The sequence below is a fragment of the Myxine glutinosa genome, chromosome 6 (genome assembly GCF_964187855.1).
Source record: "Myxine glutinosa chromosome 6, kmMyxGlut1.1, whole genome shotgun sequence".
In the NCBI taxonomy this organism is placed as follows: Eukaryota; Metazoa; Chordata; class Myxini; order Myxiniformes; family Myxinidae; genus Myxine; species Myxine glutinosa.
The window spans coordinates 10,299,801-10,443,979 of NC_136266.1; the positions used below are offsets into that span (position 1 = coordinate 10,299,801).

Sequence of the window (144,179 nt, forward strand, 5' to 3'; positions counted from 1 at the left end):
TTGAATTACATGGTGGTGAGGTGTTTTGAATTACGTGGTGGTGAGGTGTTTTTAAATGACGTGGTGGTGAGGTGTTTTTAATTATTTGGTGATGAGGTGTTTTGAATTACGTGGTGGTGAGGTGCTTTGAATTTTGTGGTGGTGAGGTGTTTTTATTACGCGTTTTATGGCTGTGAGGTGTTTTCAATTTCGTGGTGGTGAGGTGTTTTTAATTTCATGGTGGTGAGGTGTTTTTATTACGTGTTTTATGGCTGTGAGGTGTTTTAAATTACTTGGTGGTGAGGTGTTTTGAATTACGTGGTGGTGAGGTGTAATCGTCCCAAACTTCCAGTCTGCACCTACCCCTCCCCTATGTATGTGCTGAGGGGTTCTTTCTTGAAAAGAAAAACATTCAACTAAAATCTTCAACCTAAATTGCCTATTAAAATGTAATATCACAAACACAACAAATACATTTGTGCAAAATAATTGTTTGTATTATGATTAGTGTAAATCATGACAACACAGCAACTCAGGTGCAGTCATTATCCTCAGCTAAAATAAGCCCGTTCCTCAGCAACGACGCTCGGTGAGGCGAGCGCAGTGAGCCGAGCCAAGCTGTGCAGTGTCTGTCCTGGGTTGTCGCTGAACTACTTTCTCAAACTTTTGTGAAATCGTACCAAACTTCTGGTATGCACATATCTCTCCCGTCTGTATGTCCTAAGGGTATTTTTATTTGAAACAATTTCCAATTTTTTTTTATTTTTTGGGGGGAATTTTTTTTTTTTAACTTAAGTTTTCAACTTCAATTGTTTATAAAATGTGATATCACGTATATTACAAATACATTTGTGCAAAATAATTGTTTGAATTATGATTGGTTTAAACCATGACAAAACGGCAACTCGGGTACAGTCATTTATCTATATATCGACACATCTGGGCAGTGTCGGTGTTGTCACTTAACGACACCCTCAAACTTTTGTTTCCGTGGTTGTGAAATGTTTTGAATAACGTTGTGGTGGTTTTGAATCACGTGGTGGTGAGGTATTTTGAATTATGTGGTGGTGAGGTGTTTTTAAATGAGTTGGTGGTGAGGTGTTTTTAAATGAGTTGGTGGTGAGGTGTTTTGAAATCACATGGTGGTGAGGTGTTTTGAATTAGGTGGTGGTGAGGTGTTTTGAATTACGTGGTTGTGAGGTATTTATAATTACGTGGTGGTGAGGTGTTTTGAATTACTTTGTGGTGAGGTGTTTTTAAATGACGTGGTGGTGAGGTGTTTTTAATTTCGTGGTGGTGTGGTGTTTTTATTACGTGTTTTATGGCTGTGAGGTGTTTTTAATTTCGTGGTGGTGAGGTGTTTTTATTACGTGTTTTATGGCTGTGAGGTATTTTACATTACTTGGTGGTGAGGTGTTTTGAATTACTGGTGGTGAGGTGTTTTGAATTACGTGGTGGTGAGGTGTTTTGAATTACGTGGTGGTGAGGTGTAATCGTCCCAAACTTCCAGTCTTCACCTACCCCTCCCCTATGTATATGCGGGGGGGTTCTTTCTTGAAAAAAAAACATTCAACCGAAATCTTCAACCTAAATTGCCTATAAAAATGTAATATCACAAACACAACAAATACATTTGTGCAAAATAATTCTTTGTATTATGATTGGTGTAAATCATCACAACACAGCAAATCAGGTACAGTCATTATCCTCAGCTAAAATAAGCCCGTTCCTCAGTAACGACGCGTGGTGAGGAGAGCGCAGCGAGCCGAGCCAAGCTAGTATATATGTGTGTATGTGTATGTATATGTATATATATATATATATATGTATATATATATATATATATATATATATATATATATATATATATATATATATATATATACACACACACACACACACAAGTGAATAAAAAATTTATGCGAAATTAAAAGGGCAATGTAGGGTTGACAAACTGCAGTCTAAAAAAACGTCCTAAACAAGACAGGGATGATGTTGGTTTAGAGAGTAGCTAACAGTATTGCCATCACATAACAATCCCTACATCACTGCCTCCAGACTATTGTCTTGGGCTCGGCCTAGCTAGAAGTATTAGAAGCTCCTATATTTCATTTCTGCATAAGTATAAGAAGCTCCAATATAATTTCAGGGACTTCTTGCAGCTTCAGTTGTCTTTCCTACTTTTCTTTTTTTATCAACTTAGAGCAACGAATCACAAATGGAGATAATTTAATATAGATTGCTGTTATTGGAGATGTTCATGCAGTTTGTAGGAAGTTGATGATCATGTGCTGATATTATAACATTGTACTCAGGCTGCTACTTTGTAAAATCTCAGTATGTGGCTACACTGCAGGAGTAATCAAGTACTGTTGTGACCAGTGGAGTGTTTGTTGAAGCTTGAAGCAATAACTGATTTTAGTGTAAATGAGGCAGTGATGTACTGATGTTGGGATTGTTATGTGATGGCAATACTGTTAGCTACTCTCTAAAGTCTAAACCAACATCATCCCTATCTTGTTTAGGACCTTTTTTAGACTGTAGTTTGTCATCCCTGCATTGCCTTTTTTCATTTAGCATACATTTTTTTATTCACTTGTTTCTGTAATTTTTTTACAGAAAAAACCCTAATTTTTTTACAACTAGTGAGGTACCTGTGCTACGCACGGGTGGAAGGCCAGAAGCAAACAGACAATGCAGAAACGGCGAATGCTCAAGCATGAAACCAATAAATTCCACATTCCTGTAGCACCTTCAGTCGCACATCAGACATGGACAGCAAGTTCGTGAAGGACTTCCATGAAAAACGTAACCGTTGGCAAAAAACGGGTAAGTTTGTTCCATACCGAGTCAATGGCGAATCTGCATATGGCGATCCGTGAATTCCACGTTTAGAAAGTAGAAACCGTCATGGCATTTCGTCATTCACTTGAACTCGATATCTCTTTTTTTCATTCCAAACAGCATAACTCAAATCACAAATTAAATAACATTAATATAAAAAATAAACTTTTAACAACATTCGTGACATAAACAAATATTTAAATCCTGATGTGAAGTTCCGTACGGTTGGGTGAATACAATTACGAATTCAAAATCGTAATTGTATTCACTCAATTCCAATCATCAATTGATACTTTAACAAAACGATTCACACAATTAATGTTTAACGATTAAACATTACAATTGAATGACGGTTGTATTTGGATATTATCAAACCCACACATTGCCGTCATCTGTCCACTTCCGCATTCACGGCAGGTTCATAATTGTTATCAAAATCTAAACAGTATTTGTAGAATTTCAATAAAAGCCACATCAATGTTCATATCGGTAAATATTATTCCATCGTGTTTGGGAAAACTGGAAAATTGGAAAACTTGGAAAAATTGGAAAAACAATATAGCCTATTTTACTCCCAGGGGGTCCCAGGAATACCCACCCAAAATATCGTGATCGGTTGAGCCGTTTTTGCGGTACCTTCGAACGGACAGACGGACATACAGACATTTGGTGAATTAATAGTAAGATTCATTTTCTTGGCAACCGTTGGTCCGATTGACACAAAATTTTACCATGGGAGCAGCACCGCCTGTATAATTTTTTTATTCATAATTATGACATCATCAGTCACGTGGTACGGACACCATCTTGGAAAAACGTTACACTTCTATATCTCTGAAACCGCTCAATGGAAAAGATGGAAACATGGCTCATTGTCAAGTACTCCCCATAGGGAATAACATGACTTGATGATGATGTCATTGGTAGCTTAATTATGACGTCATAATTCGACAAGTACAGCGCTTGATCCTATCAGTATGAATTTTTTTTCTCCGAAAAAACACTACGGAAAAATTCTAATTGACACCAAAGTTTCACTATAGGATCACTTCTGCCTGCAGAATTTTAGCGATATTTATGACGTCATAGGTCACGTGGTATGGGCGCCATCTTTGAAAAAACCAAAAACGTGTACCTCTATATCTCCGAAACCGCTCCATGGAAAAATTTCAAACATGCCTCATTGTAAAGAACTCCATATGTGGAATAAGTGTAGTTAACAATGACGTCATGGGTGCCTTCATTATGATGTCATAAGTCGACAGGTAAAACGCTTAGTCTGATCAGTTTTAAATTTATTGAGCGTGATCTACACAACAATTATATTAGAGAATATAAATTTATGATGTCATCACTCACATGGTCTGGCAGCCATATTGGATAAAACAAAAAAGAACCCTTCAAAAACAGAAGAGTTGGTTCGCAAGAAGTTGACTGTGCAGGGTAAGTATTCTATGAATACCATATTTTTTATGTTCATGCTGGATGGGATCATTAGGTCATGCGGGACCATTGTGTCCTTGTTTTCAATGATTGCTTTTGGTTCATGTTTCTACGATTTTTGTGTAACTGGAATATTGAAATTTCTGCAGATGTGCCAGTGGATTACCCTACATACCTTGTTGTGCCTTTGGGCAGTTGCTCTGACATGAGTTTTTTACATCCCGATTAGAGGTGACTTGTGTTTTCTATTTCTGCCATGCACAACCTACACTTGTCTGATTGACTCGGTCCTGCCATCTTCTTAAAGCCATTCATGTAGTGTCCTTGGACTTGGGCGTGTATGTGTGTGTGTGTCTGTGTCTGTGTCTGTGTCTGTGTCTGTGTCTGTGTCTGTGTGTGTGTGTGTGTGTGTGTGTGTGTGTGTGTGTGTGTGTGTGTGTGTGTGTCCGCTCACTTATACTTGCCTACAGGACACAATTTTAAACCGATCTTCATGAAACTTTACCAAATGGTAGAGTTCGTGGTCCGACAAAATCCTGTATATTTTTGCGGTCAAAGGTCAACATAGGCCAAAGGTAAACCACTTTTTTCAAATTTCTAAAATCCTCAATTTTCATCCGATTGACTTGAAATTTGAATAGCATTTACATATCGGTGAACTGAATTCAACCACCAACTATTTATTTAGATCAACATTGGCCAAAAGTTCAACATAGGCCAAAGGTCAACCACTTTTTTTCAAATTTCTCAAATCCTCAATTTTCATCCGATTGACTTGAAATTTGAATAGGATATACATATCGGCGAACTGAATTCAACCACCAACTATTTTTGATATTAGCTTCGGCCAAAAGGTAAACATAGGCCAAAGGTCAACCACTTTTTTCAAATTTCTAAAATCCTCAATTTTCATCCGATTGACTTGAAATTTAAATAGCATTTACATATCGGTGAACTGAATTCAAGCACAAACTATTTTTTTTAGATCAACATAGGCCAAAAGTTCAACATAGGCCAAAGGTCAACCACTTTTTTTCAAATTTCTAAAATCCTCAATTTTCATCAGATTGACTTGAAATTTGAATAGGATATACATATCGGCTAACTGAATTCATCCACCAACTATTTTTGAGATTAGCTTTGGCCAAAAGGTAAACATAGGCCAAAGGTCAACCACTTTTTTCAAATTTCTAAAATCCTCAATTTTCATCCGATTAACTTGAAATTTGAATAGAATTTACATATCGGTAAACTGAATTCAACCACCAACTATTTTTTTTAGATCAACATAGGCCAAAAGTTCAACATAGGCCAAAGGTCAACCACTTTTTTTCAAATTTCTAAAATCCTCAATTTTCATCCGATTGACTTGAAATTTGAATCAGATATACACATCGGCTAACTGAATTCAACCACCAACTATTTTTGAGATTAGCTTTGGCCAAAAGGTAAACATAGGCCAAAGGTCAACCACTTTTTTCAAATTTCTAAAATCCTCAATTTTCATCCGATTAACTTGAAATTTGAATAGAATTTACATATCGGTGAACTGAATTCAACCACCAACTATTTTTTTTAGATCAACATAGGCCAAAAGTTCAACATAGGCCAAAGGTCAACCACTTTTTTTCAAATTTCTAAAATCCTCAATTTTCATCCGATTGACTTGAAATTTGAATCAGATATACACATCGGCTAACTGAATTCAACCACCAACTATTTTTGAGATTAGCTTAGGCCAAAAGGTAAACATAGGCCAAAGGTCAACCACTTTTTTTTGAATTTCTAAAATCCTCAATTTTCATCCGATTGACATGAAATTTGAAAAGGATTTTCAAATCAGCTCACTGAATTCAACCACCAACTATTTTTGATATCAGCATTCGCCAAGAGGTCAAATTAGGCCAGAGGTCAACCACTTTTTTTGGAATTTCTAAAATCCTCAATTTTCATCCAATTGACTTGAAATTTGAAGAGGATTTACATACCGGCGAACTGAATTCAACCAACTATTGATGAGATCAACATAGGCCAAAAGGTCAACATAGGCCAAAGGTCAACAACAATTTCAAATTTCTAAAATCCTCAATTTTTATCCGATTCTCTTGAAATTTGAATATGATTTACATATCAGCAAACTAAATTCAACCACCAACTATTTTTGGGATCACCATCGGTCAAAGGTCAACAATTTCTAAAATCCTCAATTTTCATTCGATTCACTTGAAATTTGAATGGGATTTACATATCAGTTAACTGAATTCAACCAACAACTATTTTTGAGGTCAACATAGGCCAAAAGGTCAACATAGGCCGAATTTCTAAAATCCTAAATTTTCATCCGATTGACTGGAAATTTGAAGAGCATTTGCATATCTGGTCACTGAATTAAACCACAAATTATATTTTAGGTGAACATAGGCCAAAAGGTCAACATAGGCCAAATTTCTAAAATCATCAATTTTCATCCGATTGACTTGAAATTCCAAGAGGATTTGCATATATGGTCACTGATTTCAACCACCAGCCATTTTTGAGGTCAACATAGGCCAAAAGGTCAACATAGGCCAAGTTTTTTTAAATCCTCAATTTTCATCCGATTGACTTGAAAATTGAACAGCTAGTCAGGTTCACTATGTTTTTTCGTTCAAAATCATGGTACATTAGCAAACCTATACATTTTTGGAAACGTTATTACATGGAAAATCTGAAAATCAATGCTTACATTTGCCAATTCCGACCAATTCGATTCGACCAATCGACCAATTCCATTCGACCAATTCGACCATTCGACCATTCGACTCGATCGACCATTCGACCATTCGACCACTTCGATCGATTCGATTCGATTCGATTCATCGAATTCGATTCGATCGACCATTCGACCAATTCGATTTGCCAATCAATTTGACCGACCTTTGCTTGTGTGGAACGGACTGTGAAAACGATGCGGACTATATTGTCGGATACGACACACAGGACAGTGATGACGAACTCTAAATGGCATATTCTGTAATCGTGTATGTTTGATGCCATTGACTGCCTGTGTATATTTTGTCATTGACTGCCTGTGTAGATGTGAAGTTATACTGACTGCATGTGTATATATGATTTTGCTGAACTGCCTGTGTATGTTTGGTGATATGAATTATTGTGACACATTTTGATGTTATTAACTGCCTGTACAAAATGATAACATGTATTTGATTATGCAACTTATCGCGAATACAAAGACAGTATTTTGCAATTCAAAACCTTTGATTCGTGTCTTACCATTCCCCATAGCACTAATTTGATACTTTCATTGGATTCCTTGTCCCTGAAAATATAGGTTTAGTATATTTTTAAAAGTTTTTAGGGTAATTAGAGGCAGAAATAGAACAAAATATGTATTTTACAGTGGCCATTTTGAAAATCCAAAATGGCCGCCATACAGGTATCTCTCCAAATGTAAACATTGATTTTTAGTTTCCTTATGCTATAACCTTTCCAAAAATGTATAGGTTTGCTAATCTACCATGATTTTGAACGAAATATAATTTATTGACATGGTGAACCTGACTAAGCATTTGCACATTCAGTCACTAAATAGGGAAACTAACTATTTTTGAGGTCAAAAGGTCAACTCAAGGTCAACCTTACAAAATCGTCACTTTTCTTCCTATTGACCCGAGCTTTGATCAAGATTGTCAGTTTTAATCTTGATGAAATGGACAACTTGCTGTATCAATGGAATTTTTTTTCTTGGGGGTAGGGGGCGGATTTTGCAAGTATCGTGCTCCGCATGACGTCTTCTTGTTCATTTATGTGTTATATCCAGTTTGTCTCCTGTGTGGTATCGACATTTTCTTGTATATAAACAATGTAATCACAGAGTGTGTGTGCTCACGTGAATTTGCTCAACGGTGGCAGCACAGTGTATGTTTTACAGTGTAAACCGGGGATTCTTCATTTCGCATCCTGCGACTCTCAGATCCCTAGTCGTGATCGTGGTCTCCTTGGCAACACGAGAACGCATTTCTGCCAAATGGCTGTATTCCAGGCATTTCTGCATTGTCCCTCCCCGTGTCCCCCTCCCTACCATTAATGTAGTCCCACACAGCTCACCATCCTGTGCGTCCCGCCCTCCATCAGCTCGTATCTTGAAAGAGCCGCGCGCCGAGGCAGACACTGAGACTTGTTGAGCGCAAAGATGGAGGAACGAAGTCCGAAGAAGCTGCAGTTCATGGCACCGGACCAGCAGGAACACCTGGACCCTCAAGCTCTGGAGCAGGTGAAGCTTACGTGGGGCTCTAATGACATGGGAACGGTGGGTAAGAAGGTTTGGGGATGCTGCAGGTGGGTAGATATGTGACGTGTACAGTATCTGTTTCTGCATTTACTAAGAAGAGCTAAAGCTGGACACACGTGACGGTCTTTAAAAACCTTCGAGATGTCGACAACACATAACGAACATGATAAAGACATTGATTGACGATGAATAATAAATAATGGCCTCGACATGGTCACAATCCACATGATTGGTGAGAAGGTAAAATGATCTCGTTTGTATTTTATAATCATCAAACAAACTTAAATGTACCGTTTTAATTAAATGGGAATTCCAATGTGAGAAATATAATGATGACGTCAAATGAAAATGAGCTTTGTGGACACAATTTGTGTCCCTGAAGCGTTGGAAGTAGAAGGCGCCATCAAAAGCTGCCATCATGACGAGTTTCGGAGCAAAACAAAGGACGTACTTTGTAGATGGGTTTTTTTTTTTTTTTTGGCTTTTAAATTTTATTTTTATTTGTTTACTTGTTAATAACCCTGAATGCCTTGACGTGTAGTTTTTATAAACATGAAACAGATAATCCGGTCACCGTGTGTGGGATTTATTTATTGCATCGGGATAGAAGACTCACACAGGAGTTCCACAACAATGAAGGACAAGGACACATCATTGTAATTTTACCATTAAGTACAAAAATAATTGATTGAACAACGCACGAGTCGACACGGTATATGGGATGTGAACTTGGGATCCCAGCATCACGAGCTGAGCACTAGATCGGAGCAACAAGCAGGAGAATCCTCATGTTTTGTATGGATTTCCTGCTTCAAGGTAAATAATGACGTCATATTACATTTCCTTGTTATCTCAGATGTGCGTAAAACTCAAGGGGATGGACAAAAAAGTGCACCGAGGTCATGTCTTGTTCTATGGAAAGAACAGCTCGACCATGGCGGAGAGGACATTAACACGTGGTTTACTCACTGTGACCAAATAAAAATAAATAAATAAATGCCTCTTGCATAAAACTTGCACAACCGGCCAAAATTAACAAATCAAACAGCAGAGACTGTAACAAACGTCAGCGTTCTCTGCAGACATCATGTTTGTATGTTTGGGGTTAAAACATGTTTGTATATGAAACACGGTGCTTAGTAGGGGATTCTGCGGTAAAGCATGTTTGGATATTTTTGGGGTGTTTTTCCTTCCTATTGTATGGCTGGAATATTTTGGTGTCATAACCTTTGGTATTGCGACATTCGAGAATCATCATCTTTTCAGTTTTCTGGCAAAGTGGGCCATGATGTCAGTTTGTAGGCTGACGGTGTCACCTTTTGTGACATCATAACCTTTATGTCGGCTGTGAATTGGACACTCAAACGTTTTTAATTACCGTAAAATTACCTCTTTCTATCTCCCATTTAGTGGGTTCGACATCATGTCCAATAAAACACAATGTACGAGGGTCGTTCCAAGTTAACGCGGGCTCTTTATTCGAGAAAATCATAACGACAAATAAGAAATTCACAAAGATCACAAAGCTATGTCTGTGAACCTTCACAAAGGTATCTCTGCTGCAGGAACACACTTTTTGTGTACAAATTCGAGGATTGTGGTGGAGTTAGAACATAGAACAGATCAGGATGTAACGGAACAAAAGGAACAGGATAAAAAGAGGGAAGGGACAACAACAGCAGGGAGGAGGGGAAAAATAGAGGGGGATTTCGGATTTGGAAAAATAAAGGATTTGGGGAACAATGAGGTGACAAGATGGTAAAGAAAGGAAAAACTGCAAATTTCCCACAGGGTGCATGCCTCTTAGGAAAGAAAAACTGGAAATTTGGAAAGATGTTGCCTTTGTGAGGGTTAACAGTGGAAGAAGAGAATATTATGGTTTTGGAAGGGGGTTGGTATGAGAAAGTGGTGAACAGCCGTCTTGAAGACCTGGACAGAAGAATTAGATTGAAGAGAATGTGGAAGCTTATTCCATAGGTGGGGGTAAAAGAGCAATGAAAGAGTGAAGGTGAGCAGTGATTCTGGATTTTGGAAGTTACACCAGAAGTGGTTGATGGCAGACCACATGCACCATGTGGGAATCTGGTGGGGTGGGAGGAGGGCAGAGCATGGAAAGAGCAGAGTGCAAGACCAGAAAAGAGGTGGTAGTAGACAGTAGTCATGTGTATGTATGTGTATATATATATATATATATATATATATATATATATATATATATATATATATATATATATATATATATATATATATATATATATATATTGTTACGGACACGACTTAGATGTTGCTTGACCGAGCGGAATGGCCGCCGTGTTCGCACAGTTTACCCGATTACACTCGAACGTTGGCCGAATCGCGCTACGCTAAATCAATGGAGGAAAGGACACAACGGCTGGGATAAATGCAACGACACAAGGGGTACAGTTCTCAAGACCTCCGGAGGAGGTTATAATTGGTGATGCAGAAACGGGTAGATTACACGGTAAGAGGTAAAGCACAGAAAAGATGGGCACTTAGACACAGTCTTATCTTATCCCCGACAGACCACAGACAAACGGGACAAGACTGACTTACACAGGGATTGATGGCAAGGAAGGGCAGGCAGTCGATAGCACAAGGTGCACCTTGGCTCAGGGGCAGAATCAACACGGTCCGGTCCAGAGATGCGGGGAGGTATTGTCGCGCTCGGAGGTGGCGTCCTTCTCTCTCCAAGCTGAGGCGCATCTGACGTCACCTCCCTCTTTCTGCGCATGCTCAGCGGGGAGTGACACGCCCTCGGCCCGTTGTCTCCGCCCCAGATGGAATCGGTCCGCCGCTTCCATTGGGTGCGGGGGGTTACCGGGCTCCGCCCTTGACGAGGAGCGGACAGCGAGCCCCTGCGTGGTAACCCCGTCGGAGCACATGTTCAATGGCGGCTAACCAAGCCGGAGTGAGGACGCACACTCCCCGCGCCGCCGCCGCTGTTGTTGTTGTTGTTGTTGTACCATGAGGAAGAGCTGCGGGGAGGTATTGGGAGGTCCTAAACTTTCTAACGGTGCCATACAATCACATTCTGGTGCAACGAAGAGTCAGAATTAATGGAAACGAGTCCTTAACTGACATAGACTAAGAATAACTAGCAAGATGTCCTATAGTTGTCTACGTGAGATGCGGTGGACCTGGATGCGACATTTAATGGGGGAAATAGGGGGAAGGTCGGGTCTACAGAGTGTTGTTTACAGAAAATGGGACTAGGGAATGGGGGATTGGGGATAGTTGGGAAGTATTGGGGAAATAGGGGAATATTTACAAGCGGATATGGATGGATCCAAATCCCATATCCGCAACAATATATATATATATATATATTGTTGCGGATCTCCCGAAGCCCGTTGACGTACAGAGGGGGGGGGGGGGTTAAACCCCTTTTCCCCCTCGGGTCTTCGTGTCCACGAGGCCGAGTCGCCACTCCCGCAGCGAGCGTGGAAAAGGGTATCGGGTCGATGCCGCACGTACCTTTGACACCCACGCTGCCACGGAAACGTGGACCAGACCTCGCACAAGCCACGCTAATTGAGTACGCCCGAGCGGTGTGCGTATCATGTGACTCGTGCCGTTAGCTTTTATTGAACCCGATGCGAGCGGTTCTGTTCGTGCGATGCTAAGCCAATTGTGAAATGACGGGAACGATCAAATAAGAGGACAAACAGGGTTTATTTATAACTATACAGGTGAAGAGACACAGAGCAGGCACTTAAGCAGTCTTAACTTAATCCCAGACAAAGGGCCCACTCACTCACGCGGGGAAAAAGAAGGAATGAAGTTCGCGCGCCAAACGCGCCTTGCCGTCGGTCGCTCCGGGACAGCTCGCCTGGTGTGGCCCTCTGGTGTTCACGGCACGTATCAGGGAGCCGGAGCCCAGGTAGGAGGATCGTCGACGTAGGTGGCTCCGGGATGGTTCATCTCCACAAGCGCGATGAATACAGCCACAGAGCGCAGGGCACGGGGAATGTTCATGTACAGAGAGGCTATAACAAGCAATTCAATTCAAGCACTCCGACTCGTTCAGGGGCTGGGCGACTCTGACGCATTCTGTCGATTCTGACTCCAACTCGCTCTGACTCTCCCAGGGGCCCCGACTTGTCTCTCTCTCACCATCTCCGACTTACGCTCTCTGGCTCTCGCTGGCTCTGACTCGTCTGCTGCGGTGGGGCTTGGGGCAGGGTTTTATATGGCCCCTACGTGGCCTTACCCGAATGTTCCATGCCCCTCCTCTCGTGGCCATGGTGAGCCACTCCCCTCAAGCTCTGATTGGTGGTTCGCGGCTTACCGGCCACTCCACCTGCAGCTCCTCCCTTTGGCCTTGCCAGACTTGTTCCAGGCCGAGCACATGGCATCCTAGCCCAATTGAGGCCTACTCACTGGCCTGCTCAACGCAAAACTAACACAGGAAAGGAGACTACGCTTACATTTACTAATAGTCCAGGCAAAATAAGGTTTCACTTGGAACAAATTGCAACAGAAATTATTTCACCACAATGCATTTCTACAACGTCCCCAGAACAACATACTAAAAGCCCCAAGCAATCCCAACATGGGAAATATGTCTAATTTGCATAATCCAATATGGCCACCAATCTGCAGGATTTCTCTCATATAACGAATGATGCTCTGTCTATTGGTGACAGATACACGAGTTTCATTACAAAATCACCATACTATGCTTATATAAAGATGTTCAGCTCGTGAAAATTGCTGTAGTGATTGCTGTAGGTATACAAAATGCTGGAACGTCCAACTCAAACGATTAAACAGTTTTGTCATCCTCCTCTGTGAAATCTGGCAGTTCTGCATTGGTACAACTTGTACCATGACATTCCCTGCACACAGCACTGCATGTGAGACCATATTTTCTACAAGTACATCTTCGTGTATTGCAGTCCTTTTTACAGTTGCAGCAGATGACGTCCAGGAGTGCTGATGGTGCTGCGGCCTGATCTGTCAGTATTGGTAGGCAATGTCCATCTACTATGTGCCATCCCCACTCCAGTGGATTTAGATCGATCCCTTTCCACTGCTGTATTTGGTGGTACACACGAAGGCTGTGGTATCTTGCAGCTGCGGAGGTGGGTGGCAGGGTCTGTGGCTCTACATGTGAAGCATTCTTGGTGACCTTCTCACAAAACCGCTTGTACCGTAAGGTGTCCAATCCTTCCTCCTCAGATCCTCCATACAACGACACTAGTGCATGTGCAGACGGAAGCCAAACAAATCAATCTTGGTTTCATCAGACCACAGAATCTTGTTTCTCACAGTCTGAGAGTCCTTTAGGTTCTTTTTAGCAAACTTCAAGTGGGCTTTCATGTGTCTTTCACTGAGGAGAGGCTTCCGTCTGGCCACACTGCCATAAAGCCCAGATCGGTGGAGTGTTGCAGTGATGGTAGTGTATTGGTAGTGTATTGTTATGACCGGTAGTGTATTGTTATGTGAAAGATTGTGGATTTTGGACTTTTGATTTTGAAAGACTTTTTACCGGTAATGTATTTGTATGAATTTTGGGGTAGGGCATATATAGATCCAGGTAGATCTGCATAGGTAAGTGCTTCGACTGTCGTGATAGGGAATCTCACCTGTAATTTTGTTTGGGTGGTTTGTCGGATTAAGTGTATCTTAGTGATCATACAAGGATGATCGTTGTGTTAGATAGAAGAGGGTTTATGCTAATTCCCCGGTGTGTCAAACCTGTGATCATTCATCATTGTCCCTTATGGCAACGCACATAGACACTAGTTAGGAATCCCACCATTAAAAGCACTGCACATAGCAAAGAATAATAATAATAAAACCTGACCGGAAGAACAGACAGGAAGCGCCCACGCATTATCCCGACTTGAAGACAAACATTGCTCAGGCAGGCTGAGGCCATGCCCACCTTGCGATGGATTGACACCAATGGTTTGATGGGCAGATCACATCACTGGAAGGGAGGGCCAATCGGCACGCAGCTGAAGCCCAGGGACAATACGGAGCCAGCTGATTGGCCAAGGGGGATCAATAAAAGTGGAGAGAAGCCGACATTTTCTCTCTTGTGTTGGATGCGAAAGCAGATGGTCGTGGACCGACATTTTCGCTCTCCCTCTGCCCTCTCGTTTGGATTGTCTCTTGCGCTTGGAGCTCCTGCTTGCCCTGGACGCACTCTTCCTATTTCCTTCTTTCCTTGCATTGGACCTCTTCCCGTTTGGACCTTTGCTTGTTGGGTGACGACAGAGGGTGGAGCGCTGACAGTCCTCCTTGCCTGCATTCGCGTACGGGACCGAGCGTGCAAACAAGGCTTGCCGCGCAGCGCAGTACGTTGGCCTAGCAGCGCGCGAACAAGGGTGCATCGAGGCCTACTTCCCACCAACATCGGAGCCGCGGCAGGCTTGTGCGCTTGGAGCCGACAATCCCTGACGATCCCTGACACTGCAGACAAAGATAAGCTCGCACCACACAAAACACAACGGTTCCTTTAATTTAACTCTTCCCTTGTGCTTGTTTTTGAAGTGAGGTGTGTGGGATCCCAACTTAGGACATTTCTTTACCGGTGCGTCCATTGTTCTCGGGTTCCGTACAATAAATCGTTTCTTTTTGTACAATGAATTCCGTTTTCGTTCGTGAGTTTAATTTCCTGCAGGTTGAAGACTGCCCGGCGAGATCGTGTCAGGTAAAAGGTTGCCGCGTCTTCTTCCTCTTTCTTCCTTTTTTGTCCCCGCGCATATATAGTGAAGTCCGTATTCGATCGTCGCCTCAAAGTAAGCTCGATTAGTCATCCGTGGGTGCTCCATGTTAATAGAGCCATACATACATACATACATACATACATACATACACACATACACACATACACACACACACACACACACACACACACACACATACACACATATATACACACACATATATATGTCGGAAATGAGACTTAGAACTTGGGACTCAAAAGACTCAGAGAAAAGGAGCAACGGATATATTTATTAGAACTCGATTACTCAAGCTTGAGGACAGCAAAGGTTGCACTGAAACTCACAAGAAATGACCAACAGTACAGCAAGATGCTCTGAATTAAATCAATTAAACCTTGCTTTATATAAGGAATATCAGGGGTGGGGTTAGCTCACAAGATACAGAGATAGAATGGGCTCATTGGTCCCAGAATGGGCTCATCGGTCCCCCCACCATAGTCCCATCCTGTTGTTCAGTTAGTTAGAGGAAGCTCATCAAGGCCACTCATAGGTTAACTCAGATAAGGAGATGGTCAGCCATCTGTGGCAACCTGTTTACAACTTTCTGTATAGAACTTTGGTTGAGAAAGAACAAAGGGAGGGTGAATACTCATGAATACTCATAAAAGTGTCAACATTCAGGATATTGGAAAAGTCATGAAGAGATAAGAACTGTAGCCAAGGCCAGCTGAGGAGAACTGAAAGATTGTGCCCACACAGGCTAAGAGCACACAGGAAAGAACTCCTTATTAGGATATTACACATCCTCAAAGCACAAGAAAGAACTTAAGTATTATAAAGAGTTCAGTAATAAGGAAAACAGAACATATAATTGGTTATACTTGGTAATTGGTAAAGCAGCATAATAACAAAGGGGGAGGGGCATAATAGCTCCCTACATACCGCCCTTTTGGATCTAAGATACAAAGTTATCTATGAGCCAATCAAAGGCCTTTATTTCAAAACAAAGCAGAAATGAATCAAATCAGAAAAGCCATTCAACATATCACGCGAAGGCAGCCGGTGAGCATGTCCCGCACGCAAAGCACCACACAGTACCCAGTAGGATGATTCGCGTCTGTATGTGAGTATGCACTGTAAGGCCGTAGAAGCAGGGTGAACAAATGGCATAAAGGAAAAACCTCCAAGTGAGGCAAAACGGACAGTGTAAAAGATTCACTAAACATACCACACGGATGCCTCCCAGTGAGCATGTCTCGTACCCCGTACCGCACAGCGCACTCAGCAGGAAGATCCGTGGGCGTCTGGGTGCAAGTGGGTGTTAGTGGATGTATGATGTAAGTCGGGTGTAGATGGGTGTATGAGGTGAGACCGTAGAGACATGAAGATCGAATAGCGTGTCAGATCCCCAACGAAGACCTCTGGTTCCACCGGGGTCCACACCCAGGAAGATCTCCTGACCCACCCTTGGTCCACAGAGGTGCGGCCGGACTCCTCCCCGACTGGAGCTCGCCCAGGCTTCCCCAGGAGAAATCCTTGGAAATCGTCAGCGCTCAATCGATATTCATGTTCATGAGGTCCCTTACATGCTGGTGATCTGGGGAAGACACAACATCGTCAGTATCAGGTGGCTCAAACCTATGGCCATAAAACAATGCAAAACGGTCCAAAGGAGGGAGAGCAACTTCCTTTGGGTCAAAGTCGAGATCGTCCGAGGCGATGCTGCTTGCAGCGCTGTTATTCACGGGCGTATCTCCAAAACAATCAGATTCGGAACTCGGAGTATCTTCATGATCGAGTTCCTCACCATCCAGGCTTGGGTGTGCAGTTGGGTCCAAATCCCGGACTGGGTCAGTGACGTTTGACTCACTGTGAGCTTGTGAGACATAAAGGTGGGCTCGTGAAACATAAAGAGGCAAAGCCTGCATTGAGACATAATCATCAGTCGGGGACCCTTGCAAGTGGCCCACATCATCATTAGTAACATCATCAGTAACATTATTCTCAGGTGGCGTAGGCTTGCGGCGTAGGCAGCCAGCAACAGTCATAGCCGTACACATCGAGAAGAAATGAGAGGAGTCCCTTAGGAACTCGTTGACGTCTGCATGCGACGCGTTGGGGCCCAGAGGAATCGGCCTCCTGGCGGCCTGAAATGCTTCGAGGTCCGCAAATGTGTAATCGACATTATTATCAGTAATATCAACAATGGAAGAACAATCTTCGGAAGCGGAGATCTCATTGTCGCGGCCCAGTGACTCGTTCGGGTCGTCGTTCCAGGATCCGCGATCTGCAGTCACGTCGACGGCCGGAGTGTCATCTGGACCCACGGTCAGCTTGTCGGTCATCACCATGGCCTTTTCTGGTGTCGTCTTCAGTGTCCATCCTGTGGTAAACTTTCTCACACACGCAAGGACTAAAGCCTCGATTAGTACACAACAAACCACGATTCCAAGGACTATTGCCAAGGCGGTCAATATCTACTTTACTATCGTACCTGTCCATCCTTTGGTTGGCGGCTTTTCCTGCCGTCTCGTCCGCCCTTGCATTGCCCCGAGCAACGTCAGTGTCCGCCCTTTGATGGCCGCGACATTTGATCACCGCAATAGCGCGGGGAAGCAAAATGCTTTGGAGTAGCCCTCCCAATTCTACCACGCGCACCACAGCCCATATCCACCACAATTTACCTGTACCCTCTACCTATTTTAAACTACTATCCACGGGTATTCGTGAAGGGGGTCCATCTTTCCCAACCACTCCCTTCGCACCAGCCACTCCCCGTTGTCCATAAACCTCTGAGACACACACACAACCTGTCCATTTCACAGTGAGGTGGGGTGCAGATCAATTCTGAAATAACAAAGAGGGTTTTGTCTGAAATTCGTCTCATGAAAACCCATCCAAGAGTCCAGTGTGACAGACAGACAGACACAGACACTGTGACACACAGAAAACCCCAGGTACACATTCAAACCAGCTTGTCCTCAGATCCACAAATGTTCACTTTCTTCCATTATAATCCCCTTATTTCATTTCCTGTGCAAATTAAACCGACAGTTCAACCAAGGTCGCAGCACGAGTCGGGCCTGGTGTGGGAGTGAACCAGATAAGACTTTGGCTGAAATGTACGCTGGCCCGACCAAGCCCGTTTAAAGGAAACGCATGTTAAATGCAGTGAATTTTCTTCTACAAATGGCAAAATGAAATTGGACGTAGCTTTTTAAAGCACTTTTGACAATTTCCACTTTGGACTTTTGGTCCAACCACCACTTTTGGTTTTGGTCAAACTTTTGACTTTGTCCAATTTCCAGCTAACGTTAACCTTTAATTTAAACCAAATTGCAACTGAAGTTATTTTCCTGAACCCAGGCAGTTACATACATCCCTGCTCACGCCACACAAGACAACAGGTGATCCACTTTCAACAGATACCACACTACACAGAAACCTTTGGCAATGCAACAACGAACTTCCAAAAACAACAACAAAACATTTAATCCACCTCAATGGCTCACCTAGCAGCTCATTGTGTCCCGGTCTATCTCTTCTTGCATCTACACTGTTCACAGCAAGTCCAATTCATCCTTTAAGTCACATGTACCCAGAGTATATGAAACAACCACTCAAACTTAATCCAGCTACACATACCGTTTTCCCAAAAACTCACAGGGCAGTCCAAATCCAGACCAGTCATGCATTTACATGTAAATATTAGGTATAGTATCTAAAATTAAACAAATGGTCGACTTCCGGCTCACAGATGAAAAGCTTGTATCTTTAAGATTGATCTAAGCTTCCAACATTTCAAATCGTCACTTGAAACATCAGCTTATATCAAAAATACTTGCTCATTCCTGGAATCGCACGTTCAACCTTTTGTGTCATGACACAATATCTATTTAAATAACTATTTTCCATTTATACATTCATAGAAATGTTAGCGTCGGTCACAATCCACATGGATTGTAGCTGTCAGCGAGCGAGCCATCCATTCCATACAAGTTATTTCACACAACCATTCTCCATACACCTGGGTTTGCACACCTGTGCCCACACACTGACTCCAGGCTTCTTCATTCAATACAATGCACTCACCCCCACTCACAATACTCTGCTCAATAGACAATACTCTTCTACACACACACACAGCGTCATTTGATCTAACTACTCCCTTCTGAAACATGCGCTTTGCAGTCACCCCTTATATTATTGCGCTCCCCCATCACTACAATACTCGGAGCACACTGACGTCATCTCCCATTTTCCCCGTCCCATATGCACTAGACTATAGGAATTAAAATTAAAATTGAACATAAATCCACAACAACTTAAATCAACATAAAACCCAGCGGTTTTATCAACAGCCCAGCCACTTTCCTTGTTCGCTCTCCTTCTGTGGAACTGTAACCTTTGCCACTTTGTTGTCTTTTCTCTGCCAGTAATACAAACCGAAGCACACCTTTGTCTGCACATGTACTTTAACCATAATTATATGAGACCCAACACCAGGAGTGCTCCCTGGAGCTGCCATAACTCGCCTTCACACCCCATCCAACCACATATCTCACTCAACCTTGCCAAAATCCAATCTATTTACCTTTGTTGCACACAACATCTGTCCCCCATTGCCCATCAAAAGTGCCCACTCCACAACCCACAATTTTCTCAGGGTACACACCTGTCTTTACTGTCGAAATCCATGTTTCAGAAATATAACTCCATGGCCTGCTAGACAGCCAGACAGACACAACAATGAAACTATAACCTCCATTCTCCTTCCATGGTGAGTTTGTACCCCAATTTGTCTTGTCGATTTGTTCCATATTATTCCCATATTTTCCTATTCCCCTTCCAATGGAACGTAAATCATGGAAGTAAGTTACCAAAAGAACTCCCCTCCAGGCCAAAGGTGTGTATTTCACACCTCTACGGCATTTCACACCATGACATAATTTTAATCTTTCTCATTACACAGCTCATTGGCTCCCATGTCCTGTCAAGCCATGTGCAGCTTCACAATAACAAACCACCATTAACCTACCTCCCCCTGTTATTTATTTATTTTTCGTAAATAAACAAATAAACAAGAAAATAACCTAGTCTGTTTATTGAAAATAAAAAGTTCCCATATGTCTTTCCCTGTAACACTCACCACGGGTGTGCACTCCCGCAAATACCCCCACTCGCGTGCTCCGATGTGCCCCCTCGCACACTTGCCACAACATAAAACTCCCATTTACTGGATTAAACCTTGGCCCTCCGTGAAATCACACCACAGACTTACGATCAGACAAACAGGCAGACACGTCTTTCCTCCATGACATCATACATTGGGACCTTGTCAGTCGGATCACAGGCCACAGGAGAAATACAAAAACCTCCAACCTACTCTCCAACACCGTCAGGTTGGAGAAAATATCCGAGTAAGTGTTTCTACGCCCCCTTAACTATTTCTAAGCTTTCTATGCAACCTTTTAAAACTCACAATAGTTTAATTTCAGCAAGATTTTCTTTACTATTTTCCCACGTCATTCATGCCTAATACACCTCACACATCCATACATACCGCACAAGTAGCCAATACCAATCAATACAAGAAACCCTTTCATGCGTCAATGACACATGGCACACACAATGGACACAAATACATACTTCAATGACAGACATCCATATATACATTTATTCATTCATTCATATACCAATGAGTCTCTCAGACGTCGCGCGAACACCGGATCGACTCCAACCATGCACCTCCAACAGCCACTCCCCTGCCAACCTAGGCAACGCATTTTAAATCATGCGTTTCCCTATACATTCTCCATACCACGTGACTGACAAGCCAGCTCGCATTTCAAACCACTGCGCACATTCAGCCGTGTGAACAGTCGCAAAAATTCACAGCACAACGACCGGAGTGGGTCGTGTACAACGCCTTATGTCTCAATCATTCAAAAGAAAGGGGATTCTTAGACCGGGGTGGAAAGGGTGAGTTGGGGTGAAAAGGGTGGGGCAGGGAGGGTGGTGTTGCCTGGAACCCCGGGACAGAGCTCAGGGCTGGGAGGGTAGGGGTTTGGTATCTGCCTGACCCTCCCACGGGGACTTGACTTTCAACGAGCGGCATCAGTCGCTCGTTAGCCTGCCTCTCTATTTCCTTAACCGCTTCATCCTGCATTTTATTCACCTGTTTCCTCAGGCCCTTGAGTTTTAATACCTCACCGGCCAGGCTGGCCTGTTTCGATCTTGCCTGTCACTTCATCGCTTCTTCCTTCCATCAACCAAAGACTTTCCAATAGTCAGGTGGGAAGTGTTTCGTGTCCTGTTCTAACTTTTCTAATGCCCCATACAACACGTCCAATTTTTCCAGCGCAAAAGACCCTCCTTTGGGCCACGGTTCACCTAGATCCTTAGTCAGCGCAACCCATGACTTCCCTGGTCTCGCAGCATCATAGCCATACCTCCGAAACATGAAAAATGCTGGGGTATTTCTAAGAGGTTCACCTGCCTTTACAGTCTTATTACCCATCCAGTTCCCCATCCTAGGAAAATTTAGTTTACCGACGTAGCCTTGTACTCGTGAGGTTCGTCCGCCTCGCGTTCTACCTAACTCTGAAAGGCTCGTAGCCTTGTGTACCCGTGAGGTTCGCCCGCCTCGCGAAGTACGGCCTTCTACCTAACTCTGAGAGACCCGTAGCCTTGTACCCGTGAGGTTCGCCCGCCTCGCGAAGTACGGCCTTCTAACCTACCCTTACTGTACTCTCCTGGCGTCCTACGCCCTTATAATACTTCTAATCTTACTCATAATTCCGACGTCTCCCGGGTAGGCCTCGGATCGGGACACCGCCCTTATCCTTACCCTCACAACCCAGAGATCTATTACCCCTTAACCTCGGGCGCCCAACGTGGGCACCCCCCTTACGTAACGTTACCCTGACGAGTCCATAAACAGTCAGTTGCTCCGGGACCCAAGCGGTCCGTATTTAAATTTAGGTTCGTGGATCAGGTATGAGCAGGGAACGGAACAAACGGCATCCGAGCAAGAGAGTGGGTTACAATTTGGACTGACCCCCAGGCTATAAAGGAAAAAACAAAAGAAAACCCACAGCTCACCTGACCCGGATCAATTGCTAGCTGGTCTCACCACTCACTTGCCTGGGACCGCGTCCCGGACTGCACAGACTGATCCCACCGCTGCCACCAGTTGTCGGAAATGAGACTTAGAACTTGGGACTCAAAAGACTCAGAGAAAAGGAGCAACGGATATATTTATTAGAACTCGATTACTCAAGCTTGAGGACAGCAAAGGTTGCACTGAAACTCACAAGAAATGACCAACAGTACAGCAAGATGCTCTGAATTAAATCAATTAAACCTTGCTTTATATAAGGAATATCAGGGGTGGGGTTAGCTCACAAGATACAGAGATAGAATGGGCTCATTGGTCCCAGAATGGGCTCATCGGTCCCCCCACCATAGTCCCATCCTGTTGTTCAGTTAGTTAGAGGAAGCTCATCAAGGCCACTCATAGGTTAACTCAGATAAGGAGATGGTCAGCCATCTGTGGCAACCTGTTTACAACTTTCTGTATAGAACTTTGGTTGAGAAAGAACAAAGGGAGGGTGAATACTCATGAATACTCATAAAAGTGTCAACATTCAGGATATTGGAAAAGTCATGAAGAGATAAGAACTGTAGCCAAGGCCAGCTGAGGAGAACTGAAAGATTGTGCCCACACAGGCTAAGAGCACACAGGAAAGAACTCCTTATTAGGATATTACACATCCTCAAAGCACAAGAAAGAACTTAAGTATTATAAAGAGTTCAGTAATAAGGAAAACAGAACATATAATTGGTTATACTTGGTAATTGGTAAAGCAGCATAATAACAAAGGGGGAGGGGCATAATAGCTCCCTACATATACACACATAAAGCGCGGCGTTACGCGCGCTGCTTGTGAGCAAGGAGGAAGCGGACAAGCGGTAACATATAAACGTCTTTATTGTGAGAGCACACTGTAACACTGAACTGCTCCGGGCTGGTCGCCCGGTGTATATCATGAGGCCACGCCTACCCCTCGGGCGTGGCCACTGCCCACTTGGTGCGTGGAATGATGTCACCACGCCAGTGGGCTTTTGTGTCCGCCACACACACATATATACACACACACATACATACATACATACATACACACATATATACACACACACACACACACACACACACACACACACACACACACACACACACACATATATACACACACACATATATATACACACACACATAGACACACACACACACACATATATATACACACACACATATATATATACACACACACACACACACACACACACACACACACACACACACACACACACACACACACACACACACACACACACACACATACATACATATACTCCGCGGTGCGAAGCTCCGGGGCGACGTGCGTAGGCGGGTGCCCGTGGTGCGCCGTCGGCACCGGGGCGAACCTCCGGGCGGTCTCCTGCAGCGCGGAGCGCAATATATATATACTAGTGGGGTCACCCGTGGGAATCCCACGGGCATGGACGTGTGTGACATTTCGACATATTGAGTTAGATGCTGCACCTGTTTCACAATAACACACACACACACACACACACACACACACACACACACACACACACACACACACACACACACACACACCTCGTTTTTTCTTTTCTGTATCTCACAATTCGGTCTCTCTTATTCACACACCCACACAAACACACACACACACACACACACACACACATACACACACACGTACACCGACACACATATACACATACACACACACACACGCAAACACACATACACATATACACACACACATGCACGCACACGTACACACACATGTACACCGACACATGCATATACACATACACACATATACATATGGATACACACACATTCACACACATACACATATACACATACACACACACACACATGCATACACATACACACATATACATACATACACACACATACACACACACACACACACACACACACACACACACACACACACACACACACACACACACACACACACACACACACACACACACACACACACACACACGTACACCCACACACATGCACACACATATATATACACATACAGACACACATATATACACATACAGACACACACATATATACACATACACACATATATACACACACATACACATGTGTACACACACATGTACACCGACACACATGCACACACATACACATATGCACATACACATATACACAAAATGTCATCAAACGAAAAAGTAATATATCTTAACGGAAAGGCAAAAGCGAATTTTAAATATATATCGACACATTGCCGTCGGTGTCATGTTGGGCGGTGTATGATACACCATGCCGCGTTTTTAAAAAATATATCTCTGCATTTTCCCGCGTGTGTGGAATGTTTGTGGAAAATTAAAGATTTCAAATAAACCTATTTAAAGTGTATGCGCGCGCACGCACGCACGCACGCGCGCACGCACGCACGCACGCACGCACACACACACACACACACACACACACACACACACACACACACACACACACACACACACACACACACACACACAACGAAGAAATATCTCTCGGTAATTTCCTGAAACACATTTTACTTCCGGCTAATGTTGAATGAAATAAAAACGAAGAAATATATGTCGGCATCATTGTTGACGTTTTTGTGACGACTGTCATCAAACGAAAAAGTAATATATCTTAACGGAAAAGCAAAAGCGAATTTTTAATATATGTATATCGACACATTGCCGTCGGTGTCATGTTGGGCGGTGTATGATACATCATGACGCGATTTTAAAAAATATATCTCTGCATTTTCCCGCGTGTGTGGATTGTTCTCAATTATTGCTGACACCGAGTCTAAAAGTAAAACCATCGATAAAAATGAAATCATATGGTGAGTTAGATTGGAGATAAAGGCGTGAGAGAGACTCAATGGCCTTGAAGTTGAAGTTACAGGCCTTTGAGAATTCATTTCGTTCTATAAACGGCAACTTTCATTGTATTTTCTTCCCGTTTTTTTTCAACCGAGTCTAAAACTATGTTAGCGACTGTGAAAAATGAAATGATATATCGAATTTGATTTGAAATAAAACTGGGAGAGAGCAAGACACCACGGGCCTACAAAACAGGACTCAAAGCTATGCGAGTTAATAAAATGGTGGATATTTGTTTATAATTATATGAAGGCACTCCCAGAATGGGTGGAGCTATGGGTGGAGCTACTCTGCAAACAGTAAGTAAGTAAGTACCGTAAGTAAGTAAGTACCGTAAGTAAGTAAGTAAGACGTAAGTAAGTAAGTAAGTGTGTAAGTAAGTAAGTAAGTAAACCGAGTAAGCCACACCCCGGACAGACACCCAACAGAATCATCTACGGCTATTATAATATAGATATAATAATATGTATGTATATGTGTTAGTGCTGTGCCGATATCAATCAGAACGGTAGGCAGAACAAGCTGATATCGGCTATTTTTCGGTAATCTGTACCAGCAGATTACAATCAGTGTATAGCTCCGATGTCGATGACCGATTAAAGTTGTACTGTACTCTATACAACCCCCAAACCTTGAGTAGCGTTCACCCTTGTTTAGAGTGCATTTCAATAGACAAATTGAAGAAAACAACGTTGTACCTTTTGCTTTAGAAACAGCTGCAGGTACAAAGAAAAACGTGATGGTTCTTCCTGTACAATGCGAAACGCGATGGCTCTTCGTGGCTTCCTGGCAGACTACGTCTTGACGACATACGTACGTCTTGACGTCACACGTTGCAGGCGTGCATCAAAGTGTCCGTTAAATTTATTATTTTCACATTTCGAAGGTGGCCTCACAGTATTCTGGCTTCCCGGGCAAAATGAGGAACATTTTAAATGCATTTGGTAAAATTATTGCTTCATTCGTTAAACCATATACTGTGACGTGATCTCGCGCAATCTCACGTGATCCTAAGGTGCATGACGCTCCCAAAACACGTGACCAAACACATAGAGCTCTATTTATTCCTCGGTATTTAAATAACAATTACTTCGTTTTTAATCTCTTCTTCCTCCTCTGTTACCCTCGTTATTTCCCGGTGCGCCTCTTCACTCCCTCTTTATGGCTCCCAGTTGCCCCTTGGTTTCCCCCTGTGTATTTTTTTTAAATTATTTTATTGTGTCGGTATTTTCCTTAATCTGTGTGTTTCATTCATTTTTTGCCCTATCGCTAGTCCTTCTACCCCCTGTATGAGTCTTTCCACCCCCTTCACGTTCCCCATCTCTCTCCTCTCTCTTCTTCAAGTTTTCCCGAACAGGCGCCATGTCCTTGCGCATCGCTTCACCCATCTCACAATTGATTTCCCCACTCGTGTCCATTCTAGTGCCCATCACTTGCATTTCGCTGCTCATTCCCTCATCAACTCCATTTGTGATTTGAACGGGGCCATAAAGAGCCCCATATCGAGCGTTGCTGGCGTTACCTGTGGTACCTCTGATACAAGTTCCATGGACACCGAATTGTCCTTGTTTCGGTTCTTCTTATGCTAACCTTTTGAAATCACCAGGTGAGTACGTACCTACCTACACTCGTGCACTGATAAAAAAAATTATCTTAAATTTAGAAATTTTAAAACTGATTGAACAAGTGATCGATTAATTTAATTAATAAATAATTGTTCGGAATGGAATTCCTTTGTAACCCGGGGAGCGGAGGGGGAATCCCTGTTCCTGCTCCTGCATTTACATATTTCGTGTTAAGGTTGATTTTCAGACGACCAGACAAGCAGGAAACGGTGCATTTTGTATCAGTCAATAACTGAAACTGATCGAATGAGCTTCCTTTCTTCATTCATTCATTCCTTCATTCCTTCCTTCCTTCCATGTGAATGCTGCTTCATTGGAATGAACATTACCTCAGACGGTATGTACCTCATTGTTCGTTTTAAAATAACAGAATGCTGTTCTGTTCGATGAACCAATCGATTAGAGAACAGATTTAAAATGTGTCGATTCACGGCCATTCGATAACATCAATCCGGGCATAGCACCGATGAAGTACGATAAACACTTTATGTGCAAAATTACGTCATTATTTAATTTTATAATCGGAATCGGTGGTATAATCGACAGATTATTTTTTTTAGCATCGGTTATAGTCAAATTTCCTAATCGTCACAGCACTAATCCATAATGATGAAAGGCAGTGTCCGTCCGTCCGTCTGTCTCCATAACTCCAAAACCATGAAACCGATCGGCCCTAAACTTTGCATGCATACACCTGGACCTCCAACAGATTGCAAGGATGAAAACTGGGTGTTTGTGTGTGTTATGACGACCTTTTTGAAGATGATTAACGAGATGCTCAACAACAACAACAACAACATGCATTTTAAGGCCATTTTCCCTGCTAGAGCGGGGGTTAGCCTTGCGGTCCCCGTGACAATCTTCTCCATTTTGCCCTATTTTCTGCATCTCCCCTTCTTAACCCCCCTGCCCGCATTTCTTCTTCCACCAGCTTTAGCCAAGTCTTTCTCGGTCTTCCCCGTCTTCTACTTCCCTCTACATTCATTTCCATCACTCTTCTCAACCAGTCACTTTCATCCTTCCTCAACACATGACCAAACCATCTCAACCTGTTCCTCTTCACAGCATCCATCACAGGCTCTATTCCCATCATCTTTCGCAATTCATCATTTGTCTTCCTCTCTCTCAACGATACTCCGCACATCCACCGAACCATTCGCATTTCCACCCTTTCCAACCTTCGTTGCTGCTCTACGTTCATTACCCATGCCTCGCTCCCATAAATCATAACACTTCTCACACATGCAGCATACACCTTTCCCTTCAGCTTCAACGACACTCCCCTCCTCATCAGCACGCCACTCAGTTCCCGAAACTTCTTCCATACACATCTCACTCGAGCAACCGTTGCCGAGTCTGATCCACCTTCTCCATTCAGCATGTCTCTGAGGTAGCAAAATGTTTTCACACCTTCCAGCTTCACGCCGTCTCCAAGATCCAACTCAACATTTCCTCCATCTGCAGCTCCCTCTGTGCACACCTTACACTTGAATGTATCTGCCACGCTGGTTAATGACCCTCTCAGACCACTACATTATTGATGAACCCACTCAGCGCACATTGTACATTGAATGGAGTTCACTCCGACACCCTTCCTACACACAGCACAGGGCCACTTCCCAGGTCTTTCCACCTCACCACATGCTTTACCACTTGCCATCACCTTCGTCTTTCCTATATTCACCTTCAGACCTTTTGTCTCCATACATTCCTTCCACTTGTTCATCTTTTCCTTCAGTCCATCCATACTTTCCGCAATCAACACCAGATCATCTGCATACAACAACTCCCATGGTAAACCCTCCTTTACGTTCTGAGCCAGCACCAACATCACAGCTACAAATAGTAGTGGACTTAGTACCGACCCCTGATGCACTCCCACCCCCACCTCAAACTCACCACTGTTCCCGTCCTTCGTCCTTAGAGCTGTGCGCGCTCTTTTGTACATTGCCATCACAACTCTGATCAACCATTCCTCCACTCCTAACTTCCTCATTGCCCATGTCAATACTTCGCGTGGAACCCTATCGAATGCTTTCTCCAGATCAACAAACCCAAGAAACAACTTCTTCCTCTTCTCCATGTACTTCTCCTGCAACTGCCTCACAATAAAGAGCACGTCTGTCGTTCCTCTTCCTGGCATAAATCCAAACTGCATTTCGTCGATCTTCACCTTCTTCCTTATCCTCCTCTCCAACACCCTTTCCAATACCTTCATTCCATGCTCCAATAACTTTATCGCTCGGTACGAGCCACACTCCAGAGGGTCACCTTTCCCCTTGTATAGAGGGACGAGGGTACTCAGTTCCCAATCCACTGGAATGCGACCTTCTTTCACCGCCAGATTAAAGATCTGTGCCATTCTCTTCACACCCAACTTCCTGCTGCCTTCAACATATCTCCCACAACTCCCGTCGGCCCTCCCGCTTTTCTACTCTTCATTGCTTTTTTTTTTTTTCTTTTTTTTTGTATACTGAATCGAGGCTCATGAAAGAGCTAACATTTACTTCACAAACAAACCAACCAGACAAACAAAATATATAAAAAGAGGGAGCGGAAAAACAAGATGGGGAGAGAAGGGGAAGCACACAAACACAACATTTGAGAGCAGGGAGATGTGTGGAAGGGAAAGGGCTTGGGGGGCGGAGGCGTGGGAAGGGGGGGGGGGGAGGGAGAAGTATAAAACACAAGGACACCAAGGACTTCCAGGACAGAAGTTGGTATTTCAAAAAAGTGGAATTGGGGTGAAATTACCGGGGGTAGAAAAGATCAAGGTTTTGGATGGGGGAAGATGAGAGATGGTGGTGAACAGCTGTTTTAAAGACCTGGAGGGTGGAGTGGGATTGAAGAGAGTGAGGGAGTTTGTTCCAGAGGTGGGAGAAAAGAGGAATGAAGGAGTGAAGGTGAGCAGAGAGTCATTTATCGCTTCCTCAACTTCCTTCTCTGTTATCTTCTCTGCCGGTCCGAAAACTGGGTTACTCTCTATGTTGCCATCCCATTCATTCTCTGTATTCAACAGCATTTCCATATATCTTTTCCATCTTCCTTTAATTCCATCTGGTCCACAACGATTTGTCCCACTTCACCCTTCAAGCAACTCACCCCCATCACATCACACCTCTCTTTCGCTATCTGCTTTGCAATCCTGAATACCGCTCTCTGACCCTCTTCCGAATCCAAGCGTTCTCCGAACATTTTCCTGCATGCCTCCTGCACCTTTGCTCCCTCTTTCTTTGCAGCCTTCTTGGCTGCCTTATAACTTTCGTGCTCTGCTTTTTCTCCTGCCGTACCCTTCGCCTTCTGCCACTCCTTGAACTTTTTCCTTTTCTCGTCAATCCTCTTTCCAACTTCATCATCCCACCACCATGTTTCCGAGTGCCTCGGTGGTCCTTTTGTCCATCCACATACCTCACCAACGGCTCCCAACCGACTATCTTTCATTGACATCCAACGACGTTCAAGCTCAACCACATCATCCTCTACCATACTCAGCCTCTCTTTTAATGCCTCTCTTACTGTCACCTCTTTCAACCTCCACAACTTCATTCTCGGTTGGTACTTCACCCGCCAAGCTCTCCTCGCACCTTTCACCCTTATGTCGCAGACAACCAAGTGGTGCTGTGAAACAGCCTCCTCCCCCGGGATCACCTTTGTGTCTCGGAGGTGCCCCCTATCTCGCCTACGCACCATCAGGTAGTCAATGGTTGTCGTCGACCCACCTGACGTGTATGTAACAAGCTTATTATCCCCTTTCTGGAACTGAGTATAACAAATCAGCTCCATCAGCAAACTCCAAAATCCTTTCACCTTCTCCATTTCTCACACCATATCCGTAACCCCCATGAACAACCTCAAAACCGTCCATACTCCTTCCCACATGTCCATTTATGTCTCCTCCTACCACAACAACTTCCTCATCTTTCACGTTTTCCATCAGCTTCTCTATCGCACACCAGAACCTGTCCTTCTCTTCATCGCTCCGACCAACCTGCCGAGCATATCCCGAGATGACGTTCACCAAGAGCTTTCCAATCATCATTTTCACCATCATCAACCTTTCACTCACTCTCGTCACACTCACCACACTGTCTACAACCTCCTCAGAAAACAGGACACCAACACCATTCACGCCCTCTGGGCACCCTTGCCACACAAACTTGTATTTCTGTCCCTGCCTACCCTTCACCATTCTCACACCACTTCCCTTCCATCTAGTCTCTTGCACACAACATATGTCCACTCTTCTTCTGACCAATACTTCCACCACTTCTCCTGATCTCCCTGTCATTGTCCCTACATTCCATGTCCCAAACCTCAGAAACCGATCTCCACTTCGGGCTGTACCCTGCCCACATGTAGTTGTAATTGTCATGGTTCTCTTTTTGAGGCAATGTTTTTATGGCCGGATGCCCTTCCTGACGCCAACCCTCTTAGTCGCCTCTTACGACACGCAGGGATACGGTGTACCTATTCTAACCAGGGTACACACCGTACACACCGGTCCAAGTCATTGTAATTCATGTAAAAGCACAAGGATGACGTCCTCCCAAATACACTACACATTCAAGCTCCTCCACAAGCTTGAGATCACCATTGATAACAAAGAAAAGGTTCGTTTACACTGCACGTTAAGCAGCTAAGATGGCCAGGCGTACAGAATGTAAACGCAACACTTTCGAAGGTGAGATCCTCAGTGAGCAGAAGCACTCGGAGCCCTCAAGCACGTCGTGCAAACGAGCCTCAGGAAGCAGGAAAGGAGGCCTCAAGCACGTCGTGCAAACGAGCCTCAGGAAGCAGGAAAGGAGGCCTCGAACACGTTGTGCAAACGAGCCTCAGGAAGCAGGAAAGGAGGCCTCGAGCACGTCATGCAAACGAGCCTCAGGAAGCAGGAAAGGAGGCCTCGAGCACGTCATGCAAACGAGCCTCAGGAAGCAGGAAAGGAGGCCTCGAGCACGTCGTGCAAACGAGCCTCAGGAAGCAGGAAAGAAGGCCTCGAGCACGTCGTGCAAACGAGCCTCAGGAAGTAGGAAAGGACGCCTCAAGCACGTCGTGCAAACGAGCCTCAGGAAGCAGGAAAGGAGGCCTCAAGCACGTCGTGCAAACGAGCCGCAGGAAGCAGGAAAGGAGGCCTCAAGCACGTCGTGCAAACGAACCTCAGGAAGCAGGAAAGGAGGCCTCAAGCACGTCGTGCAAACGAGGCTCAGGAAGCAGGAAAGGAGGCCTCAAGCACGTCGTGCAAACGAGCCTCAGGAAGCAGGAAAGGAGGCCTCAAGCACGTCGTACAAACGAGCCTCAGGAAGCAGGAAAGGAGGCCTCAAGCATGTCGTGCAAACGAGCCTCAGGAAGCCTTGTCTTGTCCTTTCCTCGCTTGTTTAGCTGATGACGATGAAAAGAAGACCGACGAGGGTCGAGTTGAATCTTCCCGCGCTGAGATTGAGTATCGTATACAACACAAGGGAATGAAAAAGAAATAATATAATGTTCTTTGTGTTTGTATCGGCCGGCACTCAGCTCTGGTCTACGAGGCTTTTAGGAGTTTGATGGTCGTATCCGTGGTATAACCACCCCGCGTGGGAAGCACACAAGATGGCGCGGATTCGCGCCTGCAGCCAGCCGCCGGACTACAACATGTAAATGTTTCATGATATTTGTTATATTATATCACCTTTATCTATCAATATTGTTGAAATGAAGATCAAATAGCTGTATGTTGAAATATGTTGAAAAAGTCAAAACTTTACATGGGGTGTACTTACTTTTTCACGTGACAGTATATATATATATATATATATACATACACACATACGTATACATACGCTATTGTCTCTCTTTCTCACTTTCTTTGTTTCCTTAAGCGTGGTCACATGTTTTAAGTCACAAACTCTGGGTACAATTACAACTGAAAGTGGGGAAAATAATATCCAGAGGGAGCCGGGGTCCTCGTGTGAGGGAAACATTGCTTGCAGAAAGGGACGTGCAGCTGGGGTGAGGGAGTGGGAGATTGGTAGAGGAGGTGGGGAGGGGGTTTTGGGGTGAGGGGTGTTGGGAGGGGAGGTTGGGGTGAACAGGTGGTTGGGGTGAGAGTGGCTGGGGTGGTGTTTGGAGACGCCAACGTCTCTGTCTTTTGATTGAACCCGTCAGCGAAGCAATTGTTATTGTGATTATAAAATGGATTAAATTGGGATTTTTTGTGACTGATCTACACATAATACCCCATAATGTCAAAGTGGAATTTTTTTTTTCGAATTACTTACAAAATAATTAAAAATGAAAAGCTGAAATGTCTTGATTTAATAAGTATTCAGCCCCTTTGCTATGACACTCCAAATTGAGCTCAGGTGCATCCAACTTCCTTTGATCATCCTTCAGATGTCTCTGCAACTTGATTGGAGTCAACAATTAATTTCTAAAAAGTTTACAATGGGAAAAATTTTACAATTACAATGGGATCTACTACATTTTACAATGGGAAGCTCCATGTAACCTCTAATTTTCATAACTTGAAAGGATTCCACGAAAAGTAGGCGTAACTGCACATTTACACATTGTGCAAAGAGGTGTGGGCAGGATGAATCAATCAGCCTCATGGGGCAGGGCCGCAAGGCACATTTGACGGTAAATACTATTTAAAATGTTAGATCGTCTATAAAGTATGTACAGTACTGTACAATTACAACGTGAGTACGTGTATACACTTTGGACTGCAACATTTATGAACTGGAACGGCACTTGGTAGAGCGCATACCTCCACCAGGACAGTTTACGTTTTGTATCCTACTACCACCGTTTAGAGGCCATTTTTCCCCGCAAAGCGGGGGTTGGCCTTTTCGGGGACCGTGGTAGTTGTTGTTTTTTGGGTCCCCTTTTTGAAGCAATGTTTTACGGCCGGATGCCCTTCCTGACGCCAACCCTTTTTGCCGCCTTCAACGACAAACAGGGAATTACCAGTGAACTGGTACTCTATTAGCCGACCTCGGAAGGATGACAGGCTGAGTCAACCCCCCTGGCATTAATTCGGCGATCGACCGAGATTCGAACCCAGGATCCTAGGATCCTAAGCCGGCACCCTAGCCGCTAGCCCAACACCAGAGGAACTGAAGTAAAGATTATTCCATTTACGAACAGGAAACAGATAGGAACGAACGCGATCATGTTTCTCCCCCTCGCTGAGCTTTCCTCCTCCCTGGCTCATGATCAGCCACTCCTCACTCCAGGTGACACACTCTGGGCAGTGGGGTGGGTGATCAAAGCCAACGATCCTGAGTTCCCACACTCCAACTGGAATGGCTGGATGAAGAGAATCCAGTCGACAGGCCATCTCCACTCCTACATCTCCACATCTCCTCATTAATGATGCAAAGCAGAGCACACAGATCGACCCCAGTGACTATGGATGGACAATAGGTGTGCATGGGTATGAGCCAGTTCCAACACTGGACCCCACGGCTCCTGAGGAGCTATTGCAGTTCACGAGCTGTAATTGTCATGGAGATTGCAGCAACCGGCGATGCAGCTGCAAGAAGAATGGGGTCACGTGCATCTCGGCCTGTGGAGTCTGTAATGGCATTACATGCAGAAACTGCAGTCATGATGTTGTTGAGTCTGAAGAAGACATAGACAATGACTGTTGAAACTTCTGACATTGTGAATGAGAAATAACTCTCCTACTGATAGGTCATATTTGGATCAGGACCTGAACCAAAATCAAATCGGCTTCTTATTGTCACTAACCCAACTCATCCACCAAGTTTTGAAGTGTCATTTACAAAATTCTCTGATCCGGATTCGAATCTTCACCAAAATCTAATCATTTCTTCCTTGTCACATTCCCAACATGTCACTTGTCACATTTTTGTGTGCTTCCCCCTCTCTCCCAATCTTCTCTCCCGCTCCCTTTATTATGACTGATGTGTCCGTTTTTTTTTTGTCATTAATGTTAGCTCTTACACGAGCCTCGATCTTGTATCCAGAAGAAAAAAAGAAAAAAAAAACCGCTCCACCCAATTCGCATGTTGAGATATCCTGTTCACAGACAGATAAACAGACTGACAGATAGAGAAAGGCGTAAGCAAACAGGGGTGAAAATATAACCTCTGCCCACGTTTGGTGGCAGAGGTAAAAACTCAAAGGGATGTTACTCAAAAAAGTATGTAAAGGTCGGAATGATCATAGTAAGGGCATTTTATGAGATATTTCACAAATCTGTTAACTAAATTGTTACCAAAACATTTCTTCACCAATATGTTTGTAAAGGTGTGTAATAACATGTGTTAAAATGTTGAAGTTCAACTCCCGTGGGAAACCCAGAAAAAAAGCTGTTGAATTCGGGTACCGAAAAATTATTTTCGAGAATTTTTATTTTTTTTAATCGGCCCTTAAGTAACTTATGAGGGGTCAAATAAGGGTTTTTCATGATTCTGAGTTGATTGTTAACATTTATATTTTCACTTTTACATTTACACACAAAGTAGCTTTTATTTCACATACATATATAATACTCGAGAGTTATTTCTCATTCACAATGTCAGAAGTTTCAACAGTCATTGTCTATGTCTTCTTCAGACTCAACAACATCATGACTGCAGTTTCTGCATGTAATGCCATTACAGACTCCACAGGCCGAGATGCACGTGACCCCATTCTTCTTGCAGCTGCATCGCCGGTTGCTGCAATCTCCATGACAATTACAGCTCGTGAACTGCAATAGCTCCTCAGGAGCCGTGGGGTCCAGTGTTGGAACTGGCTCATACCCATGCACACCTATTGTCCATCCATAGTCACTGGGGTCGATCTGTGTGCTCTGCTTTGCATCATTAGCATGGATTCTCTTCATCCAGCCATTCCAGTTGGAGTGTGGGAACTCAGGATCGTTGGCTTTGATCACCCACCCCGCTGCCCAGAGTGTGTCACCTGGAGTGAGGAGTGGCTGATCATGAGCCAGGGAGGAGGAAAGCTCAGCGAGGGGGAGAAACATGATCGCGTTCGTTCCTATCTGTTTCCTGTTCGTAAATGGAATAATCTTTACTTCAGTTCCTCTCAGGATCTTAGCTTTGTCGAGTGCCTTCAACTTCACCCGGGGGAAAGCTGCTGTTGTCTGTGGATCTGGCAACGGTGGTGCCGGAGAGGTGACTTCGATCCAACCCATTGAGTGAAAGGGAGTGTTTCCGTGAATAGAGACAATGTTTAAATCTATATTGTCTCCAACAAACTGAGTGACTGCATTGTTTGTTTCCCCAACCTCCATAAAGACCACCTGATCATTACTTGACAATTCACTTTCACTGGCTGGCACTTTGGCTGTCATCACTGATTGATCCTCAAGCGCAGCATCAACCGCAACCTCATCATTGATCTGTTCATCGGTTTCCTCCACAATGGTGTCAAGAGTGCCAGAAGTATCTGGAACATCATCTCCACTCCTACTATTAAGGAAGCAGTATTTGTAGTTTTGTGTCTCCGTGTAAGACTCAGTGTATCCCAGCCGGTGGAACTTGTTGAGCATCCATTTTGACCCAAATCTATGATCAAGTTGTATGGCAAGCCCCATTTGGTGTGGCAATACTCCAGACCGAGGTCGACAGGCCTTAATAAAATTCTGCCCCCAAACGGCAACTCTTTCGTCTGTCTTGACAATCGGTCTCAAGAACATCTGAAGGCTTGCAGGAACAAGTGTCAGCTGACTATCGATGTCAGTCATACTGTGTGTGGTGGGGTATGACTTTGGACCTAAATCAATCAAGGCAATATCATTGGATATGAAGTTGAGTGCCGTCTTTATGATCTGAGTCTTCTCATCTCCATGGTCAAGATTAGCATGATGCTCTCGCAGAATATTGTCGGTGCCATCTTTGAGACAGAGTACATCTGCCCTTCTTTCCTGTGTTGTGTAATACAAGGTGTCTTCGTATTTCTCTAGAAGTTTTATCTTTAGCCAATGCTTTGAATAAGAAAGGCTCTTCTCTGGTGACTGATCAAACTCCTGCAGCTTTTCATGGACTTGGTCCATGTTCATTACCCCATGCTCTAATTCTGAGTCTAACCATTCGCAGAATTCAATAAAAACTGCCTCTCGCTCCTCATCAATACTCCTCTGTCCTCTCTTCCTTTTTCCTTCCTCATCAGTCTTGGACAAACTGTCACCTCTCGCAAACATAAGTTTGCATCGCAAATGGTACAGTGTTTCTTCTGCTACCAAGTCGTTGATCCCTTCCAGGCGTCCAGTGACTTCAGTGCCCCAGTCATCCCCGCGACTCCGTGCTGTCTTCAGCAAGCTTGCCTTCAGTGTATCTGCAGTCAAATTATCTGGCACTCTGTATTTCTTTCTAGCTTGTGCTGGATTATTTTTGTAGAGCTGGGCTGGTTGGTTGCAAAGAATGCATACATCCTTATACAGGAGGTCAACTGACTGTGATCTTCTAGAACTGCAGCCAGTTGATGAACTGAACTCACAAGTAGTGCGTCTTCTCTTCAACTTTGATGACTCTTTCTCTGCCTTTGATGCTTGAGCTGACTTCTTGGTGGTTGCAACAAAGTTGTTGTACAGATCATTTTTACACTTCTGGTGGTACCTCAGTTTTCCTTCCTTTTGAGCCTCCTTCATACGTTCCACAACAGTAACATTTTCGACAGTTTCTGCTTGTTTCAATAAAGTTGAGTATCCCTTTGGAGTTGCCTGTATGAGCCTTTCAGCTGGTGTATCCGAGCGTGCACAGATGAAGCAATTGAGCACAGGTGGAGTAACGTCTTCATCCATATTGCTAGACTCCATGTCCTGCAAAGTAGAAAATGAGATATATTTAGAAATTATTTTTCCACAAAGGAGTGTCTGTGGTGAAATATAAATGTTAACAATCAACTCAGAATCATGAAAAACCCTTATTTGACCCCTCATAAGTTACTTAAGGGCCGATTTAAAAAAATAAAAATTCTCGAAAATAATTTTTCGGTACCCGAATTCAACAGCTTTTTTTCTGGGTTTCCCACGGGAGTTGACCTTCAACATTTTAACACATGTTATTACACACCTTTACAAACATATTGGTGAAGAAATTTTTTGGTAACAATTTAGTTAACAGATTTTCATATGTTTCCTTTACTATCACAATAAATCATCACGTGAAAACCATCTCGACATTTTTCCTTGAATAATATAATGATTGTCCCTCGAAACGACAGAGTTTTATCAAGCGAGCGCACACACACACACACACACACACACACACACACACACGAACCCACACACACACACACACACACACACACGAACACACACACACACGAACACAAACGAACGCACATGAACACACGCACGAACACATACGAACACACACACACACAAACACGAACGCACACACGAACGCACACTCACACAAACGAACACACACACACACACACACACCCGCACACACACACACACACACACGAACCCCCCCACACACACACACACACACACACACGAACACACACACACACGAACACAAACGAACGCGCACGAACACATATGAACACACACACACACACACACACGAACCCACACACACACACACACACACACACACGAACACACACACACACGAACACAAACGAACGCACATGAACACACGCACGAACACATACGAACACACACACACAAATACGAACGCACACACGAACGCACACTCACACAAACGAACACACACACACACACACACACACACACCCGCACACACACAGTGTCTTTTTCTAGGGAAAATCATTATTCAAAGAAGGATATAGGGATGGTTTCACATGATAATTTACTGTGATCATCCCGACCTTGTTTCCATACTTTTTGGAGTAACATCCCGACATCCTTTTGCATTTAAAAATATGTTTTTATTACTTGTATTATTAGGTTAATTATACATCAGGTATTGCGAAATATTACTAACGAATTTTTGTCGCTATTTTATTTTATCGTTGTATGCAGTTAATGGGGTGGGAGAGCAGAGAGTTTGAAGAGGGGGTGTTGGCGCTTTGGGGAGAGGGCGGGGGCGTAGGTGTGGAGGGGTGAGAGGGTGAGGCATGCGTTTGGGGTGGGGCTGGGAGGTTAATATTGAGATGCAATTGTTTCAAATCAAGCAATTGTTGAGATGTTTTGAAGAAACACAAGGACAGGTGTTCAGGATTCTGATTAAAGGTACTAGGACGTGCCCGTACGTGCATGTACTGTACACTATATGTTGATATGATTGCCCAACCATTATTTTATAAAGACAGGCCCAAACCATACGCTTTCATAATACAATTGAACAAGAACGATACTATTAGAGCGCATAGTGTCGCCTCGCGCATTCATTCTGAACAAAAATACCATCATTAACTGAACACACTACTGTTACGGCCTGCATACCCATATCATCCATGCTCCCCATTATGTCACATAGTTTCTTGGCATGGGTTATGAATGTCATAAATTAAATTCTTCACTCACATTGGGTCATAGATCAGATATATGAAGTTTCAGATTTTTTTTGGATCAGCATTTCAATTCAACCAATTATGGCTGAAATCCCTTCACCGATGACATATGTTGAAGTTGACATATGCCAAGTTTTTTTTTTTTTCATTGAGCAGTTTCAGAGAAAATAATGTCCAATTTTTTCCCTTGAATCCAATATGGCTGCCATACCATGTGTCCTATACCATCATTAATTTAATTATTTACTCACATCAGGTCATAGAACAGATATTTAAAGTTTCTGATTTTTGTATAAGGATTTCAATTCAACCAATCATGTCTGGGATAACACTTCACCCATGACATCATCGTTATCACTACTAGGGCGTGCCCGTACTATATATATATCTAAAATTATATCCCCCCCCCCTCTATTTACATGAAATGGTTTGGTCCATTCGCAAAGCCAAAGCGAACGGCTTGCGAGTACGGTAGAACCCCCCCCTCTATTTACATGAAATGGTTTGGTCCATTCGCAAAGCCAAAGCGAACGGCTTGCGAGTACGGTGACCATACCTTGGGAACCACTTGTCCGATTAATTTCAAACCTTGAAAAGGCACATCCTCGGGTCCCCAGCAATATACCTGGCAAGTTTCAAGTATATCGGACCCGTGGTTGTCGAGAAACAGCGGTCACAGACAAACACACAGACACACACACATACACACACACATACACACACACATACACACAGAGATTACTGGAATTATAGATAGATATATACCACATGCGGAGTTGATGACAAATGCCAAGTTTCAATTTTTTTTCATTGAGTGGTTTCGTTTTGATATCCCAAATTTTCCCTTTAATCCAATATGTGTGCCATACCATGTGACCTACGACATCAGAGTTAGCGATAAAATATTCTCCATGGGGAGTGCCTCCTATGTTTAAAGTTTCGCATCGATTGGACAACCAGTTGCAGAGAAAACCATTTTTAAAGAAAAATATACAAGTTCAGATACATTCAAAGTACACCGCCCCCATGCCAAATAAATTAATATCCTCCAGCGCGGCATTTCCGGGGCGCCTCTGGCAATACCGCCGTGCAGCTCATAGAGACTGTATTGGGAGGGAGAGGTGTACAATAATTCATTAATTAATTGCATAATTAAAATCAATAAATAATTATCATAAAATATTTACTAAATCAATTAGCTAATAGCATACCTAAACCACTAGTGCTTCATCCGAAGCTGTAACTTTTTGAAAAATAATAAATAAACCATTAATCGAAAATAAAAATTAATTAATTAATCAATAAATAATTAATCAACTAATTGATTAATCAATAAATCAAAAATATCCTTTAGAGCCAAATCACTTGGTCATTGTCGTGTCCAAATATTAGCTTCCTCGCTCAAAAGGTGCCTGAGATATTGCCCAGATGAGAAAGAAAATAAATAAATGATTAATAATGAAAATAAATAAATAGTAATCATAAAATAATTAAATAACATCAATTGGCTAATAGTTTACCGAAACCACCACCATTTCATCAGAATCTGTAACTTTAAAAATAATAATTAATTAAGCAGTTCATTGAATAATTAAATCATTAATTGATTCATTGATTAATCAATAAATCAAAAATAGCCTTTACAGCCAAATCACTTGGTCATTGTCATGTCCAAATATCATCTTCCTAAGCCAAAAGGTGCCTGAGATAATGCTGCCCAGAAAATAAAATAAATAAATAAGTACTCAATTAATCGATAATAATTAAATAACTCATCAATTAATTGATTCATCAAAAAACAAAACATACAGTTTTTGACAAAGTACTTGCTCACTATTGTGCCGAAATTTCCGCTTCCTAGCTCAAAGGATGGTGGAGATATCGGCCGGACAAACAAACAAACAAACAACCGGAGTGAAAACTGAGTATTCCCTTTCAGCGTGCGTCATTGCCGAGCCCCCTTCTCATTGCCGAGCCCCCTTCGGTGCCCGGCTATGACCTTTTGCAGTGCCTGGAGATGACATAGGAAAGGGGCGGTGTACAACAACCGGAGTGAAAACTGAGTACTCCCTTTCAGCGTGCGTCATTGCCGAGCCCCCTTCGGTGCCCGGCAATGACCTTTTGCAGTGCCTGGAGATGACATAGGAAAGGGGCGGTGTACAACAACCAGAGTGAAAACTGAGTACTCTCTTTCAGCGTGCGTCATTGCCGAGCCCCCTTCGGTGCCCGGCAATGACCTTTTGCAGTGCCTGGAGATGACATAGGAAAGGGGCGGTGTACAACAACCGGAGTGAAAACTGAGTCCTCCCTTTCAGCGTGCGTCATTGCCGAGCCCCCTTCGGTGTTATGCAGTGCCTGAAGATGCCATAGGAAAGGTGCGACGTACAATAAAGGAGCGGGAGACAAGATTGGGAGAGAGAGGGAAGCACACAAGCACAACAACAGTAGAGAACAGGGACATCGGGAGATCTGATCTGTGGAATAGAGAGGGCTGGGGAGATTATGGTTTTGGATATTTTTCTCAATATTATATTTCTCAATATTTTATTACCTCCACCACCAAAGGTGGATGGAGGTTATGTTTTCACCCCTGTCTGTTTGTCTGTTTGTTTTTTGTGAACAAAATATCTCAAAAAGTTGTGGACGGATTCGGACGAAATTTGGCAGAGATGTCGCGTATGTCACAAGGACGAAATGATTAGATTTTGGTGCAGATCCTGATTCGGATCCTAGAATACTAGAATTTTAAAGTGATTCTTCATCATTGGGAGATCAAGCCAAAAACGATACATATCAGGATATCTCGAAAAGTTGTGGACGGATTCGGACGAAACTTGGTGGACAGGTTGGGTGTGTGACAAGGAAGAATCTTTTCGATTTTGGTGACGATCTGAATATGGATTTGGATAGGAGAATTGTTTAATTTTTTATGTGATTCTTCACCATTGAGTGATAAGGCCAAGCAGGTGGAGGTATGCTTTCTACTGAGTGCCGTTCTAGTTTTTGTATATTTTTATTCTATGAAGGTTTTGCTTCTCTATAATTATGAGTATGTTTATTACCAGCTGTGATTAATAGGGCTGGCAGGATGGTTTAGAGGTACGCACAGTCGCTCTTAGCCGTCTAGCATGGGTTGGAATCCCAACCCAGCTATAACCTATCATCCTGGTGCTTCACAGGTAGGTGAATCAATGAATCATCAATGTGCGTCCCTCGGATGGATGTTAAACTGGGCCTCCTGTCTGCCGACAATGGCTTGTCGACGTTAACGATCCCACGGTGTCCTTCGTGAAAGGTCGGCGAGCTATCGCCGGCACCATGAACAAGTTACAAATACCTGTCTTGAGTTCCTGTGTCACGGTGGCAACCCTTGGTGGGATGACCGATAGGTTCTCAACGTTTCATCGTCCGTAGTATGAGTATGTCCCCGACTGATCTCGACTCCTTAATCACTCCTCTTCTTGGGGGGCCTATAATGGAAATGAAGGCAGAAGTGTTATTGCAGGATGACAAGTTTTGAATACGAGGTGACACACTAACATGCGTGTTCGGAAGAATTTTCATGCCTTGTGTGCAAACTCTCATGTCAGTACTTTGTCTTGCAGATCCGGAGGAGACGACCTACCCCGGCTTGCCTTGTCCTACCAGAGCTGCCATTCCCTACAGGTTTGGAATTCTGTGATGCTTCCCTAACATCAAAAGTCATACTGACTAGATACCCTGATAGCTTGCTCTGCTGTTCTCATTTCTTTCTCTTCTCGCTTCACCTCATCCTTCACCTCTGATCTGCTTGAAGGAAAGTAATTTTCACTCGTATTCATAATCAGGGTGCAAAATCAGATTCTCTCAACTACAGGCAATGACATCACTTCCAATTGTAAACAACAACAAATTCTTAATCACGCGTTTTTTTTTTTGTTTTTTTTTTTTTGTACACTGAATCGAGGCTCGTGAAAGAGCTAACATTTACTTCACAAACAAATCAACCAGACAAACAAAACATACAAAAAGAGGGAGAGGAAGACAAGATGGGGAGAGGAGGGGAAGCACACAAACACAACACCTAAGAGCAGGGAGAAGCGCGGGAGGGAGACGGCCTGGCCTGGGGGGAGGAGGCGTGGGAAAGGGGGGGGGGGGGGAGAGGTATAAAACAGGAGACCAAGGACTTCCAGGACAGAAGTTGGTATTTCAAAAAAGTGTAGGATTTGGGGTGAAATTAGCGGGGGTAGAAAAGATCAAGGTTTTGGATGGGGGAAGATAAGAGATGGTGGTGAACAGTTGTTTTAAAGACCTGGAGGGTGGAGTGGGATTGAAGAGAGTGAGGGAGTTTGTTCCAGAGGTGGGAGAAAAGAGGCATGAAGGAGTGAAGGTGAGCAGAAAGTCTTGATTTTGGCAGTTTAACCATAAGAGTTTAACCAAAATGTCTGCTGCTCTTCTGCTCCAATCGGCTCATCTGATCATGTGCTTGTCAAAGTGGACATCTCTCTGACCATTCTCAGAGAGCCTCCTCAGCGTCGACGAGTCTGGCATTTCACTCAGGCCAACTGGCATGGTCTTCAAGCAGCCATCAATCTTCTGGACTGGTCTCCCATCTCTACCGCCTCTGACATCAACTCATCCTGGGAATTCTTTCAAAGTAAATTGCTCTCTCTCATGCACAGATTTATACCATCTCGTCTTCAGTTGTCATACCCTTCCTCCCGTCCATGGTACACAGAATCTTGTGGTGAGGCTGTTGCCCTGAAACAACTTGCTTTCGTCTCCTGGAAAGCAAATCCAACGGAAGGAAATCTCATTTCCTTTCACAAAGCCCGAAACAAGTGTGTGTCCACCCTCAGGAGAGCCAGGAAACAATATCTCACCATTCTCAAGACCGAACTCTCTTATCTGTCTCCCTCTTCCAAATCCTGGTGGCGACTGGTCAAATCTGTTTCTGGTGTTTGTTCCCCCTCCATCCCCTCTCTCACCACAAACGGCTTAACGGCTGACTCCGCACGTGAAAAAGCTGAATGCCTCAACTCTGTGTTTGCCTCTAAATCTTGTGTCCCAAACCCATCCCTCTCTGTACCCACCGTACCCAGTCGTACCCAGCTGCTCCTGGACTCTGTGTCCTTTCCTCCTGACAAGGTGGAAAAGTTTCTGTCAACCCTCGACTCTGATTCTGCAACTGGTCCTGACGGCATCAGCCCACGGGTCCTAAAATCATGTTCTTCCGCTCTTTCACTCCCTCTTTCTGTTCTCTTCACCCTCTCTTTTGCTCAAGGTCATCTGCCATCTGCTTGGAAATCAGCCAACATCACCGCTTTGCACAAAAAAGGTGCAAAAACAGATCCCAGCAACTACAGACCAATCAGCCTTCTCCCAATTATCAGCAAAGTCATGGAATCCATCATTGCTTCAGATATGAAATCTTTCCTCTTCTCCAATGGCTTGATCTCTGATCATCAATTTGGTTTCAGACCTGGTCACTCTACTCTGGACATGCTGCTTCTGCTTTCTCAACAATGGATGGAGGTCCTCAACGCCAAACAGGAAATTAGAGCGGTCTCCCTTGACATTTCACGTGCCTTCGATACGGTCTGGCACCCTGCTCTGCTCACCAAACTCTCCTCCTTTGGTATCCATGGAAATCTCCACGCATGGCTGGTGGACTTCCTCTCTGGTCGTAGTCAACGTGTGGCCCTGAATGGGTTTCTCTCATCTCCTCTTCCTGTTCAGGCTGGAGTTCCCCAAAGTAGTGTTCTGGGCCCTGTGCTTTTTCTGGTCTTCATCAATGATCTCTCTGACTCTCTTGAAAATCCTCTCTATCTCTTTGCTGACGACTCTACTCTCTGTCGCTCCATTCCTCATCCCTCAGATCGGCAGTCTGCAGCCTCCTCACTCTCTGCAGACCTGGACAAAATCACAGACTGGTCAAACAAGTGGAACATGTCTTTCAATCCTGACAAATCTCACACTCTTACAATGTCTCTCCGAAAGGACCGACTGGACAACCCTCCCATCTACTTTCTCAACAATCCTCTCCAAGAAGTTCTGTCGCTTAAGCTTTTGGGTCTCACTATCTGCCATGATCTTTCTTGGGAAAACCACATTTCCAAGCTGGCCTCCAAAGCCAGTCGCCGACTGGGCATCCTCCGTCGTGCGAAGTCCTTCCTTGGCACACCTGAGCTCCTCACCACATACAAGGCTTTCATCCGCAGCTCAATGGAATACTGTTCCCCCCTCTGGGCTGGTGCTCCTGCCTCACACCTTGCTCGGCTTCACGCTGTTGAGGCCAAAGCTTTCAGAATCATTGGAATCTCCTGCGATGTAGTCAACACCGAGGGCCTTTCACTCACTCACCGCAGGCAGGTTGGTGGTCTTTCTGTCTTCTACCGACTCCTCTCCGGCCTTGCTCCCCCAGCTCTCTCTGTGCTCTGTCCCCCCAATATTCCTTCAGGTCGCACAAGATCTGCCTGCAACCCTCTTATGGTTAAACTGCCAAAGTCTAGGCTCTCTACTCACCTTCACTCTTTCATTCCCCTTTTCTCCCGCCTCTGGAACAAACTCCCCCACTCCCTTCAATCCCACTCCTCCCTCCAGGTCTTTAAAACAGCTGTTCACCACCATCTCTTATCTTCCCCCATCAATAACCTTGATCTTTTCTACCCCCGGTAATTCACCCCAGAGTCCTTGCAGTGTTCATATGTTTTATTCCTCTCCCACCTCCCCCCAAGTCCTCCCGATGTCCCTGCTCTCAAATGTTGTGTTTGTGTCCTTCCCCCTCTTCCCCCTCTCTTTTGTGTCCTTCCCCCTCTCTCCCCATCTTGTCTGCCGCTCCCCTTGTTTTTTGTGTTTTGTGTGTCGGTTTGTCTTTTTGTGTGATTAATGTTAGCTCTTTCACGAGCCTCGATCTTGTATACAAAAAAAACAAAAAAACAAAAAAAAAAAAACAAAGACGGTTGCAGGCAGATCTTGTGCAACCTGTAGGAATATTTGGGGGACAGAGCCCAGAGAGAGCTGGGGGGGCAAGGCCAGAGAGGAGTCGGTGGAAGACGGAAAGACCACCAACCTGCCTGCGGTGAGTGAGTGAAAGGCCCTTGGAGTTAGCTTCATCGCGAGAGATGCCAATGATTCTGAAAATCAATTTTATATCAAATCAATCAAAGCTGGTAATATCAATCATGATATTGTAGCGGTTACCGCTGGATGCACACAATCGCCTTGCACCGGCCAGAACATGGCCAGACGCGCCTCTCCCGGGCATGCCCGGACTCACTGTTCCCGGGCACGCCCGAACCTCCCGGGCACGCCTGGTCTCGTCTTTCCCGGGCATGCCCGCTCTCGCCTTTCCAGGGCTCGCCCAGAGCGTCCGGGCATGCCCGCTATCGCCTTTCCAGGGCTCGCCCAGAGCGTCCGGGCATGCCCGCTATCGCCTTTCCAGGGCTCGCCCAGAGCGTCCGGGCATGCCCGCTCTCGCCTTTCCAGTGCTCGTCCAGAGCGCCCGGGCACGCCCAGCCTCGACTTGCCAGGCCGCAGCCAAACACGCCCGGGCAGGTCCAGACTCGCCTTTCCAAGGCTCGCCCTTGACACACGGGCATGCCCGGTATAGCTTTTGCCGGGCAAACTTCCCGACATAAATGTGTATATATATTGCTGCCGGATAAACGGGCTTTTGTGAGAATACCTGAGCTGTTTTGTTTCAATAAAGCAACTCGGACGAATTCCGTCTTTGCTCGCGTCAATTCTTTCGACTCGCGTTGGAGCGCAGCTCCTTCAATATCAAGTATATCCTCAACTCAAATTCCATGATATTTAATAATCAGTTTGGATGCCACTCAACTTTGGATAAGCTGGTGCTTCTCTCTCAACAATGGAGGGAGAGCACAAATGATAAATAAAAGGTCAGGGCTAATACAGGCCTCCGACGATGCCTGGCATCCCCCTCTGCTATTCCAGGTTTCTGTTTAGGATATTCCAGGTCACCCACACCCAAAGCCAGGGGGCAAAGGACACCGACATGCAATTTCAATGAAACTTGATTGATCACAACCTTCATCGCCCATGATGTACCTATGTTTGTTCACGGCATTTAAAATATCATGTTCTCAGGGAGTCTGTGGGGGATTTCAGTGACTGTTGCTCCTGATCCAGGTGAGCTGGAGGACTGACGGTCCTATTTTTTTTATTGAAGTGACCGCAAGAAAAAAACAACAACAAAGAAAAACAAAGCACGAATGTAGGCCTTCCTTAATGAAATATGACTAGCAGCAGCACAATCTACACAATTTTATTAAACTTGACTCAGTCTCTTTCTTAGTTACTGCAGTCATGAGTAGACATACATATGCACATATGAACCATGAAGTAGATGTACATGTGTATGTATGAACCGTGAAGTAGATCTACATGTGCACGTATGAACCGTGATGTAGATGTACATGTGCATGTATGAACCGTGAAGTAGATCTACATGTGCACGTATGAACCGTGAAGTAGATCCACATGTGCACGTATGAACCGTGAAGTAGATGTGCATGTACATGTATGAACCGTGAGGTGGATCTGCATGTGCACGTATGAATCGTGAAGTAGATCTACGTGTGCACGTATGAACCGTGAAGTAGATCTACATGTGCACATATGAACCGTGAAGTAGGTCTACATGTGCACGTATGAACCGTGAAGTAGATCCACATGTGCACGTACGAACCGTGAAGTAGATCCACATGTGCACGTATGAACCGTGAAGTAGATGTACATGTGCATGTATGAACCGTGAAGTAGATCTACATGTGCACGTATGAATCGTGAAGTCGATCTACGTGTGCATGTATGAACCATGAAGTAGATCTACGTGTGCACGTATGAACCGTGAAGTAGATCTACATGTGCACATATGAACCGTGAAGTAGATCTATATGTGCACGTATGAACCATGAAGTAGATCCAGATGTGCACGTATGAACCGTGAAGTAGATGTGCATGTGCATGTATGAACCGTGAGGTAGATCTATGTGTGCACGTATGAACCGTGAAGTAGATCTACATGTGCACGTATGAACCGTGAAGTAGATCCACATGTGCATGTATGAACCGTGAAGTAGATGTACATGTGTATGTATGAACCGTGAAGTAGATCTACATGTGCACGTATGAATCGTGAAGTAGATCTACGTGTGCACGTATGAACCATGAAGTAGATCTACGTGTGCACGTATGAACCGTGAAGTAGATCTACATGTGCACATATGAACCGTGAAGTAGATCTGCATGTGCACGTATGAACCGTGAAGTAGATCCACATGTGCACGTATGAACCATGAAGTAGATCCACATGTGTACATATGAATCGTGAAGTAGATCTACATGTGCACATATGAACCGTGAAGTCGATCTACATGTGCACATATGAACCGTGAAATAGATCTACATGTGCACATATGAACCGTGAAATAGATCTACATGTGCACATATAAACCGTGAAATAGATCTACATGTGCACATATGAACCGTGAAGTAGATCTACGTGTGCACTTATGAACCATGAAGTCGATCTACATGTGCACGTATGAACCGTGAAGTAGATCTACATGTGCATATATGAAACGTGAAGTAGATCTACATGTGCATGTATGAACCGTGAATTAGATCTACATGTGCATGTATGAACCGTGAATTAGATCTACATGTGCACGTATGAACCGTGAATTAGATCTACATGTGCACGTATGAACCGTGAAATAGATCTACATGTGCACATATGAACCGTGAAGTAGATCTACATGTGCACATATGAACCGTGAAATAGATCTACATGTGCACGTATGAACCATGAAGTCGATCTACATGTGCATGTATGAACTGTGAAGTAGATCTACATGTGCACGTATGAACGGTGAAGTAGATCTACATGTGCACGTATGAACCGTGAAGTCGATCTACATGTGCACGTATGAACCGTGAATTAGATCTACATGTGCACGTATGAACCGTGAAGTAGATCTACATGTGCGCATCTGAACCGTGAATTCGATCTACATGTGCATGTATGAACCGTGAATTAGATCTACATGTGCATGTATGAACCGTGAAGTTGATCTACATGTGCACATATGTACCGTGAATTCTTCCTCACTCCCGCCCTCCCCCCTCCCCCACCTCTCTCCCTCTCTTCCCCCTTTCCCCACCCCTCACCCCTTCTCCTGTATTCCCCTCCATCCCCCTCTCTCCCACTCTCTCCTCCTCCCTGAAAAAATATCTGAAACAAAAGTAAATGCCAGCAATGTGCAGACCACATGGAACTTTGAGACATCAAACCACTTTGCTTTCATTCCATCTGCCAAGCGATTATTTCTCATCATCTGTACATCAGTGAGTTTTAGAATCTGCAAATCATCAAAACTAATTATGCAAACCATTTGGAGTCTGTATAAAAAAAAATCTCCTTGCACTTCAAGAGTATAATTGGCTTATTTGTGGCAAAAGAGCTCCAGTTCTGGGGGTTGAAGAACGACATTTCAAGCGCTGACCGTCATAATTAATTGTATTTCCGATGACATTGACCCAATTAAGTCACAGGGTAATGGTTTAATCACGAAATTAAAAACATTTCATGCTTTTTCTCATGAATCCCAAGAAAGCTGTTCCTAATCAGGTCTACCCCATCCATGCCATACACACAATCTATTCTACACCAAACGGCCCCATTCCCAAACACTCCCATTTTATTGGTATTGGGATATTCCACCCTCTCCTTCACCTCCTTTCGTTTGTTAGATGTCGGTTGGTCTGTTCCTTTTCTGTTTCATCCTCACTTTCCCGTTCCTCCTCTTGCTGTGGTTCATTCATCTTGTTTGCAGCTTGTTCACTCCCATGGGTCCTTCTCTCCTCCATTGATCTCATAATCACTTGTACTCTGCTGCTGGTGTCCCCTTTCCATTTAGTTCCATTCTATTCTGGTCCAGCTCCCTCTGAGAGCCTCGATCATGTACATACAAAAAGAAGGCCAAAGCCAAAGTCTTGAGATTTGAAATACCGGTATTCAAAATTACCTGCAAAGAGACGAGATTGAACACTCTTTTAAACGAGTAAATATATAAAGACCCATTGGCATGTTGGTTTCACTCGAAGGGATCCACTTAATTTACTGGAATAGATCCCATTAATATAGTAACATGGATGTGGAATCCGATTCGAAACGTTTTCTCGCCCACATGGAACCGTCCGGGATTCCTTGGAGTGAAAAGAACACGCTGATGATATTTATTTATTTATTTCGAAGATAGTACACTTTGTTCTGGAGGTTATTTTAAATATTTCAAATCTTAAATAATTTCAAATCATTTTAAATATTTCAAACCTTAAAATCATTTCAAATCATTTTAAATATTTCAAATCTTAAATAATTTCAAATCATTTTAAATATTTCAAATCTTAAATAATTGCAAATCATTTTAAATATTTCAAATCTTAAAATCATTTCAAATCATTTTTTAATATTTCAAATCTTAAAATCATTTCAAATCATTTTAAATATTTCAAATCTTAAAATCATTTCAAATCATTTTAAATATTTCAAATCTTAAAATCATTTCAAATCATTTTAAATATTTCAAATCTTAAAATCATTTCAAATTATTTTAAATATTTCAAATCTTAAAATCATTTCAAATCATTTTAAATATTTCAAATCTTAAAATCATTTCAAATCATTTTAAATATTTCAAATCTTAAAATCATTTCAAATCATTTTAAATATTTCAAATCTTAAAATCATTTCAAATCATTTTAAATATTTCAAATCTTAAAATCATTTCAAATCATTTTAAATATTTCGAATCTTAAAATCATTTCAAATTATTTTAAATATTTCAAATCTCAAAATCATTTCAAATCATTTTAAATATTTCAAATCTTAAAATCATTTCAAATAATTTTAAATATTTCAAATATTAAAATCATTTCAAATCATTTTAAATGTTTCAAATCTTAAAATCATTTCCAATCATTTCAAATATTTCAAGTCTTAAAATCACTTCAAATCATTTTAAATATTTCAAATCTTAAAATCACTTCAAATCATTTTAAATATTTCGAATCTAAAAATCATTTCAAATCATTTTAAATATTTCAAATCTTAAAATCATTTCAAATCATTTTAAATATTTCAAATCTTAAAATCATTTCAAATCATTTTAAATATTTCAAATCTTAAAATCATTCCAAATCATTTTAAATATTTCAAATCTTAAAATCATTCCAAATTATTTTAAATATTTCAAATCTTAAATAATTTCAAATCATTTTAAATATTTCAAATCTTAAAATCATTTCAAATCATTTTAAATATTTCAAATCTTAAAATCATTTCAAATCATTTTAAATGCACGTTTTAAATGCACGCAAATCAAATCATTTTCAAATCATTTTAAATATTTCAAATCTTAAAATCATTACAAATCATTTTATATATTTCAAATCTTAAAATAATTTCAAATCATTTTAATTATTTCAAATCTTAAAATCATTTCAAATCATTTTAAATATTTCAAATCTTAAATCAATTCAAATCATTTTATATATTTCAAATCTTAAATAATTTCAAATCATTTTAAATATTTCAAATCTTAAAATCATTTCAAATCATTTTAAATATTTCAAATCTTAAAATCATTTCAAATCATTTTAAATATTTCAAATCTTAAAATCATTTTAAATATTTCAAATCTTAAAATCATCTCCAATCATTTTAAATATTTCAAATCTTAAATCAATTCAAATCATTTTAAATATTTCAAATCTTAAATCAATTCAAATCATTTTAAATATTTCAAATCTTAAAATCATTTCAAATCATTTTAAATATTTCAAATATTAAAATCACTTCAAATTATTTTAAATATTTCAAATCTTAAATCAATTCAAATCATTTTAAATATTTCAAATCTTAAATCAATTCAAATCATTTTAAATATTTCAAATCTTAAAATCATTTCAAATCATTTTAAATATTTCAAATCTTAAAATCATCTCCAATCATTTTAAATATTTCAAATCTTAAATCAATTCAAATCATTTTAAATATTTCAAATCTTAAAATCATTTCAAATCATTTTAAATATTTCAAATCTTAAAATCATTTCAAATCATTTTAAATATTTCAAATATTAAAATCACTTCAAATTATTTTAAATATTTCAAATCTTAAAATAATTTCAAATCATTTTAAATATTTCAAATATTAAAATAATTTCAAATCATTTTAAATATTTCAAATCTTAAAATCATTTCAAATCATTTTAAATATTTCAAATCTTAAATCATTTCAAATCATTTTAAATATTTCAAACTTAAAATCATTTCAAATTATTTTAAATATTTCAAATCTTAAAATCATTTCAAATCATTTTTAATATTTCAAATCTTAAAATAATTTCAAATCATTTTAAATATTTCAAATATTAAAATCATTTCAAATCATTTTAAATATTTCAAATCTTAAATCAATTCAAATCATTTTATATATTTCAAATCTTGAAATCATTTTAAATCATTTTAAATATTTCAAATCTCAAGGTGTTAGCTTTGGATATCATTTTAAATATTTCAAATCTTCAAATCATCTCAAATCATTTTTTTTTTAAATCTTCAAATCAATTCAAATCTTTTCAAATCATTTTAAATATTTCAAATCTCAAGGTGTTAGCTTTGGCTGCCATTTTAAATACTATATTTCAAATTTCAAGGTGTTAGCTTTGGATGTCGTTTTAAATATTTTAAATACCAAAATTATTTCAAATCATTTTTTAAATTTCAAATCTCAAGTTGTTTGCCTTGGAGTTTGGGCAAAAAGCATGAAACAAGAAATTTCAATGAACAAACCACGTGCTTTACAAAAGTTAGTTTTTAAAGTTTTCTCTGGGTTGGTTATATGGTATCTTATATTTCCTCCTTATTTATTTTTGAGCAATCGTTGTTGTAAAAACAATAATGTATAAATTAAAATCGAAACAAAGCTTAACGATCGATCTGTGCAAACGGATACCCGATCTGTCGTGACGTCACACAGGTACACGTTGCTAAATAACACTGATCTGCTCTCTGTTTGAATATTTGTTAAGCTGATGAATGAACGTGTTAATAACCTCAAATGAAACACAACACCGAAACACAACGAAACACAACAACTGGCTGAGCTTCACTGCAAGTAACAAATGGCAATAAAACGAATGTTGTTCATTCTATCACTCATTTGGACCAAGACCGCCATCACACCACCTTCATGCTTAAATGCCAGACAACAGAGATGATCCATCCCTGGATAAGATGAAATCAGAATGGCGTGAATTCGTTATAGGTTGACGCAGCTGTAAGTGACATGTTGTCACAGAAGGTGTGAAACGCGATAACTGTTTGTCCTGAACAAGAGATTCTTACACCTCTATACACTGTTACCTTTACTGATGATTCACCTTAAACTACCCAAAATTGAGTCTTCTCTTGATCAAATACTTTGAGGAATTTCAAAAGAACTTCATGGGTTCATAATCGTCATTACTTTAAAAGAGAAATAAACCTTTCATTCACACTGAATCACTCAAACTAGAAACTGATCTCCGCTTAAGTTCCGGAAACTGATGTCCGCTTAAGTTCCGGAAACTGATGTCCGCTTAAGTTCCGGAAACTGATGTCCGCTTAAGTTCCGGAAACTGATGTCCGCTTAAGTTCTAGAAACTGATGTCTGCTTAAGTTTGAGAAACTGATGTCCGCTTAAGTTCTAGAAACTGATGTCCACTTAAGTTCTAGAAACTGATGTCCGCTTAAGTTATAGAAACTGATGTCCGGTTAAGTTCTAGAAACTGATGTCCGCTTAAGTTCGAGAAACTGATAACCGCTTAAGTTAGAGAAACAGATGTCCGCTTAAGTTCTAGAAACTGATGTCCGCTTAAGTTATAGAAACTGATAACCGCTTAAGTTAGAGAAACAGATAACCGCTTAAGTTCGAGAAACTGATGTCCGCTTAAGTTCGAGAAACTGATGTCCGCTTAAGTTTTAGAAACTGATATCTGCTTCAGTTCGAGAAACTGATGTCTACTTAAGTTCTAGAAAATGATGTCCACTTAAATTCATGGCTCTTTTGCAGGGAACTAATCAAATGCTACACAGAAACTTCCCCAGCACGTTTTCCTTTAGGATGTCAGGTGGTATTTATTGAAAGTAATATGATAGGAAATCAAGATCAAAATGATTGTTTTTCAAGACCGTGTGATTTTAGACATGGCTGCGATGATATGACATCCGAACAGAAATCAAAGTAGCTCAAACAAGTGTGTACTCCCGGTGTGTACCCCGGTTTAGAATAGGTACACCGTATCCCTGCGCGTCGTAAGAGGCGACCAAGGGTTGGCGTCAGGAAGGGCATCCGGCCATAAAAACATTGCCTCAAACAGGGAACCATGATTGTCATGGGACCCGAAAGGCTAACCCCCGCGAAAATGGCCTTAAAACGATCATTCATTCATTCATTCATTCAAACAAATGAAGAAGCAGTTGGCTTACCATGCTCATGTGACTTTGAAATAATATGAACACAGTGTTCATTCATCTTCAATTGTTGAATTTTAATCATAAAACGTACAAACATGTAAGAGCACATGCATTATATACAGTAGGAAGCTAAAATAGTTACAAAAACAACTCAATACCGTTCCTGATCCAAAAGAACTTGAATGCATCATGACAGTCATTTCTCCTTGTTTTCCACCTGGAGCGTTCTCCGTCTGCATTTACCTTGTTTACCAGCTCTTTCAGTGCCCCTCACCCTAGCTGTCAGCTTGCATCCTCACTGCACTGTTGTGTCTGCTTCGGTTCCTGTCTGTCATTTACAGTACCTTCAGAAAGTATTCACACCCCTTGACTTTTTCACATTTTGTTGTTACAGCCTGAATTTAAAATGGATTAAATTGAGATTTTTTACAAATCAATGATCTACACATAATACCGCATAATCTCAGTGGAATATTGTTTGTAGAATTTTTACAAAATAATTAAAAATTAAAAGCCGAAATGTCTTGCATCAATAAGTATTCAGCCCCTTTGCCATGACCCTCCAAATTGAGCTCAGGTGCATCCAATTTCTTTGATCATCCTTGAGATGTCTCTACACCTTGATTGGAATCCACCTGTGGCCAATTCAATTGATTGGACATGATTTAGAAAGAAACACACCTTTCTATATAAGGTCCCACAGTTCACAATGCATGTCAGAGCAGAAACTCTACCATGAAGTACAAGGAATTGTACATAGAACTCCGAGATAGAATTGTGAGGAGGCATAGATCTGGGGAAGGGTATAAAACAATTTCTAGAGTGTTCAAAGTTCCCAAGAGCACAGTGATCTCCATCATTAGGAAATGGAAAAATATGGAACTACCCAGACTCTTCCTTCACCTGGCCGTCCGACCAAACTGAGCAACCGGGAAAGAAGGACCTTGGTCAGGGAGGCGTCCAAGAACCCCAATGACCACTCTGTCAGAACTACAGAGTTCTTGGCTGAGATGGAAGGACCTGCCAGAAGGACAACAGTCTCTGCAGCACTTCATAAATCTCGGCTTTATGGGAGAATGGCCAGACATAAGCCACTCCTGATAAAAAGGTACATGACAGCACACCTGGTGTTTGCAATAAGGCCATAAAAAAACAGAGCATGAGGCAAAATATTCTGTGGTCTAATGAGGCGAAAAGTTAACCCTTTGGCCTGAATGCAAAGTGCTACATCTTATGGAAATAGAACACAGCTTGTCACCCATCGAACACCGTAAGGAAGAGAACAATGAATGGAGCCAAATACAGGTAAATCCTTGAGGAGAACCTACTTCAGAGTGCAAAACACCTTAGACTGCGGCGAAGATTTACATTCCAACAGGATAATGACCCCAATAATATAGCCAAATCAACACTGGAATGGCTTCAGAACAAGAACGTGAAAGTCCTTGATTGGCCCAGCCAAAGCCCAGACTTGAATCCCATTGAGAATCTGTGGAAAGATTTGAAGATCGCTGTTCACCGACGCTCCCCATCCAACTTTGCAGAGCTTGAGGAAATCTGCAAGGAAGAATGGGAGAAACTCCCCAAATCCAGATGTAAAAGCTGATACAGACATACCCAAGAAGACTCGAACCTGTAATCGCTGCCAAAGGTGCTTCTATGAAGTATTGACTCAGGGGGTTGAATACTTATGTAAATTTGATATTTTTTTGTTTCTTTTTTAAATTACTTTGTAAAGATTTCTAATAAAAAAAAACCACCAACATTATGGGCTATTACACTGGACAACAAATTTTTAAAAGTTTTATTGTTCTAGTAAATTTTGAGGTGATTCTAACCAGCATGAACCTGTAGATTTCGATTATGATATCCCAATTTTCACGAGCACATCCAGTTTTTGAGAACCAGTATACCATAGGAATACCACTTCATTTGAAATTCACAAACCTCTTGTTGACCCTGAGAAGGTATTCTTACCACCACTTCATTTAAAACTTGGTTTGATGAAGAACTTTGTGAAGGCCATGGATCAAGATGGTGCTGGCTTCCACCACTTGCTAATGAAGTTCCAAGGCATTGCATCTGAGGCCAAAGTAAAGGCGGGTGTTTTCAATGGTCCTCAAATTCGTCTTGTACTCACTAATCAGGACTTTGTAACGAGACTATCTGAGCTGGAAAGCGTCGCTTGGGATAGCTTTGTGGCTCTTGCTGACAATTACCTTGGAAACTTTCGAGCACCAAATTATGAAGAGCTTGTGGACAAGATGTTGAAGAGTTACCAGGCGCTCGGTGCTCGAATGTCACTCAAGATACATTTCTTCCATTCTCATCTGGACTTCTTTCCACAAAATCTTGGCGATGTCAGTGATGAACATGGAGAAAGGTTTCACCAGGAAATTGCCATCATGGAGACTTGATATCAAGGCCGATTCAATCAAGTGATGAACATGGAGAAAGGTTTCACCAGGAAATTGCCATCATGGAGACTCGATATCAAGGCCGATTCAATCAAGTGATGAACATGGAGAAAGGTTTCACCAGGAAATTGCCATCATGGAGACTCGATATCAAGGCCGATTCAATCAAGTGATGAACATGGAGAAAGGTTTCACCAGGAAATTGCCATCATGAAGACTCGATATCAAGGCCGATTCAATCAAGTGATGAACATGGAGAAAGGTTTCACCAGGAAATTGCCACCATGGAGACTCGATATCAAGGCCGATTCAATCCAAACATGATGGGTGACTACTGTTGTACTTCACAGCGTGAAAGTGATTGCTCCTACAAACGCAAAATTAAAGTTCAGAAGCACTTTTTATGTGATGTAAATAAAAACTTTAAGTTCATATTATTTTTTGTGACAATAAATAGACTTATTGAGACTTAATCAAGAAATTTGCATGCTCTAAAGATTTTTTCCACACTTATGATGTACTACGTCAAGGTTACGTGATAGCGAAATTTTAAGGTCAGATTCGGATTCGTGGGCACCAAGTTAGTTAAAACTGTTGAAAATATGTCAGAACCAATTTGGCTGTTGACCAGTGTTATATGTAGATCAATGACAAAAATCCCAGTTTAATCAATTTTTTAATTCAGGCTGTAACAACAAATGTGAAAAAGCCAAGGGGTATGAATACTTTTGGAAGGTACTGTACCTGGGTGTCTGTCCCATGATCCACTCGTTCCTCTCCGCTTCATTATCGGTATATTGTCCTCTCATCTTCTGTCGTCTGGTTTTATATGAGCCTTGACATCTGGAAACAAGTGCAATTGAGATGTTAGTGAGATGCTCGTGGAAGATGAACCCAACAGCGAAACCAGATGGTACAAATAATTTGGGGGTAAAGACACCTGCCTGTAGTCACAGCCAAATTATATTGTCGACATGTCCATTAGCCTTTCTTTAACATTGATCTAAGGTTTGTGCAGAGATTGTGTAAACCCAGGTTTCTGGCATTGTGAGGGTGAGTGGGGTGGTGATGGAGAGGGGATATCATATTTGAACACTATCAGGTCATGCCAATAAAAACACCATCACATGTTTAATGGAGAGTAATTGGTAACTTGTGGTAACATTTTGACTCGATCTCTTCACGTGTGTTTACCACTGTACCTGTGTGCTCATTCTGTCCTCGTATCTACCCTTAGGACGAGATGAAAGTCCAGAAGATTCGGTGAGTAAGAGTGCATATCCCGACACCCATCCTCATCATCGATACAGTCAACAACTCCGATGTTTGCACATTCATAAATGGTGAAATTCCGAATCATCAAATCCTGTTTGTCAATCTCAAACTTTTCACCTTTTGTTGCCTTATAACCTGGAATTAAATTGCATTCAATCAGAGTTTTTCCACCTTTATTTGCACATCGTAAACCACAACTTCTGTGTGCAAAACAGATTCTACAAATATCAGAAAATTAATGAATAATACAAAACTAGAATATCTTGGGTGGATAAGTGTGCACCCCCCTTATAATAGCAATTGTAAATTAGCTCAGGCGTAACCTCAGGCTCCATTATCCAACTACCTATATACAGTCAGGTGAAAAAGTAAGTACACCCCATGTAAAGTTTTGACTTTTTCAACATATTTCAACATACAGCTATTTGATCTTCATTTCAACAATATTGATAGATAAAGGTGATATAATATAACAAAATATCATGAAACATTTACATTTTGTAGTCCATTGTATAATTTAAATAAACATAAATGCAAATTTCGCATGTGGAAAAAGTAAGTACACCCCTACATTTATCACTACTTCAAATACCTAAAATTAGAATCAGGTGCACCAGCTCAGGTGCAAATGATTAGAACATCGTCAGAGAGGATCTTGGAGGAACCTGTCTTATTTAAACCTCAGACATTTAGTTTGGTTTGCTCTTTGTTGTTGAAGTGTGCGGCATCACCATGCCTAGATCAAAACAGCTCTGAGGCCTTCAGAAAGAAGGTTATAGATGCCTACGAGTCTGGGAATGGTTTTTAAAAAGATCTCCAAACAATTTGAAATCAATCATTCGACTGTCCAGAAGATCATCTACAAGTGGAAAAGTTTCCAAACAACTGCCAACTTGTTCAGGCCAGGCCGCCCCAGCAAGTTCAGCCTGAGAGCAGACCGCAAGATGCTGAAAGAAGTCTCAAAGAACCCCAGAATGTCATCACGGGACCTACAGGTAGCTCTTGCCACTGTTGATGTCAAAGTGCACGAGTCTACCATTAGAAAGAGGCTGCACAAATTTTATCTACATGGGAGGTGTGCCAGGAGGAAACCTTTGCTGTCCAGAAAGAACATCAGGGCAAGACTAAAGTTTGCCAATGAACACCTCAGCAAAGACCAGCACTTCTGGAACAATGTGCTCTGGACAGATGAGTCAAAGGTAGAGCTATTTGGCCACAGTACCAGAAGACATGTTTGGCGAAAACCAAAGACAGCATTTGACCACAAGAACCTGATACCAACTGTAAAGCATGGTGGAGGAAATATTATGGTTTGGGGCAGCTTTGCTGCATCAGGGCCTGGGCAGCTCACCATCATAGAATCCACTATGAATTCTTCATTGTACCAGAGCGTGCTTGAGGATAATGTGAGGCCATCTGTCGGAAAGTTGAAGCTCAACCGAAGGTGGACCTTGCGACATGACAATTACCCTAAACATACCAGAAAATCCACCAAGGAATGGCTGAAAAGAAAGAAATGGAGGGTTCTGGAATGGCCAAGTCAAAGCCTGGATCTAAATCCCATCGAGATGTTGTGGGGGGGATTCGAAACGAGCTGTGCATGCAAGAAACCCCTCAAACATAGCAACAGCTGAAATAATTCTGCATGGAGGAGTGGGCAAAAATTTCTCCGTCGATGTCAGAGACTGCTAGACAGTTATAAGAAACGCCTACTTGAGGTTGTTTCCTGCCAAAGGGGGCAATACCACCTAATAGAGCCAAGGGTGTACTTACTTTTTCCACATGCGAAATTTGCATTTATGTTTATTTAAATTATACAATGGACTACAAAATGTAAATGTTTCATGATATTTGTTATATTATATCACCTTTATCTATCAATATTGTTGAAATGAAGATCAAATAGCTGTATGTTGAAATATGTTGAAAAAGTCAAAACTTTACATGGGGTGTACTTACTTTTTCATGTGACTGTATGCTGGTGTTTTCCTCAAACATGGCTCCATTATCCTGTTACCTATGTATGCCGGTGTTATTCCTCCATCATGGCTCCATTATCATGTTACCCGTGTATGCCGGTGTTATTCCTCCATCATCGCTCCATTATCCTGTCACCTATGTATGCCGGTGTTATTCCTCCATCATGGCTCTATGAAAGAACTTTGTTGACCTCTTGGACGCATCTCAGCCAGAAACTCTATAAGACTCACTCAAGTTAAATATAAATTTATTAATCTCTTGCAACGAACAGGTTCACGAAGATATAGTTATACATTACAATCAACCACATCTCTCTCTCTACACAGAATCGTGAAAGAGCTCTGTCTCTCCCTCTCTCCTTCGAAGATCCCCAATCCAGTTCTTCTCTCAGTTCAACTGTTTAACTGTTCAGTTCTCCATGGTTTAAATAACAAAGAGCTCCTTTGATCTTGAGAGCATTGGCATGCAGAGGTCAACCAGGCAAATAGTCCCCCAGATATAGATGCCCCGAGGCGTCCATAGAGCCATATTTGGCTCTATGAGATCGGTTGAGGGAGGTCACTTCTTCCATGACCTTAGAGAAGGAATTGCCCAGCGGCATTTTCTGCCTTGGTCCTATGTCCTATTTTTGGGCACAGGTTCTTTTAATAGAGGCTACTTTATCATCTTGGCTCCCATCCCAAGGCTTTTTGCTCAGCTGCACGGTAAAGCACTTTTTTTTACACCATTTTTTTTTTTTTTTTTTTTTTTTTTTTTTGTATACAACATCGAGGCTCGTGAAAGAGCGAAAATTAATCACACAGAAAGACAAACAGACACATAAAACAAATAACATCGGGAGCGGTAGACAAGATGGGGAGAGAGGGGGAAGGACACAAACACAACATTTGAGAGCAGGGACCGAGAGACATGGAGACATCGAGAGATCTGTGGGAGGGAGAGGGCTTTGGGGGGGAGGCATGTGAAGGGGGGGAGGCATGTGAAGGGGGGGGGGGGGGTGGGAGAGGTATAAACATATGGACACTGCCAGGATTTCCAGGAAATAAGTTGGAATTTCAAACAAGGTGGATCTGGGGTGAATTAGTGGGGGTAGAAAAGATCAAGGTTATGGATGGGGGAAGATAAGAGATGGTGGTGAACAGCTGTTTTAAAGACCTGGAGGGAGGAGAGGGATTGAAGGGAGTGTGGGAGTTTGTTCCACAGGCGGGAGAAAAGAGGAATGAAAGAGTGAAGGTGAGCAGAGAGCCGAGATTTCGGCAGTTTAACCATCAGAGGGTTGCTGGCAGATCTTGTGCGACCTGTAGGAATATTTGGGGGACAGAGCACGGAGAGAGCTGGGGGAGCAAGGCCGGAGAGGAGTCGGTAGAAGACAGAAAGACCACCTACCTGCCTGCGGTGAGTGAGTGAAAGGCCCTCAGAGATAGCTTCATCGCGGGAGATTCCAATGATTTTGAAAGCTTTGGATTCAACAGCGTGAAGCCGAGCCAGGTGTGAGGCAGGAGCACCAGCCCATAGGGGAGAACAGTATTCCATTGAGCTGCGGATGAAAGCCTTGTATGTGGTGAGGAGCTCAGGTGTGCCGAGGAAGGACTTCGCACGACGGAGGATGCCCAGTCGGCGACTGGCTTTGGAGGCCAGCTTGGAAATGTGGTTTTCCCAAGAAAGATCATGGCAGATAGTGAGACCCAAAAGCTTGAGTGACAGAACTTCTTGGAGAGGATTGTTGAGAAAGTAGATGGGAGGGTTGTCCAGTCGATCTTTTCGGAGAGACGTAGTAAGAGAGTGAGATTTGGCAGGATTGAAAAATATCACATTCTGTAATAACTATCATATGTAATAACTATTAACAGCTGTCAATATATGTGAATATTTTATTATTCCACAGTCCCTGATTTTTTCTTTTTGTTTATATTAACCATTAATCTAAACATCACCACATTAAATATTCACACCACAACCTTGGTAATCCAATTCCCTAAGGCATACACCGTCATCCTGGAAGAATCTAATCACAAAATATTTCTTTATTCATTGACTCTTTCCATATTGATAATACAATCCATTTGCATAAAGCATACAACCCTTCACCTTTACCGCAATGATTTTAATTCACCATTTAAAAATAATAAAGCAACTGCAACATTTGGCAAAACGTTTGCCTCCAATCAAATATTGACTTTCTTTGTTTGAAAAGAAGAGAAGAGGCTGATCACTCATGTTTGAAATTCAAGTATGAAACATTTTCTTCTGATGTCTTCATAGCACCTACACTATTTCGCGTAGGATTTTCCACTGTTGTGATAGCTGGGCAGAGTCATAAACTGACCCTGCTCTCCATGCAGCATCCTTGCCACTCTTGCTGTGAGCCATAGTAGATTTGAACAAGGCCTCCATCCAGTTGTAGTCGACTTGCCTCCTCACTCATCGTGAGTATGGAGCAAGTGTTGATGTGATGTTGATTGGCCAGCAAGATGTGGAACAGGGATGCCAGATGCATCCACAACGATGTTGGGACCATGGTGTTCAAGTCGTCCATGGTCCATACCAGGAGCAACCAGCAGAATTGTGCACAGCTGTTGTGGAGGAAAAGGCACAGCCGTTTGCTTGAAGCTCCATGCTGGCTCCCCGGAAGTTGGTGAAGTAATGACACACGTCACCGCATCCCGTAGAAATTGCAGGTAAAATGTCGTCGTCCTGCAATTGCTGACGTGATGAATGTTCGAGGCATTCGAACACAAGTAAGTGATCGCCTTTTCTTCCATATGTTGCAGTGTGATCCAGGCAAATGGTCACATAAATTCCTTTGGTGAAGGTAAGCATCCATCTCCAATGTTACAAAGGAGAATGTCTTCATCATTCTTTGAGAAGGAGGGTGTATGCCAAGATTAACTTCATTTTTAGCCACAAATTTTCTTTCTCGAACTTCTTCCCAATTCCGTTAGCACTCCTTTTGGGATGTGATCTGATCTTATCCTTTTACTCAGCCATATCTGAATCTGCTTTCCACACACACTGAATCAGATAGGGTACATCTTATCATAAAAACACCATATTTTAACTAATCATATATTTCTTATAACAGTTTCACATTCAACCATTTGTTGTTTTCCTTAAAACATTCAAAAAGTTATATTCATTTATATGCGTCACACAAATAATATTCAAATCAGGTATATATTTTGACTACTAAACTAAAAATAACATTTAAATTTGCTTTCAAATCAATATCGTTTGAAAATTAAACTCATGCAGTTATTACCTTCGCAAAAGCGGAAGGTTATGTTTTGATCGCTGTGTATTTATTTGTATGTCTGTGTGTGTGTATGTTAATCGCATAACTCAAAAAGTATTCAACCGAATTGCATGAAATTTGGTGGGATGATTGGTTATTATACGGGACACATTTGATTAGATTTTGGGAAACAGATTTGCTCAAATTCTGACTATTTTTAACTCGATCGTATTTCACTCAAAGTTATGAGCGACTGAAGAAGAAGATGTCCATCCAGGACGTCATCACTATAACGCGATCTCCCGCGATCATTTCAACCTCAAAAAAAATTATAATTGCAGATTTGTCAAGAGATGAGGCATATTAACAAACGAATGAAACAGATTTGCTCAAATTCTGACTATTTTTAACTCGATCGTATTTCACTCAAAGTTATGAGCGACTGAAGAAGAGGATGTCCATCCAAGACGTCATCACTATAACGCGATCTCCCGCAATCATTTCAACCTCAAATGAAATTCAAATTGCAGATTTGTCAATCGGGGAGGCATATTAACAGACGAATGAAACAGATTTGCTCAAATTCTGATTTTTAAAAATCGATCGCATTTCACATAAAGTTTCACATCGCATACACTCCCATGCCAAGTACAGAACAGTAGCTGCGGCGAAGGTATGCGCTCTACCGAGTGCCCGGATTCTAGTTCACTCATGCAGTCATGCAGTTATTCCCCGTACGGGCCACCACATTATTAAAGAACTTTGTTGACCTCTTGGACGCATCTCAGCCAGAAACTCTATAAGACTCACTCAAGTTAAATATAAATTTATTAATCTCTTGCAACGAACAGGTTCACGAAGATATAGTTATACATTACAATCAACCACATCTCTCTCTCTCTCTCTACACAGAATCGTGAAAGAGCTCTGTCTCTCCCTCTCTCCTTCGAAGATCCCCAGTCCAGTTCTTCTCTCAGTTCAACTGTTTAACTGTTCAGTTCTCCGTGGTTTAAATAACAAAAAGCTCCTTTGATCTTGAGAGCATTGGCATGCAGAGGTCAACCAGGCAAATAGTCCCCCAGATATAGATGCCCCGAGGCGTCCATAGAGCCATATTTGGCTCTATGAGATCGGTTGAGGGAGGTCACTTCTTCCATGACCTTAGAGAAGGAATTGCCCAGCGGCATTTTCTGCCTTGGTCCTATGTCCTATTTTTGGGCACAGGTTCTTTTAATAGAGGCTACTTTATCATCTTGGCTCCCATCCCAAGGCTTTTTGCTCAGCTGCACGGTAAAACACTTTTTTTACACAATATCACATTCTGTAATAACTATCATATGTAATAACTATTAACAGCTGTCAATATATGTGAATATTTTATTATTCCACAGCTCCATTATCCTGTTACCTATGTATGCCGGTGTTATTCCTCCACCATGGCTCCATTATCATGTTACCCATGCATGCCGGTGTTATTCCTCCATCATGGCTCCATTATCCTGTTACCTGAGTATGCCGGTGTTATTCCTCCATCATGGCTCCATTATCCTGTTACCCGAGTATGCCGGTGTTATTCCACCATCATGGCTCCATTATCCTGTTACCCGTGTATGCCGGTGTTATTCCTCCATCATGGCTCCATTATCGTGTTACCCGAGTATGCCGGTGTTATTCCTCCATCATGGCTCCATTATCCTGTTACGTATTGTTTATGCCCGTGTTATTCCTGCATCATGGCTCCATTATCCTGTTACCTATTATATTCCGGTGTTATTCCTGCATCATGGCTCCATTATCCTGTTACCTATTATATATTCCAGTGTTATTCCTGCATCATGGCTCCATTATCCTGTTACCTATTATATTCCGGTGTTATTCCTGCATCATGGCTCCATTATCCTGTTACCTATTATATTCCGGTGTTATTCCTGCATCATGGCTCCATTATCCTGTTACCTATTATATTCCGGTGTTATTCCTGCATCATGGCTGCATTATCCTGTTACCTATTATATATTCCGGTGTTATTCCTGCATCATGGCTCCATTATCCTGTTACCTATTATATTCCGGTGTTATTCCTGCATCATGGCTCCATTATCCTGTTACCTATTATATTCCGGTGTTATTCCTGCATCATGGCTGCATTATCCTGTTACCTATTATATTCCGGTGTTATTCCTGCATCATGGCTGCATTATCCTGTTACCTATTATATATTCCGGTGTTATTCCTGCATCATGGCTCCATTATCCTGTTACCTATTATATTCCGGTGTTATTCCTGCATCATGGCTCCATTATCCTGTTACCTATTATATATTCCGGTGTTATTCCTGCATCATGGCTCCATTATCCTGTTACCTATTATATTCCGGTGTTATTCCTGCATCATGGCTCCATTATCCTGTTACCTATTATATTCCGGTGTTAATTCCTGCATCATGGCTGCATTATCCTGTTACCTATTATATTCCGGTGTTATTCCTGCATCATGGCTCCATTATCCTGTTACCTATTATTTATTCCGGTGTTATTCCTGCATCATGGCTCCATTATCCTGTTACCTATTATATATTCCGGTGTTATTCCTGCATCATGGCTCCATTATCCTGTTACCTATTATATTCCGGTGTTATTCCTGCATCATGGCTCCATTATCCTGTTACCTATTATATTCCGGTGTTATTCCTGCATCATGGCTCCATTATCCTGTTACCTATTATATTCCGGTGTTATTCCTGCATCATGGCTCCATTATCCTGTTACCTATTATATATTCCGGTGTTATTCCTGCATCATGGCTCCATTATCCTGTTACCTATTATATATTCCGGTGGTATTCCTGCATCATGGCTCCATTATCCTGTTACCTATTATATTCCGGTGTTATTCCTGCATCATGGCTCCATTATCCTGTTACCTATTATATATTCCAGTGTTATTCCTGCATCATGGCTCCATTATCCTGTTACCTATTATATTCCGGTGTTATTCCTGCATCACGGCTCCATTATCCTGTTACCTATTATATATTCCGGTGTTATTCCTGCATCATGGCTCCATTATCCTGTTACCTATTATATTCCGGTGTTATTCCTGCATCATGGCTCCATTATCCTGTTACCTATTATATATTCCGGTGTTATTCCTGCATCATGGCTCCATTATCCTGTTACCTATTATATTCCGGTGTTATTCCTGCATCATGGCTCCATTATCCTGTTACCTATTATATTCCGGTGTTATTCCTGCATCATGGCTCCATTATCCTGTTACCTATTATATATTCCGGTGTTATTCCTGCATCATGGCTCCATTATCCTGTTACCTATTATATTCCGGTGTTATTCCTGCATCACGGCTCCATTATCCTGTTACCTATTATATATTCCGGTGTTATTCCTGCATCATGGCTCCATTATCCTGTTACCTATTATATTCCGGTGTTATTCCTGCATCATGACTCCATTATCCTGTTAGCTATTATATATTCCGGTGTTATTCCTGCATCATGGCTCCATTATCCTGTTACCTATTATATTCCGGTGTTATTCCTGCATCATGGCTCCATTATCCTGTTACCTATTATATTCCGGTGTTATTCCTGCATCACGGCTCCATTATCCTGTTACCTATTATATATTCCGGTGTTATTCCTGCATCATGGCTCCATTATCCTGTTACCTATTATATTCCGGTGTTATTCCTGCATCATGGCTCCATTATCCTGTTACCTATTATATTCCGGTGTTATTCCTGCATCACGGCTCCATTATCCTGTTACCTATTATATTCCGGTGTTATTCCTGCATCATGGCTCCATTATCCTGTTACCTATTATATATTCCGGTGTTATTCCTGCATCACGGCTCCATTATCCTGTTACCTATTATATATTCCGGTGTTATTCCTGCATCATGGCTCCATTATCCTGTTACCTATTATATATTCCAGTGTTATTCCTGCATCATGGCTCCATTATCCTGTTACCTATTATATTCCGGTGTTATTCCTGCATCACGGCTCCATTATCCTGTTACCTATTATATATTCCGGTGTTATTCCTGCATCATGGCTCCATTATCCTGTTACCTATTATATTCCGGTGTTATTCCTGCATGTTTCTTCTGTTTTCGCGTTTTGTAAATTCCATTGTTCCAGTCTATGTTTGGTAAAATGGATCTTCGTCTGAAGGTCTTTTCATGCATTACCATGTGTGACGTCACAGACGACTCTTGTTCCCTCGTGCAAGGTTGTGATTCACACAACAAGGATTATAATTCTGCACAAACGATGCACACGAAAAGGTGAAACATCATGAATTGTAGATTTTGATAAAATGAATCTTTAACTTATGAATTAGGCACACAGTGGTGTCTGTTGACTATAACACGTGATCAAAATTATAAAGATGCAAATATTAGCATCAATCAATAACCAACACACTCGAAGAGCAAAATATGTACCGGTACCTTTACTTTGCGAGCTCACACAGGTAGGTTGGACCATCGTTGGCCATGGGTTTACATCTTCATGGTAGGTTTCATACACATTGCTAATGATGGACCGATGATCAAATATTAAATAAACTACACAAAGATTACTAGTAAACAAATTTACACAGACTTGTAGTAATGCACTTAACACTGAGATTATGAGTAATTGACTTTACACAAAGTTTATGAGTAATCGACAGGTGTCGCTGGAGGTTCGTTTCACAAGAAGCCATGTGCAGGTGAAACGTGTGAAGTGCAGCTTTGCATCCATGGCCCAGAGGTACCACGTGATGTAAACGTGTGGAGGGGCCACGGAGGGGTAATGCGATGTAAACATGTGGAGGGGCCACGTGATGTAAACGTGTGGAGGGGTCACGGAGGGGTAATGCGATGTAAACATGTGGAGGGGCCACGTGATGTAAACGTGTGGAGGGGGCCCAGAGGTACCACGTGATGTAAACGTGTGGAGGGGCCACGGAGGGGTAATGCGATGTAAACATGTGGAGGAGCCACGTGATGTAAACGTGTGGAGGGGGCCCAGAGGTACCACGTGATGTAAACGTGTGGAGGGGGCCCAGAGGTACCACGTGATGTAAACGTGTGGAGGGGGCCCAGAGGTACCACGTGATGTAAACGTGTGGAGGGGGCCCAGAGGTACCACGTGATGTAAACGTGTGGAGGGGGCCCAGAGGTACCACGTGATGTAAACGTGTGGAGGGGCCACGGAGGGGTAATGCGATGTAAACGTGTGGAGGGGCCACGTGATGTAAACGTGTGGAGGGGGCCACGAGGTACCACGTGATGTAAACGTGTGGAGGGGGCCCAGAGGTACCACGTGATGTAAACGTGTGGAGGGGGCCCAGAGGTACCACGTGATGTAAACGTGTGGAGGGGGCCCAGAGGTACCACGTGATGTAAACGTGCCTGACCCAGAGTACTTGGAAAACAATCAAATCGTGGCCACACAGAATGTAAATCATTAACCAGAAGATCTTCACCCTGGCAGGTATTACCAATCCTACCTCTCACTCATGAACCTGAAGATCTTCATCCTGGCAGGTATTGCTGATCTCACCTCTCAGTCATTAACCTGAAGATCTTCATCCTGACAGGTATTGCCGATTCTACCTCTCACTCATTCACCTGAAGATCTTCATCCTGACAGGTATTACCAATCCTACCTCTCAGTCATTAACCAGAAGATCTTCATCCTGACAGGTATTACCAATCCTACCTCTCACTCATTAACCAGAAGATCTTCATCCTGACAGGTATTACCAATCCTACCTCTCACTCATTAACCTGAAGATCTTCACCCTGGCAGGTATTACCAATCCTACCTCTCACTCATGAACCTGAAGATCTTCATCCTGGCAGGTATTGCTGATCTCACCTCTCAGTCATTAACCTGAAGATCTTCATCCTGACAGGTATTGCCGATTCTACCTCTCACTCATTCACCTGAAGATCTTCATCCTGACAGGTATTACCAATCCTACCTCTCGGTCATTAACCAGAAGATCTTCACCCTGGCAGGTATTCATGATCATACCTCTCACATTCACCAGAATATCTTTATCTTCACAGGTATTGCCAAACCACCTCTCACTCGTTAACTAGAAGATCTTCATCCTGACAGGTATTACCAATCCCACCTCTCACTCATTAACCAGAAGATCTTCATCCTGACAGGTATTGCCAATCCTACCTCTCAGTCATTACCCAGAAGATCTTCACCCTGGCAGGTATTGCTGATCCCACCTCTCACTCATTAACCTGAAGATCTTCATCCTGGCAGGTATTGCCGATTCTACCTCTCACTCATTAACCTGAAGCTCTTCATCCTGGCAGGTATTGCCGATTCTACCTCTCACTCATTAACCAGAAGATCTTCATCCTGACAGGTATTGCCGAATCTACCTCTCACTCATTCACCTGAAGATCTTCATCCTGACAGGTATTGCCGATTCTACCTCTCACTCATTAACCTTTAGGTCTTCATCCTGACAGGTATTGCCGATTCTACCTCTCACTCATTCACCTGAAGATCTTCATCCTGACAGGTATTGCCGAATCTACCTCTCACTCATTCACCTGAAGATCTTCATCCTGACAGGTATTGCCGATTCTACCTCTCACTCATTAACCAGAAGCTCCTTTGACTTGGACTGCTCGTGGGAAGATTTCAATCCATGGTGAGAATTACAAACCCACGACTGTTCTGACATATAGGGACAGGTAAAGAGCTGGCAGGTGCGGTGCATGGGACATTTATGTGCGACATTTGACTCATCGGTGGATCAATCGTAAAGTTTTCATCACAAGAGCAAATTAAATAAATAAAAAACGATGATTCGTGTTGACAATTCACAAATAAAAAACCCAAAGTCCCTGACTCATGAGCCCGTGAGTCATTGACTTGTTCTATTTATATCGATCGTCAGGCACATTGTGCATTTTCAGAAAGGAATAAGGATCCATGTATTTTTATTTTCCAAAAGTTGAATCACCATTCCATGTTCGCAATAAACGAATTTAAAAGTTTTCTTCTGATCTTCGGATTGACTTGTGAAAATGTATCGATTTTGAACTCACCAATCCATTTCAAATCAAATGTCCTGAGATGGCGAATTCGATTAATTTATGGAATAAAATATTTTTCATTTTGCAATCAATCACAAAACAACGTATGAAGAAAGTTCTCAAACATGGAAAGAATTCCGTATGCGGACATGCGTATTGCGTAACGTCGCTGGGGCCTTAGTTGTCAAGAGGATGAGAAACTAAAGTTTGTTTGTGGGTGAGAAACATGTTTCATTCTCATTAACCTTCTCCACAATTTTCTTTCAAACACCTCAAGGCTTTTATTCCTTCAAATTTTTGGTTTTCCCCTCATGTGACCACGTCACTAAAATGTTTCTCACTTTGTTATTCTTGCTTAGGGTTCTGATGCAACACCTACGGACTTTTTATCGACACCAAGGAAATGCAGCACGAATGCCCCACCTTCACTAAAAGGTGAGCGACACAGAGCTATCTGGGGATTCTAACTCTTCAAACCTACAGTATTCGTCTGAGTTCAGTTAGGAATCAATACCTTTAATTAATGAAAAACGTATACACAGGGTCTTCAAAAAGTATTCACGCCCCTTTGCCTTTTTCACATTTTGTTGTGTTACAGCCTGAATTAAAAATGGATAAAATTGAGATTTTTGTCACTGATCTACACATTATGTCATGTCGGGTGGGATAGTGATATGTAGAGCCAGCTAGATCTGAATAGGTAACGTGCTTCGTCTGTCGCGGTAAGGAATCTGACCTGTAATAAGTTTCATGTCTAGGCGTTTTGTCGGGTAAGATGTATATCTGTGAACATACCAGGATGTTCGTGTGTTAAATAGAATAAGGATTAAAGAATAACGCCCCTGTGTGTCACACCTGGTAGCCAAACCTTTGTCCCTTATGGCAATGCACACCTGTAGACACGTAGTTAGGTCCTTAGTGCAACACTAAATGATTCCCTTCCCTGACATAACTTTGGAAGACGAACAGGCAAGGGGGGGCCGGCTCGGGGCGCCGCCGCATGGACCGCAGCCAGCTGCACCTACGAGCTAATGCTGTCATTATTTACAAATAAAATACCAATAATTTAAGATGGCGGCCATTTATATGTCAAAGATTGTTTCTACTTATTGATTTTGCTATTTTCCACCATTTTTTCTAAAATGAAAATGGAAAAATCATGTTTACTTTCAACATTAATCATCTTCATCATTAAACAGTTTATCCATAGCAGTTGATACTATATGACACATATGGCAGGACCCATCCAGCAACCCGTTTCTCTGATGTACGGTACTGATTCAGAGAAGACCACCTCTTGCCTTCCCTTTCTTTATGTATGATTGTTCTCCAAACATGTCGGTCAAAACACCATTGCAAACTCAATTTCTATGCTTACACACATGTTCACCCAATTCAAAAGGAACCTCAACCCATACGTGCCATACCCTGTCGGTGATTGTCGCACCTTCTCAAGTACACCTTCCAGCTCTTCAAGTGTTGTATTCTTTTCAGGAGAAATACTTCCAAAAGCACAGTAGCAACCATTCTGAAACCTCATAGTACCTTTGGCGATGCTTTCCCATTGAGCATATTTGGCGCTCTCTTGTATGCAGCATGTAATACATCTTCTAGACCAGGCCCCTTCATGAGTGTTCCACGACAACCAAAGAAGGACATCATCGTCCTCCAGGTCTCAGTACGAGATGTTTCCAATGCTCTGGATCAGCCCATTGAATTTGGATTGCAATCTTAAACAAGAAAGAGCAATCAGAGATTGTGGGGGAACAAACTCCCTCACTCTCTTCAATCCCACTCCTCCCTCCAGGTCTTTAAAACAGCTGTTCACCACCATCTCTTATCTTCCCCCATCCAAAACCTTGATCTTTTCTACCCCCGCTAATTTCACCCCAAATCCACTTTTTTGAAATACCAACTTCTTTCCTGGAAGTCCTTGGTGTACTTGTGTTTATACTTCTCCCACCTCCCTCCCCCTTCCCATGCCGCCTCCCCCCATGCCCTCTCCCTCCTACACATTCCCGATGTCCCTGCTCTGAAATGTGTTTATGTGCTTCCCCTTCTCTCCCCATCTTGTCTACCGCTCCCCTTTTTATATACTTTGTTTGTCTCTTTGATTTGTTTTTATGATAAATGTTAGCTCTTTCACGAGCCTCAATTCTGTATCCAAAAAAAAAAAAACCCTCGCCAGGATGTATTTTCGGTGGTTTTTATGAATTTTGTGCTAAAACAAATATGGCGGCCAAACCACATGACCGATGACGTCATCATTATTTTTTGTTTTCCACCAATTTATGCCTACATGATGCTCAAGAAATTTCATCTTAATCGGATGAAGTTTTGCACTTGTCGAATTATGACGTCATAATGGAGGCACCTATGACATCATCATTAACATCTTTTATTCCACATGGAGAGTTCTTTACAATGAGCCATGTCTCAATTTTTTCTATGGAGTGCTTTCGGAGATATAGAGGAGCAACCTTTTTTTCGGTTTTTCCAAGATGGCGGCCGAACCACGTGACCGATGACGTCATCATTTTTTTTCTCCACCAATTTATGCCTGCATGACGCTCAAGAAATTTCATCTTGTGTGGATGAAGTTTTGTACTTGTCAAATTATGACGTCATAATGGAGGCACCTATGACATCATCATTAACATATTTTATTCCCCATGGAGAGTTCTTTACAATGAGCCATTTCTCTTTTTTTTTCTATTCAGTGCTTTCGGAGATATAGAGGTGCAAAGTTTTTCGGTTTTTCCAAGATGGCGGCCGAACCACGTGACCGATGACGTCATAAATTGGGCACAGTCTATTCCAGGGCAAGACAAATATGTGTGTAAAGTTTGGCGAGTCTACGTGCAACGGTGTAGACGTAGTGCTGTGCACAGACAGACAAACAGACAGGGCAAACGATGAAATAAAAACCACAATTGATATCGAGCATTTGCAAATTGTAATTTACATAACTGTGAACTATGAGATAAAACCTCAATTGATATCTAGCTTTTGAAAATTGTAATTTATATAACTTTAAACTGTGAAATATAAACCTCAAATGATATATACAGTCATGTGAAAAAGTAAGTACACCCCATGTAAAGTTTTGACTTTTTCAACATATTTCAACATACAGCTATTTGATCTTCATTTCAACAATATTGATAGATAAAGATGATATAATATAACAAATATCATGAAACATTTACATTTTGTAGTCCATTGTATAATTTAAATAAACATAAATGCAAATTTCACATGTGGAAAAAGTAAGTACACCCTTGGCTCTAATAGGTGGTATTGCCCCCTTAGCAGAAACAACCTCAAGGAGGGGTTTCTTATAACTGTCTACCAGTCTCTGACATCGACTGGGAGAAATTTTTGCCCACTCCATGTAGAATTGCTTCAGCCGTGCGATGTTTGAGGGGTTTCTTGCATGCACAGCTCGTTTCAAATCCCCCCACAACATCTCGATGGGATTTAGATCCGGGCTTTGACTTGGCCATTCCAGAACCCTCCATTTCTTTCTTTTCAGCCATTCCTTGGTGGATTTGCTGGTATGTTTAGGGTCATTGTCATGTTGCAAGGTCAACATTCGGTTGAGCTTCAACTTTCCGACAGATGGCCTCACATTATCCTCAAGCACCCTCTGGTACAATGAAGAATTCATAGTGGATTATATGATGGTGAGCTGCCCAGGCCCTGATGCAGCAAAGCTGCCCCAAACCATAATATTTCCCCCACCATGCTTTACAGTTGGTATCAGGTTCTTTTGGTCAAATGCTGTCTTTGGTTTTAACCAAACATGTCTTCGGGTACTGTGGCCAAATAGTCACGTGAAAAAGTAAGTACACCCCATGTAAAGTTTTGACTTTTTCCACATATTTCAACATACAGCTATTTGATCTTCATTTCAACAATATTGATAGATAAAGGTGATATAAAACAACAACATATCATGAAACATTTACATTTTGTAGTTCATTGTATAATTTAAATAAACATAAATGCAAATTTCGCATGTGGAAAAAGTAAGTACACCCCTACATTTATCACTACTTCAAATACCTAAAATTAGAATCAGGTGCACCAGCTCAGGTGCAAATGATTAGAACATCGTTAGAGAGGATCTTGGAGGAACCTGTCTTATTTAAACCTCAGACATTTAGTTTGGTTTGCTCTTTGTTGTTGAAGTGTGCGGCATCACCATGCCTCGATCAAAAGAGCTCTCCGAGGCCTTCAGAAAGAAGTTTATTTATGCCTACGAGTCTGGGAAGGGATTTAAAAAGATCTCCAAACAATTTGAAATCAATCATTCGACTGTCCGGAAGATCATCGACAAGTGGAGAAGATTCCAAACAACTGCCAACTTGTTCAGGCCAGGCCGCCCCAGCAAGTTCAGCCCGAGAGCACACCGCAAGATGCTGAAAGAAGTCTCTAAGAACCCCAGAATGTCATCATGGGACCTACAGGTAGCTGTTGCCACTGTTGATGTCAAAGTGCACGAGTCTACCATTAGAAAGAGGCTGCACAAATTTGATCTACATGGGAGGTGTGCCAGGAGGAAACCTTTGCTGTCCAGAAAGAACATCAGGGCAAGACAAAAGTTTGCCAATGAACACCTAGGCAAAGACCAGCACTTCTGGAACAATGTGCTCTGGACAGATGAGTCAAAGGTAGAGCTATTTGGCCACAGTACCAGAAGACATGTTTGGCGAAAACCAAAGACAGCATTTGACCACAAGAACCTGATACCAACTGTAAAGCATGGTGGTGGAAATATTATGGTTTGGGGCAGCTTTGCTGCATCAGGGCCTGGGCAGCTCACCATCATAGAATCCACCATGAATTCTTTATTGTACCAGAGGGTGCTTGAGGATAATGTGAAGCCACCTGTCGGAAAGTTGAAGCTCAAACGAAGGTGGACCTTGCAACATGACAATGACCCTAAACATACCAGTAAATCCACCAAAGATTGGCTGAAAAGAAAGAAATGGAGGGTTCTGGAATTGCCAAGTCAAAGCCCGGATCTAAATCCCATCGAGATGTTGTGGGGGGATTTGAAACGAGCTGTGCATGCAAGAAACCCCTCAAACATCGCACGGCTGAAGCAATTCTACATGGAGGAGTGGGCAAAAATTTATCCCAGTCGATGTCAGAGACTGGTAGACAGTTATGAGAAACCCCTCCTTGAGGTTGTTTCTGCCAAAGGGGGCAATACCACCTATTAGAGCCAAGGGTGTACTTCCTTTTTCCACATGCAAAATTTGCATTTTTGTTTATTTAAATTATACAATTGACTAAAAAATGTAAATGTTTCATGATATTTGTTATATTATATCATCTTTATCTATCAATATTGTTGAAATGAAGATCAAATAGCTGTACGTTGAAATATGTTGAAAAAGTCAAAACTTTACATGGGGTGTACTTCCTTTTTCACGTGACTGTATATATATATATATATATATATATATATATATATATATATATATATATATATATATATATATATATATATATATATATATATATATATATATATATATATATATATATATATATATATATATATATATATATATATATATATATACATATATACATATATATATATATATATATATATACATGTATATATATATATATATATGTGTATATATATATATATATATATATATATATAAAATGCATTTCCAAGGGCTTTCAGGACGGCCTGAAGGTGGTACACGCACTCGCCGCTGAGCTGGCGAGCCTGGGTTTGAATCTCAGACCATTAGACCAGCTATAAATTGCCATCCCTGTGTTTCACAGGTAGGGTGATTCATCAATCATCAGTGTTTGTGCCGCCCCTCCGATGGGTGTTATACGGGTTGTCCGGTCTACCGGAATTAGTTGGTGGACATTTAAGATCCAAGGATATCCTTCATGAAGAGTCGGCGAGAGCTATCGCCTATTCCAAATCCGATCCCCACGTAGGCATTTTTACTGGAATACCATCAATGCGAGTGGAGGTGCTTAAGCGCAGGCAAGCACAGATAAATGTCACTAAACTCCACAAACATTGTCTTGTTCTCCAATGGGATGAACGAGTTTGCAGAAGAGCTGTGTAGTTTGCAGAAGAGCTGTGTGGTGCGTAGATTGTGTAGTTTGCAGAAGAGCTGTGTGGTGCGTAGATTTTGTAGTTTGCAGAAGAGCTGTGTAGTGCGTAGATTGTGTAGTTTGCAGAAGGGCTGTGTAGTGCGTAGATTGTGTCGTTTGCAGAAGGGCTGTGTGGTGCGTAGATTTTGTAGTTTGCAGAAGAGCTGTGTGGTGCGTAGATTTTGTAGTTTGCAGAAGAGCTGTGTGGTGTGTAGATTGTGTAGTTTGCAGAAGAGCTGTGTAGTGCGTAGATTGTGTAGTTTGCAGAAGAGCTGTGTAGTGCGTAGATTGTGTAGTTTGCAGAAGAGCTGTGTAGTGCGTAGATTGTGTAGTTTGCAGAAGAGCTGTGTAGTGCGTAGATTGTGTAATTTGCAGAAAAGCTGTGTAGTGCGTAGATTGTGTAGTTTGCAGAAGAGCTGTTTGGTGCGTAGATTGTGTAGTTTGCAGAAGAGCTGTGTAGTGCGTAGATTGTGTAGTTTACAGAAGAGCTATGTAGTGCGTAGATTGTGTAGTTTGCAGAAGAGCTGTGTAGTGCGTAGATTGTGTAGTTTGCAGAAGAGCTGTGTAGTGCGTAGATTGTGTAGTTTGCAGAAGAGCTGTGTAGTGCGTAGATTGTGTAGTTTGCAGAAGAGCTGTGTAGTGCGTAGATTGTGTAGTTTGCAGAAGAGCTGTGTAGTGCGTAGATTGTGTAGTTTGCAGAAGAGCTGTGTAGTGCGTAGATTGTGTAGTTTGCAGAATAGCTGTGTTGTGCGTAGATTGTGTAGTTTGCAGAAGAGCTGTGTAGTTTGCAGAAGAACTGTGTAGTTTGCAGAAGAGCTGTGTAGTGCATAGATTGTGTAGTTTGCAGAAGAGCTGTGTAGTGCGTAGATTGTGTAGTTTGCAGAAGAGCTGTGTAGTGCGTAGATTGTGTAGTTTGCAGAAGAGCTGTGTAGTGCGTAGATTGTGTTGTTTGCAGAAGAGCTGTGTAGTGCGTAGATTGTGTAGTTTGCAGAAGAGCTGTGTAGTGCGTAGATTGTGTAGTTTGCAGAAGAGCTGTGTAGTGCGTAGATTGTGTAACTTGCAGAAGAGCTGTGTAGTGCGTAGATTGTGTAGTTTGTAGATTCTGTGAACCTCAATGACCTCCACTCTCTCGGTACAGCATTGCCTACTCTATTTACGTCAATGGTCAACAACATTAGATATCCAGCTGTACATATTTGATTTTTTTTTTTTTACCAGTACTTGTGCAATGTTGACTGGCACCTTCTTTTTATGTAGCATAACAGATAAAATAGAGGAAATGGACAGGTGATGATGTCACACAATGACGTCGGTGAAGAACCTGTATATTATCTTGAACAATGTTCGTTGCAAAACTCAAACATATTCTGATTGCAGAGTAAGCAAAGCATCCTAAACTCGATCATGTTATTTTGGTTGTTGTTTAAACAAAGCATTTGAAGGTGTTCCATATTTATTGGCTTCTCTGAAAATGTGGCTTTTTCATATTTTTGTCCATTCTTGTCTGTTTGTCAATCCAAATGTGAGCAACATTGTCTGATAACACAAGCAAATAATGATGATACTCGATCTACCTTTCCTTTTACGTCAAACAATGCCCCATTTTCCATGAAGGTTAATTTGGAGACCTTTCGGTAGCACCCTGAGCAAATCACAATCCCCCCCACCCACCCCTTCTTCTCCCTTCCACCCACTTCCTGTCCCAACCCCCAAATCGTTCCCATTCGAACATCAGGCCTGGCCTGCAGGATCATGAAATATGGATCACAAACTGTCCTTGGTTAACTTCTTAATATGGTCGTAAAAATTGGGGCAATTACAGTAGTAGTAGTAGTAGTTGTAGATCTGTGTAATGTAAACAAAGAGACAATGAAGATAGGATTTCAATTTCAAATGTATTCCTGGCAAACCCTTGACTTGAACACCCTTTTGAAAAGGTCAAATGACTCATTTACCATTGTGCTAATAAAAGCAAAGAATAATAAAGCCACTCTGTTATTCAAAATTATTCCACAATGATATCCTTTCTCATTGTTCTTGGCCTTTGTTTGACCTCATTTAGCTGCGGAGAGCAAAGTCAGTTCGGTCGATCGTGGTGCTGCCAATTCCTCCAACAACCGCCCACATTCAACTGTCGCCCTGGCAATGGAGAGTATCCAAGGCGACACATCCTCAAACAGCTATGCCATTGAGGAGCTGCGAATCGACCATGCTTCAGAGAGGCAGAAGGTCTGCGCGGAGACCTATGGTAAGCTCGTACAAGTGCGAACGGGTTCAGATACCATGACCCTTTATCTCGTGTGCTGGACATCTCATGCAAGCAGGTGTTTTTCTGGTGCTTCAGGTGTGCAATACCATGTAAGCATAAGGAGAAGGGGATGAAAATGTCAGCTCCAGATGAGGGATGGAATGAGGATGAAAATGTCAACTCCAGATAAAAGATGGAATGAGGATGAAAAGGTCAGCTCCAGATAAAGGAGGGAATGAGGATGAAAATGTCAGCTCTAGATAAAGGATTGAATGAGGATGAAAATGTCAGCTCTAGATAAAGGATGGAATGAGGATGAAAATGTCAGCTCTAGATAAAGGAGGGAATGAGGATGAAAATGTCAGCTCTTGATAAAGGAGGGAATGAGGATGAAAATGTCAGCTCTAGATAAAGGATGGAATGAGGATGAAAATGTCAGCTCTAGATAAAGGATGGAATGAGGATGAAAATGTCAGCTCTAGATAAAAGATAGAATGAGGATGAAAATGTCAGCTCTAGATAAAGGATGGAATGAGGATGAAAATGTCAGCTCTAGATAAAGGATGGAATGAGGATGAAAATGTCAGCTCTAGATAAAGGATGGAATGAGGATGAAAATGTCAGCTCTAGATAAAGGATGGAATGAGGATGAAAATGTCAGCTCTAGATAAAGGATGGAATGAGGATGAAAATGTCAGCTCTAGATAAAGGATGGAATGAGGATGAAAATGTCAGCTCTAGATAAAAGATGGAATGAGGATGAAAATGTCAGCTCTAGATGAAGGATGGAATGAGGATGAAAATGTCAGCTCTAGATAAAGGATGGAATGAGGATGAAAATGTCAGCTCCAGATAAAGGATGGAATGAGGATGAAAATGTCAGCTCCAGATAAAGGAGGGAATGAGGATGAAAAGGTCAGCTCTAGATAAAGGATGGAATGAGGATGAAAATACCAGCTCTCGATAAAGGATGGAATGAGGATGAAAATGTCAGCTCTAGATAAAGGATGGAATGAGGATGAAAATGTCAGCTCTAGATAAAGGATGGAATGAGGATGAAAATGTCAGCTCTAGATAAAGGAGGGAATGAGGATGAAAATGTCAGCTCTAGATAAAGGATGGAATGAGGATGAAAATGTCAGCTCTAGATAAAGGAGGGAATGAGGATGAAAATGTCAGCTCTAGATAAAGGATGGAATGAGGATGAAAATGTCAGCTCTAGATAAAGGATGGAATGAGGATGAAAATGTCAGCTCCAGATAAAGGAGGGAATGAGGATGAAAATGTCAGCTCTAGATAAAGGATGGAATGAGGATGAAAATGTCAGCTCTTGATAAAGGAGGGAATGAGGATGAAAATGTCAGCTCTAGATAAAGGATGGAATGAGGATGAAAAGGTCAGCTCCAGATAAAGGAGGGAATGAGGATGAAAATGACAGCTCTAGATAAAGGATGGAATGAGGATGAAAATGTCAGCTCTAGATAAAAGATGGAATGAGGATGAAAATGTCAGCTCTAGATAAAGGATGGAATGAGGATGAAAATGTCAGCTCTAGATAAAGGATGGAATGAGGATGAAAATGTCAGCTCCAGATAAAGGATGGAATGAGGATGAAAATGTCAGCTCCAGATAAAGGAGGGAATGAGGATGAAAAGGTCAGCTCTAGATAAAGGATGGAATGAGGATGAAAATGCCAGCTCTCGATAAAGGATGGAATGAGGATGAAAATGTCAGCTCTAGATAAAGGATGGAATGAGGATGAAAATGTCAGCTCTAGATAAAGGATGGAATGAGGATGAAAATGTCAGCTCTAGATAAAGGATGGAATGAGGATGAAAATGTCAGCTCTAGATAAAGGATGGAATGAGGATGAAAATGTCAGGTCTAGATAAAGGAGGGAATGAGGATGAAAATGTCAGCTCTAGATAAAGGAGGGAATGAGGATGAAAAGGTCAGCTCTAGATAAAGGATGGAATGAGGATGAAAATGTCAGCTCGAGATAAAGGATGGAATGAGGATGAAAATGTCAGCTCTAGATAAAGGATGGAATGAGGATGAAAATGTCAGCTCTAGATCAAGGATGGAATGAGGATGAAAATGTCAGCTCTAGATAAAGGATGGAATGAGGATGAAAATGTCAGCTCTAGATAAAGGATGGAATGAGGATGAAAATGTCAGCTCCAGATAAAGGATGGAATGAGGATGAAAATGTCAGCTCTAGATAAAGGATGGAATGAGGATGAAAATGTCAGCTCTAGATAAAGGATGGAATGAGGATGAAAATGTCAGCTCCAGATAAAGGATGGAATGAGGATGAAAATGTCAGCTCTAGATAAAGGATGGAATGAGGATGAAAATGTCAGCTCTAGATAAAGGATGGAATGAGGATGAAAATGTCAGCTCTAGATAAAGGATGGAATGAGGATGAAAAGGTCAGCTCTAGATAAAGGATGGAATGAGGATGAAAAGGTCAGCTTGAGATAAAGGATGGAATGAGGATGAAAATGTCAGCTCTAGATAAAGGATGGAATGAGGATGAAAAGGTCAGCTCGAGATAAAGGATGGAATGAGGATGAAAATGTCAGCTCTAGATAAAAGATGGAATGAGGATGAAAAGGGCAGCTCTAGATAAAGGATGGAATGAGGATGAAAATGTCAGCTCTAGATAAAAGATGGAATGAGGATGAAAATGTCAGCTCGAGATAAAGGATGCAATGAGGATGAAAATGTCAGCTCTAGATAAAGGATGGAATGAGGATGAAAATGTCAGCTCTAGATAAAGGATGGAATGAGGATGAAAATGTCAACTTTATATAAAGGATGGAATGAGGATGAAAAGGTCAGCTCTAGATAAAGGATGGAATGAGGATGAAAATGTCATCTTTAGATAAAGGATGGAATGAGGATGAAAAGGTCAGCTCTAGATAAAGGATGGAATGAGGATGAAAATGTCAGCTCCAGATAAAGGATGGAATGAGGATGAAAATGTCAGCTCTAGATGAAGGATGGAATGAGGATGAAAATGTCAGCTCTAGATGAGGAATGGAATGAGGATGAAAATGCCAGCTCTAGATGAAGGATGGAATGAGGATGAAAATGTCAGCTCTAGATGAAGGATGGAATGAGGATGAAAATGTCAACTCGAGATAAAGGATGGAATGAGGATGAAAATGTCAGCTCTAGATAAAGGATGGAATGAGGATGAAAATGTCAGCTCTAGATAAAGGATGGAATGAGGATGAAAATGTCAGCTCTAGATAAAGGATGGAATGAGGATGAAAATGTCAGCTCCAGATAAAAGATGGAATGAGGATGAAAATGTCAGCTCTAGATAAAGGATGGAATGAGGATGAAAATGTCAGCTCTAGATAAAGGATGGAATGAGGATGAAAATGTCAGCTCTAGATAAAGGATGGAATGAGGATGAAAATGTCAGCTCTAGATAAAGGATGGAATGAGGATGAAAATGTCAGCTCTAGATAAAGGATGGAATGAGGATGAAAATGTCAGCTCTAGATTGAGGAATGGAATGAGGATGAAAATGTCAGCTCTCGATAAAGGATGGAATGAGGATGAAAATGTCAGCTCTAGATAAAGGATGGAATGAGGATGAAAATGTCAGCTCTAGATAAAGGAGGGAATGAGGATGAAAATGTCAGCTCTAGATAAAGGATGGAATGAGGATGAAAATGTCAGCTCTAGATAAAAGATGGAATGAGGATGAAAATGTCAGCTCTAGATAAAGGATGGAATGAGGATGAAAATGTCAGCTCTAGATGAAGGATGGAATGAGGATGAAAATGTCGGCTCTAGATAAAGGATGGAATGAGGATGAAAATGTCAGCTCTAGATAAAGGATGGAATGAGGATGAAAATGTCAGCTCCAGATAAAGGAGGGAATGAGGACTAAAAAGTCAACTGGAGATGAAGGATGGAATGAGGATGAAAATGTCAGCTCTAGATAAAGGATGGAATGAGGATGAAAATGTCAGCTCTAGATGAGGAATGGAATGAGGATGAAAATGTCAGCTCGAGATAAAGGATGGAATGAGGATGAATGTCAGCTCTAGATAAAGGATGGAATGAGGATGAAAATGTCAGCTCTAGATAAAGGATGGAATGAGGATGAAAATGTCAGCTCGAGATAAAGGAGGGAATAAGGATGAAAATGTCAGCTCCAGATAAAGGAGGGAATGAGGATGAAAATGTCAGCTCTAGATGAGGAATGGAATGAGGATGAAAATGTCAGCTCTAGATGAGGAATGGAATGAGGATGAAAATGTCAGCTCCAGATAAAGGATGGAATGAGGATGAAAATGTCAGCTCTAGATAAAGGATGGAATGAGGATGAAAATGTCAGCTCTAGATGAAGGATGGAATGAGGATGAAAATGTCAGCTCCAGATAAAGGATGGAATGACGATGAAAATGTCAGCTCGAGATAAAGGATGGAATGAGGATGAAAATGTCAGCTCTAGATAAAAGATGGAATGAGGATGAAAATGTCAGCTCTAGATAAAGGATGGAATGAGGATGAAAATGTCAGCTCTAGATAAAGGATGGAATGAGGATGAAAATGTCAGCTCTAGATAAAGGCTGGAATGAGGATGAAAATGTCAGCTCTAGATAAAGGAGGGAATGAGGATGAAAATGTCAGCTCTAGATAAAGGAGGGAATGAGGATTAAAAAGTCAACTGGAGATGAAGGATGGAATGAGGATGAAAATGTCAGCTCTAGATAAAGGCTGGAATGAGGATGAAAATGTCAGCTCTAGATAAAGGAGGGAATGAGGATGAAAATGTCAGCTCTAGATAAAGGATGGAATGAGGATGAAAATGTCAGCTCTAGATGAAGGATGGAATGAGGATGACAATTTCAGATCGACACGCAGTGTAGAATGTGGATGACGAGTTCAGATCGACATACAGTGTAGAATGTGGATGACAAGTTCAGATCGACATACAGTGTAGAATGTGGATGACAAGTTCAGATCGACATGCAGTGTCGAATGAGGATGGCAAGTTCAGATCGACATGCAGTGTAGAATGTGGATGACAAGTTCAGATCGACATACAGTGTAGAATGTGGATGACAAGTTCAGATCGACATGCAGTGTAGAATGTGGATGACAAGTTCAGATCGACATGCAGTGTAGAATGTGGATGACAAGTTCAGATCGACATACAGTGTAGAATGTGGATGACAAGTTCAGATCGACATACAGTGTAGAATGTGGATGACAAGTTCAGATCGACATGCAGTGTAGAATGTGGATGACAAGTTCAGATCGACATACAGTGTAGAATGTGGATGACAAGTTCAGATCGACATGCAGTGTAGAATGTGGATGACAAGTTCAGATCAACATACAGTGTAGAATGTGGATGACAAGTTCAGATCGACATGCAGTGTAGAATGTGGATGACAAGTTCAGATCGACATGCAGTGTAGAATGTGGATGACAAGTTCAGATCGACATACAGTGTAGAATGTGGATGACAAGTTCAGATCGACATGCAGTGTAGAATGTGGATGACAAGTTCAGATCGACATACAGTGTCGAATGAGGATGACAAGTTCAGATCGACATACAGTGTTTAATGAAAATGTCAGCTGCAGATAAAGGATGGACCCATTGAGTTTTTTCACATTTTGTTTGTTGCAGCCTGAATTTAAAATGGATTAAATTGAGATTTTTTTGTCACTGATCTCCACAAAATACCCATAATGTTAAAGTGAAAACATGTTTTTTTTAGAAATTTTTACTTAATAATTAAAAATTAAATACAGAAATATCTAATTTACATAAGTATTCAATCCCCTGAGTCAATACTTTGTATAAGCACCCTTAACAGTGATTACAGCTTTGAGTCTTCTTGGTTATGTCTGTATCAGCTTTGCTCATCTGGATTTGGGGAGTTTCTCCCACTCTCCTTGGCAGATTTGTTCAAGCTCTGTGAAATTGGATGGGGACCGTCGGTGAACAGCAATCTTCAAGGCTTTCCACAGATTTTCAATGGGATTCAAGTCTGGGTTTGGGCTGGACCACTCAAAGACTTTCATGTTCTTGTTCTGAAGCTATTCCAGTGTTGCTTTGGCTATATTCTTGGGGTCATTGTCCTGTTGGAATGAAATATTTGCCGCAATTTAAGGTAATGTGCACTCAGAAGCAGGTTCTCCTCAAGGATTTGCCTTTATCTGGCCCCATTCATTGTTCCCTCTCTCCTTATGGTGTTAGATGGGTGATGAGCTGTTGTCCTTCTGGCAGGTTCTCCAATCTCAGCTGAGGAACTCTTCTTTTGAAATGGTCATTGGGTTCTTGGTCACCTCCCTGACCAAGGTCCTTCTTGCCTCTGGGTCTCCATTTGGTCGGACGACCAGCTCTACCAAGAGTCTGAGTTGTTACATCTTCTTTCCATTTCCTAATGATGGAGTTCCCTTTGCTCTTGGGAACTTCCAACACACTAAAAAATATTTTATGCCCTTCCCCAGATCTATGCCCTTCACAATTCTATCTCGGACAGTTCCTTGGACTTCAATAATCTACAGAGTTCCTTGGACTCCAACGTAGAATTTCTGCTCCGATGTGCACTGTCAACTTTGGGACCTTAAATAGAAAGGTGTGTTTCTTTGTAAATCAAGTCCAATCAATTGAATTTGCCACAGGTGGACTCCAATCATGTTGTAGAGACAGAATTTATTTATTTTTTGAGAAATTTTTACAAAATAATTAAAAATAAAAAGCTGAAATGTCTTTCTTGAGATGTCTCTACATCTTGATTGGAGTCCACAATAAATTTGTAAAGAATTATAAAAACATGTTTTCACTTTAACATTATGGGGTATTTTGTGTAGATCAGTGACAAAAAAATCTCAGTTTAATCCATTTTAAATTCAGGCTGTAACGAAACAAAATGTGAAAAAGTCAAGGGGTGTGAATACTTCCTGAAGACACTGTAGTTTGGGTTCGGAGGCCGGTAACATCACAATTGCATATCCATTGGTGATTTAATCTGGAAAGGCAATTTGCCAATTTGAATCAACAGCACCTATTTGGTCAATCTTGGAAACATCATTGTAAAACAGCCCATGAATTTGCAATTATTTGAATGCTGCGCTTACAGTTGTGGCCAAAAATATTGGCACCCTTGCACTTTTTTCAAATAACACAATTATTTCCCCCAAAAATAAATTGAAATCCACAAAAGTATTTGGTCTCCACAATTCTTTATTTCACTGTTAATATTACAGAAGCTTTGTTTTTGATTCAGAACTTAATATGTCCTTTTAAATCAGAAAATAAATAGAAATGTCATTGACAAAATTATTGACACACGAGACTTAATATTTGGTATCACAAAATAACTGTAGTCTCAATTTGGAGTGTCAAATTGAGCTTAATATGGACAAAATAACTGTGATCAAGCACTTCCTATAGCCATGAATGAGCTTCCTACACCTCTCTGCTGGCAGTTCGGCCCACTCTTCCTGTGCAAACTGCTCCAGTTCTCCCAGATTTGAAGGGTGCCTTCTCCCAGCTGCTGTTTTCAGATCTCCCCACAAGTGTTCAATGGGATTTAGATCTGGACTCATTGCTGCACACTTCATAACAGTCCAGCGTTTTGTCTTGAACCATTCCTGGGTACTTTTAAATTGTGTTTGGGGTCATTGTCCTGCTGCAAGATCCATGACCTTTGATGGAGACCCAACTTTCTGACACTGGGTTGAACACTGTGCTCCAAAATGCCTTGGTAATCTCCTGATTTCATGATGCCATGCACACATTCAAGGTACCCAGTGCCAGAGGCAGCACAGCATCCCCAAAACATCACTGAACCTCCTCCATCTTTGACTGTAGGGAAGGTGTTCTTTTCTTTGAAGGCTTCACTTTGTTTTCTGTAAATATAGAGATGATGTGCTTTACAAAAAAGCTCTAATTTGGTCTCATCTGTCCACAGGACATTCTCCCAGAAGGATTTAGGCTTGTTCAGGTGTCTTTTGGCAAACTCCAGTCGGGCTTTCTTGTATCTCTCAGCAACAGTGTGGTCCTCCTGGGTCTCCTTTCATTGAGGTGGTGAGGGATGGTGCAAGTTGAAACTGTTGTACCTTGTCTCTGAAGGTGATTGGCAGTTGATCGAGGTGCTTTCTCTTTCTCAACCATTCGAACAATCCTTCGCTGCAATCTACGATCAAGTTTTCTCTTGCGGCCTCGTCCAGGGAGGTTAGCTACAGTGCCATGGGCCTTAAACCTCCTGATAACATTGCGTATGGTGGACACAAGAACATCAAGGTCTCCTGAGATGGACTTGTAGCGTTGAGATTGTCCATGCCTGGGTACAATCTTGTGTCTAACCTCCTCAGACAATTCTCTGGTTTTCTTTCTTTTCTCCATGCTCATCGCGGTGCACACAGTGACTCAAAACAGCAGAATGACTCATTTTCTCCAATCAAACTGGTTGAATGAGTGATTTTTTTATTTATATTGCAGGCACCTGCAACTCACCACAGATGAGTTCAATTCCAAAGTAACGGAGAATCACCTGCTTGAAATCTAATTATTTCTAACAACTTCTAAAAGGTGCCAATAATATTGTCCAGCGTCATTTTCGGATTTCTGTGTGGAATTAGCTAAGATTTAGTAATTGTTTTCAGCTTTTTTTGTTTGTTTGTTTTTTGTTCCGCTGCAAACTAAAGAAATACAAATGTGGATACCAAAAGATTTTTTAATTTTAACAATTTTCTGGAAGAAATGGTAAATTTTTTGAAAAGAGTGCAAGGGTGCCAATATTTTTAGTCGCAACTGGATAAATAACTCACCTTTAACTATGACACAGTGGCAGAGAAGCCAAGATCCGAGTCCAGCAGGCCACAAAGAAGTGCCTACATTGCAGTTGGTGGAATTGTGGAGGCAGAGCTTCAACATGAAGGGGAGAGGCAGGGAAAGCCGAGACGTAAGGACACCCCTATCTACCAGTCAGCTCCTGTTTTGCCTGGTAGGCCGAAATTTAACTCCTTGTGTCTCATAAAATTAAAATGGTTTTGGATTTTTATTTATACAAGTTTGCCATTCTCACGATGTATATTGGCAAATCTCATGATATATATATATATATATATATATATATATATATATATATATATATATATATATATATATATATGTATGTATGTATATGTATATGTCCTGGTGTGTACCCCGGTTTAGAATAGGTGCACCGTATCCCTGCGCGTCATAAGAGGCGACTAAGGGTTGGCGTCAGGAAGGGCATCCGGCCATAAAAACATTGCCTCAAACAGGGAACCATGATTGTCATGGGCCCACAAGGCTAACCCCCGCTCTAGCGGGGAAAATGGCCTTAAAATGATCATTCATTATGTATATGTATATACAGTGCATTCAGAAAGTATTCAGACCCCTTCACTTTTTCACATTTTGTTATGTTGCAGCCTCATGCTGAAATCGTTTAAATTCATTTTTTCCCTCATCAATCCACACTCAATACCCCATAATGACAAAGAGAAAACAGGATTTTAGAAAGTTTTGCAAATTTAATTAAAAAGAAAAAACTGAAATATCACATTTACATAAGTATTCATACCCTTTGCTATGACACTTGAAATTTAGCTCAGGTACCTCCCATTTGTCTTGATCATCTTTGAGATGTTTCTACACCTTGATTGGAGTCCACCTGTGATGGATGTGTCCAATTGATTGGACATGATTTGGAAAGGCACACACCTGTCTATATAAGGTCTCACAGCTGACGATGCGTATCTGAGCAAAACCAAGCCATGAGGTCGAAGGAACTGCCTGCAGAGCTCAGAGACAGGATTGCGTCGAGGCACAGATCTGGGGAAGCCTACAAAAAAATCTCTGCTGCATTGAAGGTTCCCAAGAGCACAGTGGCCTCCATAATTCTTAAATGGAAGAAGTTTGGAACAACCAGGACTCTTCCTCGAGCTGGCCGCCCGGCCAAACTCAGCAATTGGGGGAGAAGGGCCTTGGGAAGAGAGGTGACCAAGAACCCGATGGTCACTCTGGCTGAGCTCCAGAGATCCTGTGTGGAGATGGGAGAAACTTCCAGAAGGACAACCATCACTGCAACACTCCACCGATCTGGGCTTTATGGCAGAGTGGCCAGATGGAAGCCTCTCCTCAGTGAAAAACACATTAAAGCCCCTTAGTGTTTGCAAAAAAGCACCTAAAGGACTCTCAGACTGTGAGAAACAAGATTCTGTGGGCTTTCATTAAATTAAATAGCTGCACCCTCCTTCATGTGACCCCTAGTCCTCCGGCCAAGTTTGTTTGAGATTGGATAAGTAACAAAGGAATGTATCGTGGTCAAAAAGCAGTCAGACAGACAGACACCAAATTGCGTATTTAGTACGATTACGAATTATGACGAAACTATTTTTCCAAATGAACTTTTTCATTCATAACTGAAGAGATCACGCTAAACACTGTTATGATTATTCTTCATCATTGAGAGATGGGGCCAAAAACGATGTACAGCAGGATCTCTCAAAAAAATTATGGACGGTTTCGGACGAAACTAGATAGATGAGTTGGTTCAGTAGCAGGAACAAGCCAATTTTATTTTGGTTAAGGTCTGGATGCAGATCCAGCCTATCAGTGGGATAGAAAACATCAACTTCTCAGGCTGGCCGAGGTATGCGCTCTACTGAGTGCTGTCCTCGTCTTGTTTTGCGCTGCCTTGGATCTTCGTGAATTGTGGTTCCTCACTCCAGGCAGGCAATGCTGGTGTACTCTCATACATCCTGCAGTGATTGGACTTGGTCACTATGTTTGTGATGTTTTGTCAGCACTACACGCACTTTCAAATTGTAACTCCACAATTAGTCCTTTCGGTCTCGGGAAAATGAAGGCACCTCGGCCTCTGCGGGATAATATTGACTCGTTGATGACATGAAGAGTTTTGGTGCTGCCCCTGCTATAATTGCACACGAGCAAAGGTCTGATCGGTTTGTTATAGAGTGAGAGAACATCAAACTTTAATCACCTCCACTATAAACTTCCCAAAGGAGAACCTGGATCCAAAGGACCAAGCTTCCGCTGACTCATGATACTGCCACTCTACACATCAAAAGGGCAAACTATGAGTGTTTCATATGGAAGTCATCCTTGAAGCAGACATTCAACTACCCTCTCCTGTTGGGAATGGATGGTTTCTCAATGATGGTGGGCAGTTCTTGCCATAGCGTATGACCAGAAAACCAGTACCAGACACAGTCAGTGATCTGGTCGTCTGTGTCTGTACAAAAAGATGTTGGTGGAGGTGCACCGGGAGACAGGTGAAACTTCCATGCACTGTAACATGTAAATGTTATTGTTTGTGTAGTAACTAGGACTTTGATTATTACACTGACAATTAATTTGTACCTTTTAACATCAAAAACTAGAACAATGTGACTGTGTCGCAAATATGCCTCCGCATAGTCCCACATCAGGTACATGCCATCACTCTGAATATGTATGGGAAGGGGATCACATTTGTGAAGTTTCCTGTTGATCAGATAAGGTTCGTTTTTCTATCCAAGATGGCTGTCAAACCACATGACCTATGACCTCATCATTTTCAAACGATATGCAACAGTTCTGTTATAGATGATATTTGTAAAATTTTGCATCGATAGGGTGGGTGGTTTCAGAGATGTAATTATTTAATATTTTCCTTCAATCCAATATGGCTGCCAAACCATGTGACCTATGATGTCATAAGTTTAATATTTCAATACAAATGGGTCATTGATCATGTGCATGCAATTCCAGATTTTCAGGATAAGGAATTAGATTAAAACATTTTTGGCTGGTTTCGCACTTCACCTATGATGTCGTCATTGTCATGCTTTTGTTCCCCATTGGGAGTGCTTGACAATGTGCCAAGTTTCAAATTTTTTCATTTCGTGGATTCCGAGAAATAATTTTTAATTATTTGCTTTTAATCCAAGATGGTTGCCATACCACGTGCCCTATGACGTCACAATTATCAAAAAAAAGACATTCTGCATGGGTTTCACTCCTACCCTGAAAGTTTTGTCTCAATCGGACATATGGTTGCTGAGAAAATCGAGGTTTCGCCCCTTACGGACGGACGGACGGACAACCTGAAACACATAATGCGTCCGGCGACTTTGTCCGCGGAGGCATAAAAAGACAACAAAAAACCGACATGAAAAGTAAGATTTAAATAATTCGATGATGGAAACAGTTAAACTCAACATGCCATAAGCAGAGTTACTTAACAGAAAAAGCCATTTTATTTTGATGACAATGTGTAGGAAATAAATCATGTGTTATGCATTAATTAGCAGTGGCTCACAAGTGCATAAAAGTAATTTAATTGCTTTCTGACTTGTCTTTCTGGGATTAAAATGCATTTCAACAACTTATCATGCTCGCCTCTCCATTATTTGGTACAATCCAGAGTGGGAATAAGTGCTCCAAGAAAAGAATGAAAATTGCTTAATTATTTTAATTATATCTACCCTTAACGCAATTAAGGATGTTTTCGACATTTCAGATGCATCTTTTCACTATTTGTTTACAAAATTCTGAATGAGAAGCTCTGAAATCACTAAAGATCGAATGAGCTCATTAAGGGGATGGAGGTTAGCAATCAAATAAAATTGAAAATAATTCCAAACATTCCAAACTTTTATTGTTATAAGGACGTCAGAAAGATTAATCATTTTCAAACTAACATTTGTTTTTTTTTCCATGACAATTTTTTTTTGTTTTTTTTTGACAGCTCTGATAAGTCCCCACAACTACCATCTCTCATGATCACACTCTCATTATCCCTCACTTGATCTTCCTCCTTCCTTCATCCTTCCCTCATCCGAGGGAAGCTGACAGCGTGTCATCATTTTACAGCCATGTGTGGGTGAAGACCCACACGTTTACGAGGTGCACACACCGCCCTTCCAACTCTCCATTTGAATTTAGTTTTCTGTAATCAGCACGATCAGAATTGTTACTAGCTGCATCTACAAAGACATTCATACATCATTTTAAATCGATAAGTTAAGAATTTGTGAAATGCTTTGGTACTTAAACCTTTTTTCATCGTAGTATTATATTGTTGTGGATATGAGAATGGTGTTTTTTTATTGTTTTTTATTGTATAGTACATTGTAAAAATATCGCCCTCCTTCCTCCATTTGTTGTTGTATAAAGGTCAAAGGTCGTGCCCGTAGTTATTTCACAAGCACCCACGTAGCCAATAATAGATTTCCTCCTTGTTGACAGTTATTTCCTTATTCTGTGTAGTAGGGTAAGGCCTTGTCTTCCATTAATTTGACACTCCATTGCACTGCATTAAATAAGGTAGATCCCTCCGACATGGCATCTTCAAAGTGCCAGGTTTGCCAGGTTTGCTGCAATTGCCAACTGCATTTGGGCGGTTTTCTTCATTCGCCATTGCTGCCCTTTGGCTGGGGCTGGCTCGAATCGCCCCAAAACCACCATTAGCCACGAGGTAAGGTCGGGGAAGAAAGGCGTGTCTCCACCTCGTCATAGAGGGGAGGAGTGAACCAGCCCTTGCCGACCAACCCAGAATGAGGGGTTGGCTTTAGAGGGTGGAGAGAGAACGTTTGGGGGAGGTTCGCAAAAGGGTCAAGGGTGGGGCTTATATAACCCGTGGGAGACGCCCCCAGGAGAGTGGAGGAGGGAGGAGATCAGATGACAGACAAGCCTGAAGAGAGTCCTGCGAGTTTGTGAGAGAGGGAGAGAGAACCCATCACGCCAGACCCCCCACCAGCAGCGTTGGCTCCACCAGGCAGCTCCGACCCGTTACCCCGTGCACACCACAGGATCGGTGGCATCGGCAGCCATCGAGGTCCAGCCCGACGTCCCGTGAGGGATCAAGCTCCAGCCAGCTCCGTGCCTTCCTCCCCTTCTCTGCCGTCCCAAACCATTTCAGTCCTGTCATTCCTGCCTGCAAATTCCCCATTCGTGTGAGTCCGTCTTTTGTTTGTTCTGTCCAGGGTATAAGTTAAGCCTGTTTAGATAAGCTAGCAATTTTCACTGTGTCTCCTTGATTTCTTCTGTAAATTATTTTATTATCCTTCCTTCTCCTTGGTTACTTTTGGTTGTAAATAGCAAATAAATTATATTCGTATTCCCTACTTCTGTCTTCCTCTTCTTCACATCCGTGTCGCCTTCGTCTTTTCCCTCATTGAATATCTGTGGCACGATTTGGCCAACATTTCAGGATCGGGTCTAGTCTTGGTAAACGGTTCGGGCCGCGGCGCCATCCGCTCGGCAAATTAACATCTTATCCGCGGTCCGTAACAATATATATGTACACTACCGGTCAAAAGTTTTAGAACACCTCAATTTTTCCAGTTTTTATTGAAATTTACGCAGTTTAATGTCTCAATGTACTCTGAAATTAAGGATAGAACAAATAAACAATTGGAGATAAAAAAGAAATCATAAAATCATTTTGTTTAACAAAATTTAATTTAAATCTTTGACTCAGCAAAGTAGCCACCTTTTGGCTTTGCAGATATAACCGCCGTGCACACTCGTGGCATTCTTTCTACAATGGAAATGTAATATTGTTCGGGAAGTTCTTCCCAACACTGTTGCAGAAGTTCCCACAAATGTGTTGCACTTGTAGGTTGCTTTGCTTTCACCCTTCTGTCCAGTTCATCCCAAACCAGCTCGATGGGGTTTAAGTCTGGAGACTGTGCTGGCCATTCCATGATTTGAAGCCTATCGTCTTGTTCTTTTCCTCGAAGGTAGTTTTGACATAGCCTGGAGGTGTGTTTAGGGTCATTATCTTGCTGTAAGTGTAGGATGAACCCCTGACCAACAAAGCGTATACCAGAGGGTATTGCATGGCACTGCAAAATGCTGTGGTAGCCCTTTTTGTTCAGGGTGCCAGTCACTCTGTGCAAGTCGCCGACTCTGGATCCAGCAAAAGGGCCCCAAACCATCACGCTTCCTCCTCCATGTTTGACAGTTGGTGTCACACACTGAGGAACCATCCTTTCGCCTACTCGACAGCGTACAAAAACCCTGCGTGATGAACCAAGGATTTCAAATTTTGATTCATCGGTCCATAAGACCTTCTTCCAATCTTCAGTAGTCCACTGGCGGTGCTTCATGGCCCAGGCAAGCCTCTTTTTCTTATTTTGCCATCTTAGCAATGGCTTTCTTACTGCCACTCGACCTGTCAAACCTGCAACTCGAAGTCTTCTCTTTACAGTTGAAACTGAGACTTGCTTACTTCGACCAGTGTTAAGCTGTGCTTGAAGCTGTTGTCCTGTGAGCCGCCTATCACGCAAGCTGTTGACTCTCAGAAACTTGTCTTCTGATTCTGTTGTGGCTTTGGGTCTGCCAGACCTCTTCCTGTCTGAGTTTCCTCCATTTTCCAAGTGCCTTTTGATGGTGTAGGAAACTGTACTCACTGACACCTTGGCTTTGTTTTCCTGTTTTTGCTAACCTAAACTTTTTTTTTAACCTCGAGCAGTTCACTGCTTACCTTTGTACCATTTCAGGTTATTCACTGGACTTGAACTGCTTAAATTTCAATAAAAACTGGAAAAATTGAGGTGTTCTAAAACTTTTGACCGGTAGTATATATATATATATATATATATATATATATATATATATATATATATATATATATATATATCAACAAGCATTATATTTACCTCCACCACCGAAGGTGGACCGAGGTTATACGTTCACTCCTGTCTGTTTGTTTGTCTGTCTCTGTGTCTGTCTGTGAGCAAGTTATCTCAAAAGGTTATGGACAGATTCAGACGAAACAATTGGTTGTATGACAAGGACGACTTGATTCGATGTTGTTGAAGATCCGGATCTGGATATGAGAATTTTTAAAGTGGTTTTTCATCAGCCCACGGGTCCTAAAATCATGTTCTTCCGCTCTTTCACTCCCTCTTTCTGTTCTCTTCACCCTCTCTTTTGCTCAAGGTCATCTGCCATCTGCTTGGAAATCAGCCAACATCACCGCTTTGCACAAAAAATGTGCAAAAACAGATCCTAGCAACTACAGACCAATCAGCCTTCTCCCAATTATCAGCAAAGTCATGGAATCCATCATTGCTTCAGATATGAAATCTTTCCTCTTCTCCAATGGCTTGATCTCTGATCATCAATTTGGTTTCAGACCTGGTCACTCTACTCTGGACATGCTGCTTCTGCTTTCTCAACAATGGATGGAGGTCCTCAATGCCAAACAGGAAATTAGAGCTGTCTCCCTCGACATATCACGTGCCTTCGACACGGTCTGGCACCCCGCTCTGCTCACCAAACTCTCCTCCTTTGGTATCCATGGAAATCTCCACGCATGGCTGGCGGACTTCCTCTCTGGTCGTAGTCAACGTGTGGCCCTGAATGGGTTTCTCTCATCTCCTCTTCCTGTTCAGGCTGGAGTTCCCCAAGGTAGTGTTCTGGGCCCTGTGCTTTTTCTGGTCTTCATCAATGATCTCTCTGACTCTCTTGAAAATCCTCTCTATCTCTTTGCTGACGACTCTACTCTCTGTCGCTCCATTCCTCATCCCTCAGATCGGCAGTCTGCAGCCTCCTCACTCTCTGCAGACCTGGACAAAATCACAAACTGGGCAAACAAATGGAACATGTCTTTCAATCCTGATAAATCTCACACTCTTACGATGTCTCTCCGAAAAGACCGACTGGACAACCCTCCCATCCACTTTCTGAATAATCCTCTCCAAGAAGTTCTGTCACTCAAGCTTTTGGGTCTCACTATTTGCCATGATCTTTCCTGGGAAAACCACATTTCAAATCTGGCCTCCAAAGCCAGTCGCCGACTGGGCATCCTCCGTCGTGCGAAGTCCTTCCTTGGCACACCTGAGCTGCTCACCACATACAAGGCTTTCATCCGCAGCTCTATGGAATACTGCTCTCCCCTCTGGTCTGGTGCTCCTGCCTCACACCTAGCTCGTCTTCATGCTGTTGAAACCAAAGCGTTCAGAATCATTGGGATCTCCCGCGATGAAGCTAACTCCAAGGGCCTTTCACTCACTCACCGCAGGCAGGTTGGTGGTCTTTCCGTCTTCTACCGACTCCTCTCTGGGCTTTCCCCCCCAGCTCTCTCTGCGCTCTGTCCCCCAAATATTCCTACAGGTCGCACAAGATCTGCCTGCAACCCTCTTATGGTTAAACTGCCAAAATCAAGACTTTCTGCTCACCTTCACTCCTTCATTCCTCTTTTCTCCCGCCTCTGGAACAAACTCCCTCACTCTCTTCAATCCCACTCCACCCTCCAGGTCTTTAAAACAGCTGTTCACCACCATCTCTTATCCTCCCCCATCCAAAACCTTGATCTTTTCTACCCCCGCTAATTTCGGTCCCCTTGTGTTTTATACCTCTCCCCCCCCTCCCCCTTCCCACGCCTCCTCCCCCCAAGCCCTCTCCCTCCCACACTTCTCCCTGCTCTCAAATGTTGTGGTTGTGTGCTTCCCCTTCTCTCCCCATCTTGTCTTCCACTCCCTCTTTTTGTATATTTTGTTTGTCTGGTTGATTTGTTTGTGAAATAAATGTTAGCTCTTCCACGAGCCTCGATTCAGTAGACAAAAAAAAAAAAAAAAAAATTGAGAGATGGAACAAAAAACGATATGTAACACGATATTTCAAAAGGTTGTGGATGAGCTTTGACAAAACTTGGTGGATGAGTCGGGTAGATGACAAGAACAAGCCGATCAGATTTTGCTTCAGTTCTGGATCCAGATATGGCCTATCAGTGGGATACAACGTAAACTGTTCAGCTGGGTATAGGTATGTGATCTACCGAGTACCGTTCTAGTTTCCCATTAAAATAATAGTGCGCTCTCCAGGAACGTCTCCCACGGCATTTGTGAGGGACATCTTTGTATATTAATGTGATGTCGGTGTATATTTTTCAAAGTTTATGCAAAAGGTTTTAAAAGCAAATTGATGTATTGTAATCGAAACATTTGGTAAAGGACATTGACATGTTGGTCTACCTGTATGGATGTGCTAAACAAGGACAGTAGTTGAGATGGGATTCTGCCATACAGACCGATACATAATGGAAGAAACTCCTCTATGTATGGACACCGGAACTGCTGTCATTCCACATCGACGCTATCCACGACCAACTCCCTTCCCCAGCCAGCCAACCTTGGACTGTGTCAACTGTGCCATCATCACCATTGCACACCGCTCCACATCTTAAATGGGAGCAGCTACTCACTCCAAAATGGAAGATACAACTGGTGCCATGATCAAACCCTAAGAGCGATTGCATCAGGCCAGGCTCCTTAGTATTGTATCAAAGAAGACCAGTATTGTATCAAAGCCAAACTCCATTCCCACCATTGCATTCCGTACAGCTGATTGTACATCCTACAGGAACCCAGCCCTGCCATTTCCACAGGTAGAAACACAGGACATCCTACAGAAGGCTGATTGGATGCTCCTGATGGATGAAGACCATAAGCCAATAGTGTTCCCTCCACAAATTACGGAAACTGTCAAACGGCCTGATATCACCATATATTCGGCAGTAACTAAGAATTGGCATCATTATTGAATTGACAGTCCAGATGGAGGAGAACCTGTCCAATGCATATGCCAGGAAGAAAGGCAAATACGAAGACCTGGTACCTGATTGTGAACATAGAAGATGGTCTGTAAACTACTTTCCAGTATAAATAGGTAGTGGAGGATTTTACAATACATCTTTCAGCAAATGCCATCCCAAAAGCAAAGAGGAAGATTATAATGGACTCAGCATCCAAAACGGCCCTTAGAGAGAGCTATGTAATCTGGCTATGCAAAAGCTCGAAGGCCTTCAGACAAATAGAATTACTGCACACACCAGAAATATTCTCTGAGGGAAGAGGAATGGTTGAGCACTCATAAAACCGGTTTAACCCACCAAAGTCTGGTCTGAATTTCAGAAACCTCAGAGTATAGTTTTGAGTATAGTATAGTTTCAGATTATTGTTCCAGACAGAGATATTCTGCAACAAGGTGAAGATTATTTTCCGAAAGTCATCTTCATTATTCCAGGAGTGCTCATCCTAAAAGAGGTGATTGGAAGGCTCCGAAGACGAATGCGCTGGTGTTTCACCAATGAATTACCCCTTAAATTTAAGTAATTGTTTTAAATAACAGAACATATGTATTCAATATTGTATAAGATTACGATATCCCACAAATGAATGCAGTTTAAATATGATGGCACTCAGTAATGAAGGTAGGTCTGGTGTCATCGTGGGAAATTTGTGGAAAAGTGCGTAAACCGTGTCCTGGGACGTATGGCTCGCCTTAAACTATATGAAAAACGAGAGCAATGTGACTGTGTCGCCAGTATGCCTCCGCATAGTCCCACAATGGGTAGATGCCCTCTTTCACTGTCCTAAAAATAAATAAGTTTGATTTAAATCCCTCCAGCTGTTGTCACCATCACATTTTCATCAGCCATTACACGTTTCACATCGATCAGTGAAGTGGTTTCAGAGAAGGGATTTTTTTTAAATATCGGCTTTCAAGCTAATATGGCTGCCATACCACATGACATATGGCCTTTAAAAATGTACACTCTGCATATGTATGGGGAGGGGATCACGTTTGTGAAGTTTCGTGTTGATCGGATAAGTTTCGTTTTTTTATCCAAGATGGCTGCCAAACCACGTGACCTATGACATCATCATTTTCAAACTATATGCAACAGTTGTGTTAGATGATATTTGTAAAATTTCGCATCGATAGGGTGAGCGGTTTCAGAGATATAATTATTGAATATTTTCCTTCAATCCAATATGGCTGCCACACCATGTGACCATTGATGCTTTCGTGATCATCTCTTAATCGCCATGCCTAGTCAATGACACATGTAAAGATTCGAGTCAATTGACTTGGTGGTTTGGGAGAAGTTTTTTTTTTTTAAAGGTTTTAGGTTAAATCCAATATGGCTGCCAAACCACGTGACCTATGATGACATAAATTTAATATTTCAATACAAATGGGTCATAGATCACGTGCATGCAATTTCAGATTTTTAAGATAAGGAATTAGATTAAAACATTTTTGGCTGGTGTACCACTTTACCTATGATGTCATCATTATCATGATTTTGTTCCCCATTGGGAGTACTTGACAATGTGCCAAGTTTCAAATTTTTCCATTCAGTAGTTTCCGAGAAATAATTTTTATTATTATTTCCATTTAATCCAAGATGGCTGCCATACCACGTGACCTGTGACGTCACAAGTATCATAAAAACATTCTGCATGGGTTCTCCTACCCCGAAATTCTCCTACCCTGAAAGTTTCATCTCAATCGGACATGTGGTTGCTGAGAAGAATGAAGTTTAGCCCGTACGGACGGACGGACGGACGGACGGACAACCCGAAAACATAATGCCTCCGCCACCTTCGGGGGCGAAGGCATAAATATAAATAACCCTCATTTGGTCAGAGCATTATATCAATCAAACAATCTGGAAGAATCAACTCGGTCACAATAGCCCAAAAAACACTCGAATGAGACTATTATGAGCCACCCATTTGTGTTTCCATGGTGACTGCCAAGGCTTGTTAGGAACCTGACAGAACATACATTAACCACTTTTACATGCCAAAGGCTGCATGTGTCACCAACGAACGTTGTATCAGCTCTGTGGGATTAATGACGATGGTTGGGTAGCAACGACTCTAATGGAACTGGACCTGTCATTGTTAAAGAGCAAAATATATTCATTCAGATCATCACATCTTAGCAACATCATATCAGTAAACAATGCCCTAACCAGCACTGAACCCTGAGATTTCAGCAATCAAACTACATTCTTCAGCAATTGTGAAAACACTAATCAATGCTCTGGCGAGATCATCAAGTTAATGACCCAGTAATTAATATACTACTCATTATATCACTGAATAATAGACACTAATATTCTCAATTCGGCCTCATTATTTTGAGGACCTTGTCACTGCCATGGAGACCACAATGAGGTATTCACAGTTGGGCATTGAAACACGAAAACCTTCTTCCCATTTTATATCAGACGGACAATAATTGTCTCACAGTGCAGACATCCGCCGATGGGTGGATGCAGCACTGGATGTGCTGCCTGGTGCATCAAGTAATGGCTTCCTCAACCCCAGGATACAATTTCTCAAGATATAATGCAATCTTATGGCCTCCGGCTACGTCTCTATAACTTGGTTATAAAAACCTTTTTACCCAAGATCTTTCATATATGCTCCAAAGAAAGGGTAATTCACACTCCTGTATGTGTGTTTTGGGGTTTTTTCATTTCAGGATCGGGGGATTTTTTTGTTATTATTATAGAAGTTGGAGTGCTTATTTGGGTATAAAAATATAAATAATTGGTTCACGAGTTATCAAGTGACCACTATATTCGTCATGTGTGTGCGTCTGTCTATCTGTGTGTGTGTCTGTCTGTCCGCAGCATAACTACCCGATGATATCATCCGATCTTGATGAAACTTGGGTGGGAGGTTGATATCATGATCTAGTTGTGTCCTGCCTAGAGGGGGCTATTGCGCACGTTGTGGGCGGATCCACCCCCGAAAAAGATGTCTTTTTAGGGGGTAATCAAGTTCAAGCGACATCCTCTCCGAGGATCTTGGTGGAATCTGACAGGGGTTTCGATATTTGGTTAGGCCAATGTCATGTGTCTAGCCCCACGGAGCTCGATTTTTCTTTTTCTTTTTTTTTTTCATTTTTTTTTTTCATTTCATTTTTCACCGAATTTTCGGTATTGTGTTTCACCTAGCTAACTAACCACATAACTGATTATACATTATTTTCTATCTCATTTCAAGGTCAGTAACCTTCATTTTGACATTTCCAGGCCTGGCCTGTCCGGGTCTGTTTCGGTTATAGTCCGTCCTTTGTCATTGAATACCGCTCGCTCGTGAACCATCGTCGTCTCCTGACTTGTATATATTTATATTGTATACTCCGTAGATGATTCTGTCCACGTGTGTGTGTGTGACCCACTCCCCCGTGTGTATGTGACCCACTCCCCTGTGGGTGATCCACTCCCCGGTGCAGTGTGCGTGATGTGGGAGGGATGGGGGGGGGGGGGAGGGGGAGGTTTTGAGCTCTTGAAGTCACATTTTACATGAGATGTAATTACACATTTCAAACTGTATTTCCCATGTGCACGCACATGCATTCACATGTTATCAGAAGTAAATAAATAACACAGATGGGAAATTGCCAGAGATATGTTTTAGTTCTTATTTTATAAGCTATGTGCACGTACACTTTAAATACGTTTATTTGAAATCTGTAAAAAAAATTATGTCATTTTGTATGCTGTAACGAAAAGAGTAATTTTGGTTTTCGCCGGACAGAAGGGTGTAATGTAATGTTCTTATACACCGCCCATAAGACTTTTTTCCCAGGGACTTTTCCATTTGAGCTGTATTCTTTATATAGTCGGAATGTTTCATTATTTAGACGTAGTCACAATGAAAAGTTGCAATTATTAGGTACACTGCACGTGGGGAGAGGGGCGGAGCTTCGTTCTCCAAAGGCCGGTGCTGAACCTGCAGTTGAGGTTGAGTGTTCATGTTGGAACAGATTGAATCTGGTCTGGTAATTGCTGCAGAAGTGGCCGCTGCCGTTCGTAGTGATCCTGTGTTGTCACGTGTTGCGCACGTTGTTTTGTCAGGTTATTGGTGCGAGTTGCTCTCGACGTCCACAAGACACATGAAAGCCCACAGAATCTTGTTTCTCACAGTCTGAAAGTCCTTCAGGTGCTTTTTTGCAAACTCCAAGCGGGATTTCATGTGTCTTTCACCGAGGAGAGGCTTCCGTCCGGCCACTCTGCCATAAAGCCCAGATCGGTGGAGTGTTGGTGATGGTTGTCCTTCTGGAAGTTTCTCCCATCTCCACACAGGATCTCTGGAGCTCAGCCAGAGTGACCATCGGGTTCTTGGTCACCTCTATTACCAAGGCCCTTCTCCCCCGATTGCTCAGTTTGGCCGGGCGGCCCCAGCTCGAGGAAGAGTCCTGGTTGTTCCAAACTTCTTCCATTTATGAATTATGGAGGCCACTGCGCTCTTGGGAACCTTCAATGCAGCAGAGTTTTTTTTGTAGGCTTCCCCAGATCTGTGCCTCGACACAATCCTGTCTCTGAGCTCTGCAGGCAGTTCCTTCGACCTCCTGGCTTGGTTTTTGCTCTGATATGCATTGTCAGCTGTGAGACCTTATATAGAAAGGTGTGTGCCTTTCCAAATCATGTCCAATCAATTGAATTTACCACAGGTGGACTCCAATCAAGGTGTAGAAACATGTCAAAGATGATCAAGAGAAATGGGAGGCACCTGAGCTAAATTTCAAGTGTCATAACAAAGGGTATGAATACTTATATCAATGTGATATTTCAGTTTTTTCTTCTTAATAAATTTGCAAAACTTTCTAAAATCCTGTTTTCTCTTTGTCATTATGGGGTATTGAGTGCAGATTGATGAGGGGAAAAATGAATTTAAACGATTTCAGCATAAGGCTGCAACATAACAAAATGTGAAAAAAGTGAAGGGGTCTGAATACTTTCTGAAATGCGCACTGTACATATATATATGCTACCCCCTTAGTAGCCCAAATTATTTGCACCTAATCCACGCAAATATACTAATCAATATCATATGTGACTACCTCTTCCTTATGACGATAAGGAAGGGATATGGAATTCAAGATTTCAGAATGAAGAAAATTTGAGGTGCATGAACAGGTGTTGGTGCAGTAAGAGGCTGACATTATCTACTTGCTGTGTTCCCCCCAAACCATTCAGGACACCGGGATAAGGACAACGCACGTGGCCTTGTTGATGAGGAGAGTGAAAACAGCTCATGAAACACCGCTCTATATTACCTACTAGTGTTATTCCTGCCAAGATTTTTTGTGTTACTGAAACACACACAAACTCCACCACACACTAACCAATACACATAAACCACAGCACACCACTAACCGCGGTGCACACTCACTTAACATAAACACGAACCTGGTATACACTCAGCAAAACATACACTCATACCAGTGCACACTAAATCCAGCACACACTAACCTAGTACACACGAACCTCAGTGCACACTAACCAAAACATACACTAACTCCAACACACGCACACAAACTTGAGTGCATCCAGTTTCAATTGAAAATGCCTTATTATAGGTGAAACACATTGTATATCAGTTGTGAAAGTGCTTTACTTGTGAACTTTAGCTTTATAGTTTAAACAAAGTACGGCTTTGATGTATTTGTAGGTGTCGCTTTGTAATGGTGTACTTAAAATGCTTTTGAGCTGTGCTTGATTGTTTACGAGGAAACTGCCATGGTAATTTCATTCATGTCCATCTGTGGTTGATGTTTTCATGGGAGATTGTTTGGCTTTGTGTCAGGGCGTGACAGGTAGTACAGGTGGGCTGGTGGGGGTAATCAGAGACCAAATCCAGATGCTTTATTGTCCTTGTTGTAGATGCATTGTCGAGATGTATTTTTACTAAATGCTGTGATTCTCATGATCAGGTATCATCACACCTGTAAGTAGGTTAATCGTGAGCATGGTGTAAAAAAAAAACCATGAAATATGTCCTGCTGATACTTGGGAACTCCAAATAAACAATTGTTGCCATGGAAACAGCAATTTGGAAAATTTGAGTGAAGTGTTTCAAATGATTGATTGTTACACATAACAAATGTGGTTGATACATCTTCTAAATGTGACCTAATAGGTGTTTGATATATTTTGATCTGGTTGGCCTTGAGCTTTAACTTGTTTTGAACAAATTTCACAATCAAATACTGCACATACTTACAAATAAACAAAACTGTGTACGTTTCAATTTGACATCGTGAGAGATTATTGAGATATGGTGTTACGGATTCGTTACTTCCGTCTTTGTGGTTGTCATCCACTTGAATCATTTTTTGTTTCATGTACTATTATTGTTAGTTTGAGTGAAATGGAGATAACTGTCTTCAAAGGTAAAAATTTGTGTTTAAAAAGAAAACCCAAATGGATCGGGAGAAACCGGAAGAAGAAGAAGAAGAAGCGGATCAAGTGAGATCGGGAAGGAAGGCCGATCTGCTTCGAGGTGTCGAGCGGACGCTGGTGAACGTTGGTCATGAGCGAATATTGGTTTCCCCGGGAAAGGGATTCCTGCGACGGTGTCGATATTACTGTGGCAGATAAACCTGCGTGACAGGTTTTGCTGTTGGTTCCGAAAGTGAATCATTGTTGGAGAGCAGGTACGCCTCCATTACGGGCCTGTCCGCCATTTCACCTCGCAGCACCAGCCGTTAGCCTGGTTCTCGTGTGTCGTGGATTTCGCTTGGGAATTCGCGGTTCTCCGCTTGGTAGCCGCTGTTTGTTCATGTCAGCGTCATTGTCTGGTGAACCGAAGGTGTGAATTCACAGTCGCCTTTTGGGTGAACTTTTGCCTGACCGACGTCGGCCCGACACCCACCCAGCGGCTCTTCGGCAGCGTCGAATGTCGGCCGTCCTGGGTTCAGGTCTCGGTGCGACCTTTTTTCTTGTGATCCCCGGAGCGTGGATCGACTGTGACCTGGTGTCGTGACAGTGACTTTGGGGGTGTCACAGTTCGCTCACGTGGAGTACCGTGAGTTATTGAGTTAAGAAACTGGTGGTACCATCATAAGAATTATATGGTGTTTGTTGTGCAATTGAGGTTTTATTGTACTTGTGCAAGTTGTTATTGTTGTGCGATATTAATACAATACTTGGTTTTTGGTATCAACTGATTGGTGCGGTTTCACCATTGGTCATTGGCACACATAACACATCTTTCTGCCGTGACTCCTTTCGGGGCTCGGAGGTACACCGAGGTCAGTACAGCAAAACCCCTGTACTGTCTTTCCCTCGCGGTCCCCCTGTGCTGTCTTTCCCTCGTGGTCCCCCTGTGCTGTCTTTCCCTCGCGGTCCCCCTGTGCTGTCTTTCCCTCGTGGTCCCCCTGTACTGTCTTTCCCTCACGGTCCCCCTGTGTTGTCTTTCCCTCGCGGTCCCCCTGTGCTGTCTTTCTCTCGTGGTCCCCCTGTACTGTCTTTCCCTCGTGGTCCCCCTGTGCTGTCTTTCCCGAGCGGTCCCCCTGTGCTGTCTTTCCCGAGCGGTCCCCCTGTGCTGTCTTTCCCTCGCGGTCCCCCTGTGCTGTCTTTCCCTCGCGGTCCCCCTGTCCTGTCTTTCCCTCGCGGTCCCCCTGTGCTGTCTTTCCCTCGCGGTCCCCCTGTGCTGTCTTTCCCTCGTGGTCCCCCTGTACTGTCTTTCCCTCGTGGTCCCCCTGTGCTGTCTTTCCCGAGCGGTCCCCCTGTGCTGTCTTTCCCGAGCGGTCCCCCTGTGCTGTCTTTCCCTCGCGGTCCCCCTGTGCTCTCTTTCCCTCGCGGTCCCCCTGTCCTGTCTTTCCCTCGCGGTCCCCCTGTGCTGTCTTTCCCTCGCGGTCCACCTGTGCTCTTTCCCTCGCGGTCCCCCTGTGCTGTCTTTCCCTCACGGTCCCCCTGTGCTGTCTTTCCCTCACGGTCCCCCTGTACTGTCTTTCCCTCGCGGTCCCCCAAGTTGTTATTGTTGTGCGATATTAATACAATACTTGGTTTTTGGTATCAACTGATTGGTGCGGTTTCACCATTGGTCATTGGCACACATAACACATCTTTCTGCCGTGACTCCTTTCGGGGCTCGGAGGTACACCGAGGTCAGTACAGCAAAACCCCTGTACTGTCTTTCCCTCGCGGTCCCCCTGTGCTGTCTTTCCCTCGTGGTCCCCCTGTGCTGTCTTTCCCTCGCGGTCCCCCTGTGCTGTCTTTCCCTCGTGGTCCCCCTGTACTGTCTTTCCCTCACGGTCCCCCTGTGCTGTCTTTCCCTCGTGGTCCCCCTGTGCTGTCTTTCCCGAGCGGTCCCCCTGTGCGGTCTTTCCCGAGCGGTCCCCCTGTGCTGTCTTTCCCTCGCGGTCCCCCTGTGCTGTCTTTCCCTCGCGGTCCCCCTGTGCTGTCTTTCCCTCGTGGTCCCCCTGTGCTGTCTTTCCCGAGCGGTCCCCCTGTGCTGTCTTTCCCTCGCGGTCCCCCTGTGCTGTCTTTCCCTCGCGGTCCCCCCCTGTGCTGTCTTTCCCTCGTGGTCCCCCTGTGCTGTCTTTCCCTCGTGGTCCCCCTGTACTGTCTTTCCCTCGCGGTCCCCCTGTACTGTCTTTCCCTCACGGTCCCCCTGTACTGTCTTTCCCTCGTGGTCCCCCTGTACTGTCTTTCCCTCGCGGTCCCCCTGTACTGTCTTTCCCTCACGGTCCCCCTGTACTGTCTTTCCCTCGTGGTCCCCCTGTACTGTCTTTCCCTCACGGTCCCCCTGTACTGTCTTTACCTCGTGGTCCCCCTGTGCTGTCTTCCCCTCGCGGTCCCCCTGTACTGTCTTTCCCTCGTGGTCCCCCTGTGCTGTCTTTCCCTCACGGTCCCCCTGTACTGTCTTTCCCTCGCGGTCTCCCTGTACTGTCTTTCCCTTGCGGTCCCCCTGTGCTGTCTTTCCGTCGTGGTCCCCCTGTACTGTCTTTCCCTCGTGGTCCCCCTGTACTGTCTTTCCCTCGCGGTTGTCAGCTCTTTCACGAGCCTCGATTCAGTATACAAAAAAAAAAAAAAACCTGTGCCCGGAGTTTGGGGAGGAGCACATAACAATGGCAATAATAAAATGACAAAAGTCCCATTTAATTATATTGTGAAAGTATTGTAATGGAAATCATTGACATGTCAAAACGGCTCAAACGATCATTGTTGTTTTTGCTAAAACAATTCGGTGAGTAAATGTGTCAATTCTGTTCAAATTTCAACTCGATCAGATGAAAATTGACGATTTTTAAAATTTGACCTTGACCGTTTGAGAAAATGGCTGACCAGAAGTGATCGACCAACCACATATTAAAGCGTTGGTCGAGTACAATGTAGCGATGCAGACCGGAAGTCTCAGCAAGAACTCTTTGCCAAGTTGTCTCTGGGAGGTCAGTTGTTCAAACTGCGGCCGAGTCATAACATTCACTGTAAACATGGTACGCGCTGCCTCCTCGTTTGACTGTGAGCGTATGTGGGGAAAACCCAGGACACCCAGCATGCCCTGTCAAAGCGGTGGTAAGGGTTTGCAAGGTGGAAACAGGTATAAAGGGTGAGCCTACTCTATAAAGTGCTATTGTCATCTCTGTACACCTGTGAGACCGGCCGTGTCTCCCGACACTCACCATAGGGAAGACCACGCACCACTATCAACTCTTCTGTTCGTCATGTGTTCCTGACAGAGTCTACCCACCTAAAATAGCCGTGAAAACCGTTATGTCTCGGTTAAGCATGCCAATCGGGTTTCTCTGTCATATTTTTATTCTCGTTCTCCTTACTGTGCCCATTATTTATTATACCTGATGTCTTTGAAGCGAGTCGCTGTGTATTTGTGCTGCTGGATAGTCCTCCAACATAATCAAATTCCCCGTAAACCGTGCACATGCGCTGAAACCACCAATGCGGTTAAATTACTAAATCCTACACACCACACCACGTGTGCAGAATGCGTCCACTCGGCTTCTTGGGAGTTAAACTCAGGTGGTCTGTGTTGCCCATTCCATTATAAATTGGCCATCAGGAGTGCAATTTGGACCCTGGGTTGAATCTCTCTCCTATTTGGTGATTAGAATTGGGATTAGACCGAGTGGGGAGAGGAGGATGAAGGAGAATCCACAAAAATATAAACTTTAAATTATAAGGGTAATGGGGAAAGGCTAATGACTGCTGAAAGCAAACTAAAAATAGAGATGATCGCAAGAAAGACAAAAAAAAAAAACTATGATGAGGTCAACAAAGGGAGAAAACAAAACTGCATGTTTGAAAATAACCCGAAAATATTATACCACAAACTTGGGAAACAAAAGGAAAAACGTGTCAAATCCCCCTGAGATAAATTTACACATGACACCCAAAAGGCATGTCTCTTTGTAAAGACCCAAAAGAACATAACAAAGAGGCAGATTGGATACAAAACTTGCAATAAAAAAAATCAATTGGAAATGCTTCCAGTGACCTTTGATGATGAAAAAATAAAACAATAACGAGAACTACCACTTTATAACTGCTGGCAGTGATGACCGGTTTCCTCCACCTTCCCGCTTTCATACAACCCCGCTTAGATACAACCCCACTGTGAGACGACCCCGCTTTCATACAATCCTACTTGGATACAACCCCGCTTGGATACAACCCCGCTTGGATACAACCACGCTTGGATACAACCACACTTGGATACAACCCCGCTTGGATACAACCCCACTGTGAGACGACCCCGCTTTCATACAATCCTACTTGGATACAACCCCGCTTGGATACAACCCCGCTTGGATACAACCACGCTTGGATACAACCACACTTGGATACAACCCCGCTTGGATACAACCACGCTTGGATACAACCCCACTTTGAGACAACCCCGCTTTCATACAACCCTACTTGGATACAACCTCGCTTTGATGCAACCCCGCTTTCATGGACACACTTTGATACAACCCCGTTTTGATCCAACCTTGCGTTGATATAACTCTGCTTGGATACAACCCCACTTTGATACAACCCTGCTTTGTTACAACCTCGCTTTCATACAACCCTACTTTGATACAACCCCGCTTTCATTGGACACGCTTTCACACAACCCCGCTTTCGTACAACCTCGCTTTGACACAACCCCGTATTTTCACAGTATTTTCACTTAGCATGACCTCTAACCTTTGGCCTTTGACCTCGTGATCCCAAAATCTAATACGTTCGTCTTTACCTCATTATACATACCTGCACCAAATTTGACTAAGATCCCTTTAGCCGTTCTCAAGTTATCGCGGTAAAGAAAACCTATCACGGATGGACGGACAGCCGGATGGAAAAGCTGAAAACATAATGCCTCCGCTGGCCATCGATGGAGGCATACAATCGGCAGTGCCAGAATCATTGACATGGCCTGAGAAGCTCTTACAGAGTTTCTTCTTCTTCACACAATAACAACTTCTAACTTCCAGACCGTACAACCAATTATCTTGAAATTTTGCACATTTATTGCCCTTCATGACTTCTACTTTATTATAAAGTTTCATGTCGATCAATGATGTGGTTCAAGAGATATAATTTTAAAAAAGATTTTCGTTCAAACATTTATCCCTGCCAAACCACGTGATCTATCGCAAATTACAAAACGTCATTTTAGCAAACTGACATGGGTAACATATCTGTGAAGTTTCCACTCGATAGGATCAAAAATGAAAGAGGAGCTATCTTATAAAGGTTTATGTTTCAAAACATCATAGCTCCTAAACCATGTGACTCATGATGTCATGCTCACTGAACTTTTTGTTCGTCATGGGTATGCGATTGTGCATGCAAAAGTTGGCCTCTATCTGTTCAGTCGTTTCAGAGAAAATGGTTATTTATTGGTTTTTCAGGCTTCTCACTTAAAGCAATATGGTGGCCGAACCACATGACCTAAGGCATAATTTTTCTGCATCAATTTATCATCTGCAAGATGATGCTCAATAAATTTCATCCTCATCGGATGAATTTTTTTATTTGTCGAATTATGTCATAATGGAGGCATCTATGACATCATCATTCACGAGGGTTATTCTCCATGGAGAGTTCTTTACAAAGAGACGTCTCAATTTTTTCTGTGCAGCTTGGAGATATGGAGGTGCAAATTTTTTCTGTTTCTCCAAGATGGCACCTGTACCACATGACCTGTGACATCATAATTGCCATTAAAAGATTCTCCAGGCTGAGGCAGTCCTATGGTGAAAATTTCCTGTCAATCGGTCCACCTATTGCAGAGAGAATACTTTTTAAAGGAAATATATCCTAAAAATGGCAGTGGTACAATCAGTTAGATGGTCTGAGAAGAAAAAGTGTTGTGTTTTTTCTTCTCCCAGCAATAACGACTTCTGGCTTCCAGATCGTACAACCAATCATGTTGAAATTTTAAACACTTATTCCGCTTGATGAGACCTGCATTACATAAAAGTTTCAAGTTGATCAATGCAGCGGTTCAAGAGATAGAAGCTTTTTTAGATGTTTGTTAAATTATTAATTGCGACCATGTGACTTATCGAAACTTCCCAAGTAACGTTTTAACTTCCCCGCATGGGGAACACTTGTATAGAGGTTCCACTTGTTATCTTCAAAAATGAGGGAGGAGATAGGTTTTAAAGTTTATGCTTAAAAACATCATAACTCCTAAGCCATGTGACGTATGACATCATCATGCTTGAACTTTTTGTTCGTCGTGGGTATGCAATTATGCATGCCAAGTGTGCGTCCAATCTGTTCAGCAGTTGCGGAGAAAAACGGGTTTTAGTGTTTTTCATGAAAAACAATATGGCGGTGAACCATGTGACGTACGACATCAAAACTTTTTGGATTTGATTTTTTTTCACGTAGATTATGCACAAACAATATCATATTCGTGGCATCAAGGGTTGTATTTGTCGAATTCTAATGTCATAACGTTAGCACTTTTAAGATCCTAAATAAACATATTTTTGGTCCCATTGCAGAGTTCTTTAGAATGAGTCATGATTCAAGTTTTTTCCATTGAGCCGTTTCGGGGATATAGAGGGGCAACGTTTTTTGTTTTTTCCAAGATGGCGCCCATACCACGTGACCTATGATGTCATAATTATCAGTAAAAAAAATTCTACAAGTCTAGCCAATCATTTGTTGAAATTTTCACACCAATTGGACCAAGGGTTGCAGAGAAAATTCATTTTAAAGTTTAGTTCCATCCACGGAACCTAGTATCCCCGCCGTCTATAGACTCCACCCACGTAACTGATTATCCCCGTCTTCTATCGTCCACCTAAGATGCATAAACAAGATGCTGTTCCCCTCCGACCTGTTGTGGAGCAGTATGGGCTCTTGCATGTATAATTTGAGTACATTTGTAGGAAGGTCAACTCAAGGTCCAACTTCTAAAATCATCAATTTTCATCTGAAAAATTGTCCATTTTCATCCTATTAACTTGGAAATTAAACAGCAATTGCATAGTGCATCACTGAATTGGGAAACCCACTAGGAAAAGGTCAAAGGTCAACTCCAGGTCAAACTGCAAAAATCATCAATTTTCATCTGAAAAATCAATTTTAATACCATTGACCCACGCTTTGATTAAGATCGTCAATTTTAATCTCAAGGAAATGGACAATTTGCTGTATCCATGGCAACTTTTTATTTTGGGGAGCGGTGTATTTTAGAAGTATCATGTTCTTATTGTTTAAAGCAGGGGTCGGCAACCTTAGGCACGCGTGCCACCATTGGCACCCGGCAGCGTAATCATTGGCACACTGGCGAAAGCAGTGCCCTCTCCGCTGCATGCCAAATCACCTCTTGAACAGCCATTGGCTGTTGCGTGTGTTGCACTATAACAGTATTCCGGTGTGATGGTGCAGGGTGATGAGGTAGATGGATCAGAGCAGAGTCGCCATTCCAATTCCAAATTCTTTTACTGGAATAATTATCAAAGGTGCACAACATGAGATGCCGGCCTGGCGCATTCAAACACAATATTCGCAGCAACCGGATGTGCCGTAAGAACAGTGGTGTTGTTCACAGCAGATGGTCCGAGGCTGCATCTCCACTCATTATTGTTATTCGGACTGGTTTCTGCGTTTTAATATTAATCTCGTCATTATTTTGAGGTTTTTTATGGGGTGGTAGTAATGAAAATGCTGGTAGTAGTTTTTCTCGTAACACGCGGCCTGTCTTATTTAGTTTGATTGACGGTACGGCCTCCCGCTCACATTTCCCACAGGAATTGCAGTGAAGCGGTTCAGGTTCGGTAGATGATGGCAACCCCGGTAGCTAAGAAAGCTGAAGTAAAGGTTCGGCCATTCCAGCCCTCACGGACAGAAGAGTGGGGTTTTGTTTTTCAGAAGGACCGTGCTGTGTGTACTTTATGTTTTGAAAATGTTTGTCGAACGTCGAGTGTTAAGCGCCATTTTGAGACAAAGCACGAGAAAACTTTCAAAGATCAGGCAGACAAGGCAGAATCCATCAAACGTGTCGTGTCCAGGTATGGGAAGCAAGCCAACACCCTCAAAATCTTTGCCATTGCTAAAAACCGTGCGACTGAAGCAAGCTATCACATTGCTCATTGCATTGTGAAACGCGGAAAGCCATTCACGGATGGCGAATATATTAAGGAGGCTTTTCTCTGTAGCTCAGAGGTTCTGTTTGAAGGCTTACCAAACAAAGAGACAATCAAATCAAGAATAAAAGATATTCCCATGTCAGCTAGAAGTGTTGAGCGACGCATCGAAGAAATGGCAGAAAATGTCAGCGCGCAGCAAATAGCTGGGTTAAAAGATGCTGTGGTATTTAGCATTGCACTTGAGAGAGCGTGGACGTGAATGACATACCACGTTTGGCAGTCATGGCAAGATACTGTGATTCGACTGTGAGAGAGGAACTCTGCTGCTTAAAGCCAATGTCGGACACAACAAAAGGTGAGGACACAGCCAAGGTGTTTATGGAACATTTTGAGGAGCGAGGGATTGACTTCAGGAAGATTTTTGCAGTGAAAACCGATGGTACCCTCGCCATGGTCGGGAAACAGAGGGGAGCTGTCAGATTAATTGAGGAAAAAGTCGGTCACCCCATCATGAAACTCCACTGCATAATACACCAAGAAAACCTCTGTGCAAAGATGTCAAATTCAGATCTTAATGAGGTTATGGCTACGGTAGTAAAGGTTATTAACTTCATAGTCAAGCGATCTGCTCTGACACACCGACAGTTCCAGTCCCTGCTCGAGGAAATGAACTGCACATACAAAGATATCCCTCTCCACTGAGCGGTTAGGTGGCTAAGCTGCGGAAAAGTTATGGAGCAGTTTTTGTCAGCTGCTTTGATGCCATCAAGGCCTTCCTGGCTGAAAAGGGCCAAAACTACCCAGAACTTGAGGACGAGAAGTGGGTTGTGAAACTTTTGTTTCTCACGGATATTACGGGACACCTCAACGAGCTCAATCTCCAACTGCAAGGTGCAGGGCAAACTGTTTTGGACATGTTCGACACATGGTCGGCTTTGTCGGCAAGCTAGCAATCTTTTCAAGCGATGTTGCTACCTCCACTTTCCGCTACTCCAGACACGGAAGGGAGCTGTCCTCGCAGCACAGCATCAGCACCGCTGAAATATGCAAATACATGAGCGAGCTTGAGTCGGAGTTCACAACACGATTTGGGGACTTTCAGAAGTATGGACCAATGTTCTCTTTCCTGATCAAGCCAGACAGCTTTGATGGACACGAATTGGATTTATCTCTGATAGACTGGTTGGATACACAGGACATGGAAATGCAGCCGATTGAGCTAAAGAGTTCAACACTGTGGGCGACTAAGTTTGCAGAGCTATGGAAACAACTAGAAACCACGGCAGTGCAAGATCACGGAACCTGCATCTTCACCTGCTGGACATCCGTGCCGAAGAAGTTCAGCTGTCTCCGGAACGTTGCACTGACTTTGCTGTCAGTCTTTGGGTCAACGTACCTGTGAGCAGATATTGTCACACACGAAGAACGTGCTCAGCCCCTGCCGCAGTCGTTTGACAACCGACCACTCCGAAGCATGTGTGCAACTTAAAGTGACTAACTACAACCCCCAGATAATGGAGCTCAGCAAAGGAAAGCAGGGCCAGGGATCACACTGACTGGTCGGCTTCTGTATATGTGTAGTACACATGGGTTTGCATATGTAGCTGTTTGTCCATCTCTTTTTTTCCAACTCAGATGTGGATGTTTCCATGAGGATGGCAGCATTGTTGTATAGTACTGGTATTTCTGTTTGATACACTGTATTCTCCCTTTTTGACATTTGTTCCCAATGCAATACTTTGTAAATGAGTTACTGAAAGCAGTGTTTTGAAATGGGGGCCGTGCATATAATTTGTAACCTCGTGGGGGCCAAATTTTACAATGATAAAATGATCATTACAATGTCCTGATTATGAGAGATAAATGTTTCTTTAAAATGTTGTTGCTATGCATGTAGCCTATATGGATGTTGTTGCTATGCATGTAGCCTATATGGATGTTGTTGCTATGCATGTAGCCTATATGGATGTTGTTGCTATGCATGTAGCCTATATGGATGTTGTTGCTATGCATGTAGCCTATATGGATGTTGTTGCTATGCATGTAGCCTGTATGGATGTTGTTGCTATGCATGTAGCCTATATGGATGTTGTTGCTATGCATGTAGCCTATATGGATGTTGTTGCTATGCATGTAGCCTATATGGATGTTGTTGCTATGCATATAGCCTATATGGATATTGTTGCTATGCATGTAGCCTATATGGATGTTGTTGCTATGCATGTAGCCTATATGGATGTTGTTGCTATGCATGTAGCCTATATGGATGTTGTTGCTATGCATGTAGCCTATATGGATGTTGTTGCTATGCATGTAGCCTATATGGATGTTGTTGCTATGTCGAGATCATGCCTTTTATTGTGCCTTATGTAATTGTGGTTTGCATTTAATAATGGTTGCTTTGTGAAAAGGATTAAGCTTACTATGTTCCCTCTTGCTTTTTAACTATGCTATATTTTCCAACTGTGCCAAAAAATGTAGAAAGATAGTGAAACCGCTTGCTCCGTTAGACCCCCTCGTGAAAACGCGTCTGTCTGTCCTTGACCAAAAGCCAACATGGAAGATAAGTTTTGAGAATGTCACGGTGCTCTTGTGCTCTTTCTCCCCATGCCAAAGAAGATAGGGTTTCGGTGGGAGATGTCGAGGTCGAGCCAGTTTTCCTTTGTCCGTGCTCATTTTTCAGCGGAGATTTTTTGTATAATTTTGTGTATATAAAGAAACTCTTGGTTGCCAATTTTCTAGGAGTGTATGTGGCCATGCTGTTCAATTGGTTCTATTCTCGTCTGCTATGCATGTAGCCTATATGGATGTTGTTGCTATGCATGTAGCCTATATGGATGTTGTTGCTATGCATGTAGCCTATATGGATGTTGTTGCTATGCATGTAGCCTATATGGATGTTGTTGCTATGCATGTAGCCTAAATGGATGTTGTTGCTATGCATGTAGCCTATATGGATGTTGTTGCTATGCATGTAGCCTGTATGGATGTTGTTGCTATGCATGTAGCCTGTATGGATGTTGTTGCTATGCATGTAGCCTATATGGATGTTGTTGCTATGCATGTAGCCTGTATGGATGTTGTTGCTATGCATGTAGCCTATATGGATGTTGTTGCTATGCATGTAGCCTGTATGGATGTTGTTGCTATGCATGTAGCCTGTATGGATGTTGTTGCTATGCATGTAGCCTAAATGGATGTTGTTGCTATGCATGTAGCCTATATGGATATTGTTGCTATGCATGTAGCCTGTATGGATGTTGTTGCTATGCATGTAGCCTGTATGGATGTTGTTGCTATGCATGTAGCCTATATGGATGTTGTTGCTATGCATGTAGCCTGTATGGATGTTGTTGCTATGCATGTAGCCTATATGGATGTTGTTGCTATGCATGTAGCCTGTATGGATGTTGTTGCTATGCATGTAGCCTGTATGGATGTTGCTGCTATGCATGTAGCCTGTATGGATGTTGTTGCTATGCATGTAGCCTGTATGGATGTTGTTGCTATGCATGTAGCCTATATGGATATTGTTGCTATGCATGTAGCCTGTATGGATGTTGTTGCTATGCATGTAGCCTGTATGGATGTTGTTGCTATGCATGTAGCCTATATGGATGTTGTTGCTATGCATGTAGCCTGTATGGATGGTGTTGCTATGCATGTAGCCTATATGGATGGAATAAAATTCCATGTCTGTTGGAAATATTTTTTTGATATGATGTCAAAATTAAACTTGATGTTAAACTTAATGTTGATATGGCACACTAATTAACAAGAACATTTAAAACTGGCACTTCATGTCAAAAAGGTTGTCGATCCCTGGTTTAAAGTATTGATCTTAATTCTATACACACACACACACACACACACACACACACACACACACACACACACACACACACACACACACACACACACACACACAAACAAACACATAAATGCACACACATACATACATACACACACACACACACACACACACACACAAACACAAACACACACACACTCACACACACACACACACACACACACACACACACACACACACACACACACACACACACACATCTTGTATTGTTACCCTCGCCAGAGGAGAGGGTATTGCATTTGAGTCCGTTTGTTTCTTAATTGCAAAATCGAAGATTTTTCAATATATTGGTCGGTTGCGTTTGTGGTTCTGTCTGTCTGTCTGTTTGTTTGTCACAGGCCTACAGGTCACAATTCTAAACCGATCGTCACGAAACTTCACCAGGTTGGATAGGTCGTCCCAATTGAGAAGCCTATTGTTTTTGGGGTCAAAAGGTCAACATAGGCCAAAGGTCACCAACTTTGCCAAATTTCTAAAATCCTCAATTTTCATCCGATTGACTTGAAATTTGAAGAGGACTTGCATATCCGGTCACTGAATTCAACCACCAACTATTTTTGAGGTCAACATAGGCCAAGTTTTTAAAATCCTCAATTTTCATCCGATTGACTTGAAATTTGAAGAGGACTTGCATATCCGGTCACTGAATTCAACCACCAAGTATTTTTGAGGTCAACATAGGCCTAAAGGTCAACATAGGCCAAATTTCTAAAATCACCAATTTTCATTTGATTGACTTGAAATTCTAAGAGGATTTACATATATGGTCACTGAATTCAACCACCAACTATTTTTGAGGTCAACATAGGCCTAAAGGTCAACACAGGCCAAATTTCTAAAATCACCAATTTTCATTTGATTGACTTGAAATTCTAAGAGGATTTACATATATGGTCACTGAATTCAACCACCAACTATTTTTGAGGTCAACATAGGCCAAGTTTTTTAAATCCTCAATTTTCATCCGATTGACTTGAAAATTGAACAGCATTTGCACATTGGGTCATTAAATAGGGAAACTAACTATTTTTCAGGTCAAAGGTCAACTCAAGGTCAACCTTCCAAAATCATTTTTCATCTGAAAAATCGTCACTTTTCTTCCTATTGACCCGAGCTTTGATCAAGATTGTCAATTTTAATCTGGATGAAATGGACAACTTGCTGTATCAATGGAATTTTTTTTATTGGGGGTGGGGGGCGGATTTTGCAAGTATCGTGCTCCACATGACGTCTTCTTTGTTTGTTTGTCTGTTTGTCTGCACAGAATAAATAGGATTTTCTCTGCAACCATTGGTCCGATTGACAAGAAATTTTCACCATCGGTACAAATTCACCTGTAGAATTTTGTAATGATAGTTATGACGTCATAAGTCACGTGGTTCGGCCGCCATCTTGGAAAATCGAAAAACTTTGCACCTCTATATCTCGGCAAGTGCTGAATATATACAAATTGAGACATGGCTCTTTGTAAAGAGCTCTCCATGGGGAACAAAATATGTTAATGATGTCATAGGTGCCTCCATTATGACATCATAATTCGACAAGTACAAAACTTCATCCAATCAAGATGAAATTTTTTGAGCGCCATGTCGGCATAAACTGGTTGAGAAAAAAAATAATGATGACGTCATCGGTCACGTGGTTCGCCCGCCATCTTGGAAAAACCGAAAAACTTTGCACCTCGATATCTCCGAAAGTGCTCAATAGAAAAAATTGAGACATGGCTCATTGTAAAGAACTCTCCATGGGGAATAAAATATGTTAATGATGATGTCATTGGTGCCTCCATTATGACGTCATAATTCGACAAGTACAAAACTTCATCCGATCAAGATGAAATTTATTGAGCATAATCTAGGAATAAATTAGTTTAGAAAAAAAATAATTATGACGTCATCGCTCACGTGGTTCGGCCGCCCTATTTGTTTTAACACAAAAGCCTTAAAAACCACTGAAAATACATCCTGGCGAGGGTTTGCAATCTCTGATTGTTTTTTTTCTTGTTTATTTATGTTTTTCACAATGCTATCTCTTATGATTTAATTCTTATTTCTCTTATTCAATTCTTATTTAAAAATGCATTTATTTAATTGTGCAGTTGTTCCTAACCTTAAATATAAATAATTTAAAGGATTTCTGTGAATGATGTTAATTTCACAACATCCCATATATTCAACTTTATTTAAATTCTAAACCTCAAAACATAGTTCCCTTATCTAAAGCAAGAACGTTAACCCATAAGCAATTGACTAGTTTTCCGACTGCATGGATCATCAGCTGGGCACCGTTCTTCCTCGAGGTTTTGATCTTTTTAGCCCAGGACCTCTCCAAACACAGGGAATGTGTTGGAAACACACACACACACACACACATAAATATATATATACACACACACACACACACACACAGTGTTCAGTGTTTGCACTGCACTCTATTGTCTGCGCCAACCTACACCTGTGCCTTGACAGCCCCCTCTTCACCAGTTTGGCTTAAACATCTCAGGTTGGCAAACTCTTCCTTACGCAATGATTCCTTCTCAGTCGAACTTTCTTTTGATGTCACATTCAGCTTGAGCCACAGCAGTGCACGGTGATCAAAGGGAATGGAAAGTGAGCACAGGTGGGTGGAATCATTTCATCAAATGGGCGCTCAAAACTGCTGGACCACCTGTAATTCAAACCGGAAAAAAACAGGATGAACATCCATCCTTCTGAAGGCAGATAAGGTAATTCAGTGTTAAAGAAATGTCAGAAAACATCGGTACACGTGATGCTTCACAAGCCGTCACAACCACACTCGAAGAATGAAATCCAAGGATAAATAAGTATTTATTCATTTGTTTATTTCATACAATAATCACATTTTCTTACACATAGCGGATTTTAACTTTGGGACGTAAGCTTTTCCTCCTCATGGCCATGTTAGTCCAGGTGTATTAACGTCCACATCCACATTAGCATGTTCGCTGGATCACATTAGCTGCACATTCCGATTGATCCTAATTGCCATTAAGGGGTTAAAGGTCGACAAGATCCACCCACGATCCTAATAACTTAGTGTGTACAAACATGGTAGCTCTTTCGCAAAACGAAACAGTGAAGTGCCCTATAAAAGAGGGAACTTTTATAATGGTCCATTTTAATGTCACGTTATATTACATTTCAAATGTGTGAGCGACAAGAAAATAAAACAAGAATGACAAGCTACACGCATGGTCTTCTCGATCACAACTCGATGCATCGAGTACGGAGGTTCAGGTACATAATGCGCAATAATGTACAAGAGATCGGAACTTCAAGCAATCCTGGTCGCATCATGTCCTGCATGTCACCGAGCTAAAATTTTACCCACAATGCCTTGAGCTCATCACAGACAGCGCGATGCGCGTGATGAGCACGAGGGAATGACGCGACATGGGCATTCAGCCGTTTGCACAGGTGTACAGGTGAGATTGTATTATATAGTGGCTTATTCGAGGTGCTGTGCAGCGCTCTGGTATATTTAAACACTCGAAAAAGACTGGAGGAAATGTGGGGTTATTAATGAGTCGAAATGAGACAAATTGTTTTTATAAATATTTTGCAACAATAAAAGATTCCTCTTATGAGTTCCTTTGCGCACAGGTGCAGATAGACACAGACAGATGGGCAGAGAGACATAGAGACAGAGAGAGAGGGATGAGGAGGGAGAGAAAGAAAGAAAGAGAGCAAGAGGAGGAGGGAGAGAAAGAAAGAGGGAGGAGGAGGGAGATAAAGAAAGAAAGAGAGATAGAGTAGGAGGGAGAGAAAGAAAGAAAGACAGAGAGAGGAAGGAGGAGGGAGAGAATGAAAGAAAAAAAGAAAGAGAGATAGGGAGGATGAGGGAGAGAAAGAAATAAAGAGAGATAGGGAGGAGGAGGGAGAGAAAGAAAGAAAGAGATAGGGAGGAGGAGGGAGAGAAAGAAAGAAAGAGAGATAGGGAGGCGGAGGGAGAGAAAGAAAGAAAGAAAGAGAGAGAGAGGGAGGAGGAGGGAGAGAAAGAAAGAAAGAGAGAGAGGGAGGAGGAGGGAGAGAAAGAAAGAAAGAGAGGGAGGAGGAGGGAGAGAAAGAAAGACAGATAGAGAGGAGGAGGGAGAGAAAGAAAGAAAGAGAGATAGGGAGGAGGAGGGAGAGAAAGAAAGAAAGAGAGAGAGGGAGGAGGAGGGAGGAGGAGGGAGAGAAAGAAAGACAGATAGAGAGGAGGAGGGAGAGAAAGAAAGAAAGAGAGATAGGGAGGAGGATGGAGAGAAAGAAAGAAAGAGAGATAGGGAGGAGGAGGGAGAGAAAGAAAGAAAGAGAGAGAGGGAGGAGGAGGGAGAGAAAGAAAGAGAGAGAGGGAGGAAGGAGGAGGGAGAGAAAGAAAGACAGATAGAGAGGAGGAGGGAGAGAAAGAAAGAAAGAGAGATAGGGAGGCGGAAGGAGAGAAAGAAAGAAAGAGAGATAGGGAGGAGAAGGGAGAGAAAGAAAGAGAGAGAGAGAGAGGGAGGAGGAGGGAGAGAAAGAAAGAAAGAGAGGGAGGAGGAGGGAGAGAAAGAAAGACAGATAGAGAGGAGGAGGGAGAGAAAGAAAGAAAGAGATAGGGAGGAGGAGGGAGAGAAAGAAAGAAAGAGAGATAGGGAGGAGAAGGGAGAGAAAGAAAGAGAGAGAGATATGGAGGAGGACGGAGAGAAAGAAAGAAAGAGAGAGAGGGAGGGAGGAGGAGGGAGAGAAAGAAAGAAACAGAGATAGGGAGGAGAGGGAGAGAAAGAAAGAGAGAGAGAGGGAGGAGGAGGGAGAGAAAGAAAGAAAGAGAGAGAGGGAGGAGGAGGGAGAGAAAGAAAGAAAGAGAGGGAGGAGGAGGGAGATAAAGAAAGACAGATAGAGAGGAGGAGGGAGAGAAAGAAAGAAAGAGAGATAGGGAGGAGAAGGGAGAGAAAGAAAGAGAGAGAGAGATATGGAGGAGGACGGAGAGAAAGAAAGAAAGAGAGAGAGGGAGGAGGAGGGAGAGAAAGAAAGAGAGAGAGATATGGAGGAGGACGGAGAGAAAGAAAGAAAGAGAGAGAGGGAGGAGGAGGGAGAGAAAGAAAGAAAGAGAGAGAGATATGGAGGAGGACGGAGAGAAAGAAAGAAAGAGAGAGAGGGAGGAGAAGGGAGAGAAAGAAAGAAAGAGAGAGGGAGGAGGAGGGAGAGAAAGAAAGAAAGAGAGAGAGAGAGGGAGGAGGACGGAGAGAAAGAAAGAAAGAGAGAGGGAGGAGGAGGGAGAGAAAGAAAGAAAGAGAGAGAGATATGGAGGAGGACGGAGAGAAAGAAAGAAAGAGAGGGAGGGAGGAGGAGGGAGAGAAAGAAAGAGAGAGAGATATGGAGGAGGACGGAGAGAAAGAAAGAAAGAGAGAGAGGGAGGAGGAGGGAGAGAAAGAAAGAAAGAGTGAGAGAGAGGGAGGAGGACGGAGAGAAAGAAAGAGAGAGAGGGAGGAGGAGGGAGAGAAAGAAAGAAAGAGAGAGAGATATGGAGGAGGACGGAGAGAAAGAAAGAAAGAGAGAGAGGGAGGAGGAGGGAGAGAAAGAAAGAGAGAGAGATATGGAGGATGGAGAGAAAGAAAGAAAGAGAGAGAGGGAGGAGGAGGGAGAGAAAGAAAGAAAGAGAGAGAGATATGGAGGAGGACGGAGAGAAAGAAAGAAAGAGAGAGAGGGAGGAGAAGGGAGAGAAAGAAAGAAAGAGAGAGAGATATGGAGGATGGAGAGAAAGAAAGAAAGAGAGATAGGGAGGAGAGGGAGAGAAAGAAAGAGAGAGAGAGGGAGGAGGAGGGAGAGAAAGAAAGAAAGAGAGGGAGGAGGAGGGAGATAAAGAAAGACAGATAGAGAGGAGGAGGGAGAGAAAGAAAGAAAGAGAGGGAGGAGGAGGGAGATAAAGAAAGACAGATAGAGAGGAGGAGGGAGAGAAAGAAAGAAAGAGAGAGAGGGAGGAGGAGGGAGAGAAAGAAAGAGAGAGAGATATGGAGGAGGACGGAGAGAAAGAAAGAAAGAGAGAGAGGGAGGAGGAGGGAGAGAAAGAAAGAAAGAAAGAGAGATAGGGAGGAGAAGGGAGAGAAAGAAAGAGAGAGAGATATGGAGGAGGACGGAGAGAAAGAAAGAAAGAGAGAGGGAGGGAGGAGGAGGGAGAGAAAGAAAGAAAGAGAGATAGGGAGGAGAGGGAGAGAAAGAAAGAGAGAGAGAGGGAGGAGGAGGGAGAGAAAGAAAGAAAGAGAGAGAGGGAGGAGGAGGGAGAGAAAGAAAGAAAGAGAGGGAGGAGGAGGGAGATAAAGAAAGACAGATAGAGAGGAGGAGGGAGAGAAAGAAAGAAAGAGAGATAGGGAGGAGGAGGAGAGAAAGAAAGAAAGAGAGATAGGGAGGAGAAGGGAGAGAAAGAAAGAGAGAGAGAGATATGGAGGAGGACGGAGAGAAAGAAAGAAAGAGAGAGAGGGAGGAGGAGGGAGAGAAAGAAAGAAAGAGAGATAGGGAGGAGAGGGAGAGAAAGAAAGAAAGAGAGAGAGGGAGGAGGAGGGAGAGAAAGAAAGAAAGAGAGAGAGAGAGGGAGGAGGACGGAGAGAAAGAAAGAAAGAGAGAGAGGGAGGAGGAGGGAGAGAAAGAAAGAAAGAGAGAGAGATATGGAGGAGGACGGAGAGAAAGAAAGAAAGAGAGAGAGGGAGGAGGACGGAGAGAAAGAAAGAGAGAGAGATATGGAGGAGGACGGAGAGAAAGAAAGAAAGAGAGAGAGGGAGGAGGAGGGAGAGAAAGAAAGAAAGAGAGAGAGGGAGGAGGAGGGAGAGAAAGAAAGAAAGAGAGAGAGAGAGAGGGAGGAGGACGGAGAGAAAGAAAGAAAGAGAGAGGGGGAGGAGGAGGGAGAGAAAGAAAGAAAGAGAGAGAGATATGGAGGAGGACGGAGAGAAAGAAAGAAAGAGAGGGAGGGAGGAGGAGGGAGAGAAAGAAAGAGAGAGAGATATGGAGGAGGACGGAGAGAAAGAAAGAAAGAGAGAGAGGGAGGAGGAGGGAGAGAAAGAAAGAAAGAGAGAGAGAGAGGGAGGAGGACGGAGAGAAAGAAAGAGAGAGAGGGAGGAGGAGGAGGGAGAGAAAGAAAGAAAGAGAGAGAGATATGGAGGAGGACGGAGAGAAAGAAAGAAAGAGAGATAGGGAGGAGGAGGGAGAGAAAGAAAGAGAGAGAGATATGGAGGAGGACAGAGAGAAAGAAAGAAAGAGAGAGAGGGAGGAGGGAGAGAAAGAAAGAAAGAGAGAGAGATATGGAGGAGGACGGAGAGAAAGAAAGAAAGAGAGAGAGGGAGGAGGAGGGAGAGAAAGAAAGAAAGAGAGAGAGAGGGAGGAGGACGGAGAGAAAGAAAGAAAGAGAGAGAGGGAGGAGGAGGGAGAGAAAGAAAGAGAGAGAATGAGAATGTTGTCCAGAGAGATCACAACTCATACGGTAATTCTACTCGAGAGTTGAAGCTGCCAACCTCTGACAATCGTAGTAATGCGAAAGAGGTCAAACAAAATGACTGCATATCCTGGCACTGACGGGCTCAAATGAAAAGCACAGAACAGAGTCTTCGGGCTTTTTAGTCTTTGGGCAAAACGGAGTCTCAGAAAAGCGTCTTACCATCGGCGGACCGGTTGATGTCGTGAAAACTGGTTTAGCAAGGACCCCTGATCTTTGACCCCTGTGTCATGGTCAAAACGACTCTAATACAAAATGTTTGTCTGCCCCCACCAGCCCCCCTATCGGGGACGCTTTAAAGTATCTTTGACCAGACTCGATGATATAACGGTTCGAGCATCTACAATGAGTCAGTTCGGTGGTTCAAAGGATCAAGGTACCACCTTCCAAAAAGTCCTATCAAAAAGGTACCTCGATTCCGAATTTGTGGTCTCGGTGTATTAGACCAAGGTGCTGAACTTACATATCAAATCTAAATAGCATTGTTTCAGAAAAGAAGGAATTGTGTGCAATTATAACTGTTACAAAGAAAGAAGGAAGGAAAGGACCAAAAGAAAAACGTTTCTCCTCTCCCATTAGGAAGGGAGATATAATAAGCTGATGACGTCTGACAAATCGTCTCGACGCAATCAGGTAAAGATCCAAGTGATGAATGAGGTGTCCAGGGGCTTCACTACAGAAATTTCTCAATGTTGTGTATCTGGGAATGTGTGTTTTGTATCTAGGAATGTGATTTGTGTATCTAGGAATGTGTTGTGTATCTAGAAATGTACTTTATGTATCTGGGAATGTGTTGTGTATCTGGGAATGTGTTGTGTATCTATGAATGTGTTGTGTATCTCGGAATGTGTTGTGTATCTGGAAATGTGATTTGTGTATTTGGGAATGTGTTGTGTATCTGGGAATGTGTTGTGTATCTGGGAATGTGTTGTGTATCTATGAATGTGTTGTGTATCTGGGAATGCGTTGTGTATCTGGAAATGTGATTTGTGTATTTGGGAATGTGTTGTGTATCTGGGAATGCGTTGTGTATCTAGGAATGTGTTGTGTATCTGGAAATGTGATTTGTGTATTTGGGAATGTGTTGTGTATCTGGGAATGTGTTGTGTATCTGGGAATGTGTTGTGTATCTGGGAATGTGTTCTGTATCTGGGAATGTGTTGTGTATCTGGGAATGTGTTGTGTATCTGGGAATGTGTTGTGTATCTGGGAATGTGTTGTGTATCTGGGAATGTGTGTATCTGGGAATGTGTTGTGTATCTGGGAATGTACTTTATGTATCTGGGAATGTGTTGTGTATCTGGGAATGTGTTGTGTATCTGGGAATGTACTTTATGTATCTGGGAATGTGTTGTGTATCTGGGAATGTACTTTATGTATCTGGGAATGTGTTGTGTATCTGGGAATGTACTTTATGTATCTGGGAATGTGTTGTGTATCTGGGAATGTGTTGTGTATCTGGGAATGTACTTTATGTATCTGGGAATGTGTTGTGTATCTGGGAATGTACTTTATGTATCTGGGAATGTGTTATGTATCTATGATTGTGTTGTGTATCTGGGAATGTGTTGTGTATCTATGAATGTGTTGTGTATCTGGGAATGCGTTATGTATCTATGAATGTGTTGTGTATCTGGGAATGTACTTTATGTATCTGGGAATGTGTTGTGTATCTGGGATTGTGTTGTGTATCTGGGAATGTGTTGTGTATCTGGGAATGTGTTGCGTATCTGGGAATGTACTTTATGTATCTGGGAATGTTTTATATATCTGGGAATGTTTTATATATCTGGGAATGTTTTATATATCTGGGAATGTTTTATATATCTGGGAATATGCTTTGTGTATCTGGGAATGTGTTTTATACAGCTTTGCTTTCAATCCGGGACATATCGTAAGCATGGACTCATGACAAATATACTATCTACTATGACGTATGTTCTACATCTATGATCTGTAATCATAAACCAAGGGTAGCGTTATTCCCTATGATGCAAAATTCCATGTTATGATTGTGATGTCATCTTCCTGGCAATATAAGAAACCATCTCAAACAAGTCAATGTGAACTTCAGCCCTTAACGAAGTGTCTGTTATCCATTCATTATTCCAACCATTATAGATGTCGGAAACGTGATTAATCAAACTTTCCAGTGCTGTCCCTTTGGTGCACCAAACATTTTAAAATCTTCAGAAACCTCAGGTGAACTTCCTGTTACACCAACGAGTATTTTGCACACACCTGGTCGTGCGACCAGAATGCAGGAGCGCACCTTTGAACAGCAAGGAGACCCTAAATCACAGTGAAGGCTCCACAGCTGTTATAATGTTTGTGTTATACAGTTTATGTTATATTTACATGTTATTACATACATGTTATAGAGTTTGTCCCGATAATTAACTATATTTAAATTCGTCAATTTAAACATCTTTTATTGTACAACAAGTGAGTGTAATTGTGATATTATAATGGTTACAGGTGAGTTACCTTTGTACTTTTTTTGGATTGTTAATCTATATATAAGTAGTAAATGGTTTGTGCATCGGTATTTAGTAGGACACAAAGTTACATAATGAAATCGATTATTAAATTTGTGATTCAACATCCGTGGTTTAATATCCTAATCTTTCCAAATATCTCAGTAAGAGTTTTGTACAAGCGGTTTCATTCGAGATCCTCCCAAATTGCAGGTATATCGGAAACTGCCTAAAACATTTATTGTGTGAAGTTCCTGTGATTAGTCCTTTAAATTGGCATACACTTGTATAACAAAGGGTTACTGACAGGCATGTCAAGGATATCTTAGGCCTGTTATCCGAATCGGCCACGATGGTCAAGAAATCCGACCATGTGGACGAGCATTGCAAGACGTCGCTTTCGGTATCAGAATCACCAGGAACTAGGTATAACAGTTAGAACACGTGGGGATCTGCCACCAAGAACTAGGTAGAGTGTGCCCACGTGGGGATCTGCCACCAAGAACTAGGTAGAGTCCGATGACGTGGGGATCCGAACCACCAGGAACTAGGTAGAGTCTGCCCACGTGGGGATTCGCCACCAATAACTAGGTAGAGTCCGCCCACGTGGGGATCCGCCACCAATAACTAGGTAGAGTCCGCCCACGTGGGGATCCACCACCAATAACTAGGTAGAGTCCGCTCACGTGGGGATCCGCCACCAAGAACTAGGGAGAGTCCGCCCACTTGGGGATCCGCCACCAGGAACTAGGTAGAGTCTGCCCACGTGGGGACCCGCCACCAAGAACCAGGTAGAGTCCGCCCACGTGGGGATCCACCACCAATAACTAGGTAGAGTCCGCCCACGTGGGGATCCGCCACCAAGAACTAGGTAGAGTCCGCCCACGTGGGGATCCGAACCACCAGGAACTAGGTAGAGTCTGCCCACGTGGGGATTCGCCACCAATAACTAGGTAGAGTCCGCCCACGTGGGGATCCGCCACCAATAACTAGGTAGAGTCCGCCCACGTGGGGATCCACCACCAATAACTTGGTAGAGTCCGCCCACGTGGGGATCCGCCACCAAGAACTAGGGAGAGTCCGCCCACGTGGGGTTCCGCCACCAGGAACTAGGTAGAGTCTGCCCACATGGGGATCCGCCACCAAGAACTAGGTAGAGTCCGCCCAGGTGGGGATCCACCACCAATAACTAGGTAGAGTCCGCCCACGTGGGGATCCGCCACCAAGAACTAGGTAGAGTCCGCCCACGTGGGGATCTGAACCACCAGGAACTAGGTAGAGTCCGCCCACGTGGGGATCCGAACCACCAGGAACAAGGTAGAGTTCGATCATGTGTGTAGCATTATCATTATAATCGAGGCAGAGTGTTTCATGTGATGCCAATTTGTGAGGAAGTCGACCGGTCCAAGAGCAAGCTTTGTCTGAAATTGTCTCTCGCTGAGCTTTGTGTTTTTCCCTCCTTGTGAACAAAGGATCTACCTACTATACCTGGAGCGTAGCAAAGTTTAGGCTATTTTGGAACAGCACAGAAAGGCGATGTGAAATTAGGGGCAGAGAAAGGAACTTGCATGGAGCGGGCATCGTACAAAAGAACTCTTAAAGGCCACAGCAAACAAAACAGGGTTCTTTGTAGTCTGCAAGAGCTGTCCAAGGGACGTGCACAGGAATGAAATACAGACAGGCTGGCGGTGGCAACCCATCGAGACCGCTTTGAGAACGGCCTTGGCACGCTCAACCTTGCATCTTGCACGAGGAACCGTGACAAGCGCTCGTAACCCCCCGTCTTCTGCGTCTCCTCGTCTCCTGCATCTTCTGCATCTTTCACTCCAAAGGTCGTGGACGCTAAAGAGACCACCGGTGGAATCCTCTCAGTTTTCTGCCTCATTCTCTTTCCCTAAAATGTAAAATGAGAAGCAGATTGACAAACATAATGTCATCTCTGCATGAAGTGGCATGAAGGCATGTTAATAATGTGAAGGGATTGTAAGATAAGTTTTTAAAACAAATAAAAGCTTGTTAAACTCCACAGGCCCAGGCAGTGAAGATGATTAGAGAGATATTCCTTACATGTGTCTTCAGCACAACTTACACAAAGAATCACTCTTTATCACAAGTTTAATAAATAATGGATGAGAATTCACTACATGATTTAAAAAAGTAAACAAATGCTTTCTCACAACACATTAGATACATAGAGGACAGAGCACCGATATACCACGTGGGCTGGTGTCATGTGGGGTGGGGGCATAGGGTGCACATTCTCATGAATACATATGAGACTTTCAAAATGACGTAAGAACGCAAACGAGGTTTTTCGTGCATGCACTGTGTGTGCGTTTGCAGCGACTCGCTTCCACTAGCGCAGGTACCTACCTATAACCTGCAATCGCTAGTGAAAAATCTGTAGAAATATAGCAATATGAGATAGTAATAATATAGAAATATAGGAGGCCAAATATGAGTAGTAGTAGTACCACCTTTAGAGGCCATTTTTCCCCGCAGAGCAGGGGTTGGCCTTTTTTGGGCACCATGGTCCCCTTTTTGAAGCAATGTTTTATGGCCGCATGCCCTTCCTGCCGCCAACCCTGTTAGTCACCTCTTGTGACACACTGAAAATTACCAGTGAACTGGTGCTCAATTTGCCGACCTCGGAAGGATGAAATATAGGAATATGAGATAGGAATCTTACTATAATTCACCAAATTGGTCTTGCGAGATCACGGCGAGGTCACGTCTTTTTGAAGCTGTTCCATGCGCTCACGCTTTCGAAGCTAAGTGATCTTTCTCAATTGTGTTTTTGTCGAGACTGTATCTATCTTTCGGTGTATGTACCTATAGCGTATCTTTTGGAAAATTTTCGGTGCTAATTTTTCGTACATGTATACACAATCGTCGGTTAATGCGTATCGAGTATTCTGCGGCCTAGTACTCGTAGGCTTAGGCTACCGTACCGTCTCCGACCTTGTGGTTTTGTTTTTCTCTCAGCGATTCGTCGAATGCGCTGCAATTATTTTCGTTCTCCGTTTCATCCCAGTCGTTCACCCCATACCTCCTTGTTTAATATCTCTACTCAAAAAAAAAAAAAACCCCAAAAATATTTCCTTCCCAGGTCTTATTCGTTTATTTGTTGTTCTTATCTGTTCGTTCGTTCTTCGTTCGCGATCACGCGATCACGTGGATAGAAATGTATAATCTCTCCCCTGAACAACTATTTTCTCTCATATATTATAACACCCTTTTCTTCTTTTCCGACAAAAGGATGCTTTTGTCTTGCTCACCAAATCTATTCATTCCAAAAAATATATATAATACCATCTCTTACAGTTCCTCCTTTCTACATTCCCTAAACTATCCAGAATTCCACCCCTCCTTCAGTGTCCTCAAACGTATTTTTGACTCAAAGGTCTCAAACTCATTTTGCAAAAAATGTTCGTTTCCCATGAATCGTACACTTTTCAAAATCCAATCTCACCCCTCCCCTCCAAATCCTCCCCATCACCCATCCCTTTCAAATCTCCCCCCTTGCCCCTTCCCTCCCCTCCCTCCTAAACTCCCCCCACACCCCTCCCCTCCGAGACTCTCCCTCGCTCCTCCCCTCCTAGACTCCCCTCTCACCCCTCCTCCTCAAAGCATCCTCCCTGCTTCTTCCCCCTTCCAACTTTGACCTTCATCTCCCCCAACCTTCTGCCTCGCTCTTCCCCCTCCTCAAATAACATCTCACTGTGCCTCACCCAATCTCCATCAAACCTTTTGTCTGCTCCATTCTTACCTTTCTCCAAGCTATTCTGAAATCTCTGAAATCTCTGACACACCTTCAACAGCTCTCCCTACCTCTTCCTCCTCTTCCACATCTTACCCTACCCCTCCCCCCCTGTTCTGGACCCGATGCTCCCCCTTCCTCTTCATTAACGGAATGGACCTCAAACATCCGGGGCCTCCGCTCAAACTTGACTGATCTCTCCATACAGGTTGCTTCTGACAAACCAGATGTGATCTGCTTAACAGAAACTTTCCTCCTTCATGATGTCTCTGATGCCTTGGTATCTCTCCCAGGTTACTCCCTCCTCTGGTATGATAGACCTGAGCCTCGTCCTGAAGGTGGGGTTGCTATCTTTATAAAAAACTTCCTCACTCGCCCTCCACTGCCCTCTCTCCACCTCACCCCCAGGAATACCTTTGGCTACGGCTTCCCCTTCGCTCCCACCTTTTGTTCATATGTGTGTTGTACCGTCCACCAAACAGTGATGACTCCATCTACATCTCGCTGTCTGATAATATGGACCAACTTCTATCTACCCATCCCAACTCTCTCTTCCTCATATGTGGTGATTTCAATTGTCACCATGCCAGTTGGCTGGGTGTGGGTACCTCTCTCACCAGCCATGGCTCTTCAGCAAAGGACTTCTGCGACTCACTGGGACTGACACAATCTGTCAATTTCCCGACCCGGATCTCAGTCAACGGAGCATCTTCTCTTCTGGATTTGGTTATGACAAACTTCCCTGAAAATGTCTGCTGCTCTTCTTCTGCTCCAATCGGCTCAGCTGATCATGTGCTTGTCAAAGTGGACATCTCTCTGACCATTCTCAGAGAGCCTCCTCAGCATCGACGAGTCTGGCATTTCACTCAGGCCAACTGGCACGGTCTTCAAGCAGCCATCAATCATCTGGACTGGTCTCCCATCTCTACCACCTCTGACATCAACTCATCCTGGGAATTCTTTCAAAGTAAATTGCTCTCTCTCATGCACAGATTTATCCCATCTCGTCTTCAGTTGTCATACCCTTCCTCCCGTCCATGGTACACGGAATCTTGTGGTGAGGCTGTTGCCCTGAAACAACTTGCTTTCGTCTCCTGGAAAGCAAATCCAACGGAAGGAAATCTCATTTCCTTTCACAAAGCCCGAAACAAGTGTGTGTCCACCCTCAGGAGAGCCAGGAAACAATATCTCACCGTTCTCAAGACCGAACTCTCTTATCTGTCTCCCTCTTCCAAATCCTGGTGGCGTCTGGTCAAATCTGTTTCTGGTGTTTGTTCCCCCTCCATCCCCTCCCTCACCTCAAACGGCTTAACGGCTGACTCCGCACGTGAAAAAGCTGAATGCCTCAACTCTGTGTTTGCCTCTAAATCTTGTGTCCCAAACCCATCCCTCTCTGTACCCACCGTACCCAGTCGTACCCAGCTGCTCCTGGACTCTGTGTCCTTTCCTCCTGACAAGGTGGAAAAGTTTCTGTCAACCCTCGACTCTGATTCTGCAACTGGTCCTGACGGCATCAGCCCACGGGTCCGAAAATCATGTTCTTCCGCTCTTTCACTCCCTCTTTCTGTTCTCTTCACCCTCTCTTTTGCTCAAGGTCATCTGCCATCTGCTTGGAAATCAGCCAACATCACCGCTTTGCACAAAAAAGGTGCAAAAACAGATCCCAGCAACTACAGACCAATCAGCCTTCTCCCAATTATCAGCAAAGTCATGGAATCCATCATTGCTTCAGATATGAAATCTTTCCTCTTCTCCAATGGCTTGATGTCTGATCATCAATTTGGTTTCAGACCTGGTCACTCTACTCTGGACATGCTGCTTCTGCTTTCTCAACAATGGATGGAGGTCCTCAACACCAAACAGGAAATTAGAGCTGTCTCCCTTGACATTTCACGTGCCTTCGATACGGTCTGGCACCCTGCTCTGCTCACCAAACCCTCCTCCTTTGGTATCCATGGAAATCTCCACGCATGGCTGGCGGACTTCCTCTCTGGTCGTAGTCAACGTGTGGCCCTGAATGGGTTTCTCTCATCTCCTCTTCCTGTTCAGGCTGGAGTTCCCCAAGGTAGTGTTCTGGGCCCTGTACTTTTTCTGGTCTTCATCAATGATCTCTCTGACTCTCTTGAAAATCCTCTCTATCTCTTTGCTGATGACTCTACTATCTGTCGCTCCATTCCTCATCCCTCAGATCGGCAGTCTGCAGCCTCCTCACTCTCTGCAGACCTGGACAAAATCACAGACTGGGCAAACAAATGGAACATGTCTTTCAATCCTGATAAATCTCACACTCTTACGATGTCTCTCCGAAAAGACCGACTGGAAAACCCTCCCATCCACTTTCTGAATAATCCTCTCCAAGAAGTTCTGTCACTCAAGCTTTTGGGTCTCACTATTTGCCATGATCTTTCCTGGGAAAACCACATTTCAAATCTGGCCTCCAAAGCCAGTCGCCGACTGGGCATCCTCCGTCGTGCGAAGTCCTTCCTTGGCACACCTGAGCTCCTCACCACATACAAGGCTTTCATCCACAGCTCTATGGAATACTGCTCTCCCCTCTGGTCTGGTGCTCCTGCCTCACACCTAGCCCGTCTTCACGCTGTTGAAACCAAAGCGTTCAGAATCATTGGAATCTCCCGCGATGAAGCTAACTCCAAGGGCCTTTCACTCACTCACCGCAGGCAGGTTGGTGGTCTTTCCGTCTTCTACCGACTCCTCTCTGGCCTTGCCCCCCCCCCAACCCTCTCTGGGCTCTGTCCCCAAAATATTCCTACAGGTCGCACAAGATCTGCCTGCAACCCTCTTATGGTTAAACTGCCAAAATCAAGACTTTCTGCTCACCTTCACTCCTTCATCCCTCTTTTCTCCCGCCTCTGGAACAAACTCCCTCACTCTCTTCAATCCCACTCCACCCTCCAGGTCTTTAAAACAGCTGTCCACCACCATCTCTTATCCTCCCCCATCCAAAACCTTGATCTTTTCTACCCCCGCTAATTTCGGTCCCCTTGTGTTTTATACCTCTCCCCCCCCCCCTCCCCTTCCCACGCCTCCTGCCCCCAAGCCCTCTCCCTCCCACACTTCTCCCTGCTCTCAAATGTTGTGGTTGTGTGCTTCCCCTTCTCTCCCCATCTTGTCTTCCGCTCCCTCTTTTTGTATATTTTGTTTGTCTGGGTGATTTGTTTGTGAAATAAATGTTAGCTCTTTCACGAGCCTCGATTCAGTATACCAAAAAAAAATAAAAAATAAAAAAATGTCTGTCTGTCCATCTGTTCCCAGGTACCGCAAAAACGGCTGAACCGATTGCAACGACATTTTGGGTGGGTAATCCTGGGACCCCCTGGAGTAAAATAGGCTATATTGTTTTTCCAATTTCAGCTTTGGTCTCCAGCATTTTCAGGTTTGGACTCCCGCATTACGTTATTGTCCCGGGTACAGCAAAAATGGCTGCACCGATCGCAACGATTTCCTGGAACCCCTGCAGTAAAATCCTACGATATTTCACCAAAATAACATGACATGAAAATTAAAAACGGCTAAACAGTATTTCATGAACATTTCATTGTGGATGTGGTGAAAATCAAAGATGTCCACATCGACTCCGATTAAGAGTTTTAATCCACTTGAATGCAGCACATCTACAGAAAAAGTAAAAAAGCACTATTAAGCAAGCATCCTCAACCATAATAAGGCAATGTCAAGAATATGGCATACTGTTTAATCATTCTTACCAACTTGAAGCCAGACAATAGCAGAAATGAATCCCTTCCCTTCCAACAGGTGGTTTTATAAGCAGTGAGCGGACGCACGTGGATGGATCATGAACTGCATCTTTAATGAGTGGTCAGGGAGGAGGTGGCACTGCACGAAGATGTAATCTCTAGTTTCATATCATTCACCCACCAATTAAGTTTCAGCCAGCGCGCGAGACTAAATATATAAAAGTATGAAATATATAATGACATTCTACAGCGAACATTCCCGCAATCCTTCACAACCCCAACCGCTGCGGCAGGCGACACTCTCGCCTGGCATGGGTCCTGTAGCTAACAGGGCCACGCTCAGTCTAGGGAACCGTCGGGCGAGGCGAATCCGAAAACCCTTCATCAGAATACATCATCGGCCCGTGCGGCGCATCTCCATCAGCAGCATGATCCGCGACCGGAACCGAACGTGCCGACACCAGAGATACAGGCGGCACGGACGACCCCTCGCTCTCGGTGGTTGGATCCGCGGTGGCCACTTCATTACGTGGCCCTTCATCCCCTGCTCCCTCTCCACATGGTGCTAAATGTCGAACTGACACTGTCACTAGACGTCCGTCATCCATTCGTATGGTCGCGTACACCGGGTTCACCTGTACAACTTGAACGAGATCAACGGCCGGCTTGTACTTGCTCTGCCGCACCGACCACTTCAAATACCCGGGCCCTAAGTCAACTAACCATCCATGCAGTGACCGAATGCTAGCGCTGCAGCACTGGAAGCGAAACATATGCTCGTGAGGCGTTTGATTTGTGGCCGTGAATAGTAACGTATGAATGGCATGCAAAGCTTCGTGCAAGACCTGAGGCCATTGGTGCAGTCCCAATGACAGCGTACGCAATCTCATTTCCATGGCTTTCCAGATCACCCAATTAAATCGTTCCACCTGACCGTTCCCCTCGGGATGATAGGGAGTAGTTCGGCTGGCAGCTATCCCTCGCTCCACAAGAAAGGTCTTTACCTCCTGAGACATAAACACAGTGCCACGATTCGAATGGACGAAAGCCGGATACCCGAACAAGAGGAACAGCTGACGTAGGCACCGAATGACCGTGGCAGAGGTCATATCCAAGCACGGGAACGCAAAAGGAAAACGTGAGTATTCATCTACTATCGTCAACATGTAACGTAGTGAGCCCGATGATGGCAAAGGACCTTTAAAATCAATGCTTAATCTTTCCCAGGGCCAACCTGCCCAAATGAGGGTTCTAAGCGACGGCTTGTAGAACCTCGGTTTGAGATATGCACACACCGGGCATGTCCCACATAGCCGTCTGATGTCATCAACCGAAATGGGTAAGTGACGGCAGTGCACAAAATGAACAAGGCGAGTTACACCTGGATGGCACAACAATTCATGAATTCCCTTCAGGTCCCCAGAGGTCATGCCGGCACAAACTGATGGTCGAGATAAGGCGCCGGCGGCCACATTTTCACGTCCAGGCCAATAGATTATGTCATAGCAATAGTCAGCTAATTCCACCCTCCATCGTGATATTTTCCCATTCTTTATGCGCTGGGGGTGCTTATGGCCATACATAAAAGCGACTGACTGCTGATCAGTAATGAGATCAAATTTCCTGCCCATAAGCAAATGGCACCACCGTCTGACAAACTCGACGACAGCATACGCCTCTTTCTCGATCGCAGAGTGCCTGCATTCACTCGAGGTCAGGATACGTGAAAAAAACGCAACTGGCTTACCCCCTTGCGTGAGAGTAGCCGCGATTGCGCCATCGGAGGCATCTGTCTCAACGAGGTATGGTATGGCGTCGTCAATGGAAGTCACGTATGACCCCGCAATATCTTTCTTCCGAAGTTGAAAGGCATCCTTGGCAACTTGCGTCACAGGAAAGGCTTTGCAATCCACCAAAGGCCTTATTTTCTCCGAGTAACCTTGACCCCCACCGAGAGTAATGTGCAAAAAGCCCGAAGACATGCCTCAGGGACGCCAGATCACACGGTGCTGCTATCTTGACAAGGGCCGGAGTCGCTCGGCCTCATGTTTTATCTCGCCTCCGGTCACCGTATACCCAAGGAGGTCTATTGTTTTGGTAGCATTGTGGCACTTATCCTCATTGAAGGTCAGATTGTACTGACATGCCACGTCCAGGAATCGTTTCAAGTTAGCGTCGTTTCCCTCCAGGGTATGTCCGCAAATCATCACGTTGTCCACGTACACAAAAATGTCTTTTAATTGCTCTTTAGCCAAGATGTCATTGATCGCGCATTGAAAGCAAGACACTCCGTTCGTTACCCCAAACGGGATACGACGGAATTGATACAGCCGTTGTCCGGATTGGAACCCTGTATGGGGCCTATCTGACTCCCTTATAGGTATTTGATGATAGGCGGATTTTAGGTCCAAGGTGCTGACGATGCGATACTTAGCCACCTCTCTGAATAGATCGTCCATTTTGGGCAGAGGGTATGCGTCTAATTGCGTGAATCAGTTTATCGTTTGACTGTAATCGATGACCAATCTTTTTCTGTGATTTTCTGTGTGCACGACGAGCACCTGGGCTCTCCACGGAGACCTACTTGGCTCTATAATACCCTCCCGTAGCAACCGCTTAGTCTCATCTGCAATATATTGAGTGTCGGCATGAGTATACTGCCGCGACTTCACAGTTTGAGGTTTGCAATCGGCTGTTAGGCTAGGGAACAGAGCCGGGAGATCGATGAACATTTCGGCTAGGCCGCATACAGAGAATGTATTGTTACGGATCGCGGTTAGATGTTATTTCGACCGAGCGGTGGTGTATTCCCGCGACCTAACAGTTATTCCCCGACTAGACCCCGATTCCACCCAAACGTTGACCAAATCGCGCTACGCTAAATCAATGATGGAAAGGACACAACGACTGGGATAGATGAAACGACGCAAGGGGTACAGTTCTCAAGACCTCCGGAGGAGGGTATAATTACAGTGGGGGAGAAAAGGGGTAGATTACAAGGTAGAGTGAGGTAAAAGACACAGAAGAGATAGGCACTTAAATACAATCTTATCTTACCCCAGACAGACCACACACAAACGGGACAAGGCTGACTTACACAGGGATTGATGGCAGGAAGGGACAGGTAGTCGATAGCACAAGGTGCACCTTGGCTCGGGGACAGGATCAAGCACGGTCCAAGAGATGCAGGGAGGCCTCACAGCGCTCGGAGGTGGCGTCTTTCTTGCTTCAAGCTCAGCGCGCATCTGACGTCACCTCCCTCGGCTGCGCATGCTCAACGGGGAGTGACACACCCTCGGCTGGTTGGCTCCGCCCCAGATGGGACCGGTCCGCCGCTTCCATTGGGTGCGGGGGTTACCGGGCTCCGCCTTTGACGAGGAGCTGACAGGGAGCCCCTATTTGGTAACCCCGTCGAGCACATGTTTGATGGCGGCTCGTGGGGAAGGCCTCGTGCCCTCCCAACACCCCCTACCAACCAAGCCAGAGTGAGGACGCGCACTCCCTGTGCACGCCGCCGCCGTCGCTGTTGTTGTTGTTGTTGTTTCTGAACCGTGAGGAAGAGCTGCGGGGAGGTATTGGGAGGTCCTAAACTTCCTAACGGTGCCATACAATCACATTCTGGTGCAACGAAGGGTCAGAATTAATGGAAACGAATCCTTAACTGACATAGACTAAGAATAACTAGCAAGATGTCCTATAGTTGTCTACGTGAGATGCGGTGGACCTGGATGCGACATTTAATGGGGGGAAATAGGGGGAGGTCGGGTCTACAGAGTGTTGTTTACAGAAAATGGGACTAGGGAATGGGGGATTGGGGATAGTTGGGAAGTATTGAGGAAATAGGGGAATATTTACAAGCGGATATGGATGGATGCAAATCCCATATCCGCAACATTGCACCCTTCTCTACCTCGGGGCGTACCGACCCGATAAATTTTTACCTACTTTAGTGTGGCACTCAGATGTAGTTCCCTCTACTATTAACTCAACCCTGAGTGCGACAGTTTTACAGATGTTCACAATTGAGTAAATATGTCCCCCTGCGACGTTGCACCCTTCTCCTAACAGAAACACACCCACAGGATAACCGAATCGTGGAAAGCATCCTCAAACTAAACATACAGCCGGTAGGGAGCATCATTTATACAAGACTGATATTTACACTACGATCCAGGACCTGTTCTTTGAGGAACACATGCAGATGTTATGCATAGAGAGCGCACGCATGCCAGCATCGATACACCAACCCACGAGTGCCCTGTGGCCCTACGGCCTTTAATAATGTGCAGAGCACCCCGTCCAAGCACCAAAAGCACCACCCCATTACGCACAGTCAGCACCATCCGGTGCACCAATAAAGTGTTCATAGTCACCGGTGGTGTCGCAGCCGGCCGATGTTCTGCCGCTGGTCTTGCCTTCTTGGAGTGCACTTGGCCTTCTGGCTTCTTTAGAAATAAAGAAAGGCGCCAACCGCGTCCATTTCTAAATTGTGGCCGTCAGGGGGGCCAACTAAAAGTGGTTCACCTGTATGGCATAGGTGCCACGTTGACCCAGAGGTCCATCAACGGGTGGTGCTTGCCCGCAAAAGAACTGCGGTCCATTGTGGGCGGCCACCAAAATTGCGGTCCATATGGTGTATCGATCCAGGCAGCAAGCAGCGGAAGTACAGGCCCACAACTGCAGAGCCAGCACCTCTCTCTCCTCTCTCTCTGCCCCAAAGCCAGATCCTCGGAGGTGGGAGACAAAAGAAGTCAAGTGAGTAAGGTGGTAAGGGCGCAAAAGTGCACGCAATACAAGGTAATGCACACTGGGGGCACATGGGAACCAGGTGAGACAGGTACGTTCCTACCGTACGCCCCCCCCCCCCCACCAGGTAACCTACATTGCCCCTCCCTTACCCCTTACTGTATCCACAAAACACAACACTACCCATAAACATCTACTTTACACATCAACAAACGTCCCTACTGTCTTCCCCGTTCCTCCCATAAACCAAACCTCCCAGAAACCAAACCTCCCAAACCATCGTCTTCTCTCCCTCCTAACCAATCAAATTTGCCATTTCCAACTCTCATCAAAATTTGCCATCTCCAACTCAACATCAAAATCTGCCATCACCAATTTATCATCAGTCCCTCCTAAGGAGGGAGAGATGGAATCACCCCAATGTCTTATCCACGTCGTGATGCGTCTCACAAATCCACACAGCAATTCTCCCTTCCTGCAACACAGAACAAAGGAACACAGATGTGGAGTCATCATCATCACCTCAGGTAAGTGGCTGCGTATGGTGCGACAGGTTCATCAATCCTAACTATTTCCTAAATGACTTTAACAACTTTACATTACCCGGGGTCTTTCCCTGCCAATCCATTGGCCAACTTACACTATGGGTTCTAAAAACCAATTCCCATTGACCAAACTGTGGTGCTTCTCAAGTTGGGGTCTCACTCCCCCGATTCGTCACTCGGTGCCCCCGCACAATTTCGGTGGCTGGGTCGTGTGACGCTCCCAGCTGGTCCGCCCACCTGCACACCTCCCCCACTGTTGTTGCCTACCGAGCTCACCTGCTCCTCACCCTAACCTAACTAACTGGGGAAGGCCCTCTCGCACTCTCACCCCCTCAGTGCCCTCTCTGGCACGGGCTGCCCGATCCACACCCGGGATCCTCAGGCACCCACTGACACTAACGGCTCCCAGAGCCCACCTGCGGCCTCACCTGGCCGACATCTAACAGTGGCGGAGTGCCCAACCATTCACACTCATACTAACAGGCCACACGACCAGCCAATTTCACCACACCAATGCACCCATCCACAATACCATTCTGCAACCGCACCACAAATGCCAATATCCAACCACAATTTACCTATACCTTCTAACTATTCTTTAACCTACCCTCCCCGGGTACTCGTGAAAAGGGGTCCACTCTTCCTCCATCCACACCTTCGCACCATGCACACCACTCCGTACCACTTACTCCAACTCTCTCCACACCACTCATTCCAATACTCCATGTATTCCACACACCTGTACTTGCACACCTGTGCTCTCATACTTGGTGCCGCCTGCACCCTTCTCTCCCCCAAGCGCATTCGCGCTGATCCACAACACTCACTACTCACCATGACACTCATCCGCAATGCTCTCTCATTCATCACTTGTACACTCACACACACCTCGGAGCATTGCCTCACCGATGCCTCATTTGAAGCTGCTCACCAGCACTTCCATTCACACTGCATCATCTACTCTGTCTACTCCCTTCTAAAACTCACGCTCCTCCGTCTTCCCTTACACTCAGCGCTCCCACGTCATTATCAAACACTAAGCTACTACGTCCCCACTACAGGTATCAGTCACTAACTAACCTTAACGTTACCTAATGTCATCTTCGCTAGATCCCTACACACAATATCCTAACCCACCCGGGCTAGTTTTCACTGCCATAAACCCCCTAATCTATAGCGCATTTGCCCCCAATCATGGGAAGGGTGGCAGGGATGCCACCCTTACCCACCGTCATACGGCGCGAGTGGGACCTTGTGGGACCACCTCGTATGTGAGTCGTTGCCCGCCTGCCGGACCCCGTGCGTCGCCCCTTGCGGGGTCAGCGCGGGGCCGAACCGGCCGGGCCCCCACAGTACATTACCCCCAAGGGGCTCCCGTGCCTCCCCTGTCCCTCTAAAAACTACCCCTGTTGGTGTCGATGCATGGGTCACACTTCCGCAACCCGCTACCCATTCCATACCACCACAACCTTGCTCACTCACACCTCGCACCTCTCCCATCACCGGACCCTCTCGCTCGCACCATCGTTCCATACCCTCCGGACCAGCCATACACCTCACTCTTGGCCTCTCACGAACATCCGGGTCCATCTCGACCCCCAAGCTTATTAAATCACCTGGCGCATCATACGCACGACCATATTGGTCACCACTTACACCGGGTCCTCTTTCTCTTCGCTTCTCCTCCATCACCTGCGAATCCCTCATCCGGTTAATGAGCACATCATCACGATCCGAACACAGACTTTGGACCAATTCTTTTACTTCCTCCTTTATCTCTTTCTTATCCTCTCTCCGTCGCTTCTTAATTTCGCTCACCCCTTCTCCCACTTCTTCTAATTTCTGCTTCACCTCCTTCATCTCCTCGTGCGCCCCCTTAAGTTCTTCCTCTAACTCCACCTTATTTTTTTCTATGTGCTCCCGCACCTTCCGCTCTTTAACCTCCATCACCTCTACCACCTTGTTCATTTTCCTCGTCAGGTCCTCATGTACCGTCTGACACTCTTTTTTAATTACCCCTACGTCCTTTTTCATATCCTTCTGTGTCGATTTTAAACCCTCTATTACCGCTGTGTTCTTCTTTACCTGGTCCCCCAACTCCTTTTGTCCCACTGTCAGTTGTTCTACTCCCAGCGTCAACCCCTCTATACCACCTTGCAATTTTACAGTCCCCTTTCTCACCTCCTTCTCCATGCGCTCCTTACAGTGCCTCACCTCCTCACGCACTCCTCCGACCTCCTCACTCACACCTCTTCTGATCTCCTCTCCCATCACTTGCATCTCCTGCCCAGATGCCACCCTCATCTGCTCCATTTCCTCCCTGTGAGCATCCAATTTAGTTTCTACCCCCATTCTGACCCCCTCTATCTGCTGCCCCATTTTTTTAACTTCCCTTTCCGCTTGGTCCCTCATGTCCCTCAATTTGCCTTCCATACTGTTTTCTAACCCCTCTAACCCCTTTTTCATCCCTTCCATTTGATTCTCTTGAGCGGCCATTCTGTTTTCTACCCCCGTTAACCCATGTTTCACCCCTTCTATCCCATTGTCTAACCCCTCTAATTTAGCTTCTAGCCGTTCCCCCATTTCCCCCATTTTGCCCCCCATTCTGCCCCCCAATCGCTCACTATCAGCCCTCATTTGCTCACTCTGAGCATCCATCCGATTCCCCAATTGCTGACTATTAGCCCTCATCTCGTCCTTCTGCAGGTTGAGGGACGCCTGCATTTGTACCATAAATTGCTCCATGAGGGCCTGCATTTGGGCCATCCCTCCCACTTGTGCAGCGGGTGCGGCCGCCGTAGCCATGTGCGAGGCGCCATTTTGCGCGCCCGCAACCTCGTGCACGAGAGTGCCATCTTGCGAACCTGCCGCCCTCACTGCTTCGCTCTCCTCATGTCCCTCAATTTGGTCCTGGATCGACCCTGCCTCACTCTCCTCTACCGGAACCCAGCCGTCTTGATCTGCCATAGCGCGACTTTCAAAATTCGGGTTTTTTGTAAAACAAAATCAAATTTCGGTGTCTTTATAATTTTGACCAAATTTTTTCCTAGATGTTTTTTTTAAAAATTTGGTTCGGGCCTCGAATCTCACTCCTCGACACCAATTGTTACGGATCGCGGTTAGATGTTATTTCGACCGAGCGGTGGTGTATTACCGCGACCTAACAGTTATTCCCCGACTAGACCCCGATTCCACCCAAACGTTGACCAAATCGCGCTACGCTAAATCAATGATGGAAAGGACACAACGACTGGGATAGATGAAACGACGCAAGGGGTACAGTTCTCAAGACCTCCGGAGGAGGGTATAATTAGAGTGGGGGAGAAAAGGGGTAGATTACAAGGTAGAGTGAGGTAAAAGACACAGAAGAGATAGGCACTTAAATACAATCTTATCTTAACCCAGACAGACCACACACAAACGGGACAAGGCTGACTTACACAGGGATTGATGGCAGGAAGGGACAGGTAGTCGATAGCACAAGGTGCACCTTGGCTCGGGGACAGGATCAAGCACGGTCCAAGAGATGCAGGGAGGCCTCACAGCGCTCGGAGGTGGCGTCTTTCTTGCTTCAAGCTCAGCGCGCATCTGACGTCACCTCCCTCGGCTGCGCATGCTCAACGGGGAGTGACACGCCCTCGGCTGGTTGGCTCCGCCCCAGATGGGACCGGTCCGCCGCTTCCATTGGGTGCGGGGGTTACCGGGCTCCGCCCTTGACGAGGAGCTGACAGGGAGCCCCTATTTGGTAACCCCGTCGAGCACATGTTTGATGGCGGCTCGTGGGGAAGGCCTCGTGCCCTCCCAACACCCCCTACCAACCAAGCCGGAGTGAGGACGCGCACTCCCTGTGCACGCCGCCGCCGTCGCTGTTGTTGTTGTTGTTGTTGTTGTTTCTGAACCGTGAGGAAGAGCTGCGGGGAGGTATTGGGAGGTCCTAAACTTCCTAACGGTGCCATACAATCACATTCTGGTGCAACGAAGGGTCAGAATTAATGGAAACGAATCCTTAACTGACATAGACTAAGAATAACTAGCAAGATGTCCTATAGTTGTCTACGTGAGATGCGGTGGACCTGGATGCGACATTTAATGGGGGGAAATAGGGGGAGGTCGGGTCTACAGAGTGTTGTTTACAGAAAATGGGACTAGGGAATGGGGGATTGGGGATAGTTGGGAAGTATTGAGGAAATAGGGGAATATTTACAAGCGGATATGGATGGATGCAAATCCCATATCCGCAACAGTATGTTCTCCTTCCCGAAAGTGCATTTCTAGGCGCCCATGTCGGCGCAGGAAGTTGTGCCAGAGCAGCATGTCCGCACATAAATCAGCCATGACCGAGAGTTTGACATCAGTATACGTCACATCATTAACCACCAGGCTAAGTGAACACAACCCCTTGGTGTGGACCCACAGTCCCGAAGAAGCCAAATAGATGCGGCGTGTAACTTGTCCCACGGCCCATCCATATCGCTGTACCAACACTTGGCTGATGAAGCTTGAACTACTTCCTGTGTCCACCAGCACCTCAGCTGGTGAGCCTCCTCAGCTGGGATTCCTTCCACGAGCACAGGCAGCACGGCGCTTTGCAAACTGCGTGATATCCCCGGGTCTTCAGAGTGTGCCAAGTGCGATGTGTTCGTCCCCACGAGGGTCGATCACTGTGTTTTCGCCGCTCAGCGTACCTTGGCGAAGTGACCTTTTCTTCCGCAATTATGACACACGCAATCTCTAGTGGGACAGGAAGCTCGAGGATGTCTTTTATTGCCGCAGAAGTAACATTTTGGAATTCTCTGAAGAAGAAGAAGTGGCAGCCGCGGCATTCGAGCTTTCCTTGTCTCCTGCAGGCGGCAGCGCAGAGGCAGATTCCAGAGACACGGCGATCCCAGTGTGGGATTGCTTGGTCGGTGCCACCGGCTCCGAGCGCATCTCGGCCACAGCCCCCACAGTGAGGAAGGGGTCGCCATACGCCTCCGCCCTAGTTTCATATCAGCGGAATTGAGGAAAATCCTGATGAATTAGAAACCTTTTGTGAATGCGGAAGTGGACAGATTACGGCAATGAGCTGGTTTGATAATATCCCAATACAACCCTCATTTATAAGAGTATTTTGTTAAAGTATCAATTGATGATTGGAAGTGAGTGAATACAATTACGATTTTGAATTCGTAATTGTATTCACCCAACCGTATGGAACTTCACATC

The 144,179-nt window shown here is 43.2% G+C and overlaps 2 protein-coding genes across 4 annotated transcripts in view; one reads left to right on the forward strand and one right to left on the reverse strand.

Moving 5' to 3' along the window:
- The first annotated feature begins 8,395 nt into the window (after nucleotides 1-8,395).
- LOC137429576 (uncharacterized) lies at nucleotides 8,396-104,090 on the forward strand. 3 transcript variants are annotated; one of them, XM_068119591.2, is made up of 7 exons: nucleotides 8,396-8,539; nucleotides 42,923-42,983; nucleotides 58,500-58,525; nucleotides 71,189-71,264; nucleotides 79,033-79,218; nucleotides 88,052-88,210; nucleotides 103,037-104,090. In XM_068119591.2, the coding sequence occupies exons 1-7, from the start codon at nucleotides 8,459-8,461 to the stop codon at nucleotides 103,096-103,098; spliced, it is 651 nt and encodes a 216-aa protein (XP_067975692.2). In that variant the 5' UTR covers nucleotides 8,396-8,458; the 3' UTR covers nucleotides 103,099-104,090. The 3 variants fall into 3 exon arrangements, with proteins under 3 accessions (XP_067975692.2, XP_067975693.2, XP_067975695.2); XM_068119592.2 differs by having other exon boundaries at nucleotides 8,402-8,539; nucleotides 88,052-88,168; XM_068119594.2 differs by lacking the exon at nucleotides 88,052-88,210 and having other exon boundaries at nucleotides 8,402-8,539.
- A 23,913-nt stretch (nucleotides 104,091-128,003) lies between these two features.
- The window catches only part of LOC137429577 (dual specificity calcium/calmodulin-dependent 3',5'-cyclic nucleotide phosphodiesterase 1A-like), a 234,385-nt gene continuing 218,209 nt past the window's right edge, over nucleotides 128,004-144,179 (reverse strand). The window contains exon 15 of the mRNA XM_068119595.2: nucleotides 128,004-128,101. Within this exon, the coding sequence (XP_067975696.2) occupies nucleotides 128,076-128,101 (26 nt within the window). The 3' untranslated portion in view covers nucleotides 128,004-128,075. The remainder of the gene's footprint in view (nucleotides 128,102-144,179) is intronic.

Coding starts and splice junctions, on each gene's coding strand:
- LOC137429576 (XM_068119591.2), top strand. CDS start 8,459: ATGGAGGAACGAAGTCCGAAGAAGCTGCAGTTCATGGCACCGGACCAG. Junction 8,540..42,922: donor ACCCTCAAGCTCTGGAGCAG/GTGAAGCTTACG, acceptor TTTGTCTTGCAG/ATCCGGAGGAGACGACCTAC. Junction 79,219..88,051: donor GGTCTGCGCGGAGACCTATG/GTAAGCTCGTAC, acceptor ACTATGACACAG/TGGCAGAGAAGCCAAGATCC.